Genomic DNA, 144,179 nt, shown 5'->3' on the forward strand with positions numbered 1-144,179 from the left:
ACTGGCTGGAGGGCTTCAATCTAAATCACAACTGAGATGTTAAAGAGCCATCAGTCCAGAGCCCACACTTGTGTCAGGACAGGGCACATGCCTGGATGGGACCACACCAGATATTGCCTCATTTGATCTTCACCCAAATGCCGAGATGGGCTCAGAGCTTTGTGGTGTGAGGGAAGCTGAGATGCTCTTACACCAGGATCAGCCTTTTTCACTGAGCAGAGAAATGCTGTGCCATGTTCTCCATCACACTTATTCCAAGCAGATTTATGTCTTTCCCTCACCATGTCTGAATTCCACCTCTCCCTCCGGCGCCTTCCATCAGGATCACCCCTCCATGGTGTGTTAGAAGTGCTTCCTTAGATGGGCCAATCCAACCCATAGCTACAGCTCTTGTATGAAGGATGTACTGTCATAACCTTGTACAAAACATCTAGGAGATGTCACTGTCCATCTTCAGGGTCCAAGTATGGCAATAGTTTGTATAAAATGTACACATAGTGGTGGCTACAGAATAGTTTATGACTAAATACATATCTATTACTGTCAAAATAATGTATAAGAATGTACTTGAAGCTATTATCCTTGTGCTCTGTTGTCTGAATAATTAAAGAAATTACAGAGACTTCCTGAAATGTCTCATATGTGATGGCATTCCTATCACACTCTCTCTGAGGATTTTACCTTGAGGGGGGATCCTGTGGGATTTGGTACTGGACTCTTCAAACACCCCAGGAATTGTGCCAGTGTGGCTTCATGTGGTGGCCACAACCTCCTTCTCCTCCCTCCTACAGCCACATAGTCTGTCATTTACCTGTGAAATATTGCGTGGCTCTGCAAAACCCACTCATTTGGAAGGGTTCTGTGGGGAGGCAGAGGTGCCCTGAAGGGCAGCCCACCAGCAGCTCCCTGTCCTCTCCACCTCCCCCACCCAAGCCAATGTGAGAAGTGACCCTAATGAGACTGGGACTAGTTTGTGTTTACTTGACCAATAGTTCAAGCAGTGCTCTGGAGCTCAGACACCGGGCAAACCCTCCAAAGGGAAGCTTGGGTGTGCCAGCAAAAGAGCATCACATCCACAGTGCAACTAAAATCCAAACCAAGCACTGGGGTAAAGCAGGTGTTTCCCAGCCAGGTAGCTCTTCTGTGCCTCAGCCAGCAGCTCTTTGTGCATGGAAACATGGGAAAGTTTGCCTAGCTGGATCTTTAGACAGATATATGCACATATATGTATACATATCTAATATTATTATCCTGATATTAGGAACTCACCACATCCCACCAGGATATAAATATGTTTACACTGGCCCTCCTGAGCATTTCACACCATGTTGAGGCTGAGCAGGAGATGTAAATCAGCCCAATTGGGTGATAATTGGGCAGCAGTTTTGCAGCCCCAGTACAGCATCTATTTCAATTACAGGGGGAAGGAAACCAGAAAGAGCATTTTATCTTACTCATTACTGCAAGCCATAAGGGACCACTAGATTTCTTAAGCTTTTGAAATTCTCTCTTCAGCAGTTTCTGCCTTAAAACTAGTTCAAACTTAACTGAAAAAAGGTCAATTTTCCATGTACAGAACCCTTCAGAGCTTTCAAAGGAGCAGTATTAATGTGATCCTTGGCCTATGTAGGCTGAAAGGGAAAAAAATAATCTTTACAAAATGCATCTTTACAAGTGATGGGGTTGTCTCAGATTTGATAGGAGCCCCACAGCCACTGCTTTTGCCAAGATCATTAAAGTGAATTTTTAATGCTTTGCATTTGGGGTGTTTTGGCTTATGTATCTAAAGAATTTTGGTTTTCAGGGATGAAAAGAAGTGAACAAATCCAGGAGATATGAGTTTAATGATCTTGTCCTGTTCCAGTGAAATCAAGAGTGGCATCCAGAGCTGATTTGGGTGCACAGGCAATTGTGCACCTTAAGGCTGAGTGCAGGACCCTGTTTAACTTCCTTTCCTTTCATTTTTATGTGAGAGCAAGACATCTCTTTGGACAAATATTGCTGCAAATCAGGAGTGAAACCACAAGGTCAGGAAATATGTTTGGGGTAAAAATATTTGTTTTGATGTCCTGTGACCTAAATGTGAAATAAGTATTAGATTTGCTCAGTTTGGTGTGAACAAATGTCTGTTTGTGTTACTGAGGAGGAGAGGTGACAAGGGATGCTCTGTGTGGCGTGACCATGGAGGGTTCCTCAGCCACCAAACACATCTGGCTGCTGTCCCAGGGCAGGAGGGGTTGGGCATGTTCAGAGGAGCAGGGATGCTCTGGGAACACCCTGTGCTTCACACAGCTCTGCCCAGCACGCTGGACTCTGGAATTGCACAGGAACCCCTTCTTCCTCAGCCCATCTCTGGGGCAAAGCTTGCCTGGACCAGACCTCTGGGACACCAGGATGCTTGCCTTGGAAAAAGGATGTGCTCACAGGGAAACCATACTTGGGAATGCTGTATCATTCCAAGTTTCAAGACTTTTGATGGCATTCTCTGCAAGGGAGTGTATGATGCATCTGTGTGCAATTACAGCAACTTCCTTTTGGTCTCATGACAGACAGACACCGTGTCACAGACCTGTTATAGGCTTCCACTGGATGCAGGAAGCTTATTTACAAGCAGGATACAGATCAGTGTATCCTTGGCTAGTCTGCAGCATTAAAGCATTTCCTGGGCTTTTCATTGAGCAGTTTAGGCTGTAAGCAGCCTCTGGTGGTCCCAGGTCTTATCTCAGTCCATGCTGGGCCTGCTTAGAACAAGCTGCTGGAGGCCACCCTCAGGCCCCACATGTCTGCAAGAATGCAGGGGCTCCATCCCTCTGAGTAACTGGTATTGTTAAATAAGCTACCAGTTTTCCTAAATACAGCAGCCTTGCATCCCATCAATCAAGAATATTCCTTTATATTCTCCTTGCACTTATTCTGTGAGGGAGGAGACCAAAGTGTTAAAACAAGATTAGTTTTAAGAAATCCCAAACTCAGAATCTGGGACATTCAGAGCTCTGCCAAGCTCTGCTGCTGCTCCTGCAGCCTGCCCAGAGCAGAGAGCTGAAACCTCACTCACCCAGCTCACCTCTTCCTTGTAAGTCAGCCCCATCCTGTTTTCCACAGCAGTAAGAACTGGTTTTAATTATTAGACAGTGATGAATGCAAATAAATATTAGTCTCAGGACTGCTCATGAGCAATTCTCTTGGAATAGTCACTGGTTTGGTGTGAGCTTTGTTGGCTTTGCCAAATGATGCCCTTTCTACTCAGCAAAGTTTTTCTGGAAACAGGAGTGTAATAAATGTACAGTATCAAACAAGTCTGTTCTGGCACAGTGTTTGTGTGAATAACAATTTTGTGCTAACACCAATGGAAGCTATGGGGTTCACAGGCATCAGAAAGTCCAACTGCCATTCAAATATTTGCAAATAATGAATATATGATCCCACAAATAACAACAAACCAACCTGGTTGCTTTCATTGAGGAAAATGATTATGAATCACTGTGTACTGTGGGCTCAATCCAACAACCACCAGCGTCAGAAGAAGTCTTTTCACAACTTCAAACAAGCAGGGAGCTGAGCTGTGTTTGCTCAGCTTTACCTGGTGCATCCATGGCTCTCATATTGCACCATTAAATAATAGAACTTATCAGGCAAGTCAGGATTTCCTAGAGCAGCCAGGAGTGGGCACATGTCACCTCCTGTCTGCATATGTGCAGCTCCCACTGATGTCAGCAGGGTTATGTATGGGCAAAATGAGGTCAGACTGTGTTGTCCTACTTTACGTGCCCTGTGGTATTACACTCAATTAAGTTTTGTCTCCCAGGACACAGCCTCTCTCCCACTTAAGTCACCAGGAACTTTGTCACTGCACAACAGTGCAGGAGGAGGCACGAAATACCCGTCTTTTATCCAGAGTGCAATAAGTTTTAACCCATGTATTCAGGGTCTTTCAGCTGCACTTTGAATAGAGGGGATTAAATTCAGTAAAAAATAAATATATTCATGAAAATCCAATGTGGGGCATCTTCAGGAGAAGGCAACAGCTTTGCAAACTCACCCAGAGCCCTGTGGAGTGTAACAGACTCAGCAAGAGCTTCTTCCCAAGGCAGCAGGGCATCTTTCCTGCCCTCTGCCTCTCCCAGCTGATCCTTGCACAAAGATCCTTGCCTTACACTTCTTAGGCAGTGCAGCAGAATCAGTCACATCTTCTGTGTGGGTGACCACATGCTTGACTGCTTTGAAAATATTAACCAACCACTGGTTATGAACTGAAACTATAAATAGCTGTAGGAAGGAGAAAACAGTAAAAAAAAAATTCCTTATTACAAACAAGTTGCCAGAACAATGCTGGGCTTTGAGTGAACCAGGTTTGGTCCTTGCCCCATTGCTGGGTTTTCTTCTGACTTTGAGCAAGTAGCTTCTTGTCTCCCTGGATTTACCAGAGATGGGCAGAAAAACATCTCTGGGGATACTTTTCCATGGTCTATGGGGTCAACACGATGAGAAGCAGTGACTCAGATACCACCTACTGCCCCTGTGCCACTCTGAGGGATCTCCTCTGTGGGCACATGGTGAAATGCAGGGACTCTCCAAAACCTTACTGACAAATAGACAATTTGAAAGCCCTCTTAACTTATACATTGGCAAAAAGTTAATTTAATTTTAGATGTCTCACAGCTGCCAGTATTAGGCATCTTTATATATAAGATAAGCATGCTTCTTGCTGGATTTTTAAGTCCATTCTAAATGCCTTTGGAAAAGAGGACAGCTGGCTTTTTGCATGATGTTAAACTCTGCATTACACACACACATCACAAGGAGGACCTACAAGGCTTTAGCCAGATCAAGGCTAAGAAATTATTTTGGCTTCTTATTGTGTCTCCATGTACCTTCGGGGAGAGGAGATCCCTGCTGGCTGGAGGAGTCTGACTGGACAAGATCTCCATGGGCTAACAAGTGAGCTGAGACTCACAGATACAGCTGCAAATATGTCTGAAGGTAGGTGTCCTAACTTTACTTCTGAATCCTGCCTACAGTGTCATGCCAGCCTTCTGCACAGGCTCCCCATGAAGTCCCAGGCTACATTTGGAGCATCTTTGCCTCATCCAGTGCTCCTGGTGTGGGGTGCACACAGACTTTTCTTAGCTCTGCAGAGTGACCGAGCTCTGGGCCCACACATTCACACCCCTCTCTCTGTTCTGTGCTGGGGTAAGCCCAGTGTAGTCCAAACCCAGAGCTTTCCCTGGAGCTGGATCTCCACTGTGGGATTAGAACTTCAGAGAGGCCACAAACCTCAGTGTCTCTCTTTCCAAGAGCAAGGCACACTTGTTCAGCCTTGCCTGCGTAGGTATAAACAGCATGCACGCATAGAGTGTAGTTAATTAAAAGTATTCCCACTCCATTTTCCCCTGGGGGAAGGAAGGGAGAAGATAGATGCTCATGGGAGGGGTGCTCATCACATTGCTGAATGTGATCTAGAGTGGGACATGCAGTGCCACGGGGATAGAATCCGTGGGGGGCTGAGGGAGCACCACGGAGAGCTGTCCCTGGAAGGAAATTTCCCTTCATGTGTGCAGTGTGGAAGGGAGGAATGATGTGTTTCCAGGAGAGATAACAGACCGAGACCATCTGCTCCCCAAGGCAGGGAGGCACAGATGGAGGCTTGCCCCGACGCTCACCTGATGTACACTTCTTGTTTGGGACTTTTTGGGGATCTTGGGAGCCTCCCACCTTCCAAAGCCCAGTTTTTGGGCAGCTCATGGAAAGGACACAAGTCCCCAGTGCCTGGGTGTGGGCATTGGCGCTCAGTGTGACTCAGCACCGACACCAGGAGCTGTCCTGGGCACCAGGCACAGAGCAGCCACAGCTCTCCCACCCTCTGCTCCCGAGTTATGGACACACCAGGGAATCCCTTGGGCCTGCCCTTGGTGCTGTGTGGGTGTGAAAAGGGGTCATTCACAGGGAGCAAGGGCCCCGGACTCTGCCACCAGCACTGTGACAGGCAGCGTCACAGGTGCTGTCCTTGGCTCCCAAACACAAGTACAGACACCCTCTGCACTCAGCACAGGGTGTGGGACAAGCCCTTCTGAAACATTTTAATTTCAAATCAGCTCCTGTGTCTTGTTTTCTGTCAGTGCTGAGCAGTGTGGTGCTGAGCTGGTGGTGCCACTGTGGAAGGATGCTGCTGGTACCCACCAGTGCATGGGCTGATGCAGATGCCTCAGGTGCTCTGGTGGCTTCCAGAGGGTGCTGAGCAGTACCAGGTACAGAAGAAAAGGTGTAGATTTGTAGGGTCTGCAGGCTGCAGCCAAGGCTGAGCTGTGAGCAGCAAGAAGGACCTAAGCACCACCAAGATTCTGGGCATACAAAGTGTTTATGCCTCGTTTATGCCTTTCCCAAACCAGGATTAAGCCAACTACATTTAGAAACAGGCAGAATGCTGTCCCTCCTCAGGGCAGGGGGGAGGTTTCTGTGCAGCCCCTGCCCCATGAGGGACTCAGCACACAGACATCTGGACAGCAGTGATGCCATTCCTGAGGGAGATGTGCCATGGGTTCCTCACCTGGGGCTCAGGTGCTTGTGAACCTGTGACAAAAGAAGCTTGCAGGGTAGGACCAAAGTGCCCCAAATGTCCAAAATGAAGGAAAAGCCAGATTTCATCCTATTGGTCCCCAAGGAGGGACCAAATTGTCACTTTACAAATGTAAAAAAAAGACCAAGTTTCCAAAGGACTCCTCTTGGAGCTGCTCCTTGCACCAGGGAAGTGTTTTGCCTGATCACAGCAAGGGTGTTCCTTTTTAGGGGTTCTTTTTTTCTCATAACACAGAAATGTCTGTACTTTGTTTATCAACTGAAGCAAGGAATAAAATACACCTAAATGTTACTTCTCATTTGGATGTAACTGAATATGCAGGAAAATTGAAATACCTTCTTGCAGATTATACATTTGAGCTGGTTTTTTTCCTATTTATATGGATCCTGACAGGACAGAACTATTTATTGAGAGTTAAATAATGACATCTGCTATCAGGAATATCAAATCCAGTAGAAGATGTTTCATATTAAAATAGAAACTCGTGGCCAAATTTCCTCTTGATGAATATAGACACAGCTTTATAAACTTCTTCAAAGTTTCACTCTTTACACCAGAATAAAATTCAGCCCAAGGAGCTTCTATTAACAAGATTTATCCACATGTGCAAAAAGAGTTTGCTTTTAAAAAGTGTCTCAGAACAACAACAAAAACAAAAAAGGCAGAAACAAACCCCCAGACCTTCCAGGCTTTGTTGCATTAGGTGGAATCAAAGTGACCTCTAGTGATTCCCTGTTAGCCGTGCAGCTTGGCAGCTGCCTGCACTGAGCTCAAGGGGTGAGAGGGGATGTGTGCTGCTCTCCCAGTCGGCAAAAATGCAATCAATACCTGATTAAAGCAAAATTACGGCAATTAACAGCCTTTACAATAGCAATTCTTACAATTCAAGTGTAAAATATATTCCCAAACTCTACCATTTCTTTTCATGCAAGCTGCACACTGTTAAAAGGAGTGTTTTTATCAGTCTGTTAAAAATCAGCAACACAATGAATTTATTAGTAACTTATCATCCATGTGTCTTCTGGCACTGCTGACGTGCTGTTCTTTGGGAACAGACAGGATAGGAAGTGCACTAGATTTGTGATTTAACTCATTTGTTCCTATTTTTTGGAACAGTCACAGGCTGATCACAAAATTATTACCAGTTGTGTAGGGAGTGTGGAGTGTTGCTAAGCCATCCCCATCCCCAGGTTCAACCAGAGAGATTATCACCTCTACAAGGTCATCTTTCCTCTCCCAGACTATTAGGGCTTTTTTTTTTTTTTTAAAGAGCAAAGAGAGAATGCTACAATTCATCAGCTGTGGGGGAAATGAAAATTGTGTATCAGCCAAATCATGTCAGTTTACCGAAAATCAATACAAAAAGGGGTTAGAAATGGGATGTCATCATTCAGAGGCAATGCAAGAGAAGATCTGTCAGCAGCAAGATGACTGTGTGCTCTGTCCCAGTATTCCCCAGGGATATTTCAGGGTTGGGGAAGGCAGAAAAAATCATTGATTCCTCTGGCAGAGGAGATTGGAATGGGCACAAAGGAGATGCTCAGGAGATGCTGAGCTCTGTTGGGACTCAGAATGTAGATATTTAAAAACAAGTCTTTCATAGGTTAGATGTGTCTAATAGGTTAGATGTTTCATGGGTAAGATGAGTCAATCTCTGAATCAGAGCTGGGTGAAAAGCAGGAGCCTGTTCCTACCAGAAGAAAGCCCACCCAGCTGCTTTGGTTTCATTCATGTTTTGAAGAGTTAATCTCTGACCTCTGATTCTTTCCTGCCCTATCTCTATGTCTATTAAAGACCATGAGGTTTGACATCTGCAGGAAGAAGGACAAGAACATTATTTCTGTCTTGCTCTCTCTCCCTGCTGTCAGCTCTCCACGATGGCCATGCCGAGAGCAAATTGCTATTTGAATCATTTCCAGGGCTGATTTTGCATTCCCTGTAATTTTCACAGAGGCTGTGCCACAGCTGATCACCCACTTGCAATAAAGATCCCCTTTCCCCCCCTGGATTTGTCAGCACCTTCCACCAGCCAGAATTATTTGGGGCATTCCTAAGGCACACTTCAGAAGGTCTTCACATGGGAATGAGGAGTTTTACAATGGGTGTTGGCCGACTGTCTTGGCCCTCTGCCTGCCCCACCTGCCCTGTCAGGGATGCTGGAGACCCTCCTGCCTCTCTGGGGTGTCCATGGTGTAAAACCAGGCTGTATTCCTAATAACCTCTGCTGTCTACCCACTAAATGCCCAGGCTGGTCCCGAGTGTTGGCTGTTTTCTGTCAGTGTATGATTTCACCTGCCACTGCTCAGGAGCATCTTCTGAATTCAGCCTCCCCCATCCTGAGGCATGAAGCAACATCAAGGAGTAAAAGGATGCATGTGTTTGTCCAGGGCTAGAAATCAGCCAGAGAAAACCTATTTGTCCTCCAATAATGAATTCAGCCACAAGAGAGTCCCAGCCCAGGCTTTGCCCTACCTGGGTAAACCTTCTACAGAGCAATGACTGGGGGGGCCAGGCAGCAGGTCCCATCCACATTTCTGTGTGAAGTCAAATATGACTCAATCTCTGTTTGCTTTTAAGGCTTAGAGACTGAAGGGAAACATTTTTATTTGTTGTGAGCAGCAAAACCAATAAAAACAGGTGGGTAAGAAAAAGCAGGGTGCTCAGCACTGGATAATCTGGTGTTAACTCTGAATTAGCTTTTAGGCTGAGGTATCTTTATTGGTGTTAAACCAAACCAGAATCCTTCTGTGCTTCAGTTAATTTCTTTCACGAAGGAATATGCACATTTTATTAAGCTCCTTATGAATTTCATTTTCATTTTGGATTAAATGATATCATTTTAATGAAAGGCAGCAGCTAGAAAAATGCATTTTGTCGTGAAAGAATCACTTTCTGGTAAAGAACCATTTCCTATTTTTAAAGCCAGGACTGTGATAATCCAAATGCTTGCATAGCCTTTGGTTACCAACCCTGAAAGCTGTAAAAATATAATTTATTTTACACATGCATGCTGTGAGTTTATTTTTCCAGCTAAGGAATGAGAATACAGAAGCTAGTTTCACTTTTGTGGTCTAATAGGTCAGTGCAGATTTACCATTTTAAACATGTGCAGCCATAAATACAAAACAAAACAAATTGTTGCTGCTGCTGTGATCCAAACCCCAAATTAAAAACAAATACAAATTAGAAATCCCCTTAGAAATCTCATCTGTCTAAAGCTGCTGAAACATTGTCTTGATGACAGAACTTCTCACATAACAACACTGCATAATAGGTTGACCATTTAGAGTATTTTTACCAAACTTTTGTTTGTTTTGAATGTCCTCAGAGGAATTTTTAAATTTGACTCTGTGAGCATGTGTTTGCATGTCAATTCCAGATTGTGTTTTTTTTTTTTCAAGTTATCCTCCGGCCTTCATTGTCTGCAGCATAAATGTTAAACACGTGAACCTGAAATGTTAAAAAAAAATTAAATAAGGAAATTAAAATAAAACTTGCTCTTGTATTTATGTCGTGGTAAAGTTTGCACAGTTGAAATTGGGATCAGGAGATGATTCAAAAGTAGCAGAGTGGGACATTTAAATTCTTTGATGCTGGAAATCAAAGAAAAGTTTAGACCAGGCAATGGGGTACCAGCTCAGCCTGTTCACAGGAGAGTGTGGCACCTCAGTCCTCCAGGGGCACTTGCTTGAGGAAGGAGAAACATAGTGATGTTGAATATTTTATAAAAGGTTCACTGCTGTCTGAAGGAAAGTTTTCCTAAGGGAAGGAGTTTGACAATCTGTTCCTTAGAAAATATCTTGCTGATTTCATTGGGACTGGTGATGAAATCTGAGTTCAGTGGTGGGGTGCAGGAACAGAGCCTGGAGAAACCAGAGCTGCACAGTGTGCTCCTGTAGGTTCCTCACAACCATCTGTGGAGACTTGGCTTCTCTGCCTTGGTACCCAAGAGTGGATTTAGAAATGTCAAAGGAAGAAGCAAGAGGGAGGAGAGGCAAACATTGGGGCTGAGGGGTCCCTTCAGCTCCTCCAAACATCTCCTGCAGGGGTTTCCAAACAGAGCCAACCTCCAGACTTCCCTCATGCCAGAGGAGAGTGAATCAAAACATTACAACAACTCAAGGTTGCCTGGTCCTGGTGGGGCTGCACAAGCTGCCAGGCACATGTTGGGTCCAAGAGCAAAAAAACAGTGTTTACCCACAAAACCCAACACTAGTGGACAGGACAATGCCTGAAAGCACAGTAAAGCCCTTTGAAGGTGTTGAGGCTAATGGCTCTTCTCCCTGTATCTTCCTGGGCTGTCTGTGACTTAGCCAATTTTGTGATACCTGTAAAGTGTTGAAAATTCATTTTCAGCTGCTCTTCAGGCACCCTTGCACAAGGCAGAACCTGACACACAACTGCAGGCAGACCTCGCTCCTGGAGACCAGCTGGTGAGCCTCTGAGCAGCAAAGAAGCCAAACTTTTTGGAGGTCCACAAGGAAAATTACTATAAACCAGGTTTTGTAGCTTGACTTTGCATAGGAATAACCTAAATGTTGTTGAAATGTCCAGATAAAGGTGAAGCTGTGCAGGGATAGCTTCGTTCATCCTACAGAGAGGAGCGAGCCAAAGATAACTGAAGTACAGCTTGAAAAGCACCTTGCTGTGGTTTCCAAGAGAATGCTGATACTGGACAAGGGAGGAAGAGAGAAATGGCTCATGGATACACATGGAAAATTACTGGATCCACCATAGAAATTCAATTTTCCCCTTTAAGCCCTTGACCAAGAAACCTTGCTGCTCTCCACCCAAGAGCAGACAGGAGCCAGCATTTGAGATGACACATCCAGAGAGGATGATGTTACACAGGTCCATCAAATCAGCTGTGTTGGCAGGGCAACTGTGAAAGTAGAAATTCTAATTTGTGGTAGGGAGGAGAGTGCCTGAGCAAGCACAAGCCAAATTTCTTGACCCTGGTATTGCACAAAAAACAGAGCAGGTTTTAGATGAAAAAAGGAACAAAGATTGAGAGCCAAACAGAGAATGGGATTTATAGTACCAGAGTGGGTGAGTTAATGTAGAACAGGTCTTTGAAAAAGTCAGTGATTTGATTTTATTTTATTTTTAGAGAGAGAACAATTGATCTAAGGTGAATTTGCAATGATGTCACATTAATTTGTGCTACCTCAGCCTGAGAGGATGGAAACGAGCAGGGCTGATGTGGAAGCTGAAGGCTTGGCAACGAGGGGCTGTGAAGAGCTCACTGTGAAAATGGAAGGAAGAGACAAATGGATTTTCTTACACATTGATTGTTTCACTTATCTACTCTAATGCCCTGGCAGAAATTTGGGAGTGTGTAATGGTGGTGACAAGAGGAAAACTGACACAGTCAATAAATGTGACCAAAATACTCACCAGGAAGCATGAGGCAGCTTTGACCAAATAATAGAAATTAAGAGAAAATGCTAACCAGAGGTGTTCCTTGTGAGTGAAAACAGTTATTCCTGTTAGAAATGGGAGGCAAGAAAGGAGGACAGAGTCCTACAGGCATTAACTACATCCACGTAGCCATCAGGAATGTAGCAAGCCTGTGCAAAAATTCATCATGATTTTGAGAGATATCAGGTGGGGCATTTCCACCAGAGTTGGGGGGACAACTTTAGGAAGAAGCACATAGGTACAGGAAAAAAGCTGATTTTTTTTTTAAGCTGATTTTTTTTGCTTAGAATTCAAGTGAGTCTGATGATGGAGATAAAGAAGGAAAGTCAGGGGGTTGTGTACTCTTAAAGAGGGAGGATTAGAGACAGGCCCTCTGCTGGAATCCTTTATGTACATTTACTCTGCTCAGTCACACCACCCAAAGAAAAACAAACATTCAGCAACACATCACATCTCTCCAGGAATCCAACAGGTTTCACACATATCTCTACAGCTAATTGCTTGTTATTTAAAGCAGTGTTTAGCTTGCACTTCCATGTCAGGAGAGATTTCCAGGGCTGACCAGCCTGGCCTATGGGTGTTGGAGCAGCAGTCAGGAGACAGGCAGAGGTGTAGGTCACACTGAAGACACCCATCCCAACCCAAGCTCTGGTAAATCAGACGTGCCCAGCCCACAGCACAAGGCTTTGGCAGGAAAGAGCTCCAGGACAGATGCCTGGACTGGATGGGATGTCCAGGTGATGTGCCTGGGAACACTCACTTTTGGCTGATGTTATTTTGGGTGACTGCAGTCAGAGCTGGTGTGATGTGGGTAGGAAGTGAAGCTGTGACCTCAGGCAGTGTGGGCTGCTGAGGCCAGCCTCAGGCCAGCTCTGCTCCTGTCCAGGAGCATCACCCCACCACAGAAGGGTGCACAGGGCAGCCCCTGATGTAGGGTCCGATTTTGGGTGATTCCTGCATGGACAAACACTGTGCACAGCTCAGAGCCAGAGCCCAGTTTCTTCCCAATATGGTGAAGGGACTTTTGCCTGGCCAAACCTTGAAGCCCACACTGCCACCCAGCTTTTCCCTTGTCCAGTTTGGTGCCCAATTCACAGTTTCTCATAGCGAGTTTCCTTTGATTCAAGAATCTGCTCTCTAAGATATCCACAGTTATTATTGAACTAAAGCCTTCCTTTTTTCAGCTTCATTCCAGGTAAAGAAATTGACAATTAACCTGATTTGGTTGTGAATTAATTCATTTAATCTCCAGGTGCCCTTAATCTTGAAATTAATACCCCTAAAACATGGCTAAGTAGCATTCAACCCTCTTCCTTTAATTATGTGTATAATGAAGCTCATTTAGAAAGCAGCCAGCAGTATGGAGACCACATTGCAGGTGTTGCCCCTCTTTCCCACTATGATCCAAATCCCCTTTTCCAGGTTATTATCACAGTCAGGACTTCACTCAACACCGGTTGACAACACTGGTCCTAAAATGTCTCACACAGCACAGGAGCCTGGTAGTTTTTTGTTCTGTGAAATACAAAGAAGAAAGGGTCTCAGTGGACCCAGTGGTGTGTTACAGTTTTTCCTGCCCTTTGCCAGCAGGTAAAGACATTTCAGTGACAGCAGTCTCGTTCCTCCCACCTCTCCCTGCATTAATCTTCTGCTCTCCCACACAGGACCCAGCCTCTGGCATCCCTCAAAAGCTGCAACTGAGCAACAAACTCGAGTTAAACTATTGTTTTCTCCTAAATCTGGAGGAAAGGAGGCTCAGGAGAGACCTTATCACTCTCTACAACCGCCTGAAAGGAGGTCACAGCCAGGTGGGAGTCAGTCTCCTCCCAAGGAACAAGTGGTAGGATAAGGGGAAGTGGCCTCCAGTTCCACCAGGAGAGGTTTATATTGGATTTTAAGAGGGAATTGCTTCAGAGAGAGGATTGTCAAGCACTGGAACAGGCTGCCCATGGCAGTGGTGGAGTCTCCATCCCTGGAGGTACTTGTAAGACATGTAGATGTGGCACTTGGAGACATGATTTAGTGGTGGGCTTTGCAGTGCTGGGTTAAAACCTGGACTCGGCGTCTTCAGGGTCTTTTCCAACCCAAGCCATTCTGTGGTTCTACGACACTTTGATTTGCCACCAGGAGGAAGGCTGGCATGGATCATGAGCGTGGCAGGAGCTGTCCTGCCAGGAGTGCCCTTCCCAGCAGCCCAGACTGCAGCAGGCTGCGTTTCCAGAACTGCCTGCTTCCTTGCCTGTTCATTGTGCTTCCGTCTAAAGACTGCTGGGGATGCCAGGAGGAAAAAAAAAGACAAAACCCTACCCAAAACACTGGTAATTAGTTCCTGTAAATGGGTTTCAGTCTGATGTAAGATTTTTTTCACGCCCTTTCCAAAATCACATGTTAAAACTGGTTCTCTGAAAATATTCTGGGACATTTGGTGTAAACAATTCCAATATAAAACTGCACAAAGGGGTTTTTTTTTGTGTTTCCTTAGGGTGTTTCAAATCATGGCACAAGGACCATATTCCTGTGGGAAACATGATCTCCCTGTCCCCTGCTCCCTCTGGAAGTTTGGCAGTGCCCAGCTGGGCAGCTCATCCACGCAGCTCCCAGCACACCAGGCACCTCTCCTGGCACTGCTGGGCTTGGCATGAGCAGGCAAAACCCCAGCATGACTCGTTCAGCACCACTCCTCCACAGGGGCCAGCGTGGCCTGTGCCCACCCCATGGCCCCATGCGGGTCCATGTCCCTCCATCACCAAATCTCACCCTGGAGACAGGGGAGGAAGGGGAAGGTAAGCACTACAAATGGATCTCTAACTCACAAAAGGGATTAGAGATGGGCACAGGCTCTTCCTGGGATGGGGAGCTCCCTTCTGAGGTGGGACAAGGCTCCCCCTTCCCAGTGGCTGTGCTAGAAGGGGCAGCACAGTTCAGGTAGAGGGTTTGGGAGGGGAGTGGGAGGTCCTGGGGGAAGAATTTCTCAGGGAATTGCATCATGGATTGCTGGCCTGGGGATCGGCAAAGGTGTGGTTAAGGACATAGACTGACTTAATTCTATGAGGCTGAGAAAGAAGAAAACCCTTGTACCTTCACACCCAGCACGAGTCCTTGCAACCAGGGCCAAAAATACCACAGAACTGGCAACAGGCGTTCACTGTCTCTCACACTGGCACATCCTCCTCAAAATCCACTCACCAATGTAAGGAAACCTAAAAAAATCTGAGGACTTCTGTGACACTTGGCTTTCATGTATCTTGTCACGAGTAACTTCACACATTCACTCCAAAAGCAACCCCAAGTATCTTTTGAATAAACACCACCTTCATGGAGAAGGTTCCCATCCATCGTGTTACCCACTCTGCACTTTTAAATAAAACGCAGATTTGACTAGAACGTGCCAGCATTTGCTTTGATGGTTTTGATATTTTAAAAATGCTTGCCTTCAATGTCTTGACCCCATGGCCTGTAAGTCCTCCTTACCTTCCCTCAGGTCTCCTTCTGATCCTTGGGGTGAGCATCACCACCACCTGAGGCCTCCCTCACCCTCCTGCCACCCCCTGTGGATGGAGATCCAGGCTCTGGTTTGTCTCCGTGGTGAAGGACCAGCTGTGGCAACTGAATGCCCCCAAGTCCATGGACCTGACAGGATCCATCCTGGAGTTCTGACAGAGCTGCAGGTGTTATGGCAGGACTCCTCACCTACTAAAACTCCTGGAACTCTGGGGAAGGTCCCTCCTCATGGGAGCTTCTCATGGAGGATAAAAAAGGCATGCAAGAGAAGACCCAGGGAACTACAGACCCTTAGTTCAATATCAGTTCCTGGAAAAATTATGGAGAAGATTACACTGACTACCAATGAACGGTATTTAAAGAATAATAAAATCATCAGGCAACATCACTGTGGGTTTACATGGGGAAAATTCTGTCCTCAGTGTTTGTTTTAGCAGAAACACCAAGCTGGGGGAGCTGCTGGGCCACACTGGTGACCAGGAGCTTGTGAGGAGCTGATGGTGGGTGGGAAGACAGAGGCCTTTCCTGGCTGGGTCTTTTCATTTGATGGATTGTCTGTTTTAGTCTGTGGGATTTTGGGGTTCTTTCAGGGTTTTTTAGGCTTTTTTGGGGTATTTATGGATACTATTTTGATAAGTACTCCTGTGTTCAGTAAATCACCTACTTCATTTAAGTGCCATGAGAGGAGGGGGAAAGCGAGGATGCAGCAGCTGCCAGGTACCAGATCTCAGAGGATGCTGCCTCTGGGGCTCAGCAATCTCTTACACGCTGCCTTGTGTACCCCATCCCCCTCTGAGGCCAAGCCAAGGGCCAAGACGTCAAGAAAGCAGCGCCTCTTAGCAGGGGGAGGCCAACCTGGTGACACCGTGCAGTAACCAGCCTGTACAACCCACAGGACCTCGGACATTTCACAGGTAAAATTCTCATCTCAAAATGGGAAGTGTCTCACCAGAAACAGCCACATAAAAGAGGAGCAATGAAACAGAGACTGCTGCAGAGCCTTGCTGAGCTGTTCCCTCACTGCTGGGGCTCCACCAAGCCCTGTTTGCACCAGGGTGGCTCACAGCAGCCATCTGGTGAGCACAGGCATCTTCTACAGAAACCAGGGGAGTGATGGTAATGATGGGGACAGAGTGTTGTCAAGCTGCCAGCAGAGCCTCCTCACACCCTACCCTGAGATGGTACCTGTTTTCCCTTGAGCAGTACACAGCATGACCCTGGATGGGCTCTTGCACAGAAAAAACTAATTAGCTATCAGATACATCGTTTCCAACGTATCCGAAGTGTTTGCATTGCCAACAAATCAGTGACAGAGCTAATAAAGCCAGGGAAATATAGAGGCATCAAGCCATGACCATCATGCTTTTGTGTTTGACTTCATGTTTCTTGCATACTCAATATACTTAGGGTTTGATTTGTGTTTTGTTTTTTGTTTTTTTTTCAAAGGCTCCAGCATGGTCTGTGAGGATGCAGGTTTAAGACTGGAGTGCCACAAGCCTTTCCCTTTCTTTCCTTTTCCTTTTCTTTCCTTTCCTTCTCTCTCCAGCTTGCAATCAAATGCACTCATCATATTTGTTCCTTGCAATTGATTGGGCAAGAAGAAAAAAGCCAGGTGCTTTCAGATCCTAGTGCACATCTTTGCAATAAGAAACACGAGGGCTCCTGCTCTGAAATAGAACAGGCTAAGAGACACTTGCCAGTTTTAATCAATAAGGCAGGGAATATTTTGGCTCTGGGCTCAGCACTGCAAACTGGGTTCAACACTGTCAGGGTGTTGAACCTCCCTGGGAGCAGAAGGGATGTGCTGAGTCACCGAAGGACATCACCCTGTGCAGGAAAACCTTAGTGCAGGGTGTTGGCACGGGGTTCCAGCTGCCGAGATGTGGCATAAAAACCATCGGAAAGGATCCTGCCTGCTCCGGGACAGCCCCTTCATCAGCAGCATTCACAGTGTGAGCACCCATTTCACCTCCCTGAGAGGGGTAATTATTTCTTGTCACTTAGACTCAATCACTGAGCTCCACACAGCTGGTGGCAGAGAACCATTTAGCCTCATTTACCACCCTGATAGCCTTTTAGCTCTTCCACATTTCACACGGTCTCTGCCATTCCGCCCATAAATTCTTCTTAAAAAAAAAAAAAAATCATAAAAATTTATGAGGGGAAAAAAAAAAGGCATAAAATGGAGTCGGCTAAGAGAAAAGGTACTAAAATTTTCAAATGAAGATGAGGTTACGTACCCCCAGCTGTTTCAAGTGCAGTGATTGAGGGTCTCGCTGATGAGGGATGATTACATTCCTCCTGCCCCTCACCCCATTAAAAGCAGTGTGTGTCCTCCCTCTGGATAGGGCTGATTAACAGTAGCACAGGGAAAACTTGGAAACAAGCACATCTTCCCCGTTTTGATGCCATCCTTGAATGTTCCCGACTCAAGTTAATGAGCACAAGCCCTTTGCAGTATGCCAGCACCTTTAAGCAGTCTGAAAGGTTTAAAGCAGGAGGAACTGCGGGTGTCACTTTGCAGAGAGACCCTTTTGTGGTGGTGTTTAAGGAGAATATACAGAGAAATTATATCCTCATCAGTTAACTGGGATTTGGCTTCCAGGACTGGTTTTGCCACACAAAAGTCCAGGCTAGAGATAAAAGAAGAACATATTTAAAATGCCAGGGTTCTCAAACTGTATCCAGTCCCTGTGACTCAGATTTTGCATCCAGCAGTTTGCAGAAGTGCCAGTTTCAATAATAAGGTTTATAATAATAGCAATAATATTTTTTTTAATAAGCAAATTATAAGAAATGATGAAGAATTGACTGAGGGCTGTAAGAGCAGCCAGGTATCCCAAACCCTGAATACCCTTTGAGTCTTATAACAAAAAAAAGAGCTGCCTTCCACTTTTTTTTCTTTAAAACTTTTAGCTATTTTAGCTATGAGCTATTTTTTCCCCATTTCTCAAGGCCTGCAGTGGGATCCATGTTAATGAAGGCTGTGGAAGGCACCTGACTCACTGCATAGATAAATGTAGGAAAAAGTCTCCCAAACACCCTCCCTCTGTTCTTACTGGCTTTGCTGCAAGTAAAGACTGTGTGCTGCTCTACAGGAACATCACAGCTACAGAAGGCACAGCCTAATTTGTTTGAGACCCCAGGAAACAGGGTTGGAAAAGGCTGTGGGACTATTCAGTCCATCCTCATGCTGCCTTAAAATCCTTCTTATAAAGGAGAATCCTCTCATCAGTAATGAAAAGATTGTTAGTTAGGTAACAGTGGCATACAGGACTAGAATCAGAAGAACAGAAATGTTTAACTCCTAAGTTCTCCCCACAGCATCCCCAGTGTCAACAGCATCTCCACAGAACAATTTTTCTGGTCAGCATCTTTCATTTTTCACCAGCTGAAGGCACCATATTCCCCTGGGATCTTTTCAGAACAGCACGGATGGGTGAAAATATTTAATGTATATTCAGCAGTTAGCAGAATTGACATCTGAAACCAAGGAGCAGTGGCACCGTGTGACCAGTCAATTCTCATTGAACCCAGCTAAGGATGTTTTCTGTAGCTTAAGCCCTGGTCTTTGAAAGGCTGAATGTGTAGAGCAAAAGCAGAGGAAATATTTGATAGATGAACCATTCAAAAAAGCTTCCCAAAATCATTATTCACAGGGTGTTTCTACTTAGGGCAGTAGAGGGGTGGTTGATTGGGTTGCAATTTTTGATGTCTAGCACTAAATCTTCGTACTACACATACACATGCTAATAACTCAATTCTGGAAGTGCCTGATGCATCCAGCCTAAAAAGGCAGTAGTCTTTTCCCTCACAGATCACCCCATCTATAGATCAGATATCTGCAATTAATTCATTGCTCTTCCTCTTTTCCCACTGACTCTTACAGCAGAAATCCTTATTTATTAATGCCAGAGTGCATAGCCTTGCACTTTCCAAGATTAAATTTAATCTCACCTCTATTATTCTAATTCTCTAGTTCATCCAATTCCTCTAAGATACTCTGATCCTCCTTCTCATCTGAGCCCTCCCTCATCTATCTCCCAACATGCTTGATGAGCACACTCCAAGTCTTCCTGCCCAAATAATTACAAATTAATAAGGTCAATCAAGACCAATTTTTGAAGCACACAACTAGACATCTCAAGATTTGATTTTAAAGGTTTGTTTGCACCTCCCTTGGTCACTCCCTTTCCATCCCCTCAGTAAATATTTTTTAGCCACATTGATTTCACCCCTCTCTCCTGGCTGTGAGCCTTCCAGCTCTCAAAGCACATCCTGCAGGAATCCTACAATCTTACAAAATTACAAGTTCATCAGTGGGACATTTTAACTTCTGAAGACCAACAGACTTCTATGCCCAATCCCCACCTGTCCCCTTGAAAAGGGAGCTTGTTCTTCCCCTGTGCTGTGCAGTGGTCAGTCCATTCAGTTTAGGGCAGGACTGGACTGGAGTCAAAGCTCAGTGGTGCTTCAACTTCACTAAAACACAAATTCCTGCCCCAAGACTGCAGACTGATGGGGCAGGGCAAGGTGGTACAAGGAAGCAAGGAGATAGGACTCATTAAGTTTGGGTTTTGAGGGATTTTGGTGAGGTTTACTTTGGTTTGGAGCCTTCTCTGGAGGCTGAGATGTGGAAGAGGCGATGCTGCAGTCAGGTATTTACAGTGTGCTCCTACTGTTAACACACGGCAAAACCACAGGTTGAAAACTCAGCTGGAACTTGGATCACAAAGATAGCTATTCTTACGTGGCTCCCCATTTAAATCACTGATTCAGGGGCAGTTTTTTAACCCTGATGAGCCCTCTAAGGTCACTTAGTGCAAGACAGCTGATTCTGACCTCTTTTCTCAACCTACAACAGGCCAGTGGAATTAGCCTCCATTTATGCTGATATAATTGTGTTCAGGAAATAACTGATGGTGACCAAACTGAGCTTGCCAAGAGCTCCTCTTTATGTCATGAATTAAGGTAGGCATTATTTGAAAGTAGAGATCTTTTATTAGACGTGTCAGTATGGCAAAAAGCACCAGAAAAGCTTTAACACCCACAAGCTTTCTTCCCGTATGTATTTAACTCTTTAAAAAGAGATCCCTCTTAGCTTCCAGACTCTGTAGCAGGCACACAAGCACAAGTTCCTTTCACCCTCAGCCACTTTTGCTTCCACCTGGGGCACCTTTGCACAGCTGGGGAAGAACCTTGTGCTATGCTGCTGATATAAAAGCAAGCCCACAGATGATACCATAATAAAAATGGTAAAATAATCCAGTGTATGAAGCCTTTTTTGACAAGTTTGAAGTTGTACATCAAGCAACAACACAGGAAACTATAAAGATCAGATTTTATTGACATATTTTAGGTACAATAAATATATTTACATGTTCACATTTCAAACATGGAATTACATGTAAAAAAACTTGTACATGAGATCATCTTTGTATTTCCATTTTTACATTCACTTAAATAGGTATGACAAAGATCTCTTATGCACGTGGAGGATTTGGTATAGTCCAGAATTACACTCAAGCAATCAGCAGTGCACACCTTGTGCAGATGATGCTGTAGAAAACATGAGGCAGACGCACTCCCAGTGCAGTCAGTATGATACAGTCGGCTGCTGAATTTATATCCTGAACTGCTAATAAACAAACTCTGCAATCCAGATTAGAGCAGTACATTTGAAATGGTTCTCAAACACCCAAATATAGATGTGTATATAGGTATATACACACTGCTTAGGACTTTACAGGTTAGGAAGGATCACATTCAGTAATAGTAATAGGAGGTAGAATCGAGTCGACAGTGTTGGTATTTCTACGTGGCAATAAAAAAAAGTGCTATTACTATCACTGAATTCAAGAACAGAGCTCCTGAAAAAGTGAAAAGGATAAAATAGTTGTTAATCCTGTTTAGCCTGGCTAAAATGCTCAAGCATGTAAAGGAAATGACTACATTCCCCAGCATGGGTAAAACTGCAAAGCAAAAGTGTTAAGTGATGCTTCTCCAGTGCTCTGGGATGGGCAGCATCACCTAAGGGTGACACCTATATCAAAGCAACCTCAACTTCAGGCACCAAAGTCTGCAAAGAAAAATATAGTATGGTGGATTTCAGGGTAGGACATCTAGGGTTCAAGTACCCTCAAAAGAGCTGGAAGAACAGAAAAAACAGAGCAAAAGATTGAATGCAATGCACTCAGACAGGAAATAAAACCAGAGAGATGAACAGGGAGGAAAAAAGGGCAGGAACATAACAAGGATACAAATATGGAAATGAAAAAATGGGGGCAAATGAGATGGAAATGAGAAAAGGCATAACAGAGAGGCAAAGGGCACCACAGGAATAAAGGAAGTTGACTTAATCCAAGGGCTCCTTTATAAATAAAAGTATATGCAATGGTAGAGAAGATCAGCTGTGAATAAATAAGTGTTAGCATCTGGATGCTGGATCTGTAAGTGAAAATGTCTATTAATTAGAAGTTAAACTGCTGAAAGAAGTTTCATCACCTGAAAAAGAAAACCTGCAAACAAATGGTTTTGTTATTCTCAAAACAGAAATAAAACTGTAAGGTTCCAAACTCAGCCTGACAGACACTAGGAAAAAAATACCATGCATATTAAAATCCATTAGATGCACAACAGAGAAAATCCTGAACAAGCACAACATCAGTACAGCAGTGTTTGAAACTGTGATCTTCCAAGTGACTACACCCAACATTGCAATACAGCTACATTTAACTGTACACAGGTTCTTTTACAATTTGTAATCTGCAATACTGTTTAAAGTTTAGATGGTCAAAACCACTGAACACAAGTGCTGTCACATGAAATAAAAGCAGTGTAACCTGTTGAAAAAGTGTATCTATCAAGCCCATTTCCAGTTAGTTAGGAAAATCAGTGCATCCAACCAAGAAAGCAGAGAGCAACACAGGCACCTAAAAGACCCTGTGAGATTAACTTTCCCCTCAAGGTTTTCTTTAGTGCAATAAGGACCACGCTTTCCACCAAAATAAGCAGAGAAGTAGAAAAGGTGTTTGTTTGTTTGTTTAAAATTAAAAAACCCAACCCTGCCAAAAGCAGCGTTATAAAGAACAAAATGATCCTTCCCAACCATATTATACCAGAAGTTGGTATACGCAAGGATCCAATATGAATCTGGTTTTGTACACAAGCCCCTGTGCTCATGTGGACAGTTATCTCCATGATTAAAAATCAGGTTACAAAAAAACCTTACAGAAAATCCTTAGGATTTGATACTAATTTAAGATAAAATACTTTCAAGTATTATGTTTATGAATTAATTAGAGGACAAGGCATGATTTAAGGTAACATTGAGACAAAAACTCTATGTTACCCTAAATGACCTTTATAATACAGCTAACTTTCTGCAATCTGTTCAGGATTTGTTTCCTTTACATTAATTTCTCATCTACCATGATGCTAAAAAAAAGAAATTAAAACAAAAGCACAAAAAAATGCATTAAAAAAAAAAGATTTATGTCTCTCTGAACAAAAAATGCCTTTTTGACAGTGAACAGGTGAAGCCAGATTTCTACCTTCAAGTACCACGACTTGCATCACAGACACAGTACTACACAAAGGACAGGAACATCACAAAACTATGCCAGAGGTATCTCCCAAGTAGACAAAAAAACAACCAAAAAAAAAAAAAACCAGGCCAAAAAAACCCTCCAAAGAAGAAACCCCAGAGGCTCCCACCCGCTCTGTGACCCCAGCTGCAAGGGTGACACACCCACACACACATACAGACACGCAGTTACTGAGTGCAAATGTTGCAGCAAGTGCCTGCAGCAGCTTCCAGGGAAACTGCATCATTTCATGCTACACAGATAAAATATACTACGTTTAAAAAAAGATAAAAATTTTAGCACCAAGTAAAAGGTTTTTTCTTATCCCCAAAAGCTGACATTAAAAAAAAAACAAAACTATGAGAACCTCCAAGGTTATTCTCCAATAACCTTCAGTTTTACTCTCATCTGTATCCTGGCAGTGGAAACATTACATTAGTGAATTAAATGCTCAGTCTGCTTGGCATTTTACAGGCTAGGAGGACTTCTTTACAGAAATTTGGAAACCTGAAGTGAACCTTCAGATTTAAACTGGGGGAGATGAACTAGATATCCAAGGACACCACGCAGAGGGGGTGTTCGTATCCACTGCTCCTTCCCAAAGTCACACTGGGGATACGTGGGCTGACAGCATCCCTCTGGCTATGGGAATGCTTACATCAAGAAGGATGCAGGGACCCTGAGTATGGCCAGCACCACACCCCAGGGCTGGTGTGGCGCTGGTAACACTGAGATGCACCAAGGTGCCACCAACCTGGCCTCCGTTTGAAACCAGAACAGCCCCAACTTTTGAGGACAGTATTACACCACAGACCTAATTTGTACCTGCAAACAGCACAATGGAAGAAACCCAGAGAGACCCTGTGCCTTGGTCTGACAGTGCACTGTATTTCCCCTCAGAAGTTAAAGGACAGAGTTGTTTTAGGGATTTTAATTAAAAAAAGAAAAAAAAAAGAAAAAAAAAAAGTAGAACGTTCTACTGAAATACCAGAGATCATATGGGTAATTCAATACTTTAGTTAAGGCAAAATATGAATAGTTATAAAGTGAATTTTCCAGTGGTACAAGATGAAAATGAAATAATTTGAAGAAAAAAAAAAGCTGCCTTCATATAACCACCTACTGGAGTTGCCTATTTAAATAATTATAAAATTATGCTAATAAAACTGAACAAATAATACACAGATCAGGATATATGTATTGACTTACTAGCATCTTTATAAAAATTTGAAGATATACACAAAAACACATCAACATTTATGGAACCATATCCATTTAAATTTAGATAAGACAACACAAAAAACTAACAAATAGCTAAGATGTGGTTGACTGTAAGCACTTTGAGTAACATTTTAATTTTAAAAGGTCAATATTTACATACTACATTAAACGTCTTCTCTTTTTTTTTTCCATTTTGCATCGTATTGTGAATTCACTACAAAGAAAGAACAAGATAATGGTTGCAACAGATCTTCCAAGAAAGTTAACTTAAAATGCTCAGATTTAACTCTGTGCTGGAAGAGAACACATCAAGAACACGTCCGTCTAGCTTTACCTCTACTTCCTTTGGGTGTTTTTGGGAGGAGACAACGAACAGATCTAAAGGAGCTATATCATCCAAACTGATTAATGCCAAAAGATCCACTTTTAAGTTAGGAATTGAGAACTAAGAAAACACAAACATTTTAAAAAATGACTCACCTAATTGCTACTTTTGCTACTGACTTTTTTAGGATATTGGAGAGATACAGTGACAACACAGGGTGTGAGTATGTATGTATGTGTATAATAAAATAAATATAGACATACATACATATGGTATGTTTACATGTAGGAAGGTACCCAGGTACTGCAGTAAGCAGCTGAATTAATCCCCAGCAATCCACTCATACCCTGTCTATGCACAAGCAATAATCTCCTGCAACTGCTATTAAAGAAGATGCATCTACTCATCAAACAGGCATTGCTCACGTCACTCCTTCATTTAAATAGATATGAGGCCATTTCATGCCTTTATTCCAAACCCACACATTTGTCTCAAAAAAAAAAATATTAAAAACCCAACTGAATAAAAATTTTTAAAACTTAAGTTGGCTGAACCTCAGGCTCTTTGGGATAGATTCAAAACCCAAAGCAGGAGCATTTCTACAAGTTTCTTTGACTTTTGAATCAATCCCATATTCTCAGGCTCCAAGAAACCCTTTAACCCCAATAATGTTTGCTTCTGACAGGACAGCTGATCAACTGCAGATGTTCCTACTGCTGAACTCAGCTGCTGGCCTGTCTGGCGTTTGCATCTCTCCCACATTTCCAGACACGCACTACTGTAACTCCACACCGAGATGTCTCCTTGTCCTGCTCACTGCAGAGAAGCTGCTCCCTAACAATGGGATGAACAAGTATTTAATGCCTTCTTTTAAAGATAAGCAGTTATTTCTTTAGAATAAAAGTGACATAACGTGAGGAGGCAGCGCAGGGGTCCCAGAGCTGATGGTGTGAGGAGCTAAACAGCCTGGGGCTGATCACTCTGCAGGTCTCTGGGACTGGTCCCATTGGGCACTTCCTACCTGCAGCTCCTGCTCTGTCCTGGGCTTGGCTCTACTCTGAAGCACTAACAGCACTTCATGTACAGCAATTGTGGCTGCACATTAAACATTATGCATGAATTATACATGTGGGTGTAAACCTTGCTTCCAGGAAAAGATTCTCATTCTGCTACTGTGTCTTGTCACTAAATTTCAAATGGACTTAAAGAGTATTTCCTAAGCATGTTATTCTATATTATTTCAGTGAACAGAGAGCAGGTCTACCTAGAAGGCTTTTGACAGTACTTATTCCATCATTATTTCGGTAACTTCTACTTAATTGAGAATCTGGACCAAAAGTGGAAGAAAGCCAATTAGGTATCTGTGCCATTAAATCATCCCCCCCACCAAAAAAAAAAAAGAAAAAAAAAAAGATACTATAAATATACTAAAAAAAGCTACTATAAATTTGCTTAGCTCATCCCTTTACAGCTTGGCAAGCCTATTTTGGACCCCTTTTGCAGCTCTTTTATTTCATACCCATAGTGTTTTTCTGCACTCAGGTAACAAACCTACATTCCTGTAAGTCCCCCCCTTCAAAAAGTAGGTGGAGTCCTTAAGAGTATTCCTAAAATAAAACATGAAGCAAAACATCATGGTTTAAAAACTAAGGAAATGTTCATAAAAACTGGAATCCAATATAAAGATGACATTTTAATAAGTTTATTCAGAAGTAACTGAAAAAATTGCTCCTTTGGCAACTCCATCTGGATAGTTCTAACCAAAAGGAAATATTACGAATTTTACTTTGAATAAAATATAAGCTCCTTAATGTTTGCATGGCATTTTTGGGAACTGACACATTCATCAGGAGATTCACAATGTCCTTATAGTCCTTTATGTATCAGGAACACCACATCAAAACAAGTCCTTGCAGTTACGGGTTTCTTACGGTTCAGCATTAATCACAAAATAAATCTCAAAGAAAAAAACCTGATCAAAATAAAGCATGAGGCAAACCATGAAACACTAGCTCAAAAGAACTATCAGGAATGCACCACTCTTCCTGCATAACATTTTTGAAGTGACCCACCAAATATTTCTTTTTCCTTGCAACTGGCAGAGTTAATTAAAACAACCTAATTACAACTCGGAGTTCACTACCCCACAATGCTACTGAAGGGCAAAGATCCTTGCTTTTAGAAACCAAGGGAAAATACAGTGATGTTCTTCCTCCTACACAGGGTTTTATGGAATAAGTGGAGTTGGAAAGAGAGGATGGAAGTCTATGTTGGAATAAAAAAATGCAAAGACAGACTTATTTACAAAGATCAAAACTACAATTTTCCAGTGTCACCTCCAAAGCTTCTCAGCAAACTGCTATTCAGCAAAGCAGACCATGTTCAAATCTACACAAGAATACCTTCTGTGCTCTCAGGTATACAATGCAACTAATTTGATTAGAAAAACGAGTTTTCATTCAAATACCTTGCACTGAAGATAAGAGCAACCATTATCAAATATTCTTTGCTATGGAGAAAGTTTTTTAAATCTTTCGCTGTAACCATTCTTTCTCAAGTCACTGTGGTCACACAGTAGGATCCTGAAGAACAATGTCTACATGCATCAAAAGCATTTGGAAAAAAAAAATAATCCTATAATTCCATGTGGTTACAACAGAATGTGAAGAAACTGAACAGAAATTCCACCTTTGCAGATCCTCTCGAATTCACCTCTCCTGGAGGTCACCTTGGTGCTTTCTGTAGTTCAAGAGAGCAGTTACAGACTGAGCTGACAGGTGGGCTCCCAACCCGATGGATTTTCCACTGAGTCTGCAGCTCCACAGTACACTGAGGTCGGTGCAGGGGCTTCTCTCAGCAGACATCACTCCACAATCAGCGCCACGTTGATGTGGGACAGATCTATCATGTGCCTGTTAAAGTTAAAAGAAAAGTTAAATGTGCTCAGATTGATTCTGGCATGGAGCTTCTATGAAGATCACTAATCAGCAGATGCTTGATTGGATTAAAGAAACATTGAGCCAGAGGAGACTGATTTTATCTTCTGAAAGGAGGGAAGGAACTACGGCGGCAGCAATGTTTAATTATTTACCTGTGGAATTTCTGTTGAAATGCTAAAGCATGTGCTGGCTCCTTGAATTTTGCTATGGCTTTCCGCTGTTGAGGAAGCATCTGTAAACTCTGCGGAGACAAAAAGCCAAAACATATTTTTAATATTCACTTGAACACCCACTTCAAACAACAGCCCCTTATTTTGCATGAAACCCACCGAAATTCTTTGGTATTTCTTTATTCAGAAATGTATTTGGTGTTCTCTTATTTGTGTCCACTAAAAAAACAGACTGGAAAGAGACTTCTGAGACTGCAGTCAGGGTCCCAGCTGATGGTGTTTTGAGTTAGTGCTTTCCAGAGGTTAAACAGGGCAGAAACAGAAAAAAGTGCTAAGTTCTCTCAACTGCATATCCTCACGCTATTTTTATAAAACAAGTGGCCAGCTCTGACAGGCAGCACCACAAAGCCCCACTGAGATGAGAAAGATCACCACATCCAAGTCCTCCATACAACACACGTCTCCCCAGACAAGCCCATCTGAGTGCCTCCCATACCATGAGAGCAGCAGCTCACAAAGCTTCAACTACAACAAACCCCCTACATAGTACTGAGCTCTCCAAAAAACACACCTCAGCCAGGGCTCTGGAGAACTCATGTCCTTATTCCCTGCTGGCAGCAGCAAGTCCAGGCCAGGCTGATCCCAGAGAGCAGTCCTGTGGCCTTGGTAAAGAAGGCCACTTATGAAGTTTGAAGCTTATGCTTTGAGTCAGCCCTTCAGTTAGAATAATTTTCCAGAAGACACTTGAGAAATTCAAGAAGATGAAACTTTACACATTAAACAGCTACATACCCAACAATCAGTGAGAACATCCAGCAAGTATTCAGCATCACAGAATACTAAGGATGGAAATATGACCCTGAAATCCTGCTGCCTGTGTACACAGGCCAGAGATTTCAGAGTAATGAGGTTAAAACAGATCCAAAGGCTTCAGTCAGAATTTCACAGTTCCACAGTGATTCCAGCACCTCATAGAAAGTTCTGGATGTTTAACAGTCTATGCTGCAGCACATTAAAGACAGAATTGTTCTAATTCAGCTTCCAGTTTTCTTACAGCTTTGGATGCGGAATAAAGAATTATTAACAATCTACTTTTCTCTCAGTTTCTACATAAAGGCAATACAGTTTTATACTGAGATTTAGAAACACACACACACAGACAAATGCATATATATGGACACCTTAAAACTTTTCTAGATTATGACCTCCTGATTGATAAGTATGAACATAATTCTTTGCTCCTGCATTTTGCCTGGAACTCAGCTGCATCCCCACACTTGGATGATTCCAGCTCTCTGATGGTCGGTCTTCAGGATTTTAAACTTTACCTTCAAAAATTCTGTATCACCATCTAGAGTGTAAAAAAAGTACCACAGATCTTTAGAGAAACCAACAATTCCTTGGGAATCAACATACAACCCTACTCAATACATTTTGAGGGTGACATAATTTGGTTTCTCTTAGTTAAAGAATTTTTAATCCCACTAATCTGCTCCCTGTTCATTCGATCTAATGGAGCATTTTAAGCAAGATGTCAAACGCCTAGATGAAATTTGTTATTACAGTTGTCTACTTCTATCTTTTTTGAACACATAAGACTCTCTTGATAAGATGTGTATTTAACAAGAGCCATGGCACCTGATAAATCATAATTCTTTGTCTCTAAGCCTGACAATTCAGCTTTGCCACTTTCTGTAGCTTACCTATCGGTGATTTTGAAGCTGTTAATTTTGCACCTTCTTGTAACTGACAGGAAACTTTCCTTTCTCCAGGAAAATCACAGATGTTTAGTATTTCCACCAGCCTGTGATTTCAAAGTGAACGCTGAGTAAAAGTTAAAGGCTTGAGCAAATCTGACAAGCATCAGCAAGTTAATTTGCATTTTATAGTTTTTGGAAAGAGCTATACCTTTTCATCATAGCAGAAGTCACTGCAACTTCTCCATTTCTGAGCTGGTAGAAATAGGATTTAGCTTAAAAAAACCCACACAGTGGATGATTTTTATTTCTTTTTAAATTAGAATGCTCTTAACACAGTTAAGCACATTTTACCAATAAGAATGTAGTCATGCTGCAGAAAGCAGCAGTGAAAGACCCTGGATAAAGCTTAATTCACCTGCAGGTTTATCTGCAGGAATAAGAGACAGAGATGCTGAAGTTTGTGCTCTCCCTTACTGAGCTCACTATTTTATGATTTATAGAACTAGATCTTAACACACACTTTCTTGACACCACTTTTCTTCTTAAAAGAGAAAGAATCACAAACTAAGTAAGTTCTATCACTGAGGACTATGCTTTGAAGACTAAAAATTAAACACAGCCCTTAAATAAGATTTGGAAAGAACAAACTTTAAGAGTTGATACCAAAAGTATCTCTGAATTACAACTAAAACACAAACAAAAAAAAATGTTCCTCTCAAAGAAGTCAACACTTTTAATAAGAGAAAAACTTGTTCGAATCACTGAAAGGATGAATATTTCAGTGAACAGTTCAACAAGAGGAGCTGTACAAGAACCCAGGGATGCACCCCTCCAACTGCACTCTGCATGTCTTGCTGTCAGCTGCTTCCCTCCCCTCTCCAGATCCACCTCCAACTCTCCTGCTGCCAACTCCCCACAATGTCAGGTCTCACTCAACTACCACAGCACCTTCTCCCAACGCTTTATGCTCCAGACCCCTGTTGTGATCAACTGAAGAAGAGAAGCTGCGTTTGGTGACACTTCCCACAAGAACTGAGCTGTTATTGCATTAATATTCTTGAGAGGCACAAAAGCAAAATTTGATTTTGCAGTTTATATAAGCATGATGATGAATTATTAACAAGTTTCTCAGTAATTAGCATGTAAAAAATTGACTAAAGGAAGACATTCCAGTGTAGTGCAGACTTATTAACAAAATTAGGCAAAGCATCCAAACATTATTATAGATAACTTATTTGTACTTTCTTATGAATTAATAAGCTTATTGACTGACTAGTTTGGGTACTGTGTTCTTACACTGCACTACTGCTTTGTTTTTCAAAGCAAAAAAAAAAAAGCAATCAAAACACTAAGTGCATTTTGATACTCAACTGCTTTGGCAACAAGGCTTCAGTTCTTGGGTAAGTTTACTGAAAAGCATCTTTATCAGATTTAATTGCTCTGATCAATACAACTATGGAAACAAAAAAACAACCCATCTGTTCCTTCACTGTCTAAACATAACCCATCACCCAGCCTGGGGTAAGGCAGCATCTTCTTATGCAGTTACACATGTCTAGATTTAAGACTGAGAATTAAGGACTGCAAAACAAAGGATAAAAAACCAATACTGGTCCAGTTGGAAACTGTCTGAAAAAAATTAATTTAAATGGGTTTAATTCAAATTCTCAGCCTCTGCTGCACTCAGACTATGTTATGTCAGCAAAAATGATGCATAATCACTTCATGTTTGTTAAGGTATATGAGGTATATACACCTTTGGGTATAGATAAAAAAACCCTTCTGGTTTTAACAGAGACAATTACTAAGCTAAGTTACTCTGAGGATGTGACCACGGCCTTAAAATGCCACCATCTCTGCTGTGTTTTCAAACAAATCCTCAACTCTCAAGACTTGCAAGTGTAAACATTATGCATCCAGCTAGAAAATATTTATTTATGTTCTGATTTTGGACAGTATCTTCTCACTCACTTAACTACTTAAGCCCCGAGTTTCATGTTTTAAGAACATTGATTATAAGGCACGCAACACATTTACCACAGGTGTAGGTCCTGAGCTGCTGCTATCCCATCCTGAGCAGACAGACTATTGGCTGGGCATAGAAATGAAGAATTCCACTTCAGCAGAAACCTGAAGTAAAATTATTGCATACACATCCTACTGGATTATTTCTGCCTTTTTGAATTCAGGGTGATTTGCAGTTTAGAGCTGATCCTACGTTTAGATGATCTTAACAGCTATAGTCAGAAGAAAACATTCCTTGTGTACCATGTGGTATTTTATTCGCTCAAAATATTCAAGGCATTATCTCAAAGACTTACTGCACCAGCTTCTGCTTTTGTTGATTCCAAACACACAAGCTAGGAAAATACATCCAAAAATTAATTCATTTTGCTACTCTTAATTACCTTTACCTAGTTACCTTGCTAGTTTAACTTAAATGTTTTCATCCTTTTTGAATAATTTGGTAACTGTTCTTCTTTTTTTGTTTTTCAGTGATAGCATTCAATAGCCCCTCTCCCCTTTTGGAAACACATTTTCCCAGAGGCACAAACACTGCTGCTGATGGGCTCATCAGTGGTGGGTCCATCCTGGAGTTGGCTGGCATTGGCTCTATCAGACAGAGGGGAACCTTCAGGCAGCATCTCACAGAAGCCACCTCTGTAGCCTCCATCCACTACAGGAATGTGTCCATCCAAATCCAATACACATTTCTCAACTGCAAATTTCTCATTTACAAATGAGAAATACACATTTTTCATTACAAAAAGTAATTCAGTGTGTTTGTCTTAGACCTGAGGAAGCATGACAAAGCAGCTACAAGCACCACACAGGACTAATGACAGCTCCTCTCATTTTCAAAGAACAAATACTCCTACAGCAATCCTTGGTCTTATGATCTTCACTGTAACGACAGAACACGTGGTTCTATGTTTTCCAAAGCATGATACCTCAATTTCATCTGAGCTTGGTTTTATTTTATGAGCTACAGATGTTGAAAGGCCAGTGGTGGGAGGTAGGGAAGGCCGCAGCACTGCCTCTGGAGACCAGCTGGTTCTAGTGAGCATCTCTTGACTTCTCTTTTAATGAGAGGGCCCTCACCCTTCCTGCACAGGAGACTTCCCTATTGCCACACTATGAAACACCAGAACCTCCTGTCATGAGCCCCTAACTGAAATATCACAATCCTCCCAAACGTCACAGGTCTGAGAAGACAACTTCATTCACATCTTCTCTTTAAGTTGACCTAGTCAGATGTTCACCAGAGGATGAAAACCTCTTCCAGGATCCACTCAGGTGGAAAGGATTGACAATACATACAATAACTTCCAAGGGATTTCAAATGACTGGTTCCTTTACAGATTTGGCTGTACAGATCTACATGCAGCATTTCCTGATAGCAGCCTGAGGTCACAGGTATCGTGAGCATGTTCCTGTTTGACTGGAGAAGAGAGATTACATTCTGACATATTTCTAGCATTAAAAATAAAAAGCTAGTTTAGAGTGAGGAAAAGTATTTTACATGGAAGGGATTTAGGAAGCACAGAGCTCATGCTGATCTTGACTGTCTCCTTTTTCTGCTTAGGAACTGCCATGGCAAGATGCAGATCTTGGGCTGAATGGAAAATTCAAGAACCCCAGTATTTCATAATCATACTTTTGATTGAGAGTTTGCTTACAAACTGTTTAAAAGCATTCTATTTAATGCAACAACTTAAAAAATAATGAACAGCTCTGGCTTTTTCTGCAACTGAACTATTACCAGTGACTAAAGCATGAATATCATAAAAGGACCATTCCCTCTGAAGATATCTCCTTAGACCTGAAGAGCTACACTGCCCTCAAATTTCTCCTCTACCCAAGCTCTGTAATTAAATTTGCACTTACTTGTACAATATTGAAATAGCCAGTATGATCATAGCTCATTAATCTCTAGCAAAGCTTACCTGCAAAACCAAGGGCCTTGAGACGAACAGGACATCCTCAAGTACAAAGCAAGAGACTGTTTACAGAATGCAAACACCTGTGACACCAAAACTCTCAGAGGTTACAGAAGAAGAGAGTAAGAAGTTAAAAGGGAGATAACAGAGCACTGGGAGATGGAAACCAGGCAGGTAGGAATGAGACTGGAGCAAGCACTTGTTTCAACTATAGGAGACACATGGGAAATGAAAGTTTCCTCCTTTACTAAATTTCTCTCGCTGAAGTAAATGGACTGCCCAGCACACCACACGTTCAGTTCACCAGTGGGTTTGGGATTAGGAGTGGCAGTTCATATAAAGCTGCTAAAAAACAGGTCTATGCAAAAAGAAAGTAAACTGTTGTTGGTTGCAACATCATTTCTAGTGTGTGATCCAAGCTGCTCTGCAACAAGTCAAATAGCAGCACAGCAGGCACGTTCTGAACAGAAAGATCAGATTCTATTTTTTCTTCCCTCCCATCAATAAATGCAGACAAGTTTTTATTGTCCTCATAGTCTCCTGACACCTGACACATCTTTCCTACCAGCAGGCACAGAATCTGTGACAAAATGTATTTATTTTACCCTCAGCTGTTGCAGTTGATCTCTTCCACCTTCTGTTCCTCCTTCCTGCTTTTCTGCCACCTTTGACTTCCTACTATCTGCTCTTAAAAGTACTCATCTTTATTTTCCCTATGCAAGGTGTCATGAGGGGAAAGGCTGTTCTGTCCCTGAGCTGGGCAGCTGTCACTCACACACAGCTCTGTAGCAAGGCTGAACTGGACAGGCTCATGATGGAGCTGCTCTTCTTTTTCCCCAGCCCCAAGGATGGAGCAGGACTGGCTGTATTTTCTCCCATTGCTTTGGCAACAGCTGAAAATGTTTTCACAAGCAGAAAGACCCCAGTGGTCCCCAGGTCAGCCTGAGCACCTTCTGCCCGAGGAGAACCCCCCTGCTGACCTGCAAGAGCACCCATGTTCTGGGTGTGTGCATCCATGGCATTTCCACTGATGCCTCTGTGAACTCAAGAGAAATCCAGCACTTTGGAATGCAGGGTCAGGGCAGGGGGCTGGCTGTGGCTGCCTTTACACCAGCTGAGCACTAGGTAGCACTGTCACTCCAAGAAAGCAAAGCCAGGCACATCAGCGTTGGAATTGCTTTTCCTTTCCCAGTCCAGAAATGAGAGCATTAGCAGAGTAAGACCCTTATTTGTAGAACTAATCTAAGTACACCTACAACCCCAGCATTCTCATGACCTCTGATACACAACAGTGTATCTTTCCTTTTTTCCCCTTTTTTTAAAAATCAGAATTTATGATCTTAAATCTTCACAAATAATGAGATTTTACACTGATATTTTATGTTTGCATCTATTTGATGTAAGAAAACATGATTAAAGATGATGATGGTGGAATACCTCCACAGAACAATTCCCTCAGTACTCAAATTATCTGGAGATCTAGAACACAGTCCACTCTACCTGTCACCATCCAAAAAAACCTCAGTTCATCTCAGGGTGACAATAGCTAGCTGAACACAACTCTCTTTAGACAGTATAAACATTAAGCCCAGATTCAAGAGCACAAAACAAAACAAAAAAAACCACAAGTGCTGTTTCTCATGACCTTTGCAGCTTATTAGTAATCTACTTGATAAAGTGGTTCTGGATGGATGTGCATTGAATGTCACTGCTCTACAACCATCCTCAGGAGGCTTTAGTTTGGTGATGTGCTCAGAAATCTTCTGTACTTTCCAACACTTTGGAATACATAATTTTATTTATAACACATAATTATTTTAGAATCAGCAATGAGATTTTACTGCAGGTACATTATTTGCTTCTGAAAGCTTATCCTCTCCAGAAAGACTATGACAGCCAAGTGTATGCTGGAAGAAAGCACTTCTGCTAATTTCATCATGTTTGAGGTGTAAAAGGTAGCTGTAACAAAGGAGATGTTCCTGGAGCCCTAAAGATTTTCTTATATTCAATGGCTTGAGAATCTTAATGGTATATTTTTTTCCCCCCCTATTTTAATAACAGCCTTTGGTGAAGCAGGGACGAGAATTTAAAAGTTTTTAGTGATTAGGCAACAGAGGGTATCTCAAAGGTTATATATGGGGAAAGATAATTTTCTCCATTTCTAGGCTATGGGAAGGGAAAAATGCCAAATTTCCAACTTCAACTCTAAGTTTCCCCCATCCTGTCTTATACATGCCCAGTTATTCCCAAACTGTGACTCACAGAACACCTCAATGAAAGCTGATGGCAAAGCTTGGAGCATTGAACATCATAAACTAAGGGAAGTTTTTAACTTCCCTTCCCATAGTCTGTGCAAGTTACTTGTACCTTGAGAATGATACTGACAAGAAAAAGCTTAAAAAAACCCAACCCAAGCCTTCTGGACCCAGAAAAGCAAAGTAATCTCTTCCTCCCTGCTAACTCCATTGATAAATGACAAGACTTTTTCTACAACTTAAACCTATTACATCAGCAAAGATTCACTTTCTGAGGAAAGACACAGAGGATGATCACACTGTAACAAATTCAGGACATTTGGAAACAAGAGCTGGTGTGGGATCAACTGCTTTACAGATGCCCCAGCATGGAAGGTGAAAATTAAGCAGAGGTCCTCAACCAGGTGGGACAAGTGCTTGTGGTCTATTCTTGTCAAAGAGCAAAGAGATCCTTGGAAGTATTTCTTTCTCCTCTCTGGGAGCTCTGTCTCAGTGTAGCCACTCCCACATTCACATCTTGACTGCAGCAGAAACTGATAGACGAGATACTCGGATTTCTGAGCTGTGTTTGCACACTGCTTTGAAGCAAGGTGATTGTTTAACATCAGAGGTGTATGCCCCACTCTTACCTTTAACCAGGAATCTGGGGGGTTGGATGTGTTATTTCAAGACACTGTCCAGGCATGAACAGAATTCCCTAAGTTTTGATTCAGATTTAAATTTCCTTTCCAATTGCAAAAAAATTAAGAATGAATTCAACTTGCTTCCCCTGGGAACAAATAAAATGATAAAACTTGATCTCAGAAGAGCTCCGTTCCTTAAGGAAAATTTTGCTGAATACAGTCAACAGCTGAAGACAGGATCTTCTACATCTTAAAGACTGAGTCAGATAGAACGGACACACCTTTCCCTCCTCTTACTATTTCTTCAGCTCCATCAGACACTAGCTAAAAACCTGGGCACCTTGCCTAATTTCAAATAAAAGCAGCTAGAATTTCTCACCTTGCTGTCTTCTCACAAATGCCATCTCCCCAAATCTTTCCTATTTCAGTCCATCAAGCAGTAACACTCCACCTTAGAGGATCAGAGCTCTGCACTACCCAAGATCTGTTTGCTCTGGTCCCTGCCTCTCACACTCACTGTCCTCACACAGGAACCCCCAAAGCCTGCATGGAAAGAGCCCTTCCAGCCACCACTGGGCTCTCTTCAGCAGCTCACTTCAGCACTGCTCCCTGCAAAATCCCTTACATGAAACACATACTAAATGAAAAAAGAGGAAATAATTGAGTATCTCTTTGCTGTTGAAGCCTCCTGACCCTCCCAGCTGCAGGGGATTTCCTACAGCACTGAGCACAAACAACAGTTAAAACAACAGTTAAAACATTAATTTACAGCCAGGAAAATCCACTCATGTACTTCAGGATATTGACCTCTTTCAAAATCTAGCACCACCTGTATAAATCTGATTCCTGTGGATAGCAACAAAGTCACTTAAAATTGTTGCTGCCTCTTCCTCAACTGGTGCATTAACACTTCTACGGTGCCACTTCTCATGGTACCATTGAAAAACAAAATCAAAAAGCTAAGTATTACAGATGGTGGAACCAGTCTCACATTCCTCCTACAAAAGCATCACTTTTTTTCCAGCATATGTCACCATTCATTCTTGTGAAACATCATTTAGTCTCAAACAAGCCAGGAAATTTCAAGCCTTCTAGAAGTCAGACTTGAAATTCAAGTGCAGAATTAGCACAAGAGCATTCTGCATCATTAGCTAAATTCAAGCCTCTTGTTCAAGTACTACTTCAAGATTTCCTGTAAGGTGAAAATGGACAATGATTCAAAAAGCATAATTTCCAAAGGTACAGTTGATACTGCTGCAAGAATACAAGTTCTGGAAGGCAGATATTCATCAAATCCCACTACAAAATTAGTCATTGTTTTTTCTCCTGTAAGTACATCCTTCTAAATTGGCCTGTGACATTGAATTGAGAGACCAGGGTTTGGAGTCTGCTATGAAACAGCAAGTACTGAATAAATTTTTTAGCACATTCTCAATAACTTCTGTCAATTGTGAGATTTCCTTGCAGGGTTTCTATTAATCTCCTTCTAATATTCTCATGCAAGATTTAGCAAGTAAACACTGAATAAATGTGCTTTGGAACTGTATGAATAATTTCCTAGAGTACTACAGAACATGAAGGCACAAAGTATTTTGTGAGGGTAGTTTTGCTTTCCCAAACAAATTAAACCTCTCTGAATTGATGACGTAAATAATTCAGCATTATTCCACTCACTAAATTAGGAACAAATGAGGCAGAGTGTTCATCTTTAGGAGAGCAGTGTGTTTTGCAACAGACAAATGATCCCAGTAATAAAGAAGTCTCACAGAACACCTCCAATTCATGCTTTGCATTTGTCTGAAAATGTTCCTGGCCAAAGGAAAAAGATTTCTCACCTCTATTTTTCATTATTCATTGACTGATATTTTTAAATACAGTAACAATAAGTCAGACAGGGCCTCCTAAGTCTTCCACTGCTTTGAAAACCTCCTGCTTTCCTCAAGTCATTTAACTGACACATCAGTTCCAGGAGGCAGTTTGTGAACAGAAGCTGCACAGCAGACACAACAGTGTGTGCATGTCATAACCTTGTTCACAGGCCCCTACCAAAGAGAACCTTCTAAAAAGTTAAGAATCGATAAAATCCTCCAAAGACTGTTTTTTCATCTGAAGAAGTAGAGGATGCTTCTCAGTACAAAATACTCACTGGGTCATTAGGTGCTTGTACCCCAGGACTGCAGTGACAGGAAAAGGTAAATGTCAAAAAGGAGAGTAGGTGCAAGTCAACAATAAACAAGGACAGCACGCAAAATACATTTGCTTTGATATGACCATCTGGATTTAACAACCTCACAGAATGGACAGGCTTGTACTGCCTAAGTAAACAGCAGAGATAGCACAGGAACTCCAAAATGAAGGAGAATTTTGCAGCAGGAATGTGATGGTTAGCAAAATCCTACCATGCCTCCTGTGCTGCAATATCATCACGTGCTTGTCTTTGCTACCAGGAGTAGCTTGTGTGGGTGGGGGTGCCTTCAAACATAAATTACCAATAAACACACATTGTATTTAGTGTCAGGGAATTAATTGAGCTTTCCGGAATGAAAGCCTTTTGGCACAAAAATGATAAACCAAGGTTGACCTACCTGAATGGGTCCCACTGACATCAGCAGGTTTTTCAGTTGGACATCAGTAGTTGATGAAGAAAGCCCTTCAACTGACACAATACAGGGCTGAGGTTTGCACTCCACCACTCGCAGGTTCTGTTTATTTGGCATCAAGCGTCCTCGGCCCATCTGGCCTGCTACTCCTCTGCCTCTGCCGTGCATAATGACCTGCCAACAACAAAAGTAACAGTATTTTGATTTACTTACCCACTGACTCTGCTTGCTGCACTTGACAGAGGATATAAAAGTTGGCTATTTACTTGAAGACTTGATTAAAGTACATATTGATGTAAATCAGCTTGTTGCTGTTTGCCAATTTGGAAGGCCACTTATTAACATATTCATCCACTGCTTATACAAACCTCTATTAGCAGGATAAATTATATATTGAGTTATATAAACTGCATTCAACCTAGAAACCTCAGCTCTAGCACAGACTGATCAATCAAGTAGTGGAGGATCTCAGACAAAAATATATAACCTAGTTTTCAACATTGATCACATCAGCAGCATCTGTTCAGCTCCCATATTTTGAGTGTGGACAAAAAAACGCAACAGGTGATCCCTCTCCTTTTTCAATTCTTAATGTGTAGTTAAATTTAATGTACTTACAAGATTAGCAAAGTTCTTCAAGCACCTTCAATCTCTACTGCTACCAACTCTTGGTCTGTTACCAGAATGGAATTTTATTCACATAAGGTTAAATAACTTTAAAATAACTTTTTACAAAGTTCCTCTCTCCTGTACTCTGGAGCAGGAAATGCATGGATTTAATTCTTGCAAATTAAACGTCGAACAGTCAGAGAGTGGAAAATAACAATGAAACATAGTAACAAACATTAAACAGAGTTAACACTTAACACTGAGTCAACATTCCCTTCAACATCAGCAACAAAACTCTATCCTTATATGAAGCAGGAAGACATATCCAACAGTTCAGAACAAAGAACTAAAATGCCAGCTACTTTCAGGGAGTGTGCCAGCTTGCAAATGCAGAGAAGGCACACGGCGCTGCCACCCTGACCCTTCCCTGCCTCCTACCAGTGCATGATCAGAGCAAATATCAAGTTACAACATCACCAACAGTTTTGAGTGATACCAGCTTTGGGGAGCCAGTAAAGAGCATCCTGAAACAGTTACTGTGTGCTCCTACATATGCAGGAAACAGCCAAAATAAAACCTTAAACACAACTTCAAAAAACCATTTGGCTTTAAAGCCAGAAAGCACTTTGGTTACCATCTCCTCCAGCAGCTGTCTCAGGACACATGCACTTCCCCAGGGAGTGCTGAGCTGGCCACAACGTCAGCAGATGAAGCAACCTGCAGGCACTGCCAGTCTGTGCTGGGTACAAACAAGTCTCTCTAGATTAAAAGCTTTATATGCAATTATGCATCTCCTGGGTCATGCAGCCCTGTGCTAGCAATTGACAAACAGAATGCTGGTTATTAATAGAGCAACACAGCTAGACAGTGAAACTTCTAGCACCAATATGCATCTGAAAATCACCTTTTTAGGTTGATGGATTCCCTGGATGTTTTTGACTCCTTGAGGAGCTGGTGAATGGATCTGTGCCTGCTGCTGCTGCTGCTGCATTCCCTTTGTCAATGTGACCTTCCGCACTGGCTGCTGTTTTGGCTCCGGGGGTTGTTGAGGCCGCTGGAGTTGGCCCTCTGGGTGAAAAAAGCCAGCATCCTCTCCCCCCTGCTGAAATCAACAACACAACAGCGGCTCAGTGTCCAGGCACTGCACACCCTGGCCCTGAGCAGACTCCTGCCACATTCCAGCTCATTCAGAGAGTGTCCAGGGCTCTGCCTGCTAAAGCAAACTGGTGGCTGTGGCAGGCGCATGTAAAGGCTCAGCCTGGAAATTGCACTTCAGCCTAAAATAAATCTGTGCTATCTAAAGAACTGTTTACTTTGTTCAGGCTTTATTAGAATTACAATAGTCAGTCGTGTCTTTTCATAATCAAAGCAACAAGATGTTTTCTCTTTCCAAATCATTATTCCTTCCAGGTTACATGTGAACTATGGTGTGTGTGTTATTTTTTTATTATTTTCTTTTTTTTTTTTAACGTAAGGAGAGACGTACGCATTGCAGAAGGAGGAGCAAAGAACTGTGGGGGCTGAAAGAATCAGGTAAATACTCTGTTCATCTTTAAACCTCCAACCTCCCTTTAGTTAAAAACTGGTATTTATTTTGAAGTGTATACTCATTCTGCCAACTTCTAGACCAGCAGCTTTTTAAGCAGTCTCCTTCCTTGGACACTGTCTGTACTTGGAACAGTTCCTCAAGGTGTTTTTTTGTTTGCCTTACAAAGCTCTCATTATATATATTTGTAGTGATAAACACAGTGAAACACCATCTCAGTGTGTCTCTCATCCAAGATTAACTCTTGCCATTACGTCTCTTGGTGCAATCAGGCACAGTAAAACCATGAGCTTAAAGCACTAAGAAAAGATTCCCTTCTGCTGCCTCTATCCAAACAGCTCTTTTTTTTCTACAAACAGGTGATTCTTGAATTTGTGTCTGCCTGTCCAAATTAGATGAACCACTGAAAACTCCATGGAGCAAGAACCAGCAGAGTCTGACAAAAGATCTTTTGCATCTATGACGTGCATGATATTATTGCATGATTTCAACAGCAGTATCTATTTCTTGACAGGACTTCAACTTTAGCCCTCAAATACTAATGAGCATTTTATCTGCAGGGGGAAGGCTTTGACTAACTCCCTAACCAACCTCTGGTAACCCCACAAAAGCTCTCAAATAGAAGACACATCTAAGGGGAAAAAGTTATTATGAAAGCACCTTCATTTAAACAGGGTTTTCTTTTCCCCTTCCCTTAAATATTCACAAGCCAAAACTCCTTTTGCATCTCTAACAAATCACAAACCAGAGGGTTTCATGCTACCTGGCACATTTCTTGAGGATAAGGAGACAAAACACAAGGGTGCAGAAGGAACAGACTTAGGGTCTAACAGCAAGATTATTTTCATTGAGAATACAAATTAGTACCTCTCTACATTAAAGAAAAGCAAAAGAAACACCTAGTGAGGACTAGTTACTAAGCCTCAGCTAAGACTTGGTAAGAACTAGTCTGTGGTACGTTTGCAAGTTCCTTAGTTAACAATTTACACCTCTAAATCAAGGCCTCTGCATCATAAAGCATATGTAGGCTACAACTTCTCAAGAACTCAAGTACTTAAATCCCAGACAAATGAGCTTCAAACCTTCTTGCACTACAACTCAAAAGCACAATCTGTCACAGGGAAAATCCTAAAGCTCATCATGGCATTTGTCCACAGTGTCCAAAACAAGAAAGCAATAGAAATCTGCATCTGTCTTTTCCACCTCTAATCACAAACATGTTTTTTAATCTGCTGAACTGAATGTCACCAAGTCTTCATGGAAAGTTTTGTCTATAAACCTTTGAGAGCAGCAATTAGTGAGAAATTATAAAGCTTTCCCTTCAGTTTCTCTTCAATTTGTATTCATGAATACAAAAGCAAGAGCACTCCTGAAAAAACCCAAACATATGCACAAAACCTTACCAGCATTAAATCCTCCTCGTTTTAGTATTAGTTCTGATATCAGCATCACCATAAGCTCTATGCCTTGATCAGATAATTTCTTTTATTCAACCCTACAGCAGCTGGAAGATGATGAAACTAAAATGAACAAAAAAAATTCTAGGAGGAATTTAAATGCAATAACTGGGAGTTAAAATCTAATCTCTGTTAAATGCCTGCTGGGAGAACCATAAATATTTGCAACCATCTCTTTCCAAACCAAAAAATGATCCCAGCACATCGGAAGAGCATCTGAGAGCAAAGCCCTCAGGTACAAAACACATCCAATATGCTCATTACTGAAACTTCAAAAGCAAACAATCATTTCACATAAAAGTCTAGGATGGCCAACAACCACCAAATATTTAACTACCAAGCTCAATTATCACCAAATAAAACCGTATGAACTGAACACAGAACTGTAACAGAGTCAAAGGCATTAGCACACAACATTGGTTAGCACTGATGAAAAATCTGATGGGATTTGTTCCCTGCTGGGGTCTCAAATGCCACCATCAGACTTTGCTGCTACCACAGTGCTTCTGCAACAGTCTGAAAAGGTGGAAAGCACTGGATTTTTTAATTAATTGACCCATTTCAGAAATAGGATGGAACAAGCTTTGCTTGTTCCTGGAAAAATAAGGAAAGCAAAGGCAACTGGATCAACCCTGTTTTTTACATTAATGCTCTGAACATTTACTGGTTTTGAGATGACTCGAAGAGGGGGAGCAGAGAAAGCTGCAGTGCTGCTTCTCAAGAGAGGTCCATGAGTCGGGGACATGGTGCTCCAGGCCTAACAGAGCTGAGCAAGACAGCAAGGCAGTAGTTCCTGTTCCAGGCAGCCTGGCTTCAAAGAAAGATAAAACCTGGTGGTTTTCTTAAGAAATAAAAAACAAATGTGAGTGCTAAGTGACTTGTGCCAACAAGCAAAACGACACAGAAGAAGCATTTTAGCAGTAATTCTTTCTTCACTGGTTAAAGACACGCCAGGGCAAGGACAAACACTGTCTGAGCCAAAATGAACAACCTGTATAGTACCATGTAATGACAAATTACTCTCACCACTACCATCATTCTTTAAATTTCTATGCAGGACAAGAACAAGTGGCTTTTCCAGGTACAACAACAAAGAACCAAATCAAGCAAAACACCTGAAAAGAGCTGTTTAACTTCTGGACTTAAAGCCACAAAACCTGAGAACATTATTGACAGGTCACATGCTCACAGGAGAACAGTTTGACAAACTGACAGTTTGGAGGAAAGGACCTACAGCTGTAAAGATGACTGTACATACACTGACTCCTGATGTTCCTTCATCAGCTGGCACCAAGACACACAAATTACAGGTAAGCAGGGAAGTCCACTGAAGCTGTACTGCAGTAGCTACCCCAAATGCCATCCAAATCACAGAAGCTAAATTGCTAACATCTCTTCTAGTTTGTCTCGGGTCTAGCTCATCTTAAATCAACTTTTGCTTCTCCTAAAGACAATTTCTGTATTGTTGTTTTTCATCAGCTCACATCACTGCCCTCCCCAGATTTAAATGGGCAACAACAGAGGGAAGTATTAAAATTTTAAGCCTTCTCACTTCAAAATGCATTTTCTTTCCTACAGTATTTTACAAAGTACAGGCCTGCACTAAATTTTTCAGAGATGCATCTATTCATCATCATAGCCTGTCTCACATAATTTGATGTACAAAATGCTGACCCCAGGTAGAACGCCTTAGTCAACCACAGAGACCAGGGACTGATTGATACAAGCTTGGATTTTATACTTCAAATTTCCTCTAAAGTCCTGTGCAGAAAATGAATTTCCATTGTCTGCAAATCAATGAAGGAAGAATGATTTCCTCTTATTGTCTACTCCTGAATTTCTAGATTATAAATCATCCTGAGTTTTAAGCTCCAAATTTCCAAGTTCTACAAAGGGTCTGCCTTCCCAAGATCTGGCCAGGAAAAAGTTCTCTTAAAAGAAACTTTTCTATTATTCAATTAAAGCTGGAGCAATGAAAATGCCTTTTTAAGTTGCAGGAGTTCTGTTCAGGGGAAAGTACAAAAAGTATCTTTCAAATTTCAAGTACCGAACGATTGTGAGCAGTGTCAAAACAAGTTCATTTCAAATAATGTGTATATATAAACAAAGCTCAAAAGATATGTAAAAGGATTTGATTTACATGGTGAATGTTTTTCAAACCTCTGCTCTGGAAGAATCTGCAGTTTGACCTGAAACTAGACTAACAAAAAGAACTGATGCCATTCAATGGCCATGACTTTTAGAACCAATTCACTGATACCTATCAAGGCTGTTTTTCATCAGCCACTCACTATACAGATCTATATATAGCCAGTGTTGTGTTTTGACCAGCACAGAAAGAATTCTGTCAAATATGAGATCACAAATTCTAAAAGCAGAATTTTATGAAGGACTGCTTGAATTTAGCAAGCTGGAGCCCTCCGTCATAATCATTATGACAGTTTTATGATGAAGATGAAGTTTATTTGCCACCAACATTAACAGGACAAATTTATTTATAACAAATGCTTTAAAATGTACTGATAAAAATGCCTATTGATACTGTCAGAGCTGCTTGCAATTTGACAGATCAAATCTTATTTTCATTCTTAAACCCCATGAAGGAATGGTATCACCAACTTGCATTCTGTAGTGAGCAAATTGATTAATCCCCCTCTATAGAAATCCCAACTCTTGATTAGACCTATCAGACGTTAAGCAGCATTATTCTAGAGTGACAACACTTGACAAATTCCCAAACCATTTTTCTCAGCCTTTGTGGCCCTGCTAGCTTGTATTAACCCTGATGAAAAATTAATTTTCCTTATCTTCTGCTAAACCCCAAAATCCAAATCCGCCAAACTGGCAACTCTTTCTGTAAAGGTATTATGAAAACCTCTAAAAGATTAATTGCATGTCTTCAGGTGACATTAAATTAATTTCTGTACTCGTGACAGACATTTGATACTCCGTACTGAGAGGACAGATAACATTGTCAGGATACACAGAAGGACAGTGGTGCAGTGTCCCAGGGCAGCCTCTTATGAATTCTCCTTTCGATAAGGCCATACTTCACTGTCATTGGCACTGTTAGTGATCTTGCAGCCCACAGACCTCACTGCACAGGTTTCTATTAACTACCACAATGCTGTGTCTATCCATGTAATCTTTGTAAAGCTAATTCAAAACTGTCCAATAGCAAAGGGATGCACATGCTGGATAAGGCACTTAAAGGGAATAAATAAACTCTGGTTGATTTGTGTAAAAATAACAGAGAAGCAAAATGTTGTTGCTTTTCTGAGATGCATTACAACTCAAATTCTCTGTAGCATGATGAAGACTTAAATCTTGTAGGGAAATCTCAGTCCAAAACTACTGTGATTGATTTCTTGTAAGAAAGGAGAAACCTCTCATCTGTTACCAGTTTAAGTCAGTATTTCTAGAAATTAGTACTTTTAAAGTATCACAGTAGTTGGGGGAGGAAAACATCCTTTCAGTTATTAAATTAATCTTTACTTTCAGGACAAGAGAAATGACTATTCATCAGCTTTATGAGTTTTCCAAGGTAAACTTATATTTTACTGATACTGCAACTGACTGTAGTAAAACAGACAGACATCTACAAAGACAGCCTATTCCCACATAACAAAGAGAAAGAAATGTAAAGCAAAAACCACATAAAATAGTGACTTTCATCTAATATACACAAGTATTTTTTCACCACAATTATCAGGAACACATATTAAAAGCAAACCCCTAACAATGAGCTATTTCTCTTTGACTGGTGCTCCAAATGCTTTACCACTTTTGATACAGCTGGCTGACAGACTGGGGACCTGGGAATAGGAAGCCTAATCACTTGCCAAATATCCCACAACCAGTGACATGACCAGGCACTGTTTCTGAACAGTTGATGATCTGTTTTCAATCTGTCAAACGCCAATGAGAAACACCTGGAGACTTTTTTTTTTTACAGGCCTTCTAGGACCTTTAAAAGGTTTTGGTTTTTTTTGGTTTTTTTTTAGAATAGCAGTAGTTAAGAAAACTGCTCTCCCACCTGGCTAGAAAATGCCACTCTATCAATAGACAACTTATCATTAACAACTGGTTTAAGACATATTAATGGGCTAGTTTTGACTCAAAGTACACACAGCAATAAGCTACATCAGACTACAAAAGTGATGAAAGAAACAAATCATTCCCAGTTCACACCAGAGAAAAAAGACACTTCTGATGATAGTCGGTGATTTAGGGGCTATTTTTCCCAGCCTAAGCAATAAATAAATAAAATGCTGAAATAGTTCCCTTCCTGTGATAAAAAGACACTGCTGCACTGCTTCAGAAAGCCATGATGTGATGGGTATCTTCTGTGCCTAATGGTGTATGAAAAGTCACAACAGCTAGAAGAAAACATCTTGCAGAAAAAGCAGCTAATTCCACTTAATCCCATGTACTAACACAATTCTTAACTGAAGTCTCCCCTCATCCACCTGAAAGGAGAACTAAGGCATGGAGAAGGACCAGCCAAAGAGAATCCCAGCCATACCCATGCTGCATGAAGTTTCACTGGGAGTGTAAAAAGCACAGCTTGAATCAGTGTTGAATCACAACTACATGGTTTTTAGTTAAATCACCCACCCACACATTACGAAATGTATGTCAAACCTATAGCAAAATCAAGGTTCTGGAATGGACATGTGTAATACTCTCAGAAATACTTTCATTTTTATGTGTCATGTTCAAGATACGTAACATAGATAAACAATATTTTAAGCAAAGTTTCCTAGTTTGCTTTTCAACTGCCAGTCTGAGAGGTTTTTGTACAGGCAATTTTAGCAAAGACTGGACATACAGAGAAAGACCAAGAGACAAAGCTCCTATCGGCGATACAAAACTTGTGATGGCCCAAAGCTCCTGGAGGAGGCACTTCCCAGCTGGACACCAGCTACAGCATAGAAAGGCAGTACTGGATATAAGAAACCTGCACCACTAGAACTTCCTTTCTTGTGCCGTGTCTGGCCTTTCTAGTTCACGTTCCTTGAAGCTTAAAACTACTGGCAAGTCAAATCCTTCTTGCATCCTGCCTGAAGCTCCTGGTAAGTCTTAAAAAAAGAGAGCCCCCACTCCCTCCCACCCCAAACACTCTCAGCTCAAGAGCCAAACCTCTGCACCAAAGGCCTGTTCCAAGTGGTCCAACTCCTCAACAGAGGGATGTAACTTCTCAAAATATTAAACTGTACAACTCTGCAAGCTTGCCTCCCAAGTTAAGAAACTGCATTTTCATATGAAATCTGACTCTTTGTAAAGCACTTTACTGGTGTCACAGCTGTCTTTATCAGGAAACTGGGCTCCAAGATACTCTGTGACACCAACATCCCACAGATAAGGAATTCTGCACTGTAACATTTACCATGGCAGAGAAACTCTCCTTTGAGACCTAAGAAGAGTGACAAGCAACAAGCAACATGCACTCTGCTTTCTGGGTGCTCAGGAGCAAGCTGAACTCTTCTTCAACATATAATTTAAAAGCCTCCTGAGGAAAAGAGAAACCTGTTCTGCAGTCTACAATAGAAAATACTTTACTGCACACTAGATCCAAGTTATCCACAGCAAAATCAGATTCAATTTAGGTATCTCTTTCCCCTTTCATGAATTTTATGAGAAACCCGTAAGATGTATTATCTGTGTCTGGTTTGGCTGCCACCTTAATTCTCACTTGCTAAGAGTACCCACACATGCCCCTTTATTTCCTTTTCCCAGTAATCAAATATGCCCTAAGGAGTACAGCACAGCCCACCTCCTGACCCCAATCCATTACAGTCTGTCTCTATAGGGACCATCCTCACTGAAGGTCTGGGAGGACTCAGTTTATTACTCATTTTCAAATATTCCTGCCATGGGCAGGGACACCTTCCACTAACCCAGATTGCTCAAAGCCTCATCCAATCTGGACTTCAACACTTCCAGGATGGGTGGGGCATCCACAACTTCTCTAGGCACCCTGTTCCAGCTCTTCACCACACTCACAGGAAAAGAATTTCTTCCCAACATGCAATATAAATCTACTCTTCTTCAGCGTGAAGGCATTCCCCTTGTCCTATGACTCAATGCCCTTGTAAGAAGTCCCTCTTCAGCTCTCTTGAAGCCCCCTTTAGGAAGGGGTTCTATAAGGTCTCCTTGGAGCCTTCTCCTCTCCAGGCAGAACAGCCCCAGCTTTCTCTGTCTTCAGGGGGGAGGTGCTCCAGTCTCCTTACCAACTTTGAGACCTCCTCTGGACACATTTCAATAGTTTCTTACAATTAAGAAATTAATGTCCATTTGTGAAATATTTCCAGAGCGAAATCTTGCAGGTTATGGCAGGCAGAGTCCTTCTTCAACAGCATTTACATTAATGCTGCTTCAGAGGTCGTACCCATTTTGCCATGGTACCTGGGTGCTCAGATACGGCTCCTGCAGCTCCCTCAGCCCACTCCCAGGTGGGCACCTCCTTCCAACAGTGGCAAACAAACACCAAAGCCATTCTCCCATTCCTTAATAAGTTATGGGACCGTAGGGCCTATAATAGGGCAAGAGTTCCTTTGTCAGGGGTTGGGGAAAGGGCTCCCTCATGAACTTCCCACACAAATGCTACAATTCTTAGTGTCTGCAATTCCTGAAATATTTACATGAAAGGCGCTAAAGAGCTTTCAAGTCAAATATTTTTAATTAAACTTGAACATATACATGCAAGTAGAAACAAGTACAAATATTTAAGCAAAGTTGGTTGATAAGGTTACATTATCAAACAAGAATCATCTCAATCAGTATCTTTTTTCCATATTCATCTCACACTTCCCAGTTGCTTGAAATACGAACAAAGTTGTCCATCTTCCATTTCCATCTTGTTTTTGCAACCCAAGGACATTTTTCTGTGACAGGCTTTTCAAACAGAAGAATTTGCCACCTCTATTTTCAAGCTTTTCATATGAAGCATTTCAGGTTTTCAGGAATATGGATCACTTTTAAGATACTGCTTGTAATGCAACGGGGAACACCAAATTTTTATGTATTTTATCTATATATGTATTTATGAAAAAACCCTCATTGTGCAGCTTTCCACAGAGACACAGATTGGTGTGTTCTTGGTGCAGCATAAGAACCCAGCATTTTCAGTCCTTTGGGACAGACACACAGCGCTCTGAGCATGGCAGGACATTTTCTGGCTAAGAGAAAAATCATCCAACAACATAAGATGACAATGATACAGAGATTTTAAGATACTGTAATTTACCACAGAACCTCCAACTAAATAGGAAACATGTTCAGCATATATTTCATATGATCTTAAGTTATATAAGGTTATAGTTGGTACAAACCTGTTCTTCCAGGACTAAAACAACTCTGAATATACTGGCTGAAGGAATTCAATTGCATTTAGAACTAGAGCTCTTAACAGAGATTGATGACAGAGAGCCCAAAGAGCACCACAAAGCCAAGGTATTAGAAAACATGACTCATCAAGAGAGAAAGAAAGATCTTAGAGTTCAGAAACAGCTAAGATATCTTTAAAAAGAGAGACAGGCACAAAGAGAGAGAAATTCTTCCCCATCTCTCTTCAAGTATAGTACAAATAATCAGAAATTCAAAATTACACCAAGAAAATGTGATTTGGTCACTAAGAAAATTCTCCTTAATATACACATTTGATACTGGAATAGATGATCTGGGAAATCTATAATGAGATCTCAGAAAAAGGTTGGACAAATCTGCCAGGAATAATACAGAGTTCATCCTAGCCCTTCAAACAGATCAGTTCAATACTCTTTTCACCCTTAATTTCTATAATTTTATGATCACATTTTGAAGTGATTTATTAGGGTGTTTCCTTCCTACACTTTTATTGATTTTATACTTACAAGTAACTTTAGGATTGACTTCAGGCTCCTCAGCAAGCCCAGCAAGTCTCAGATGCTTTAACAGTAAAATTTCCAAGTATGAATACTCAGTGAATATACTGAACTCCTGTATCTGAAAAGGACAGCTCTGAGGAAATGCCACAAAAACAAAGCACACTGGATCCACTGAAAGATATCTGAGCCTCCTTGGAAAAAATAAAACCAAGAACAAAACCAGAAACAAAGCAACAAAAAACCCCACCAAAATCCCCAACAACCACTCACCATCCTCCAAAAAAACCAAATCTAAAACCAAGCCAGCAACAAAAGAATTCCAAGTCGATGTGCTAAACACTGCCTAATTCAGGAACATAACATTTAAAGGAGTAATTAAAATGGAAAGCTATTCACTTTACTGCCATTCCTGCATAAATTATATGTATATTAGAAAGGGATGGGCAAATCAGTATTGGAGGGGAGGCGAAGAGTGGGATTTATTTAAAAAATAAAAAAGCATCAACAGACAAAATCATTACTGACAGTACCTAACATGTCACCTTGATATACAGTCTGACATACTGGAAATGCTGAATCATTTTCTACTTTCATTTTCCTGAAGAACAAGAAGTCATAAATTAAGGCATCTTATGCATCAGAAAAACTGAACAAGTTAAAATATTCTTGTAATTTACAAGGTAGTTCTTAAAATTCCAAAAGTAAAATCTTCTCACAAAAGAATATTGTGAAAACAGATGAAAGACCATTTCATCTTCTAAGGACCCACGGGGTATTTCTACCTGCAGGTCAGAGATCTTTGGTAGCGCTGCTCTGCCCAGCAACACAGACAAAAGCTCAGCCTGGTAAAGACACTGCCCCCAAGAAAAGGAGCCATTCTCTTCTGACAGTATCTGTACTCCACAATTCTCACCAACACATCACACTGCTTAACTGTTATACAAAAAACATCATCAGCAACATCAAACCACTGAATCCTGGTTCTATAGATGGCCCTACTGAATTAGTAACAGTCCTTGTTACCAGTTTCTGGTTTAGGCCGGCTTGGTCTGGAGTTAGTACAGCTCTGGACTCGAGCAGCTCCTCCAGCGAGAGCTCCCCAATGGCACTGTGCACAGGAGACATTTGCCAGGCCTTCACTTGAACCCAGTGAGCTTCCAAAGGGAACCTGCATTCTTTCTATCTCACTTGTACAAATGTATTCAAGACCTCTGCACAAAGGAGCTCAAGTAAGGGAAAGAGGACAAGAAATGAAGACAGAGAGCAAGGGCAGGGATGCTTAAGCTGCAGGACAGAGCCAGTGCATACAGGTAAGAGATACCAGCAACCCTCTGGCCAAAGGCAAGGAAAAAGAGGAAGCACTTTTACACGCTAAGCAGAACGGCTAGGGAAAATGATATTTGGCTTCTGATTTATATTTCGTGCTCAGGCAAAAGTCATGAAAATAAATAAAGCCTGAGGCAGGATTTATTTATTTTCATAAAATAAAATTGTATGTTCTCCAATTGTAATAATATTGTAATATTATGATGTATGATCTCCAATTGTAATAATGTATGATCTCCAATTGTAGTAATACTTGGGAGTCCAAGCACCTTTTAACTCCTCTTTTAAATAAATCCTGTCAAAAATGGACTAGCAGATTGTCTACCCTACTGTTCAATTTTTTTTCTTGTGTGGTCAAAGAAATAAAGTCACAGATTCAGCTTATCACTAACTGATTAAAAATTAATCAACTATCTTGATCAGTGTTAACAGCTAATTGCAATGCTTGGTTTCACTCTCCCACAGTTGGAAGGAAACTTAAAAAGTCCACAGCAACATGAGAACTGTGACAAAGGCTACATGTAAAAAACCTGCTTCACCTTGCTGAAACCTCAGTATCTGAAAGTTGAGGACAGAGTAAATCTGTTTCTGTACACAATGAAAGAAGAGTTATACATGCATTAATAATTAAGCTAATTGCTCTTTCTTACCATGAGACTTATCTGAAACAAACCATTCACAGTCTTCTGAAATAAAGCATTGTGATAAAAACTATTTCATTGTGAATGCTGCTGTGGGCACTGATAACTATTTGTTACAAGGAGCTGTATACAGTTGTGACTGGCATTGTTTTGTTTCACCACGTAATAAAAGAAGTTGTGCATGACTGCTTTATTCAATTATGCATGAATCACAAACCTGTCATACCTCTTGCAAGCCACTGGGATTCCTGCAATCATACTTATATATAAATATTTTTAGCTCAACAGAATGAATTTCTTTCAGTTTCCTGTATTTTATTCTTCTGTACTTAAGTTACCATGCCTGAGGAATTAGAACTGACAGCAACCTTATGTACAGGATGTCTATGCAGTCAATAACGCCCTTCATGTTAGTATTTGGAAAGACCATATAGTCATTATGCAATTCATAGTTCTGAGTATAATTTTTATAAGCTGTAGAAAAACATTAATAGAAAGTAGTTAAGACCTTGGCATTTCAACTTCCTCCCCATTTCTACAGAGTAAAGCCTAGCCTCCAAGGCCTTGTTCAGTCCCTTTTACACACTGTTTTGTTTTCCCTATACAATTCTCCAAATAATTTAAAAGCATTCTTCCAGAAAAACACACCCAGTGTGCTGCTACATCACATCATTCTTTCCTCCTCAGCATAAACCCAAGGACAGACTTCAAACACTGACAACACAATCTCTATGTCCCCTCATCTTAGCTTCTTCAGAGCCCTAACAAATTAACTTGTCTTTTCATTAAGACAGAAGAGATTTGGTCGAGAGACTTTCTCACCAAAGCCCCAGATTTTAAATACGCACACTGTCCTCAAGATCATCATTGTGAGTCCTCCACACCAGTACTCAAGGGACACACTACAGATAAAAGACCCCACATCAAGAGATAAGGAAATCTCATTTAGATGCAGAAGTGAAATGGTAACGTTTTAAACCCAGCCTCTAACAGAAAACATCCCCCTCCAATATACTGCTTAAATTAATTTCATAACATGCTTCCCAAGAAATTAAAAGCCATCTTCCCCTGAGTAGAAACCATACTAATACCAACATCTGCACACAATTAAATTAGGTGGCCTCACTTACCAAATAAGTAGGTCCTTTTTAACCAAACCTTAATTAAATACACCTAAATTCTTCTCTCTGAGCAATTTTCAGACCTATCAACCTTAAGCAAAAGGAGCTCAATTGAGCGGTCTTTCAGATTTCAGACTCCAAGTTACAGCTTAAAAGAAAGGAGTATTGAAATATGATTTCATTAGTAACTGCCTGACAGTAATGCATTACAGGAAACACTAATTGCTTAATAACTGCTAATAAACCACAGCTCTGAAAATATAATATATAGACTATCAGGTACTCTAAACCTGTTACATTCCTCACCAGCTCAGGCCCGTGTTTTATTTCATGATTACAGAGAGTCAAACACACAGAAACAAACCACGAGGAGACACACAGATGAGACGAGCCTTGTAAACTTACCCCTCCTGACAACTTAATCACCCTGACTTTGCTGCCGACATGGGGCCCATCACTACCACTGTTTGTCCGCTGCATGACAGTCCTTTTCACCCCCGGCTTCTGCTCCTGGGGCCTCGCGGGGACGGAGGCCACTCGAGCCGCCTGTGGCGCGGGCAGCGCCGCCGCGGCAGGTTTGCTCTGTAACACCTTCTGTGGCGCCTGAGGCTGACCCGCAGGAACTGTTCTAGTTTGCCTCAGCTGCTTCACTGGCTTCATCTGCTGTCCTTGGTACTGCCCGTCCCCTGCGCCCTGGGGGAAATCTGTGGGTTTGGGGTGGATGTTTGCAACTACCGCGTCTTGCTTTCTAACAAGGAGTCTGTTTTTCACGTTGTGCCTGGTCTGCAAGCCGGAGTGGGGTATGTAGGGGCTGCCGTTGGTGGGGAACTCGGAGGAGTCCTCCTCGGGCTGCATGTAGGACTGCTGGGAGCAAGGCTGCTGCTGCTGCTGCTGTGCAAGTCTCTCCAGCAACTCTCTCTTCCTGGCCCCAGCCTGCTGCTGCCGTCTCAGCTCCTTCTGCTTCAGGATCTCCTCTCTCAGGCGCTTCTGCTCTTCTATCTTCAAACGGTACAATCGAGTTTCTTCATCTTCATCTGGATACTATAAAGGAAAAAAACAAATGAATTTATAAAATTCTAAACAGATGCCCAGCCTGGTCAAAACAACATGGAATTGTCTCAGATGTTGTAAAGCTGTGACTCTGAAGAGCTTTTTACATTTTCCCTGATACCAAACCAAGGCTATTAGTGGAGTGTATCTGCTGCTAAGGTTTATTTGCTATTCATTACAGACAAACAGCTCAAATCTGGTTTAGGACTTGGATACACTACTTCCTAGACAGAAAAGCTTTAATACCACTTGAGAAATCTGATCTGAATACTAAAAAAAAAATAATAAAAAAAGTTTTACAAATTGGACCTAATTTAAAAGTTTCCAAAACCAATTAAACTATTAATATAATTCAAGATATCAAAATATGTTTCAAATAGAAGGTAACAATACAGAGGCAACCCACTGTCACACAGGTTTTATCTTGCTCTTTTCTGACAAAGTAACAAAAGGTAGGGTGGTAAATGACCTGAAAGGCCCTGATTAGAACTATTGATTTTTCTCACAGAATTTTAAGCCTGATCTCAAACTCATTTGTCACACAATAATTGGTTATAATGAACAGCACAAGTCAATCTCTCTGACCTTGAACTCATGCACTCTCTTCAGAATCAAAATGTTGCCAAATGCAGTGCTGGAATATTAATGGTATATCGAGAATGCCTTTAATATTCCAGCCCTGGGCCCCTCTGAAAGTACTGCACACCATCAAATAACCTTTCTAAAGATTCTTCAACTCTGGCAGAACAGGTTCTTATGAAAAGCTGTATAAAAATGGACAAGAGTCAAGGAAATGCAGATTCTCATCATCCTGGAAAAGAAATCAAATGGCTCTTGCAATAAAATCGCATATATTTTTCAAAATTAGGAAGCATACTTATTATTTCTCTCTTTTTAACCATTTGAAACACCAAGTTAGACTTATAGAGAATGCTTCCAAATGGTAATGAGGACAACATTGTACTCAAGATGTATTAACCACTCCTTACAACAGCCTCTCCAAGTAAAAGTACTTCACATGCTGGTAGGTTAATGCAAAAAGAGTGTTAAAATATTTCTCAAAAACTGGGAATTTGTGATGAACCTTCATGTATCTTGCAGCAACCGGGTGCCAACTATTTTCGACACAACTGCCATTCTTTGAACATATGTGACCCAAATATGTGACTTGAAGGTTTGGGGTTTTTTTAATATTCAAGCACTTTTAATCCTAGTGCACTCTGGTATCCTCCTCAACCCAAGAAAAAACTCAGAACAGTTTCAGCCATAATGTTGGGCTCATGGATGTGAAAGCCCAGCAGAGCCAGGTTTGCACTCACAGCACCCAAATGCACAAATCACGAATGCTCATTTCCTTCAGCTACAGCTGCTTCTTCCCTGCGCAGGTATTGACAGGGATTATTCTCACAGTTACCAAAAACCAGCTCATTGTCTCAAATTGGAAATCCAATTACAAGCATCTAATTAGCAGTCTAAATCAAAGCCTAAACAATAGCTAAATAAAACTAACCAAATTGCATTTTTACAATTTGTATTTATTTTTTTAAGTATAGGTCGTAGTTCAGGGATGAGATCTAATACAGTTCTTTGCATGAGAATGCTACATCTACCCAAAAGTTCTTATCTTTATCTATATTTTGTGGAACACAATGGTGGTAATGAACAATCACTATGACAACTAAATTAGAGGTCTGTGTTGATAAATGGCACAGAAACATACTTCTACAAGAGGAAACCCTGATATTTCATCTTCTATTGACAACTGGAGATGATGGATTGTAGCAAAAAAAAAAAAATAGAATATGACCCTTATGAAATACAAGGAAAGATTAAGACCCTTGAGAATAGTTTGCAAAGGATGAGAAAATACGTAAGGCTCCATCTAGGTGGAGGATGTATTGTTATGCTGATCCTGATGCAATTAATAAAATTTTCAGTCATTTTCAGAGACACTAAGTATCATAATTACTGCAATTGTTCCGAGGGACAACTTGTTTCACTTAACTTAATGAATCAGTTATTTACCTTCTTTGGTTTAGACTCTAATATTTTACAATTTATCTAAACAAGCCTGATGGATACCATGGACCAAGGTACTTTTGGAAGTAGCTCTGTAAATTTTTTTTCCTTTATATTCAATTGGAACATTGCAGCACTACTCTTCAGGAGACCACCACTTCTACCAGTGGCCTTTATTATGAGGGATTTGCCTGCTCATTTTATCACCTAACAAGTTCTGAAGGCCTTGGGAGATGTAGATCACGATGTGGTAGGCTCAGAACACCAACTCAAAGGTTACACATAGCACAGAGATGTGAGCTTTGCAGCACACTCAAATGAGTTCTGCCAGCAGACAAGGAATGAACATCCCGAGGGACTCTGACTAATATCCCTGCAACAGCCCTTGGACAGACACACTCATTCCAACTATGCCAGAATTAAACACAGAAAGATGAATGACAATATTTTGTCAGACTGACTGACAAAATATTACCAACACACGTGCAGTTCAAAGAATGCTTAGCAGAATATATAGGCAACTTGATCCCAAATATAATCCAAAACCTTCCTTTCTGGAACTTAACTCAGGAAATCAGTAATGATCCTAGGAAGTCAATCCCTTCTTAAAGGTTAAAATCAAGCATCAAGAGCCCTGAGGTTATATGACAACTGCAGATCAGTCTCTTAACAGGCTAGAGGTAAACCTAAATCCTTCAAAGACAAGTTAGTACTACGGTTAAATTCTAAACAAAATACCCTTGCAGAGGGTAGAGGAAAATAATATAAAGGCCCTGTGATGATTAACAAAATATCTCCATCAGAAGTCAGGTTTAAGTGAATTTAGTTGTATAATGGCCCAACAATACAGATTGAGAAAGAAAGCAAAATCATTATCAGAATGAAAACAGGGGCAGTTAAATCCCCTTCTCCTCAGCTTTAAGAGCACATTATATAAACCACTCCAGAGAGTAGGGGCATGTATGTGATGTGTAGTACATACAGATGACATAGAGTAATACAGATGACCTATAATATGTAATAAGGACATTTGGCACATGGAACAAGCAAGACAGGGTCAAGACGAACACAGGTCACAATACCTATTGCTAATGATTTCCATCCCATTAGTTTATTAAGTCGAGTATAGATTTCTACAATAAACAACAGCACTGCCAAGGAGAAAAAGGCCAGGTAAGCAAGCATTTTGCCCAGAGAATCAACTGGGAAAAATTACACATCCTTCAAAGTTCAAACCATTCTCATTTTCATGTTTAGTGTCTGGAAGCAACATTATCTGTCGGTGAAAAAGCAGAAAAACATGGAGCAGCCTTTTCCCTAGATAAATTATTAAGCTTCACATGTTTTGGGTAGAAAACTCCCTAACAAGAAGAAATGGTACACTGTACAGGTACATGCCACCTCCTTTTACAGGAGGCTGCCAAGTACGAAAGGCCAGACACACACTTGGTTTTGGAGGAGAGGGTTTTTTCTGCCAGGTTTTGGCTTTTTTTTCAAGTGGAAATTCTCATCCATCTTTGTACAGCTTTAACACAATGCATTTCACTGATGTTTGAAGGGAGACTGAGCCTTAGCTGTAGGTTTTTCTTCTGCCTTAAGGTCCAAGGCAGTTTTGATGGAAAGCACCAAAAGTAAACATTACAGCCTGCTTTCCTAAATCTAGCTGAAGAGCACCAGCAAGAGAAGCAGCAGTCCCACATCCTTCCTCTGGGGAATCAAGAATGGCACTGTTGACTTAGGAAAAGACAGCAAGGACACACTCTAAATCAAGGGATTAAGCTTTCTACTGAAATTTAAGTCCTAGTACTAGTAGCTTGCTTTTCATGTAGTGCATTAAAAAGAAATAAACAAACACATTCCTTTTCAGGATCAATTGTTAATTAATAGAACCAAATGCTGAGTCGTAAGAACCAGACACTGTTAATGTTCTGGTTGGCTCCCAAGGAACAAGAAAGAAATCATGCAACCAGGATCACTTATGTGTCTCAGTAAAATGGGTGCAAGAACAGAGAAATCCAAATGGTTTGATCTGTGGCATAAACACAGATCTTTTCAGCAAGCTTGTCTTTATTTTCGTAAGCTGTAACATTAAAACATAAGACGCTAGAATAATTTGTCTAGAGATTTCAATGACAAAATGATCTTTCAGACTGAGGATACACAATTTAAGTCCTGGAGAGTAAAAGGTATTCTGAACAGGCATTTAAGGTCAGTATTTTGCAGCCTCACAGGAACAGGAACACAAGCATTCCATTAATATACAGTTTTTAATCTTCTAATCACTCATGTTGCAAACCTTTCAAATATCTATATTTAGGGTGAGCAAAACCTCTAACAGCCAATATTGTTATTTTTTGGTGCTTCCTGAATGATAGGCCCCTCATAAATACAGCCACTGATTCTTTAGAAATAAAGATGCAAAGAAAAGTCTTAATTTTCCAGTTGAAGACACTTGCAAAATAACCTGCCCAATTCAGTTATGTGCCATACAGCTAGAAAAGGTGACAGAACTTAACTCTTTCTCATCATCATCAAAAGCAAAAGAATAGGATGAAGTCAGCTAATTACAAGAAAAACACACCAAAAAGACTGCAAAACATTACAATCTGCCCCAGGAAAGATATGTAGCAACCCACATTACAAAAACAGTGAAGAATATGACTAAATGATTGTAAATGAACATTTTTAGTGCAGCATTCCCATCTGTAAGAGTGACAATAAGCAGCAGCAGTGAACAAGACCACTGCAGGGGCACAGCAGAAATGGAACAACTGCTACTACACTGTTTGCAGCACCAGGCTCCGCCCCAGGTGGGCTTTGGAAGGAGGTTCTGTGTGCACAAAGTCACATTCTCCTGCTTGCCAAATATATCTCCAAGGGCTACTAGGAGACTTCATTTTTTTTCCAAGACAACCCTGGTTTTTTATCCTGTTTTTCAAAAACCTGCATAAAACATGTATCAGATTTTTTCAATGACAGTTTTGACAGGGAAATAAAGAGAAAGCTTTATTTGTGATACACCAAGAATTTAGGTAAGATTGGTTGGTTTCATAACCACAGGCTAGAGTATGTTTAAAATGTAAAATGAAGACAACAAAATGACTGCTATGGGGTTGTTTGTTTGTTAGTTTTTATTTAGTTTGCTAGTTTGTTTGTAGTTTGTTATTTTTAGTTTTCTAATTTGCTTAATTAAAAGACATTTAAAAATATTCTTGTATTTTTCTGAATGCTACCAGAGATACTTTGGAACTAATGCCTTAATTTTCATATGACTACACTACAGAATAACTTAAAGATGTTTTAGATAAGGAGGCCTGTGGCTTATTTTTCAAGACTTACCTTACTAATGGCCTGAAAGGCAAGGCTTCTCTATGAGGCACTGCATTTTCTGTGACTGAGATTATTCCAAGAGACTCAATTGAGGAGTAAGAGATTACTTAAATATATTTTCCAAAAAAGGTGAAAATTAAAAGCTAAAAAAAGGATTTATTTTTTTTTCCATTGAAAAGCAAGTGCACAGGAGGTCAAACACTGATAGCTTTGCGTTTCTTTTGTGCCTCATTTGTGGAAATTAGTTATGACCATCCCTAATTCAAGAACAAGATGAAAAGCTAATCATGAGCAGCTTAAAAGGAAGACAGCATTATCACAATTAAAGCTTTCCATAGTTGTTGAAGAAAACCTGGTCCTTGAGACAAGATTCATGGTTAACTAAAACTATAAAGATTTACAGTTATTCACAGAATAGCCTGACAAAGCACACAGGGTGCATTTAGCCATCATGCTCAGGATCAAGAGCTTCATCAGTCCAATCCTACCCACTCTCTCAAAGTCAAAGAGCTCATGGAGAGTCTTCTCTAGCTTCCAGGAGATCTGTGCAGGGAAATGGTCACCTGTTCACACAACACGATCCAGTGGAGCTGAAAACACCGGCATCTGATTTTTTTCAATTGTGCAGAGTACCAGCAGGGCAAACAGCATCACTTTCTCCAAAATATAAGACTTAAAAGCATCTCTTCTTTTCCCTTACACGAAAAGGTTTCATAAAGAAGAGATTTTCTTTTTCAAGAGCTCCACAGACAGCACAGCTATGATCTCCTGCATGAATGCTTAAGGCCTAGTAGAGACTGAACAGCCTAAAGGAAAATAGCAAGAGGAAGATAGCTCTCCAAATAGCCTTTTTTTTCCTTTGAGCCATACAGCATCACACAAAATGACAGAGAAGAAGCTTTCAAACTTAGAAAAATATGATCACCTGAAAATAAATTACAATTCCCAAAGGCAAAAATGGGCGAAATGAGTATTTGAGGGACTTGTATCACTGGTCACCTTTACTCAAATTCTGTCTTTTCCTAGTAGAAATGACTCTTCCTCTTGAAAAACAAATTCACCATAGCCTTGCCAGCCTTCCAGACCTTTTATTTCAATGGAGAAAATTTCTGCCGTTGCGATAAAAGAGAAAAGTGCAATTCAGAAGGGAGGCCTCTAGTGGCACCAAAAAAATACTTTGTGGATAATACAGTAAGTGTTGCTTTCAGTTCATAAATCAGACTAGAAAAGTTTTTTAGAGGTGGAAGCTTTGATTCTTGTTTGGTTTTTGCTTTTCTGTTTAAGCAAAAAAAAAATAAAAAATCCCTTACCTCTGGTTCAGATTTTCCTTCTGATTTTGCCTGGCCCACTGGAGTGATTGCTTTAGCTTTCATCTCAGGCCTTCCCTGGGAGTTGCCACCACCAGTGACAGATTTGGTGGCAGACATGGTGCTGGTAATGGGTTTGACCTGAGCAGCTGGGGTGGAGTTTCGCCTGTTGTTGCTCATCTCCATGGCATGGGACGGGGCTATCGGCAACTCGCGCAAGTTGCTGTTCCTGGGAGCAGTCGACTGGAGCTGCTGATTTGAACGCTTGACAATATTCTGTGATGGGGTACTCTGAAAAGCAGAAAGGAAAAAGACTGCTGACTTCCACCACCAACCAGGCTGAAGTGGTTCTGGTTTCACATTTTCCTGATTTAGTTCAGTTTGGGAAAACAAGCTTTGTGAAGAGGCACAATATTTTTAATGTCATAAAACAAATACAAAAATAAGAACATCTTAATAACTTTTATTTCAAATTAAATGTTTATCTCACTTGTTTAACACCATTCCCAGAAATTGGATTCACTGTGTGATTTCCTTTCCCAATCAAAGCAATTATGCTAAACTATAGTTACATTGTCTTGAGCACCGCTCCAAGCTGCTGTGCTACCCAACCTACCAAGCAGCAGAATACGCTGCATTGGAGGAAACTCACAAGACAAGCGCTATCTCAACCAGAAAACTGATCAGCAGGAGTACAGAGAATCCTCCAAATCAAGAGGGTGTCACAGAATTGGACTCCCACAGAATCACAGACTAGAAGCAGTTGTAAAACAAATCTGTCATCTTTCATAACCCATTCATTGCTGGTTCTTGGGCAACTGCAACATCTCCTACAGGACCCAAACCAAAAAGAACACTAAAGACCAGAGGGGAAAAGAAAGATGCACATAATATTTTTCAAGTAGATTATAAAATGATCAAGGCAGAAAATGAGCAAGAGATGGTAAAAGTAGGGGAAAGAGCAGGAAGGGAATAAATAAAACTGAAAACCCACGCTGGTGAGTTTTGAAACCTGTGCTTACATGCCTGGTACTCATGCAGGACACTGATGTACATGGTACTTACATGCCTTGGCTTCATTGGACCCTGTCGTGGCTGACACTGCATCCTGTTATTATTTGGCTGCTGCTGTGTGGCTTGCATGTGAGGCCTGAACTGTGGCTGGCTCATGGGCATCAAGGGCTGTGGAGGCCCTTGCAGATGGTGATGCTGCTGCGGCTGCTGGTGATGGTGCTGCTGTTGCTGCTGGTGATGGTGCTGCTGAGGCTGAGGTGGTGGCTGAGGCTGTAATGGAGGATGCATGGGACCCTTCACATGAAAAAAAAATAGTTTAGTTTCAAAGTAATAAACTCCTGGAAAAGCAGCTCCAGCTCCTGAGTCCCTAGAACTGTTAGCAGCTATGAACCAGGTTACACTAAAATCATACAGAGGAAAAAACAGACCGACAGAAGTTTACGCTTAAACCTGTGTAAGCTGACGTAAAAAAAAAAAAAAGAGAGGAATTCAAGAGATCCTGTCCCGCAGAGCGTTTTCTAATGACGCTCATCCCGGCCCTCTGCACAGCCCCGGAGCGCTGCCCCGCGGCAGAGGCCGCTGCCGGCAGAGGGCGCTGCCGCCCCGCGCGGCCCCGGCCCCGAGCGGACTCGGACCCATCACTCCCCGGGCACGGCCGTGACGGCACCGCCGGGCCGTGCCCCTCGGAGCCGCCATTCGGCGGCGTTACAGCCCCGGCCCGTACCTGCATGCTGGGCTGCGTGTGCGGGGACAGGAAGGGCTGTCCCGGCGCCTGCAGGAACTGCTGCCGCGGGGGGATGAAGGGCCGCGGGGTGGCCGAGCCCGGCTGGCTGAAGTGCAGGATCCCCACGGGGCCCTGGGGCTGCATGCTGGGCCGCACCGGCCGCTCCCGGGGATACACCGGCTGCTGTCCCTGCTGGCTGAAGGCGGGCCCGGGAGGGCTGAACGGCATCGGGCTCTGCGTGGGAACGGGATGGGCGCTGTTTAGAAGCGGGGGAGGCGGTGGCGGTGGGGGGCTACGCTGCTCAAACAAGGGATGACCTGGAAACCTCGGATCTGTGAGAACGAGAGAACTGATTAAATGACAGGCTCCCCGGAACACGAACACGTTTCAGAAACATAAAGCTCTCGTCTGTTTTGGAAAGTAACCTGAAATTTGCAGAGTGCAGAACTGTATGGGATGTTTTAATTATAAGAGCTACCCTCGAGGTTATGTTTCTCTTGTTCCTGTCATTTGTGTGTAAAAGGAATTGATCCTTGAAAGACCAGCACAACTTGTTCTTTGCTGGAATCAGCAATGCCTTTTAGAAATTCTACTTTAATAAAATCAATGAAGGATTCCAGCAATTATAGCTTAAACCACAGAAGAACTTATAAAGCATTGGCACCATTTGCTGACCAGGTATTTAGCACATTTTTACATACTGTACAAGTATATTATGTATTATATATACATAATATAATATTTTATATATATATACCTTACATATATATGGTATAAACATGCACTTACCCTCTCTTTTGTTTGCTAGGCTGTATCATTTTATCTAACCTTACAAATTTCTTGCACTACACACAGCCCAGGCAGTTTAAAGAGTTACAAGAGGAAACCCAAGCATATGGAGAGTACTTGTTATCCAAAATACAACAAGGCACAACAACTTCATTGCAACAATCACTTAGATATTATTTTTGTGTCCATATAAATATCTGGATTCATGGCAGTTACAGGTGAAGATGTATTAAAAAAAAGAAGTTAAAATCCACATCAAAAGAAGTAAAACTATACACTAGACAAACACAGTATCTGGCATGTACCAGCCTGGCTACATGAGATGGGATCTTCCAGCCTTCAGGTTCTTCTGAACACTTCATGTTGTGGGATACGTAGTCACAGTGCAGAGTCACTTTACAAAAGGAGGGTGTTAATTGTTAATGGGATTGAAAATGCTCACCTGCTATGAAGAAAGGATCTCTATCCTGAGGAGGTGGAGGAGGGAGTGGTGGAGGTGGTGGGGGTGGCCCTCTCCACTGGTCCTGGATTGGCAGCCTCGGGGCTTGGGAGAAGTTGGTAGGAACTGGTCCAGGCGTATGCTGCTGGAAGTCTGGAGGGCCCTATTTAATAAGGCAGAATTAAAATTAGGACTACCATACAGAAATTTATGTATTGTCTGCTGTAACTTTTTTCTCTTAAAAATACAATTGCTGTACGAATTATCTCCTATCACCTGCACAAACTGACAGCCCTTACTGAGTCATTCCTTCACAATGGAAGATATATTAAACCCGAGTACAGTAGCTTGAAATGAATTCACAATGTTTTAATAATCACTAGCACCACAGGAATGCCATTTCTTCTCAAGCTTATTGAAATCCATGCAATTATTGACCTTCTTTCCCATTAATCCAAAAAAATCTGAATGTCTACTTTAGAAGATATTCCTGACATTTATCTTCATAAACCGTACTATTCTTCATCATCAATTTAGCACAATGTAAGCTACAGAAGGGAGCAGCTTTACTTAAAAAAAAAAGGGGGGGTGAAGGACAATTTATGGCATCCAGAAAATTAAAGAAATCATCTTTCTAAAAGAATTAAGATGAGTGTCACATTTCTCTCTATTCACAGCTTAGCATCTGAAGCATTTTAAGAAAGAGTACAAAATTTTCTTTCCTCCAGTAAGGCATTGGATTTTTTTTTTTCTTTTTTAAATGCCTTTGCATATTGCAGGAAGCGGTATGTTAATACAAAAGCAGAACTCTGCAGAAGACACATTTAATTGAGTAATTCACACCAGGATTTTTTTTCTTTTATATCAAAAGTTGACAAAACACACTGGCAACCTCTGATACACAGAGTAAGCTTTGCTTCACATAAATTATATTCTCAACCATTTCCGTATTATGTGAGTAAGTCAATTACGTAATGAAAATAATCTGTGAATATCCTTGCTTTCCTCTTTATAAAGATTCTGCAATCAGTGGTGGGATCTGTTCTGTCTACATGTGATACTTACCTTGAAGCTTAAAACTTTCATTGCTGAAGACAAGCTTTTCAAAACAGATTTCAGACCAAAAACTCCCTGCTAGACTGAAGTATTCTCAACAGGAAAGGGCCAGAGAACTATGCTGCAGTAGCTTATCTTTTATATCGAGTTGCCTTCACCAAGGGTATGCACAGTCTCACCCTATCACATTTGTACTGCACAAAGACTGGAATTTTAGGATAAGAATTTCTCACACAGCAACAATGGCCCTGGAGCACGCTCACTATCAAAGCAGCACAAGACAGAGATGCTTTACAGCCTTCTACCAGCACAATACAACTGGGATTGGCAAGGCTTAAACAAGTAGATGAGAGGCACCAAGGATCAGATACATTATTAAATCTGTGGCCTTCCTGAAACACCTGAATGGGGATATGTGAGATACTAAGACCTCTTATTTGGGACCAAGACTGTGACTATTTATTTTATGTCATTATACAGCCATCAACTGTAAATATATTATCATTCCTAGAGATTAAAGAGTCTGTATCCCCTTCCAGTGCTTCCAGTCAGCCAGTCTCCTGTGGGTATTTCATTTAGTGAAAAGACATTATATTACACTCAAGCATGACAGTCCTCATAACATACACACTGTTTGTAGGAGGAGCTATATGCTTCTGCAGGTGAACAGTTACAACACACAATGTTCCTGCCACCTTGGAACTGACTACTGCCTTTGAATTTCACAGTCTATCTGCAAACAACGGCAGCTGGAGCAAGAGGGAGCTGTTTGGGATGCAAAAAGTGACATTTGTTCCATAGAAACCTTTTCAGGTTTAGCTGAACAAGGATGTTCAACTGCATTGCCCTTCCCTCGTGTTGAGCAGGACAGCACTGGCTGTCTGCCAAAAGATGCCAAAACTGAACACAAACCTTGAGGATCCTGACCCTTTCGCTCCCAAAACGTACCTCCAGCATCACTGCACATACAGGCTGCCAGAGCTACTTCCAAACTAAGGTTAGATAAATTCCCTCCTCTTGGAAGACTTGGTGATAAAAGCCTATTTCTCAAAGTATTGGTCTTACAGCAATCCCAGGGAATACACAGCCCTTCCACATCCTTGAGGAAGGCACCCAGCAAACCAACTTATTTTCAGCTATTTAGTTATTAGTTTACCAGTGGATAATGCATAAGGTCATTGCAACAGGAACATGGGAGAATCCAGTTCAACAGGGCAGTTGCACACAAGATGGTTTTAATCTCGCATCTGATTTACAGCACATAGTCATCTTGCATCTTGGGACAGGACATGGTCTTGACAACCTTTTCAGAAGCTCTCAAATTTCTCATTCTTTTCCTTCGACATACGCCTACACTTATTTTAGTCATTCGTAAAATAGCCAGCGAAAAACAAATTATGTGGAAACTTACTGAAACCTGGGCTAATAAATCTTAAGTGTCACATATCTGCCACCCGAGCTGAAGAACTGGCAGCAGCAATGATCTGTCTGGGCTTGGTTCCAAGCACCAAATGGCAGCTCCGTGATCACAGTCTCCTCTACCTGTTTCTTCCAAACTCCACTATTCTGCCCTGGACGAGGTAACACATCTGGATCAGTCTCTCCCCTCACTCCCAAACTTTAGTTTTAGTGCAGGGCTGAAAGGCAACAGGCTTAGGCTACAATATAAGGAAGCAGCCATCTCAGGTTCTCAACCATATATGTAACCTGGTCTCAAGCATCTTCTTCAATATTAATTCCTTGCCCAATTTGCCTTTTTGCTCTCCTGGTTCTGCTCGCTCCTTCAGATATATTTTCTCATCCCCATCATGTCTTCCCCTCTGCCCACTGGTTCCTAATCCCAGCATGGATCCAGCTTCCAGACTCTTAACTAGTGGTCTTGTGCTGTGGCAGCTGGTCAAGAGCTCCTACTTTCCCCACTCAGACCCTGATTTCCTTGCCTGTAACACTTAAACCAGGCCATCTCCCCTCTTTTTCCTGCCAGGGAAGCAGCAGACACAGGTTGAAAAAAGTCCAGTACGTTTATTTTAAATAAACAATTTTTTGTACCAGCCTTCCCTCTCCTGCCAACCTGTACTCTTATTATTATGCCCAGATTTATCTCCTCCTAAGGCAGCCCTGAATTGCAAATGCATGGAAAGTCCTGTTGAATTTCACACAGCCCTTATGTACTAAAACATCCTCAGTGCAGCCAAACTCAATTTTCTTCCTTGGAAACTGAGCAATAATAAAACATTTCTAAATAACTCAGTTGGGCACAAGAGTATTTTTCTACCGTTTCAGTCTTGGAATTAAAGTATTTGGAAATTTTCAACCAAAAGGATTCAAAATAAGGCCAGAAACCAGCACAACATCTTTAGGCCACACACTCAGAGCAGCTTTATTTATTTCCCACGATAAAGAAACAAACCTTTATGAAATAAGCTTTAGTAAGGTTTAGAACTGAGCAATGCAAGGTCATTCTAGATCTAAGAAAGCTCACACTTTAAAAAAAAAAATAAATTATAGTTTATTTACCAAAAAAAACCCAAAAAAACATGAACCAATAACCAGCAAGACATTTTAATGTTAAAAATAGTAGGAATGCTAATTTCGGCTCAGTGCAATCTTCTGTACCAAAGGTGTTCATCCATCTTAAGAATCAAAACATCTAGTGTCCTCTAAATATCAGCATTGATTTAATACAAAGTAACAGGCATCCGAATGTTACACAAAAGCTGGTGTCAAAAAATCCCAATGAATGCTCACTAAGATATATTAAAATTCTTTTTTCTCTGGTTAGTAGTATGTGTCATGAAAGCACATGCTGTGACAAGTTTGGGTCAAAACTCTTAGAACAGTCAAAAAAAGATCAAGAAGGCAATATCTGAAGTTTGGAACTTTTCCTACTGGCCTCTTTCTTCCATCCCTAGTAGTTAAGAACTCTGGGGTTTTTTCCATTTTTTAAGATTCCAGATTCACTAACAAATACCTACCTATTTGATTGCTGAGCAGATTTTAACTTTATGCATATGACATTTTGAAAAACTACTAAATTATGACTGATCACATTTCTTGGCTGATAACTGAAGGCCAATCATGCAAAATTAATTGCAAAGACATTTGTTATTTGCTGAAAAATGAATTACCAATGTTTGCATCTAAAAAAAAAAAAAAAAAATTAACTTATTTTCCTTCTTACAGTCATGAGAGACTGACCTCCATTTCTTTCCTAAACCAGCTTTGCTTCTATATCCCTAAAGATAAAATTTCTGTCCTAAATAACAGTAAAGCAGGGAGAAAGAAGCATTTATTTTTGTATTTTACATTGCTGAGATGATTCTTCTGAAAAAACTTCCAGAATAATTCCAATTGTGTAACGGATTCATATCACACACTACATGTGAAACTAAAACTCTAACATTCAACTACTTCCAGACACACGTGAACTTTTTTAAAGAAAGAAAATATGTCAAGTATGATTGTTATTTTCTTAAATTATGAGGTCTTTTTCTATTATTCTCTAATGACATTACTTTTTTTTCAATACAAATACAACTGTATTACCACTTTAACTTTTATTTATGTCAAATTCTAATTGTCCTAAAACCAGCAGAAAGTAATGTAACAGTTTTCCATTGCTTAAAGCTTTTGAGAGTGGGCTTGTTTTTTTAGCGTGGGGTTTCTGTTTTTGTTTTTTTTTTTTGTGTTTAACAGTAGTTAAACTACAATTTTAGTAGTGGATTATTTTACCATTAATGTTAAACTCTACATTCTGCAAGTATTTGTTACTAATAACCCCCAAGTGCCCTCTGGTATTTGGTAGAAAAGACCACTCAGAGCTATTTAACTTCAAAAATTAATGAAGAGCAGGTGCAAAAGCCAGGTTTCATAATGGTCTATTTTTGATAAAATAAGCATACTGTAACATAGATGCATAATAAATCTTTATATGCACAGTAGTTACTCCCATTTTTCATGGTTTTGCTATCCGGACAGTTTCAAATTACACCCAACTATTCAGTACACACATAAGCTAAGAGTCCCTGCAAAAAACATTTTAACTATTACTTCACCATTATTAAATCTTTCAGGAAACCTTACTCAGTGTTCAGAACACCTATATTCAAGCCAACAGGCTCCAACCTAACAAAATAAAACTGTAAAGTCATACGATCAGCCATGGCTCCAAAGTTCTACATCTCAGTCCAACACTGGAGCCAACTCTAACACTGAGGGAAAGGACAAAAAATGTAAAGTACCTTCCCAGTGAGATGCCATAAGGTTGGTTCACATTCATACAGAAACAGGTACCAAAATGCCCATAAGAATGACCCAGCACACATCTGTATCTTTTCCTATCTTTAAGGAAAGCTCTGAACTCCATAATTAAATTTATCCCAGTGCAATTTTATTTTGAAAATTTAATAAGAAAAAAAGGTGGTGCCTAAGAGTACAAGATTTGAGGTCTAGAAGGAAACTATACTGGAAATAGGATTCTGTGTGGATTTCTTAGGAGAACACAATCACAGACTTTTCAGAAATACTTCAAAGGAGAAGATAAAACCACAATGAACTGCTACTGACAGGTATTTTGTCTTAAATCTTTGATTTTGTGATCTTTACTGTTACCAAAAACGTAACAGTAACTCTTCCTCCCACACACAGTAATTTACTGCACTTCAGACTGACATTTTTATACAATTCTGAATAACTGCAGGTTATACAATTTCCCATTTTACTAACTTCAATTATTCAGTATAGCTAAGGCCTAACCTACACCTTATCAATCACTTTGGAAAAAAAAAGGCAATGCAAACTTGTGTCTACAATTCATTAGAGTTGTGAATAGCTCATTGAACATGACTTTCACACACTCATGCAATCCCACCTCCTGAAAGAACACGAGATAAGGTTACTTTAATCCTTTCAAAGAACTGCACTATTTTGCCCTCCTTTTATCCCTTTAAATATCCTTCCTAGTTAAGAAATTAACATTTTCTCTCATACAATTCTTACACAAATTGTACTTTTACTTTTCTGCATCTCTTGTTAATTACATGATGTTATCTCCAGTAATCTATTCATGAAGCACAGATAACTTTGGTTACCAATAAAAGGGAAAACTTAGCATAAATTGCTTAGCACAAAGTTAATCTTATAAAGCAAGGAATAAAGAGGATCTAACAGCTATTATATGATTTATCAGCTTCTCTAAAAGGGTCACTCCACTTTTTTCATGCGACTAATTAAATACCTTAACAATGTCATTGAAACTTCATGAATCTTTCAATAAAATACACCCTGCCTGTACAACATGTTTTCATTTATTAATCTCACTTAAAATGCAAAGAGCTAGGAAAACCCCATTGACAGTTAAGCAGGGCCACTCAGTTAATTCTTCTTATATGGTTTAAATGCAAAGAATAATGGCCACTATAACCTATGACAATTAAAACTATAGCCATCTGTCACAAGATGTTAATCCTCTTATTTCAGCAGCCCCCAGACTTTTCAAAAAGCTCTCCTAAACTGCCTACCTTCTGTGCAAAGAAGTGACTTTTCATCCTCTCGTGTAGGAAACCCTGCTCATGTATCTTGGATATGGTTCAAAAATTTACAAGTAGGAATATGTATCCATATCTTCCACGAAACATGGGTCCTCAAGTTTCACAGTATTTTCTTTTAGTTTGCACAGAACACAGAAAGGAATGACTCATGGAATTTTTTTACTATAAAATTAATTTTGATACTTTTAAAATACAGTTTCAATGACTCAGTATTGTTTCTCTGATGTCTACGACAATCACATAAGTCCATTAAGGTAAACTAAAACTTAGCAAGCACCATGGTTTTCTCAAAAGATTTAGGATAAGATCACCTAATATAAAAGACACCTTGAATTCGTGGACAATCACAGACAAAAAAGTTCAGTGCCCATAAGTCCAGAGAAGAGTTTTATGTTAGCCATATTTGAGTCTTTCCAAAGTTTCTGGAATGTATTTTCTGGGGGGTAAATGTAGAGATAGCCAAGCACTGGTTAAGGTCCGTGGACTGCTCAGATCCTGGCACTATAGGCTGAGTCAAAGAGACAGGTTAGTATTTTCAACTGAGCTGAAAGTAATTTTTAGTATTAAAATGTACCACACAACTTGGACAAGATCCTCTTTGATACTACATAACTCCCAAGAGATAAGAAAGAGTGTTGGGAGGCTTAGTCCAGGTCATCTGTAAGAGAAATCACCAATACCCTATTTCACTGTTTAGGGTCTCAAAATAGAATTCAGCCAACATGGTAAACCAGTACAAGCAAGGAAAGAAAGGCCCTTGTTATCCCCTGTTATTTAACCACCTAATGATCAAATAGCTAAAATAAGTAACACAGGCAATACAGAAAGAGATGGGTATTCCCAGCAGGCTGACAATCCCCAACAGTTCAGGAGACTAAAGCTAGAAATTAGAACTACTGTATACTAAAAGTGTCCCTTTTCAGCAAGTTTCAGGGCATCCCCACAATACATTCATCAGGACCAGATACATATTGCAAATGGGGACAAAAACACTTCCAACTTCAGTGTGTTTCTAAGAGAAGCAGCAAAGCAGACGGGTCCCTAAGCAACCACTTCTCCACAGGACAAGTGCTTCAAAGTCATTAATGAAATACAGACATAGAAAATGTACTGGTAACTAGATCCCAACTCCAGACTTAAATTCCTAATTTAAAATGCTGAATCTGTGAAAATACTACACTCCTATCCATCTATTTTGTATGGATGAAGGAAAAGTGCCTCCAGCAGAGACAGACCATAATGAAAACAGTGTGACAAGACAAGCTGTTGCCACTTGCAAAGACTGAAGGAAGAATAAACCCAAACTTCACAAACCACAAACCTAAGGAATTTCTTTAACACTGAATTCTAGAACTGGAGGATTCAGTTTCACTTCCAAGCTTAAAGTTGCAATTACAATTTATTTACAATCTGAGAACCTCAATGTGACCTGGGGATGATGCTTCTCCCTTTAACAAAAAGTGACCAGATTGTTACAAAAAAAAGTCAAGAAGCAGCCAGCTTTATAGAAAACAAACATGAGAATTGCTGCTAACCTGGACTTGGAAAGGGACCTGATTATTTATAAAATAAATCAAATTACTGAATTGATGATTTTTAGTTCTGCTAGGAAATCTCATTTTTGAGTGTTCTGCATGTTTCTGACCTCACAAACACACTGATGTGAGAACTGCATATGCTCAGAGTTCCCAATATGCGTGCAGATACTATTCATGCATTGGGTAAGAAAACCTGAATATTTTAATCATTTTTCAGTATCCCACAGTCAACCCAAAATTTTGAATTGCTTTGAATTCTGAATTGCCTTATTTTAGTGTAACAGTAGTGACTTATTGCTTTATAATAAAATGAAGCATTTTCACTTTCACATTCCAAAGAATTAGCAAAAACTGAAGACACAGAAGGTGAACAAATACCAGTTAGATTTACTCTTTTTCATATTGTGATGACACAAATGTTCCGAGTTGTCTTTTAAAAGGATATTTTCCCATTTCAGTGAAATAGCTTAAGATAACTCTACTATCATCTAATACTCTCTAGTATTATAACAGATGTTAGTTCTCTATTCAGTGTTTAAGCTCTAGATTACTCTTACTGTATTGTACTCAGCAGACTGTATATTTTAATTGGATTTCTTTACAAGTCTTGATTTCTGCGAAGTACCTCTTAAACAGTGCTTAAATAATGGCAAAAACAGCATATGCATAATACTCTGCCCCTCTTTGCATTGATAAAAATAAGTGTTTTGCTTACAATGGCTTTTTAAAAGCTTCACATTTTGTTCATAGAAAACCCAAAGTACAACCTACATATCTAGACAAACCAAAACTTTTTTACTGTGAGGGTGCTCTAGCACTTGCACCATCCTTGGAGATATTCAAAAGCCATCCACACGTGGTCCTGGGCAACTGGCTTCAGGTGGCCCTGCTTGAGCAGAGGGATGGACCAGGTGACCTCCAGAGGTCCCTGTCAACCTCAGCCATTCTGTGATTCTGTGTTTAGCAGGTACTGAAGCTGAGCTTGAAGAAAACCTACCATCATTTTCACAAGGAAAAAAAAAATCTACAATACTGTTTTTTCTTGGCTGTGCTAAACAGCAATCACCTAACAGAAAGATAAATTACAGTAACTATAAAATATAAATGCACAAGTTTTCTGCTCCATTTTACTGTCTGCAGAGCACGTGCACACTGGAGCCAACATGACAAGTTAAAGGGTTACTGTATTTAGAAACCAGCTATTTCTCTCTTATTTAATAGCTGTTACCATCATGTTTAGCTGCTGCTGCTCCTCCTGCAGATGGGAATTCATTGATATGATTAAATTTGATGGTATGATAATGTATGGTAATCGTGATTAATCAGAAGCCCACTAGCAAATGGAGGATGTTGGGTATTATGTCACCTGCATTTTAAACTGCATTCCCTCTATGGCAGCCTGACAATATTTGACAGCTGGAGCGATCTCATGCTGCATTTGCTTGCTACTACTTATAGATCTGATAAGAGAAAGTGCCCATCATTCCTTCACTATCTTAAGTGTTGTAATTACAGAGCTTTGCAGTCAAGTTGTGAAAACGGTACCTGTTAAAAACCAAAGCCTTTTGCTAGCTGCTGAACAAGCTCTGTCTCACATCTGCAAGGGCTATAATCTGAAAGAAATGTAATTTGATGCAGCAGCCTCATTCAAACATGATTTGCATGAAATGCTGTGTAAAGCAGTATCCAAGAAATGTCAATCAGCACCACCTGATACCATCCATGTATTCTGTTAAATGAAAACAAAATGCTTTCTACACTACCTGTGATCTGCCACTACTACACAGTGATAGAGGGAAAATTTCATTTACTGTTACTCATTATAGTGAAGCCATAGCTAAAGCAAAATAATTGTGAGGAAGCAAGAGAATCATTTTCCCAAGTGGCTTTTTATTTCCATTAACAGTTTGTCTCCTACATACCTACCGCTGCAAACATGTACAGGTTACTACGTATCAGTTTAAAATGACTGCCTGTGGTCAGATGCAGGACTATTTATAATTTGTCCTTACTATGAGTACTACAGAATATGAGCCCACATTAATACAATTGCTAAAAAACTCTTACATGTAGCAATTCATGATTGAATTTGAAACAATGGGGGGAAAAAAATCCTCCCTATTTGCATTTCCCACAAAACACAGCAAACACTTTTGCAAGGAATTTTGTTTTCAAAAGCACTGCAAATTTCTGCCTCTACATCTTGTAAAAACTGGTGCAGCCACAGACCCAGGCCCACTGTAATACCATTAAGCCAACCCATGATGATAAAATGATGGTGGGGTGATCCATGTCAGTCCAGAGATCACCCAGGAAAAAATAAGTAAGCTGTATTCTAATGCGTCTTTTATAATAAGTTTGTATAGCACTAATACATTTCTTTTTTAAAAGAAATTTTTCAAGCAATTGACAATGAAGGACAGCAACTTCTGTTTTGAGCAATGACTGGTCACTTGTTTAAAAATCTCTCACAGGTTAAATAATAAAGAAGTATTTAAAACCAGTGTCTGGAACACAACACTCAAAAGATCAGAAATCAAACTACTGTTTCCAGAAATGGTGGGAAAACAAATCAAAATTGATCAACTGCCTTTCACAGCATCCATTTGAGACACCACCTGATGTGCTGGAAATCAAGTGGAAGAATGCTGAATGAGAACACAAAGTTTACTGAGGTTTTTGCTGTTTAAGGAAAAAAAAATATATATTCTTTGAGATAAAGATTGTTTTAAAAGTAAGTTCTAAGTTCCAAAAACAAATAATGTCACAATCCCCTGGGAATACAAAAGATATAAAACATAGGCTATTCACAAGGGCCTGAGGATAAGTCACCCTAAACAGGTCCTACAAATACTAAATAAAACATAATTTAGGTTTTACAATTCATCTTCTTCAGACATGAATCCAACAGTTGTCTGAAAGACATCCACCTAGTGCACTAGAGTGTCATATCAAAAGAGAAAAGCTTTGTGCATTAAAAAATAGCAGAGCCCTCCTTGCACAAATTACTCAGGTCGACACCGGTGCCACTTCATCTTGAGGTCAATGCCACTCCAGACTGTTCCCAACTTCAGCTCTCAAACTCAAGTTGACCAAAGCTGGCTGTGGGCTGGGCACCTGCCTGGCTCACACCAAGGTGACAGCTTAAGGACAACAGCTAAATGAGAATTTATGCCAAGTCCCTGAAAGTTTTCCTGGCCAAAGAAGGCATACATCTCCATTAATAGGCTCTGCTCTCTCTGCAGCAGCTTCAGAGGAGGATCCAGGTCACAGACAGAGGGGGAATGGTCTCAGACCTGAGGAATCCTTTTCTTCTGCCTTTAGCAGTGGGAGGCAGGTTCTCCCCAGCTTCCTCTTCTCATCAAATGCCCCACACTCCAGCTACAAATCTGGATGCTAGGGATACCTCACAATTTCTGGCTGAAGAACACTGACACCTTCCATCCCAAATTGGGCATGACAAGACTTCTTTCACTTCTGTATGTCCATAAAATACTGCACATGTGTTTCATGTAGTATTATTACTTCACTGTTCATTAAATTAAGTAAGTGATGTTTAAAACCAGAAGCTTCTATAAATTTTTCTTCAGGCAAACACTGAAATATTTCAGACATGAAATGTGCTGGTGGACTCAGATAAGCTGGTGGTCCAGATTTTTTCATCTCTTCACTTCCAGCTTCACACTCACTGATGCTCTGGCCTCTGTAATGGTCAGCTAGCAGCAGCCTTTATATAATATAAATGTTTAGAAATACCTCTTCCATTTTCTATTTAATCTCTTCCCTTGTTTTAGCCCATCTTTCTTCACAGAACACAGGAACTGAAAGAGAAACTACCCCAAATAACAAACACTGGATGAAAGATAGGAATCACAGTGGTCCCTCTTGTGTAATATAAAACCCTCCTTCCCCAAATATAAAAATATAAAATATTTTTATAATATTTATAATTTTATATATAAAATAAAATAAAATATAAAAAAGCTCCTTCCCTAAACTGGGGCATCCACAAGAATTAGTAAATTGGTCAGAAAACACATGAATAGTTCGGAAGACCCATATGAGCAGTCTGTCAATAAAGTCTTCTGTGCCCATCCTTTAAATGGACAAGTCCCCAAAGTAAACTGTTGTTTGTGAAATACCAACTGTGACACTGGGACAGGAACTCTAGAAAAGGCCTCTTAACTACTTTAAAGCAAATGCAGATGATAAAGCCAGACCTTCAGAAGGACCCTGCCAAAGAAGTTATTTAATCTATTATTTAAACTGTTCAAAGAAAACATGCACTTGGCACTTGCACAGGTCCAGGTTAATTCAAACCATGCTTGAAGACTGGATTACTATGAACTACAGCCACGAGTGCTGTGCAACTCAGACTAACAGAATTTACATCCTTAACTCCCAGATCCCACAAGCTCACCATGTTTCTCAGCTGTGACACACTTCAGATCCACCATTTATTCAGTCCTTATCAGTTGCATATAGCTCTCAAACACCATTCACACCAAGTCACCTTAAATGCTTAAAGAGTAACAGATAAGCCAACTTGATTACTTGACTGAAGATTACTCTAAGTATTAAAATAACTCTGTGTAGGCAACAGAGATTAATTCCCTTGCATCTTTTCCAGTACTCCCTGTCTAAACATTCCAGGAGTTAAGTTTTAAGAAAGAAATAACTGAACAATGAGCTCTACCCTGAAATACTAAAATTGAGATTCAAGGTTAAGGGAATTTAATCAGCCCGCACTCTAAGCAGGTTCAGTCCTGATCAACACCAGCCTGACATAACACTACATTATTTCCTATAATTTAGGTCTCACACCATATGTTAACATGCTCATTACAACTTTGTTCAACCCTTCAATTACATCCTTCTGCAGAAGGCTGTAAGAATTAACCATTACATAGTTACAAGTCATTTCATCAGCCCTAAATTAACAACACCTGGTTTCCAATAGATTATGACTGGCAATTGATTAGCTCTGATTGAAGTTCTTCCCATATTTGGAGCACACAGGCTCTCTGCATTGAGAGGTTTCTCTCCTCCATAAAATAGAAACTCAGAGACAAATTTTTCCCTTCAGTTATGGCATTGCCCACTTCTGGTCTCTTCTTGCAAGAATTTAATTGCTTTACATGTTTCCGCCTCTGCCACATTCAATCAAAAGAAACCATCCAGTTCAAAGTTCAAGGGAAAAGCAGACCGCAAATATTTAAGTCTAACCCCACCATCTTTTAGAAGCAAAGCAATTGGAAAAATCAGTTAACTATTATCCTTTGATTATGCAATCCTAAAAACAAGAGCAAATTCAAGTTATTACATATTCAGTGATTTTTTTATACAATGAAGAAAGGGCTGAATGAACTGTATGTAGTCTGGAGTACATCTTTGATCTTTTTCAAATGGCTTGTCAAAATTGTCTAACCATTTCTGCATTGCTTTAAGTCAACATTTATACATAAACAAGTGAATTATAATAGCACAAAGGCATCTGACATGTAACAGCAAAAAAAGGTAGTTCTGCAAGATAAAATGTTAGTTAGAAAGTAAATTTGTCTTCAGCTCAAGAGCTAACACACTACATTTAATAAAACAAACATGAGATATGTACACAGTGACACTTAATTCCTAATCCTAATATGACTGATAACCTATGCAAAATTTATAAAGTACTTCATAAGGGAAGTCCACTTTATAACTCAGTGAGCCATGGAAAGATGAAGCAACTTTCTCAGGGTCATGCAGCATGTTACTGCTGAAGTAGGAAAAAAACCAGTCAGGGAAACCAAACAACAGTGCCAGATCCTCCTAGTAAAGTCAGCCCTTTTCCTCCTCCTCATGAAAATTTAATTAAACTGACTTTTCTGGCACACTGCTTATATATAAATAAAAGGCAGCAAGCAATCAAGTTTGTCCTGCAGGCTTAAAGGAGCAAGGGTCCTACCAAAAAATGTTCCTTTTACTTTATTCTCTTTAAAAACTGTTGCATACTGATTAATTATGTTTGCAATACTTCTCAACTTGCAACCACAAAAGTGAACAGAACTAAAATCTAATTTCACATTCCATTTTAAAAAAAATTAATTTCCAATTTTTCCACACTGATGTAAACACATTTCAAAGATGCCAATTACACTGCCTTTACAGATATTCCTTATCCTCCAATTTCTTTTCTATCCCGAATTGTATTTATCGGCAAATCAACTTAGTATCAAAGAAAAACAAATGCAAGACACTTGTTTTCATAAAATATAATAACTAAAACTTTTCAAAATGTAAATAAGGTTTTCCCATAATACTAAAGGCAGTTGAAGAAAACTGTTTCCTCTGAAAACCACAATATTTTTAATTAAAAAAAACCTCAAAAATATTTTATTGAAGATAAAATAAAACATTAATTTACTTAATTAAGCTGTAAACCCACAGTTTCATTTCTTTAAGACTTCACAGAGGAAATGCAGCAATGTAAAGACCATTTCTCTGCAAAATACAGACATCACAATTCCTCAGCTGAAAGTCCTTTATGAAAAATATTCTGCATTAAAAACAACCAGGTCTGCACTGGGCAATCAAAAATCACAGCAGGTTTCCAAATGCTGCTTATTTTCCAGCACATCTCATCTCCACGCCAGTAATTTACTCTGTGATACTACACAGACGTTCAGACATCTATTTTCTTCCTTCAACACTGCACACATCAACAAAGGATATTTTTTTTGTGTTTTATGTATTTGGGAATTATAATATACAAGTTTTTACTTGAAAACTTCAGGTAATTTTGTAAACCAGGTCTTTTGCTTATTTTGATATTCTGCTAGCCATTTCAACTAGAAATTTAGGCTAACAAAACTAAAATGATGAGAAAAGTTCTAGAAGCATGCACTCTTTGCATTCACAGAGTTAAAAAAAATTATCAAGTGAAATTATCCTAGTGAAGCAGCTAAATGTCTTGTTTTCAAAATTAGAAACATAAAAGAACACAAGGTCATGCAATGCCAGTTCTATTTTTTATATACAAAACATGAGAACACTGAAATACCTTTAGTAATGATCAAAATGATTGCTGCATTTTACAATAAACACATATTACTGCTTTTTAAGCTTAGGGATTATTTCAAATAGCTTTTTATTATATCAAATAAAATAAGGATTCTATTTATACAGAAAGAGTCGAGTAATAAAATGAAGCCCATATTCCTTAAGACAGGATGCATTCATGCCTTTCCCACTGGAGAGACTGGTTCAACAATTTTACAGTTAAACAGAATTAATTCTACTCTCAAAAATCCATTGACCTTAAGCTTTTAACAAACATTTTCAACTGCAGAGTGTATTGTCAATATTTACAAATCCTTAAAATTATATTTCACTAGAACAGCTTTTATTTGCTATATTAATATTTCCTTGCAAATGTATGCTTATCCATATCAGAGAAGAAGAAACAGCTGCTACTCACAGGAAATCTCTGGGGTCCTACAGCAGGTCTTGGCTGGGCAGGAACTGGCAGCAAGGGCACTGAAACAAGAAGCACCTTTTAACACCATTTGTTTTACCTAACAGTTGTTGTAGTTATTTCCAAAAGCAGTTGCAATAAAAAGCCATGATTAAAATCTGCTACTTTTACCATCACATGTCACAGTTCCTACAAATTAACTTTGAGCAACTGTTCCCTCCCTTGCAACATGCAACAGGGCAATTAGGATTCTCCTAGTTAATTTACATAATTTGGTTCTGCATTTTCCAGAATTAAATTGCTCCTTGTTGCAGGAAGGCAAACTAGAATAGTTATTCAGCCAAAGACATCACAGACAAAGCTGACAGAGACACTAAAAATAATTTCATGTCTCAAACAGAAGGATCCATGATTAATTTGACTTCTCAGCTTCACGCCACTCAACATCTCCCAGGCATCTCCCAGTCTCACCACCAAGCTACCACAAGAAGCATGGACATGAGAGACACTAACTGGTATAAATCACTGCTCATGAGGGTAAAATGAGGCAGGCAGCTGCAATTAACAGCACACAAAAACTACTTAGTCTGGCCTTGCCACCACAGTGGTGTGATCACAGAACTGCTGATCTCAGATGAAAGACTGTGATTGCATAGAGACACCAAGAAGAATTAGGAAACCTTTTCCTGAAAAAATAACCTCTAAAACTAGTACTTCAGGGAGATTAACATGAATGATTTGTCCTTAAAAGTGCACTTTGAAATGCTAGTCACAAAAAGCTATTTCCCAAAACATTCCCTTAATGTTATGGCAAAATGCACAAAGTGCTACAGCTGGATTACCTTGGGAACTGAACCTATATTTGAATCTCAAATAAAAAGTGTAATGACAGCTTTCCCATTTTTCAGAGCACTTTTTATTTCCTCTCACAGTTGTGTAAGTAGTTAAAAATACAAACATTGCCATGTTAAACAGAAGGCCTAGAGAAGCTAAATAAAGCATTTCATACCACACAATGTATTTGCTCATTTACTAAAAGCTTTTATTAAGATTCTTCTCCAGTCTGTTTTCAGCACTTCTGAATGATAGGGAATCATTTTCTTGACAGGGTTAAACACTGACTTTGCAGACAGCTACTGTGTTACACTACAGACAAGAAAGATATTAAGAAATACTGCTAGTTTGAGAGAGAAGTCCAGTGAGTTTCCCAACACAGAAGTTTGCTAAGATGCCTCAAAAATCCTTTTTCCCTTGGTAACCAAGGCACAAGAACTAATGCATTAGTGGGTTTTTTTCAGTTCATGTCCATGTCTGGCTTCTATCCACTTTTGTTAAGTACTTGTGGTTTGCTGGTTCAGAGACTGATGGGGTAAACTAATTGCAGCAGTCTTTCAGCACGGGAGGACTGTGTGCAAGTTTTGTATCACATTACACGAGAAAATGACTGGAATAGTTTCATCCTGGCTTCTAATGAACATCTGTCGGTATCAAACAGCCAAGGCCACACAGAAAAAAACTGACAAGATGCTCCTGACTGACCTAATCCTAAAATAGTTCAGGTATTACGGGTCAGAGAGTCACTGAGAAAAATAGAATAAGGTGGGAAATGTAGAGAAATATGAACTGAACAGAGCATTAGAGTCTATTTCAGTATCCTGCCTCCAGCAGTAGCATATAAACCCATATATTTATATATTTTAAATTAATTTAATACTCATTAAAGATAGTAGTTCAAACTCTGTGCCCTTTCAATCCTTGGACACTTGCTTAGCAGCAAAGAAGCCTCAAGCCCTCATTTTCTTGATGTCAAATATTCCATAGGTGTGAAAAGTATGCTTCAAAAATAATACACAGCATGTTGTAAGACACTATTTTAAGAAGATTAAATTGCTTCTTGCTATAAATTCCAACACTATACTTGAAAAGATGAAGAAGCAATTCCCACACTGATTATTCAGGAGAGTTCCAACGTGATTTTTCCCAAGACACCAAATAGTTTTCAAAAGGTAAATGGCATACTGAGCTGCCATAAACCGCTCATTAGTTCATGTCAATTTTGGCAGTGTCACACTATCCCTGAAATAGTTACTCACGTATAAACATTTAAGGGGAAAAAAATGCAACACCTATTATCACAGCTTCAATCAGTACTTCATAGTACATCTATGCACAGTTCTCCAGCACTAATAAATTGATCATACTCAAGTTTGGACACACAGTCAGCAAAAATTCCCACCTACAACTCAAAACTAATTTGTGAAATAGGACACAAAGGAAAGATAAAAGTAAGTGAACAAGCTAAAAGATACGGGATTGAAATGCCACAGGAGGCACAGCTGAACACCAACTGCACAGTACCTGCAGCAGGTATCCAGAGGCTCATCTTTTAGGGGTTTGATAGACCAAGTCCTTAATCATTTATGAAGCTTCAAAGACTAGAAATAGTACCAATTCATTTGGAACAAAACTGACTTGAAAGTAACTATTTTTTCAAATCAGGATTCAAGGCTAGGCAGGGAGATGGTGGCTACTGTAAAGAAATTTGCCTTTGAAACATCAAAGGAATAAGCCTATGATAGGATTCTTCAATGGTGTTTCTACTTGTTTTCAGGCTGAAGTAGCTGTCTACTAGAGCTCTTATACATGATATTTTATTCACATGAAAATTTCTCAACAATTTATGGGAGGTTTGAGTTTATTTTAGAAAATACTGATACAGTCAACGCATTTCAAGACTAGCTCAAACCAAAAAGATGTTTAAAAAGTGTATTTCTATGATCTGCAGTTAGGAAAAGTGTCCCTGGTGCTGACAATTAGAAGTGTGAGAGCTTTATCCTGCCATAAAATTAGAGAGGAAAAAATGCCAGTCTACACTAAAACATGACAGCACACCATTAAAATTACCAGAACCTAAGTGTGCATATCATGCACTTCCAGACATGGCATTTTTAGCTTCCAGGCACCACATTTTCAACAACAGAATCCTAATAAACTTTGCACCTATCTGACTGTATTTTCCAATGTGCAAAGCCCCTCATGTATCTGGAAATATGTTCAGCCAAGAAGGGGCAGGACATCATCAAGAACACAAGTCAGTCTGATCTTTCATCCTTCCCGTTACCCTGAAAGAAATGATGCTGCAAGTGAAATACATCCTTATGCTGTCAACCACCAGTCTCTGCCTACTGGGGCTTCAAGCAGATGGATTAAAGTAAGACTTTTTTAAGAAGAATTTTGGAACAGCACTCTTTACACCTGAATTTCTATGTACCATTTGACTGCTTTAGAATTCATCTTAATATGCAAATACCATTGAAGGTTTTAGAATTATGCTCATTTATCTACAGAAAGCTCCTGGTTTCAACACATTTTCACATTTTCCTTATGTTGTGTTTTTACTTGCACGTAACGTAACTGTACTGCTACAGACTGAGATGGCCACTACTCTCAGTCACTGCAGGAGACAGCTTCCAATACGTGCTCTCTAACCAAGATTAAATTTCTACAGCTACTTAAAAGGTTGTATTTAATAGTATGCTGCACACCTATTAGCGGAAAAATTCAGTAGTCTTGCCAAGGACTCTTTCAGTAAAATGAATGGCACAAAGGGATTTCATATGAAGCAGCTGCCATCAACACACAGAGCAAAGAATGTCCTTGCTGAATGCAGGTTTTAACACCATTCAACAATCGATCACTCATTCTCCAGCGCTGCTCAGTCTAAGAGAATGCCTCGACTTTTACAAGTCAAGAAATGAATGTATATGATGCATATAACGTCAGCAGATATAAGATCTAAAAAAACCCAAGAACCACCCTCCCCCTTACAAATCCAATACTGAGTATCTCCTAACCTGCAGGAGGTACACAACCTACTGGAAATGAGGATGTGAAGACTGAAAAAGAGACTATGAACAAGATCAAGCAAGAGACCAGCAACAGCTACATTGCCTCAGACATAGTAGTAAAGCTGAGAAGAGCCTGAAGCTCTCCTAGTAATGTGAAAAAAACCTCCTCAGACAGAAGAAAATACACTGGGATACTTTTGACATTAGGCAAAAGCAAAAACCCTCAAGTAGCCATTCCCAGGATTACGACCACATTTGCTTACCTAGATAGAAAAGATCTGGTACTGTTTCACAGGGAGAGAAAAAAGGCATCTAGAATAGTCTAAAAGCAATTTTTGCTTCTCATTAAGCAGTAACTTACTTTGGTAGTGCTACAAAAATGCACAGAAGGCACAAATCCAAGAGTAAAGGGTCTTTTGGAATGCTTCCAAATAATCTGTCCTGATGCATAATTTGGTGGGAAGCACCACAGGGAAAAGCAAAATAAGCTCTCTGACACAGTTACTACAAAGCCATCTGTGAGAAGCAAAACAGACCTCCATATACTGGCAATATTCTACCCTGCCAAACTCCTGCTTTTCATTGGTCAAATAAATGAAGCAAAGATAGCAATGGCTTGGAGTTCTGCTAATGTGAAGGGGGGATAATACAGAAAACCTAGTTGTAAATATGTATAAATATTCATGTATTTCTTTAGTCTGTCTTGTCCTAACATAATCAGAAATCAGAGCTATGCAGGTGTCTTTTTTTAACCCTCTTTGGGATTAAACACCTCCTACATAAGCAGTAACATGAACAGCATTGCTGAGAGCTACCCTAAGAAGCAGAGGCCAAATATTTGTGTTAACTAAGAGAAAAAAAAACATATTTGCAAATCAAAACAATTACAGATGTGATTCTGTGAAAGGAGAATTGAGCGTATGTATCTTGTCAAGTAAGGACAGTAAGCGGTATCCTTAACAGAGCAACTGCACTGCAAGCAGTGCCTGAGTACCCTCTTACCAACACAGGTGGATGGTCCTGAGAAATTTACAAATTGCAGTACTTTCTTAGTTTTGAAAACCAACGTTTATTGTTTTTTGAAAAGCACGTTCTCTTTTCAGTTTCCACTTTTACTGCTCTTCTTAGGCTTTACATTAGAATAGCAAACATGATAAAAGCTGAAAAGGCTTTGCTTGTTCAGTTGGCCATAGTCCAACAATATTATGTCTTACTTCAGGCAAAACATTTGTTTCAAGCTTCAAGAAAAAACAGCAGCCTGAAGCACACTTCCATGAAGTGATAAACAAACAAATTGTTCCATCTCTGGCAAAGAATGAGATGAGTCACGCTTGCATGACTGGGAAGGTGTTCAGAAAGCTCACCTTGTACAGGCGTCACTACCGTCCCTTTGAAATGTGGATTTATGTGTATGTTCTTCGGTTGCTGAGGTGTCACTGGAGGGGGAGTCATCATTATTCGTGGTGTTTCTATCTGAGGGGGCATATGTAGCCCTGGAGGAGGAGAAGAATGATGCTGATGCTGTAAAGGAAGCAGAGATTGTAACTGTTGCTGCTGCTGCTGTTGTTGCTGCTGCTGTTGCTGTTGTTGTTGTTGCTGCTGCTGCTGCTGTTGCTGCTGGAACAGACTCATAACAGGTTGCTGGTGTGTTGGAATTAACCTCTGTGAGTGAGTCTAAAGTCAGACAAAAGAACAGAGTCACTAGGCTTTAAAGTTAAAATATCCTGACATAAATGAACACAAAACCAAGACATCTCTGGAAAACAATTAAGGCCAATTATGAAAAGAGAAACTTCTTTTCCCTATAATCAACTGGAACCACCAAAAACCATCAGCACAGGAAAGCAAAGGAGCAATTAAAAACATTCATATGAAGGAGATGACAGCAAAGCAGCACAGGAAATGCAGACACACTCATTCATTTTTAACAGCAAAACTGTCTAGTTTCATACGTCAGGGTTCTGCATATGTCAGTGTTACTAACTGCAATGAGATTTATTATGATTACTGTGAAGATCACTAGAAATCTGAGTCCTAGTATCAAAACAAACCACTACCTTTTCTCTCATGTCTAGAAGAGACTCTCTGAGATAAAAGACCTAGCACTAGCAACAGAAGACAAAATACAAATTCAGATATCAGTGCAGCACAAATTCAAGTACTCTTCAGGTATCAGTGCAGCACACCTATCCATACTGCTTGAAGAAAAAATTCATTTGAAGATACCTTTGAAAGGTATCTTTCCAAATAATAAAAGAAAGTCTTTTGCTGCTCAAGTCTCAAAATCAAATGGCCAAAATCAGTGCTAATAATAAAAACCTCTTGTGTATCTTTTCAGAGACATTCTTCTGCCTCTCAAGTCACTGTTACTAGATCTCAGTCCTAGTCCAGTAACTTCCAAATGGCAGCAAGAAACCCAAAGAGGCAACCTTTCAGCAACAAAGGTGTGACAGATTGTTTCTTTCAGCAGCTGTATACATAAAGCAAAGCAGCCACACAGTATGAACAAGAAGACACTGTGATGAGCACAAAAATATTTACATTTAAAATCAAAATAGCTTGCAAGGACTACAGCAAAACAGAAAAAAAAATAATTCAACCTTCACTGCTTAAAAAGCACAAAATGTACTGTAGGGCTCTCAAGTACTGAGATATCCACTGACTCCTGCCAATGCTCAGCACCTACTTACTGCTGCTGGAAAAAATCACCTTTAACACAGATGACCATGTCCTGCAAAGACATACACAGACTTTGTTCTACAATCTCAGCTTCCAGTATATTTTATGACAGTGAGCAAAATATAAGTGCTGATCTCTTGATCGCTTACTGGAGTTGGTTTTGGTTTCTTTAAGGTTTTTTGAGGGAAAAAGTAAAGCCTTTTATATTATGATACAAAGCACAGCAGAGAAAAAGAAAGTAGTAACAAAGCTAAATTTCATTTGAAATCCCAAAATAATAACTTATCTAGTAGTGAAGTCGTGATTACTGTCCTATTTACCTCCATAGTAGCATAGCTTACACACAAATAGATTTTTTTAAAGTAGTATCAGCAAAAGTATTACCTTGACAGAACCCAAGTAGTATTTTACAGAACCGTATTTTTTAAACTACATTATTATGAATAATGGGAGACGGAACAAGTTTCCATGTTGCATGTAGACTTCTCAGAGGAATTCAGTTTTTCCTCCATCCTCATGCAAGCCAGCAGGTAAGTCTGACTGTGATTCATCAGTCAAAATGCACTTTTCATTTGGAGGTCTTGAGATTGCTTAAGGTGAAGCCAGTAACAAGACTTAGCGCATACTTTACAATCATCAAATCACACAAAGCCCATACTGTCTAACACTGCTCTGCAAGAGCAGAAGGTCTACACTGGAATATATATTCCACTTTTGCAAAGATTCATGATTTAAAATGTATTTCTCCACAGCTTCCTGAAAGGACACTCAAAGAATACTAAGGATTAAAAGGTACCATTGTTGATGGCTGGTTTGGCAGCAGTGCAGGCCTGTGATCCTTCATTCTTCCCCTATCATTATTATCTCTCCTTTGTTCTCCCATTCCATGGCACATAACTGAGCCTCCTCTTCTCCCTCCTCTCCTGGAGCCGTATCGCCCCTGCTTAAGCTGCCTTTCCCTCTCTTCAAATTCACGCAGTGCTGCTTGGGCTTCTGCAGAAAGCTCTGTTGAGAGAGAAATGGGGAAAAATATTTTAGCTTTGTGCTGAAAAGGTGGAAAACACAATGACAAATAAAACACTGCCAGAACTACAAAAGAATCTCTGCGACTAACAGAAAATTTGCAGGCACTTTGATCTCCTTTAGGTGGCATGTTAACATTTCATTAAAGACCTCTTTATAAGGAAAAAGAACAGATACTTGTGTCTTTCACACAGGCAAAAAGCAGCAGAAAAATGAAACAAACATGAACAAAAAGGTTTGGTTGTTTTCTTTTTGAAGACAGTATTGAAGTCTACCTTCTGCTCTAAGAGGAGGCTGTGGCTCCTCTCAAAGTTTTGTTATCTTTAACATCTCACTTATTTGCACATGTCAGGCAAGACAATGCATCTGCAGTAAACTTTACAGTAAAGGATCTGTTGATTCTTCCACATAAACAGATTTTATGCACCAGACTCTTCTGCACATAGGCCTGTTCCAAAGAAGGAAATTCTGCTTGCTGAAGTGTTTCTAGTACATAACTACTTAATTTTTCTTGTATTGTATGTGGTTTAAGAGCCAGCTGTACTTCACAAGTGGTAATTCCACTGAAGAGAGAGCACACGTTAAAATCTGTGCTCAGCTCAAGTCAAACACCTGGCTGCTGATAACACCCACCCAATGCACATCACAGGTAAACACCAGAGAACATGTGGTACTCTGCAAAGATGACAAATTTGCTTGAAACCTTGAACAATGCTGACAACATTAAGCAAGAAATGATGCAGTAATAGACCCAGGTAATGAAACCACTTGAAAATACAGAAAAGGTTTACAACAGACTTCAGGAAACACACCATGAAAGTATAAGCAGAACCATTCACCAGGTTTCAATCATTCACAAGGGGTAATAAACTAACTCAAATGTGCAGCTGAATCTTTTGCCATGTGCTAGTCAGATCCTTTGTTACCCCTAATATTGATTTCTGCCTCTAACAAGGCAAACCAAACACACTCCTGACAAATAAAAGCATATTTTGAATTAATATAGTATTTACTTGTCAATACTACATGCCATGGCCATAATATCTGAATATCAGAATTGAAGTAATTAGTATCTGGCAGTAGACATTACTACTGTGTCTCAACACCACTAGATATCCTCTCCCAAGAATACGTAACTAAATCAATTAAAAAATTCTTACAATTTCTTGTGAGTCTAAAGGCCAAAGCTACTTAAACCACCATCTTAAACATCTTCATAAGTAATCTCTATTAGTCTTTGAAGTCGAGGATTGACAGAAGGGCAGAAAAGGGTGAGCACTGAGCATTCCCTCTGCAGCAGTTGTTCTTACTTGGCTATGAAAACTACCTGCATGACTGAGCTGCAAAGTCTGTAAATTTGCATGTCCCAGTTTTCAGAGGTATTCAGCACCTCCACAAGCAGGAGTTTTCAATTTTTGTAAGTTCTGAACTTGGTCATGGCCTGTAAGAACACAGCAAACATCATGTCTAAAAGCCCAGGATCTGCCTGATTTTCCTATTTCATTTTTGCACATTGCTGATAATAAGTTTCTCTACCTCCTTTTCTCTTCACTCTTACTCCACAACTGAATGGCATAAAGCCTTAAATACTCTTATGAAATGCTACCTTTGCCCTCAAGACACCTGCACAGCAGAGCCCAAGACAATCAGGCTTTATCAGGAAAATCTTACAAAATGCTTTGAATGGGGGAAGGAACCACAGTCCCTCAAGTCTTAGGTATCAAATGTGCATTTCTGACAAAAATTAAGAGAAATGTGCTCAAAGCAATCAAAAGCATTAGATGCAAGTAAAACAACTGCCACGGCCATCTTTGGCTGCCAGGGATCCAAAAAGTTGGTTAGATGGAAAAAACAGAGCTCTGATTTCAAGTCTCCTTCCTCTCCACACCTGCAGCAAGTTGCGTTCCTTCAGCCTGAAACACAGAGGGACACTTCCCATATATCCCTGGGGGGAAATAGTGCCACTATGTTGCAAAAGAGTAACATTCTTTCCCTTCTCCAGAAATAATCCAGTCCTTCAGGGCATCCTGGCCGTGCTGCTGCTTGGACAGTTGTCCCAGGAATAGGACAGGCAGGAAAATTTCTCTGCCATTTTCCACATTACAACCCTGAACTCAAGAAAGGCTGTACTCTCAAAAATAAATCAGTCATTGCAAAAAGTACCTACCACTGATGGTCAAGCAAGATAAAAAGCAAGTTCCTATTAAATGGTTTAGAATCACATGTGAGAAAAGCAATTTTTAATGAACCTGGGAAAGGAGCTGGGCTTCCTAAAAATCAAGACTATGGCCAAGACTCTCAGCTTCTTGGACACACATTGAAGGACACTGAATAGAAACAACTTTGGAAGAAAGAATGGGCAAAATTCTTTTAATTCAAACAGAAATACTTCACAGCACTGTGCTGATTAAGTCTGGGGAAGGGATGACAGCATCCATGCAAAGTCAAGTCTGTCAATCTTCGATGTGCAGTATCACTCTCTTTAAAACAAATGAATTGTCTCCCTCCTCACGTTACACAAAATTTGTCAAACTTTTAAAGCCATGTTCTTAAAGGCACAGTCCACCCACACTCTCAGCCAGAGTAGAGAATGCATGTAACACCAACTTCGGAAAAAAATACCCTAAACAAAACCACACACAAATTCACACTCATACTACATCTATGACCATAGAAGTACAATATAACTCTTGGATTTTAAAAATTAAAATATTACATCAACATCAAGCATACTTCCCCCACACCATGCCACTGAGGGCCACTGTTCGACCTGTGAAGAACTTTGCTTAGACATGTAAGCGCAGGTTCAGAACCTTCCTGCAGAAGTTAAGACTGATGCCATGAGCACCTCAAGTGTTGCATGTAGCTACAGATAACCACACATCAAAATATAGTCAGCCCTGTTATGAGGGAGGCTGCATATTGAATTTGAGAGCATCATGTCCCACACAGACATATCAAGCAGAGGAGATGTAATGGGAGATGGTTTTTCAAGGAGGGAAGCAACAAAAACACTCTTCCCTGAAAGCAACCTCAGACTGCTTAAGAAAAGAGATAAGCAGAGCAAGAAGAGATTCTCTTTTCCTCTCTGGGCTCTTTCAAAGCACAGCCAGGTATTCACATGAACACAGCTTCTCCCTGGCTAAGAACTCGTGCACAACTACAAATACATATTCATTTATATTTATATATATACAGTATGTTGACATTGTACATTTCTTTTCTCTGCATCATCCAGATCCGCAAACTGATTACGCTCTGTGTGTCTGGACACAGAGCAACTGGACACATTTAAAACACTTTAATTTTCTAGCCCTGACTGAAATCTTAGCCATGAGGCATCACAGTGAACATAAGTCAACTAAGCAGGGCATAACAAGAAGTACTGCCACATCCAACTGACCTTTGCTAGCACTTTGCAATTGGTTCTAAGTCTAAGGGTTTGGGTTGTCTAGTTTTGATTAGAAACAGAGGGAATACTTTAGTTTGGTAATACCAAAGACATTTTTCCTCTTCACATTCCTTAACAGGTAACTACATGCAGAGAATGACAATTCCCACTCTGAGAAGACTTCACCTACAGGCACTGAAAGAAAGTAAGCATTTCTTATCAAAAGTGACAAACTTGGTATTGCTAGAAATCAACTGCACAGCTGTCTTACAATACCTCTTCTGAACTTTGAAAAACCATTCTTTACACTATCTTGAATGAAGAAATGTTTAGGAAAGATCTTAGCTACCTTATTGAGAACACTGTATTTCTACATTTTTTTTACCAGCATACACTTGGTCTCATCTTGACTGTACAGTTCTCATATACACAGTTAATGCAGTGAATCAGCAATTATTTTTCTAGTGTCTCTAAGTGTCAAGATTAATTTCACTATTGCTAGTAATAAAATGGTTTCAAATGACATCTTTAATCAGTAAGTAAGAATGCACTCCTCCAATAGAGACAAGCTGTCACAAAAGGTCACCAAAATGTGACAGGATGGAAATTACGTTTGTAACTTCAACTGAAATGTTAATTCCTCTTTAAGTGTTTTCTGAACTATGTTCATATTTTAGAGTAAGGAGATGTAGGTCTGCGATGAAATTTCATTTTTAAACCACAGCAGCTGTAAAAATTTGCTCCATAATCTTAAAAGGAAGCAGATATTGATATGCAAACAGAATTTTTTGTGGTTTAACCTTCAACCACATGGTCAGTTATCTGGTCTCTATCAATAAATTATCAGGAAAAACTATGAATAGAAACCATTTCACAACAGCAGTATTGTGTTTTAGGCAAACATTAGCTTCCAAAAAACCTCTTTATAGAATCATCCACATTTGCACTCATCTTTTCCTTATATCTCAGAGATACATCCCAGATCACTTACAAGTACATTTACAAGTCTAATTCAAACCAGAGTTCCTTTAACAGTCAAGCTCAACTACAGGTTTTCTCCTTATTGGCTGGTCTTGTTTTTATATTAAGCTAAAGAATAAATCCACAGACACATGAAAACAAATGCAGTTGTCATTAACCTTCCAATTATGTGCAGAAATTTAGTTATTACAGTGAACTGTTGTTTTTAAAATATTCTGTTTTGTAAAGCCACCAGCACCTTTTCTATAAACCAGATATGGTCTCTGTGAGGTTTGTAGAAATACGGTCTTACGGTTGCAAACACATTTGGAATGCAACTCAGCTAAAATACTCTGCCCTTTACTATCACTCATTACTGCAAAGCAATCCATTGCCACAAAACCTCACCCAAAGTTTCTGGAATGTTTCTCCTTTCTCTTGTCACATCTGAGAGCCTGATGATTGTTCCTTCTTTCCGTTCAGTTTTGAAACGTAATCGTCCAGACTCTTCATCATCATCCTCCTCTTCATCAGATTCTTCTTTTGTTTCTTCTTGAAGTTCCAGAGATCCAATAGCTGCCTAAATCACAAAAAACAGAGGACATGCAGCCTCAAAAAACTAAATCTCTTAAACAACAGACAGTAAGTAAGTAAAGTAAGGAAGTAAACAGCATAAAAGGCAAAGCTTTCTTTAAAAGCCCTGTTCTACAAATTTTGCTGGCAATATACATTGTGCTCATCTATAATTCAGTAAACATTTAAGAGCTTGGTGGTATTTTTTGAAATAAAAATAAATGTACTACATAATAAATAATAAAGTAAAATCTATTTAGGAAATAAATTTGCTGTAATATTTAATGTAATACTGAAACTCCAGTTAGAACCTCCATTTGATTAGTAGGTACTTCTGCACAGACTGGCTACGATGCAAACATTGGTTACTACCAGAATCAAGTAATAGGAACAGTAAAACTTTTTTTTTTTCATCTTTTAACAACTGTCAGTACCATACTGTTAAAAAAAACCCAACCAACCAACAACAAAGATAACTTTGCATCTCAACCCCATTTGTCTACGTATGTATGCCTTTACTTTGTTCCTGAAATACTTCCAGTTTCAATTCAGTAATTGATGGCAATAATGAGAATAGGACTGGATAAATTTGAAAATATTATATTTGTATTCTGGATGCTACTGGAATGCTTCCGAAACTTACTTTACAGTTCTCTCTAAAACAGAGAACATTTAGTTAAATAAAACAGTGTTCCAAATGAAAATGGATCCCTCTCCTTCAAATTAATAAAAACTAAAAAAAAAATTTCATTTTCCCATGCAGACCTGATGCAAATATCCAGAGTGTTACACAAATTATACTGGATTTCTACTGTTGAAAATCAGAAGTGTTCTAACATCATGTGATTATACATAAAAATTTTTGGTTACTGTGTATTTGATTACTTGTACAAGCCTACTCGCTCATTTCTTAGAGCATGCTAAATTAAAATGCACATGCATTTTAATTATATACAAAGCCACTAAATACATCATAAATTTTATGCTGCTTGAGGACAGTTAAAAAATGAGCCAAATCTAACATTCAAGAATGGTTTAATCTTCTAATTAACCAGATCAGTGCAGAAATTTATATGAGAAAGGCACAGCAAGTGTGACAGTCTGGTGGACAGATATTAGATCACAAATCAAGAAAAAATTAATGGCATAATTGTGCAAGAGATGGCAAATTTCCCCATCCAGCAGCCTGACTTCACCCATAACCAAAAAGAAACGTGTAAAGCAAGATCAGAGACAGGATGACCTGGCAAAACAGTTTCTGCTTTAAAAGACAGCAAACCTTATGAACTCAAGCTCAAAGCTACTCCAGGCTTTGGTCTGATGAATAAATGACCTGTATACTTGGTCACAGGGCTTTAATGGGCTCCTGATCCCAAGCTGTATTTTATCCATCCCAGACAAATTTTTAAGCGCTACATTTCCTGACCTCACAAAACTGATTTAAGACATAGCTAAGAGAACAGTCAAATTTAACAAAAGGCTTTAAGGCTTTCACATTACAAATGTATTTATTTTGGTGCAACATCTGTATCATATTAACAAAAAAGCAGGCAAAAACAACAGGCAAATCAGGAGAAAAAAAAAATCTTCAAGACTGAAAGAAATCTAAACCTCAAAAGCAAACCCAAACTGAGCACAACTGGTCTAATTAACATATCCACATATAATCAAAATACCTTTGAGGGCAAGCAGTTGATACTCATGGAACAGAGGAGGGATGTTAGCAAGGAAAGAGATGCTAACATGGTTTAATGAAAACAAACAACACCAAGAGAAAGACAGGGTCGGCATTTTACTTTGAAAATAGGGACTCCCAAAAGAGCAAGCAGTAGCAATATCTCTATCAAATCTGTGCTTTTATAAATATGACAAACCCCATAATTTTACTGTCTCACTGCTTCTTTTTAGAAACTTTCCCTTCAGGACCAGGATTTGGAAGTCAGAACCGGAGCAGCTGTTCTGCAAGACATGCTTACACTGCACTGAGCCTCCTGCTTTACTCTAAAGCATAAAGCCCAGACATCCATTCTCTACGTCCATGGCCTTAAAAAGCTACACTGGAATTATTAATCAAAGATTGGTCTCAGTCATGTAATCTCATCTGTGAGTGCTAAATTTAACCATGCAAGGCTCTATGGGTAGCTCAAACTTCAGAATTAGGACTAGAAAGGGTAATGAAGTCCAGACTGTCCTGAAAACTACTGCTATGTTTTAATGAAATGCTGTAAAAAGAAAAAAAACCTGTAGAAACTCTGTTGCATTTTGACAATTATTCATTCTGGGAAAAAAAAAATCTTTATTCTAAAAAGAAAACATCCCAAGTTCAGACAGACTATTAGACAGCTATTTACCTATAGAGCAATAAAAAAAAACCCTCAAACTTTTCTAGAGTAGCACTATTCTACTCTTACCAACGTATACCAATTCTGAAGTCTTGGTCTGACTCACTTTATTCATCAGCATAATGCTCATGCCACCCATTAACCAGTAACAGCCATACAAGCATAAAATATCAAAGACAAAAATCAAAGGAGCCAATGAAAAAGAAGGCACCAAGGCAAGGCAGTGCTGGAAAATGGTAACTGACCAAAGTCCAAGTTTGATTAGACCTATTATTGAGGGATTTACGCAATGGAGACACAAACATGTCTGACAGCCATCCATATGTTCTCTCCACACAGCTCCAGGAAAGGTTGGCTGAGCAGGGTAGGAGCACACACCCTTCCCCTGCAGTTTTTTCTGCAGCTGTAAGATACAAGATTCCTACATGATCCTTTCCAGCCTCCAGATGAACAGAAGGAGCTGTTTTGCCAAGATTAGAGCATGAATGGATTCTATGTTTCAAAAAGAAACTGCAGACACAGAATTAAGATATATAATTACTTACAGGATTTGCTTTAATACGTGCTAATCGTGAATGTCTCTGCATCTACGTGACTAGTCCTTGAATGGCCACTTGAGGTCACTGGACTGGACTCATCAACACAGGCTTCTCAGCAGCTCTCCTCAAAGGGTGCTTTACATTTCCCACTATATGACACCTTGCCCAAAGCTACCAAAGAGCTTTGCTGACCCTTATACAGAACCAGAATGACCTTTCTTTTTCCAGGAGGTCAGGGGTTCCTGCCGTCCTCATTAAATAACTATGCCATAAATCCCAGGCACTGAGCAGAACTCCACACTGGGTTATGACATGCTATAGAGAAGGAGTGAGTGCTCCTGCCCTGAATAGCTCACAGGCAGAAAAGGTAAGACACAGCCCAAGGGAAGCTGCAGAAACATGGACAGCACAATCCTCCCAAACATGGGATCCTCCCTAACAGCACTCAGGAGAGCTTTGTGCCAGATTTGTAAGATGTGCAAAACCAACTAAATTAAAGGTGAAACAAACAACTTTTACTAACAAGCCATAAAAGAGGAAGTGGAGGCATCTACTACAGGTTAACATTGAAGAAACAGCACTTAGTCAATCCCAGGGGATCAAGAAGTAACAGGGCAGGTAAGAGGATATTATACCTATTCCAAGGGCACTTTGATTCCACAGATGAAAAATGGAGCCAAAAAACAAATCTAAGTGCCTTAAAATATGTTTAAAATTTGTCTGATTTGCACTCTTTTCACCATTTTCCTCCAGGCTGGCAGGCAGTGTTTTCAAATTTGAACAACACAACTGAAGTGCACAAGTTTTGGCTAAACACAGATGGGAAAATTCAAACAGACACATTGATCTTTTTTTTTTCCAAGCCTATATTCTATCAAAAGAAAAGCAGTATGCAGCACTTCTTCATGAAATGCTTTCTTGATTACTCTTCATTTTTATTATCAACATAACCCAAGACACGGTTTAAATTATGCAGTGATAAATCCCCCATCACTGACTTCACAGATTACTTCCAATATAAAAAAAAGACATGAATTCTAATTTCGTAAGGTTTAATTTTTATGAACATTTCACCAAAGTAATTAGTAATATTTTTCCTCTAAAATATTTAGGACATGATACCTCATGTGGCTGTTCTACTACACCTATTTGCTGCTGAAACTTCTAGGTGCTGTGTTTTGCTTTATACCTTAAGAAGACAAAAGTATTTTCTGAACTACTGCTACATTTTTCAAGGAAGCCACACAGGGTATTATTTATTTAAAATCCAAGTTCTGCAATTTTAAGTGCTGTTTCAAAAACAAACTTTACTTGCCTCTTCCTCACTTCTCCCACCTGAGTGCCACTTTTAACAAGTGTCTCACTTCCCTTATTCACTTGTTTCCCTCATGTTCCAATTCCCCAACCAGTCAGCTTTTCCCTTGGTTTACAAAAAGATTTCTTCATGCAATATAATATGAAGCTTTAGCTAGTTTTAATGTAGAAACTGCTTAAAATAAAACACTACCCAACACCCCTCTGTTACTCAGATGCCAAATTTCAATCAAGAGATAATAATGCTCTTCCTTTGTACTGTACCCATTACAGCTCCACTCTTGTGTTGCAGAACACCAACCCTTACTCCTGTTTACAAGAACTGAACGTTATGAGATTTAAGGAAAAGTGCTGTTATATAACACTTGAATAAAGACTAAAACTCTTCAGAGCTGGAGGCAGGCATCTAATCATGCAATGAACAGAAGTGAATACTCTATAAAGGTTCTCTCTCATGGTGGTGTTCTTCTTCAGTGAGTGCAACTGTGAGCCTACTGCCAAGTGGAAGCAAAATCCATACAAAATAATGAAGGAACAAAAAGATAGTAGTATTTTGGAAAAAAACCCGTGACAATCTACAAACCATCAGAATAAAGCCAAAGTGTAGACTAACTGAAGGAATGGCAAAAACATTTACCTTATATGATGAACGAATTCCATAAATGCTCCATTTACAAAATCAATTAAAAATACGCAGAGATGGTACCTTTTGAACAAAACAAATTTAATTCTGAATTGGACAAATTTAGACAATGTGATTTTTAGAGAATTCTCACTCTAGAATTCATATTCCCAAAATGAAGCTGTGCTTTCTTACAGCAATAAGTTTGGCAGTGAATCCCAGCTACATATTTAATTTTACATAATATGCATTGTGCTCATCATCTCTGACTGTGGCTGCAAACATCAAACGCATCAGTCCACCTCCAAAACACCAAAACCAAAGTGTGTATCATCAGTCCAGTGAAGGAATAAAAACGTGCTCAAGGATTTCACAGTTCTTTTGAAGGGTAGAATTAACACTTAGGAAGTAAGAAACTACCTACATTAATGTGTATCTGGTGCAAGATGTTACACTTGCAACAGCGCAGGCTGAACAATGCAGGTGGCCCCTTTCAACACAGATCTCCACCCACCAAAATTACCAAGGTAGTTTTGATACAACTGGAGCAGCACAGCACACCCAGTTGTCAGAACTTTATACAGTAATGCTGCTGTGTCTTTGAGGAATTAATTTCCTGATGAGTTAAAGCTCCAAAGAGGAAATACACTCTGACTACATTTCTCAGCAGGTAATCCATTCAATCCTATTTAATTAAGAACTGGAATAAAAGTAATATTAAAGCAGATTCCTGGTGGGGAAAGGAAGGAAAACCTTACATCAAAAAACATGCTGCAAATTAAAAACAGTTGTGATACTCTTGCCAAATAACAAAAGGAAAAACTTGCAACAGAGCTGAAGTGGCAAGTTAAAAAAGCAATTCCTTAATGAAAGGTTACAGGTGCACAAAATACGGCATTGCACACACATGACACATTCTACATTTTTTTTTAAGTTAATTTAACAGTATATCTAATCTGAACACCCAATAGGAAATCAGTTATCCCAGTAAACCAGCCCTGGGTCAGCTGGTCCAGGGGCTTCTTTGCCCTATTTTCTTGTTAAGTCTCTTAGGTACTGGTAGAATGTAAGATGTCCTTGTCAGAAATTCTCTCCTTAAGAATAAGGCAAAATAGAATTTCAAGAATGTATAGTAAGAGTTTGTTAAACTGTGAGAGAGGGGAGGAAAAATACTAGTAACTACACAAATATATATTAAAAATCTACAAGGCTATAAATATATGAAAAATACATAAAAAACTAAAAAATCTTCAGGCATTATTATCAGGCTATAATTAATAGAAGTATACTTGGCAGACTTCGGCGTCACCTTTCTTATTGCAAATGAAGGAACTCATCCATTTTCCCTATCAAAGAAGATAAATCTCACAGGAATTACAGTCTCAACACAACTTTGAAAACAACAATCTCACCTCTGCCTGCCTAAAACACCAAAACTTCCACGCTTACACTCCTCCTTAAAAAGGGATACCCAAGAACTGTATTTACATCCCAACAGCGCCAGTGATCCATCTGGTAAAGGGAAGCACCACAGCTCTTGGAAGATTTAACAGACGGTGCAGTATTACTGTCATTTCCTACCCAAATGGGTCCATGAAGTTTCTAATGTTGAAGTCAAGACTAAATAGGCACATTTTGAACTGTCCCTTATGATTTCAATCCCAAGGGAGAGAGGAGATCTGATGTATCTGACAATATAGATGCTATCACAATTAATTTTATACGTAGTGTACTACCACCAATAATTCAACACTGGCAAAATTGCATCAATTCTTACCCGGCAACACGTACAATTCTACAAAATCAAATTGTAGCAGAACTAGTTATTTTACATTTCCATTAAATTCATGACGTACCTCTTCTGATTCATTAGCCATTGCCTGGGATTCTTCCAACTCCTCATCAGCTGCATACTCTTGTTCTTCCATTGCTTGCTCATTATATGATTGCATGTAATCTTCATCCTAAAGCAGTAAACAGGAAGGTGAAAAGACACAAGGCCAACTGAACAGGTGGGGTGTGACTGCATTGCTACAGTTTCCAGAGTGGAAGAGGAGTATTGCATCTCTCAGAACAGTCAGCTGTAAGTGATATGGCACACATACAGCATAAGTAGCAGAGCTTTTAACTAGACAATAATTTGAGTATTATGAAAACCAAAACAGTTTCCATTCATATCCCAGCAATATTATCATAAAGATCCCTAATACTGTTTGCCACAATTACTTCTATACATCTGCATCCAATGATTAAAACACTACTGGGTACACCCATCTATAGCACATATACATTAACATCAGATTTTACCCCATCAAATATAAACAGTCTTAAAGCATTCTGCAAGTGCTTACATATGAGTGGGCTCAACTCTGAAAAATTATAAACATAAAACAAAAGCAAAATCTTGCTTAAGTTTGCTTGTATTTTCAAATACCTCACTGATCACATACAGTTTTAATTAAGATTAAATCATTTCATTAGCAATTAAAGCCAGTGCATGTTCGCTAATATGCCGCTTAAATTATATTGAATTATGCAGGTGACATTTTCTGAACTAACCTCCAATCTCTTTATTCAGGTTTAGACAGCTCTCAGTTACAAAAAGGATGAACAAGCAGGACATCAATCACTTTGGGATATTAGCACCTTAAAGATGTCTTTAGCAGGTCAATAATCTTTTCACCTTCGAAGGACTTTATCAGATCTTGTCTAAAGCCTGGATAAAAGCTTTTGCATTAAGTACTTCTAACAATTGGCAGTGTATCTCCACCACACAAAGCTGTTTTCTTCCTTAAGGATACAATCCTCAAGGTCATGATTCTCAACTGCTTTCCAGCATGACAAAGGAGCATTACCTACCGCCAAACAAGCTGTCAACACAAACTTTGTCACAGCCTAGATAAAGAAACTGGCAGACAGTGATAATAGGTCTAATTTCCCCTCCTCCCTAGAGAGGTAAACAAATTTTAAATCAGTCTAAAACCCTATGCACGTGAAGCAATGTTATCTTTGAAGATACAATAGAAGGAAACTCACTGGAAATTCATCTAGGGGTTCATTGATTTCAAGGTCTAGCACCTCATCTTCTTCCCCAGGCTCTTCCCCATATTCTATCTGGTCTTCTGTCAGTTCAGGATCATTGCCTTCATAATGTCCCTCCTCTGCATACTCTGAGGCATATTCTTCAGGTGCTTCAGATTTGTCATAACCAATTTCATCTTCCCCTTGGTCATACTCAGACTCATGTTCCAGTGAGGGATCGTTGATGGACTCGGAGAGTTCGTATGATGTCAGGATGCCAGATGTGGCGTTGAGGCTCACTGTGACACCTGGAGAGCTGTGGGATACGGGGAAAAATTAAGAGGCTAAAGTCTAACTGGCAACTACTCACAAAGACTTAGCAAAACAAAGCCAGCAAACGTCAAGTCTCCAAGTTGGTAGATAGAATAATACCCCATACACTATTTGACTCCATGCCATGTTCTCATAATGCATACTAAAATGCAGCTTATCACCAGCTGCAGGCTATTTGACCAGGGGAATCAAACCAACCAGATGGTTTAGCAGGTCAAACTGGCAAAAGTCCTGCTTGGTAACCAAAGCAGACCAGATTCAATTTTAATTCCAAGACTAACAAAAAAAAAATACACAAAATTACTATAACTGCGTCTGTTTTCCCAATCTTTTAGAATACACTAGGAAAATACGTTTTTTCTACATGTATTAATGTTGTTCATATTTCATTACCTTGAATTCAAACTTGCATTTTTATTATAGATTTCATGTTCTACTTAATATAAAATAGTCAAGAACTGTAATTTAAATGATTAAGACATTCTTAACTAGCAGAGACACTGAAAAACAATCAGTACAAAAACTTTAAATTTATAATCTGCAGGTAGGCAAAGCAAAGCTCAGAGTTTATTGTGCCATCAACACAAAAAAGCAACTAACCAACAGCAGACTAGTTCTTGATTTGTGAGCTCCGGGTATAAGAAACACTAATAATTTATTTATTTTTTAAAATAACTTTCCTATTATTCTCCATTTTCCTGTGTTTGGGGGAAAAAGATCCAGGCAGCTTTGAGCTCTTTGCGGCTCTAAAAGGGAGAAGATTTAACACAAAAATGAAGATATTATGCAGGATTATCATTATCCTCCCAAGTACAGAAGCATGACGTTGACTGGAAACATAAGGGGAAGGGAAAGGATCTCTCTGGCAATAAAACTGCTAAAAATTCAAAACTTGTCTAAAGAAACCTGCTTCCATTGAGCAATATTATCACATTTGAGACACTTTATCATCACTGTGTTTGGTCACACAGCCATCCCTGCTACCCAGGGGTCTCGAGGAGGACATACAGTAAAAAAACAGGCAAGAACTGTAACTGGGATTCCCCTTCTTGAAGGGAACAGTCCAAACCTCACTCCCACAGGGAGGAAAATGGCAGCCAATGAAGAGATCAATGGTGCAGCATTTTATCACACCTTCATCAGTCCAACGTAAGGACAATAGTTCCTTATTCTAATTACAGCTAAAGACAAGAGATCTCAGAGATGGAGACAGACCTATGTATGTTATACATACACATACATTCATAGCCCTTCAGATGGTGTGCCCTGCACAGCATGCAATAAGGGAAAGCTGGAAAAACAGGCCAGTAGAAGCAGCAATGGCACTGCATCACTTTGGCATCACAAGCATCTTCTCTCCTACTTCAGTCCAGCTTGAAAAGTAAAAATAACAAGACACTCATTTTGACTTGTAATGCCCATAATTCAGCTAAGGAGCTCTATTACCACAGGGCAGGATCCTCAGTAAACTCCCATGGAAATATCTGCTCCAGCCTATTAAGTCTGTTCAAACTTTTCTACCATGTAATTGTACACAAATATTTAAGTCACAAATTCCCCTCCTTGGAGTCTTAGGAGGTAAGATAGATTTTTAGAAGAAAGATGGCAGAAAAGGACGATATAGGAGTGATGCCTTTTCCTTGGTCCTAAAAATTGAGAACCAGACACAATTAAGGGATAAAGGGGTTTTAACCTTGATATTTAACAAGGATCCTTACGGCACACCACTTCAAAATGCATACACACAATAAATTGCATATACAATTTATAGACCTTACAAATTAGCATAGCTAACAAGGATGCCCCAATGAGAGACTTGAATGAATAGCATGATATCCTCCCACCCTGAGGAATTCCCCCCTGGATGGGCCAAATCTCTAGTTTACAGGATGTACTCTAGAGAGGGCCTTGGTTTCCCAAGACAGTGTAGGGTTTCCCAGCCTCCTACTACAAGGCCTTTAGGATGTCTGGTCTCCTACAGAGAATTTGGCCTAACAGAATACTGGACTATGCTAAATTATCAGACTCAAGGAATTACAAGTATGCATGCTAATAGTATTGAGGATACATAAAAGCAATATAAATGGTATATAAAAGAAAAAGCAAAAATTCATCTTGGCATCAGGAGAAGGAAGCTTACCACAGTAAGCAATACAGAACCAGTAAAGAAAGCTCTGTAAGTGCTTATAACTAATTCTATATGCACAGCAAATGACACAATTTTTTCTTATAAGCTTTTTAGAGGGTTGAATACATTTATTAATCAAAATGAATGAAAAATAATTTTACTGAAATGTTAACAGCGCTATTGAGTACATTATATATATATACATACATATATATCACTAAGTAGTTGGCTAGGTAAAAAACAAAACTATTTTAAGTATATAGCAATAACTTTAGTTTAGTATTTATTAGTTATCAGTAATAGGAGTAATTCATAGTTTTGAGTTATCCAAAACAAGATTCAAAAAAGAAATACCGAAATTCTTGTTCCTCTTCATTGTCACTTTGCAGAAGATCATCATTCAGCTCTTCATCTGACAAGTCTGACTGATTCTAGGTTTCAAAAAAAGTCAATTGTGAACATAAAAGATATAAACTTTTAACTAAGTACTGAACACTGAATATTTTTCATGAAGAATACATCCGAAACTAACACCATCTCTTCAAAGAGATTATCTAATTCAATGAGAAAAACCACACAAGATCACAGATCTTAAAATACATTTCAAAAATCCTACAGAAATTTACAGAACTCAAATTTATCTGATTATCAACACTTCTTTTTCACTGATCCATTCTCAAATACAGCTGAAGATGACAACTCACTTAAGACAGACCAGGAAGGAAGAAAGGTAAGCTCTTGTACACAGCCCTGTGACCTTGATGCATTAGGCAAGTCAAGAAAATACATGAACTGCAACTTCTAGAGAGAAGACAGAGGAGACTGAAGGAAAGGATATGATAAAGAAAACTGAAAAATCGTGATTAGTTTGTAAGAGAAGAAAAAAACAGAAGAAGATACTGTTTCTCCTCCTAATTTGTCATCAAATTACAAAAATTCCAGTTGTTTGTTTGGTGGTTTTTTTTGGTTTTTTTTTTTTTTTTAAATAATTACCCCTAGGGAGAGATAACTGCAGTTCAACTGAGCAACATTTCCAACCCTTAAAGTAATAGGACCAGAAAAGTTACACAAAGATCGATTTATCTAAAAGTACTAGGATGAGATTAAATAGAAGGAAGTTTAACCTAAATAATTCAGGGGAAACTTCCTGACAAATCCACTATTTCTCCACCACCTGAGTCCATACCCACAGATACTGCCCTGTAATAGGAAAAACTAAAAAGAATAGAAAAAACACAAAAAAACCATAATACACTAGAAAATCAACTACCGGTTAGTATTTACTAATTATATATAATTATATATAATTTTTATAGATAAATATCTTTATCACCTCCATTCAATGTTAACTGCTTCTGGTTTTGGTAACTGCGTAATGAACATATGCAATTATCCTCCTGGAATTTTATTCTCTTTAAACCAGCATATGACAATAAGGAACTTCCTACCTTTAACAGGAAATGCTTACAGAAGTTATAATAATTTCAAGAAGCTAACTTCCAACATTTAGAGGATGGTTATAAAAATCTACAACAAATAAAACTCAGCTCTTAATACAGCTGGGTTTCTTAACAACCTATTCATATCCAACTAAAACTTAAAAAACTACTTTCAAAATTATTTCACTTCTAAGATAAAATATAGAAAGAGATGACCAGTCAATTTGATTTCTCAAACAGAAGTCCTGTCTTCTCCCACTGTTATGTGGCAAATCCAAAGATATGTTTAGCTCTTTTTTCACAAAGTTCAATTCTAGAAATAGGTACAAGCAGGAAGAGTTTATAGCAGACATGGGGAAAACTTGTTGACATTCCCCAATTTTAGCTGCTCCCATATATTTCTCCTCACTTTAAAACGGGAAATCCTCTGCCCACTCATCAGACAGCGAGGTAGCAGATCATACACACCGAGTGTGAACTTCACAGGCAACACTGACTGATTTTTTTACTTCCTCTCTGGTAAATACTGCTGGTATTTTGACAAGTGATTTTTAATAGCCAAGAAACTGGCTATTAAACTGGTACTTGGATTAAATTCTCCATCATGTTAATTAGCATTCAGGAGACCTAACGGGGTTGAAAAGAATTTTTCTCCAAGTTTTATTTTTAAAAGCCACACTTGGAGGTATTTCACAAAAGGAAACAAAGCCCTGGGTGCAGAATGCTGTGGCAGCAAAGCAGACCTCAGGTACCTGTGGCTGTCAGGCTTTGGGGGGGGTGACTAAAATACATGAGGTCAAACCAAACACTTGAACTGGCTAAGCTGAACAACAGTCACACTTTTAATATCTGCAACAATGCATATCTCTTACCTTTTTTCCAGTTAGCAAATCCTCTCCAAGCAAGTCATCATCAAGTTCACTGTAAAATAGTAACAAATTTAAGAAGCTGAACTTTACAAACCAAAACCAAAAACTTTACAGGGCATATGCCTTAAAAAACTGCATGAGAACTGCCTCCAAGCCAGCACAGTCTACTTTAGTAAAACATTCAGGGAAAAAAACGTATGTATTTTCAGTGAAACAACAGACCATACATATTAAATAAGTCTACTATTGCACAGTCATTTCATTTCTATGTGCTCTCCCTTCCATATCCCCTCAACTAAACGCAGCAGAAAAACCTAGCCAAGCACAGGCACAGCCATCCAAAACAACCATTCTAGAACCTTCACTCCAAGGCCATTTGGACACATTGTCCAAGCTCATTTTGTCTAAACTGCTGATTTCCAGCTCCCCAGGGAGAACACAAGACAGGAATGTCCTGTGGGCAAGACTCAGTCTACAGGTCCCCATGTGGCCCGAGCTCCCCAGTAAGGAGCTGGGAAGTCAGCTGGCTTGGGAGCCTGGATCTTCTGTAAGGGCCAGGCTTAGGCCTTGATCTTTCATAAACCCTTTATTCCCTCCTCCTCAAGTTGAGGATAAGGTCAAACATACATTTGTAGGGTGACAAAATCAAATGCATGTTTCATCAGTTTTATATTTGTGCCTAAGAATTCAGGGAGTACAGAAATATTGGCTTACAACACTTCTGCCATCACAGTGCAGCTTCCCCATAAAAATGATTCAATACAAGGAATTACTTTCTAGGAGAGCTAAACTTTAGAAAAACTGCTTAATTTCATTCTTCCTTCAGTGAAGGAATTATCCAGTGACAGGGATGACCAGATTTCCCTTCTATAATAAACACTTGTTACCTACAAAAGCACGTATTAGAATATGCATATCAATACTAAAAAAAATGCCAGTGATTTGAAATATTAGCTGTACTTTGAGACTATTTCTATCTGCACACCTTAAAAAAACAAAGAAAACCAAAAAGCACCATGCCTTACTTAGTACATAAAAATCAAATCATCCCAAGTGAGAACAGCCTATATGAACTGGAAAGGAATTGGTGTAGGAGTTCCTCATGACTACATGGTAAATACTTGAAAATGACAAGGCAATCCCAAAACATAAATCAGTTGTTTTTGCAGATGGATCGATCTCTTTCAGAGCCAATTACTGTACAGATAAGGATAGATAGGAGGGAAGGGGGAGTGAGGGTTGTAAAAATCCTGTGGGCTAGGAAAGAACAAATAATACACCAAAAAGCCCTAAATAGGGCATTATCATCAGTATACAGAACTTATCCACTGTTACTGATCACAAATAGTTCCAGGAATGACTGAACATTAACAAATAATTGTTTTGTGCTCAATGTAATATTAAACAAAAACTGGGAGATAAGATATCACACATTCCAAAGAGCAAACTGACTAGAATGTCAGCCTTTTCTTTCAGAGACAGGAAACTATTAAACAGAAATAGTTGCAGAAGAATTTCCCTACTTCAATTTTGTCTCTAAAAAAAAAAAATCACTAATATTTTCAACTGCCAATAATCTGACAAATGCACTAAAATGTTTGAAAGTATCTCCCAGCACTGTTATCCACCATTAACAGGTTTTAGTAAAACTGCACTAGAGAAATTCCAGGAGATGGCAAGAGCATATGTTACAGCATCATTCAAAGACAAAAACCAAGTTCAGGTAGCAAGAGATTCAGATTAAGGAAAGGAATCTAAAAGAAAATGAAAGATTAAATTAATTTATCTAAACATACCTAGACCTATTTATCACATTAATAAAGAGCATCCTTGATGGATTATTTAGAAGAAAATTAACATTTGATCTCTAGAATTAACTGCAAACACATTCTAGATTTTCAGAAACTCTGGCCTATTGTGTGACAGTGAAAAAAATTAACACTAGGATATAAACGAAGTTCGTATCAGAGGCAAAAAGTAGCTCAAACAGTGCCCTTCAAAACCTATTAAAATATTCAATGTTATTCAGTATTTTCATTCATAAATTAGAAGAAAAATGACCATGAGTAACTTTTTTAATAAACAAAGTAACAGCGAAAAGCCTGCACAGTAAAGTGGAACTATCTCAAATTCCTTTAAAGCAGCCAAATCTGAAGTTGTCTTTAGGAAAAAGAGGGACCACAAGGACTATATCTTACCATTAAAGAACAAAGCAAACAAACAAAACAATCACCAAGAAAACAAACAGAAAATCCCCAGACTCTAACAGATCTTAGACTAGCTGAGAGAAATAGACAAAAATAAACGGTTGCAATTTGATATCACACATCCACATAAAAGAAATTAAACTGGAATAACTAGTTCCAAAGGCACCTCACCCTTGCTATCATCAAGACACAAAACTTTTACCAAAACCACAATACTAGGAAATTTTGGGTTAAGATAATTTTGGGTATGCTGCTCTCACAAGAGACAGATTATCCTCCCCTTCCTCAACTCCCAATGTCCAACATTTTCCTCACTGAATAAATTTGCTTTCTCAAATAAGAAAAAAAAACCCCAAAAACATACAAAAAAACGACCTCCAAAAAAAAGCAGACAAAAAGTGGGAAGTTTTCAACCACCATAGAGAAATCAGTAATCTGAAAGAATAATCTGAACAAGTGAATTTCAGCAAAAATCAGCTACTAAATCCACCCTATCATCTTGAAGGAGAGCACCAGAAATGTGCTCTCTACACCAGAAATGTAGGTTTTACCCAAATGAAAGCTTTGGGCTCCTTAATGAGATAAACATACAAATTAACATGATAAAGACATCAGACTGACCCTCCTAAGTCTCCAATTTCATAAACATACCTCATTAAACACGAGCAGTAGCAAGGACAAGTATTTCAGGAAAATAACTTGTAAAAAATGGGAAAAATTCTCCAAGAACAAGGTTACATTTGTACTCCCAAATAACTAGGGCCTTCTGACTCTCAGTTAACACACTCCAGAGTTTGAGAAAGGATGGAGATCTGAAAATTCATAATTATTTAAGTGACTGGGGATGGGACTCAGTCAAGTAACAACACAGTAAGAGGTGATGGTTGATCAAGATGTGTAACAAACAGAAGTCCATCTCTCCCCCAATCCGATGATGCTTCAGTTGAAAACAAAGCATAAAGGATTAAAACACAGAGACTACTGTGTTCATCCAGCCTTTTTTCCATCTTCAAGAAATTATGTCCCATACTGAATTAGGCCAGCAGGTAAAACCCCAAACAATCACATTAAGCAACATATCCATGTACAGCATTTGTAACTGCCAAGACACCCAGAGAACACACCACTTAAAAAGACAGCTTCGCAATTTGAAGAGAATAATATCAACCAACAAATATTCTAACACATGCAAGTTATTAGATACAGTTTTAAAATAAAATTTCTGAAATTATCAGCAAGATGAATCTTCTGGTCTGCATCTGAAACCACTTCCCTGACAATTTCACTATTGAGTTATTGATCACGTCTCTTTAATCAAATACAGTTAATAATAAACACAAATTAAAATGATTTTCGAAACTACGTCTTGTATTCTTCAAAGTCTCAGCTTGGTGAAAATACTCTAAAACTACTGTCAAGCCCTATTAGAACCAGCTTTGCACAAGGAGTTTACCACTGGGTAAAGGCTTCCAACTTCTGATGCAACAGCTGTTTGACTCTTCCAAATTTTCTCAGGTGATGAGTAGGGCAGCTAAACCCAAATGTGACCAGTTAGCAGCTAAGAGCCCACCCATTCATGCAACAAAGGCCAAAAGTTCAGAAAATAGTCTCATACAAAACATTCAGCCTGTAATACTGATTTTAAGGTTTCTGAATAACCAATCCTGGGGACCCAAAGCAGCACAGCAGTGACCCAGCCTGAGCAAGTTACTTTAAATCACACTCCAACCAGAGCAGTTCCTTAGTACACTTGCGCATCCAAGCCTCTAACAGCCATACTGGCCTGACAGAGAGCAGACACAGCTCACCAGCAAACAGCCCAACACCCTGTATATACACCAGAGCTACTGTCCAAACTCCTCAGTCACATACTCACCCCCTGCAGCAATGAAAACTACCCACTTAACCTAGCAGAAAACCAAGGAAGAGGAAACTAATGCCTCTGGAATGACAATAAATGTAGAGCACTTGATTTACTCCAAGGGCTCAGCTCAGTGGAAAACTACTTGCAGTGAAATTTGTTTACTACAATCACTTGAGTAATTATTAGAGAAGACAGGAATCTACTTGGAATATTTTTTTCTCCATTTTCAAGTGAAAACCACTGGCAAAATCTGAACAAGTCTATTACTAAAAAAAAAAAAAATCACAGAAAAATAACAGATATAAGTGAAAAGTTTTCTCCCAGAAAGAGTAGACCAGTGTAGCTAGCAGCTTGATTCCTGTCTAATAAAAGAACACACATTCTCCCTCAAAATAACCCACAACACACACATCTCTAAATCTTTAAAAACACTCATACTGTGGAAGAAGCCCATGCCTAAGCTCTCCTCCTCTTCCCCAATTTAAAACTGAACTAGAACTCTGAGGATAATAATTTAAACATCAAGTTAAAGTAAAAAATATTTTAAAAATTAAGTTGGGAAAATTCAAGAACTAGAAAATTCTATTTAAACCACCTAGGTCTACTAAATATTTAAAAGCAAAACCAAAACATTAATTGCAAAATTACACACCACAAATACTTTGCATTTATCCAATTTTAAATGGCATCTCTTCACAATGCTCTATATTCCTCAAGGCAAGTACATGTTTGGCACGATCTAGCATTGGCTGACACATGCAAAACAACCAACATCTTCATTAGAATTTAAATGTGCACTGCTCTAAATGTTAGAGTACAAAATGCCTGAATGGGAAAACAGAACAATGCAATTCAGCATACAGAAATTGAACATGAAAATATTCAACCTACCTGTCCCAGTCGTCATCTCCAGCTCTTCTTCTCCAAGACCTTTCTGCACCAGGCTTATCAAACTGATCAAAGTCATCATCTGTAAAAAAAAGGTGACTACATTAAGTAATTCTTACAGAAATGAAAGGTTGCCAAAGCAACCACACAGATGGGATTTTCTGGGTGAGTGTGGAGGTGTGCATGCTGTTTAGAAGATGCAAAAATACCTTTTCTATTTTTTAATTAACATGAAGAAAACAGATTAACACCAGCATTGAATTAAAGAATCATTAAGGTTGGAAAATACTTGTAGGATTACCAATTTCAACCGTCATCTGAGCTCCACCACCACGTTCACCATTAAACCATGTCCTCAAGTGCTATATCCACATTTTTTGAACCTTTCCAGGGATGATAACTTCAATTCCCTGGGAAGCCTGCTCCAAAGCTTTCCAATCCTTTTAAACATCCAAGCTAAACCTCCCTTGGCACAACTTGAGGCCCTTTCTTCTCATCCTGTCCCTTATTACCTGGGGGAGGAGACAGACCCACCTGGCTACAACCTCCTCTCAGATGGTTATAGAGAGTGATAAGGTCCTCCTGAGCCTCCTTTTCTCCAGGCTGACCCCCTCAGCTCCCTCAGCTGCTCCTGGTCAGACCCATGCTCCAGACTCCTGCCCTTCTTTGGACACACTCCAGCACCTCAGTGTCTTTCTTGCAGTGAGAGGCCCAAAGCTGAACACACGATTTAAGGTGGGGCCTCACCAGTACCAAGTAGAAAGAGGCGACCACAGCCTTTGTCCTGCTGGCCACACACACAAACCAAAATGGCCTTTTTGGCCACCTGGGCACACTTCTGGCTGATGGTCAGCCACTATCAACTGACATCTCCATATTTCAACAATAAAAAAAACCCTGAATGTACTACACAGCTTTGCCAATTCTCACTGTTGCAAGAAGGATCACCCAAGGAAAACAGAGCATGAGCTAAATCACTGGCAAATTCTGCCAATGAAGGTCCTTGCAGAAGCACCAGCTCCCCAGAAATGCATGAAACCAGGTGCAGTGGAAGTGATAGTAACATCATCTGCCAAATCTTTGCTTGCCTTGGAGGCCACAAGTTCATCCACTAACGCTGAGCCTGCACAGGCACTTTGAAAACAGGAGTATATGTCAGGTCTGCACAGGGCAGGTCAGCACCAGCAACGCAACACAGAAGAGAGAAGTCAGGTGGAAGGACCATCAATCATCTCAACTGGGGCAGTAAAACCACCAGAAGTCACTGAAGCAGATTACACTCTGTACCTAAACATGCATTTGCCTTCCAAGAAACAACTGCTGCTCCATATTTCTCTCAAGAAATACCGTAATTTAGCACACCACTTCCTCTTGCATAGCTTAGTTTGCAAATGACAAATTTTGCTAATTTAAAAATATAAAAACTTCCATTTCTCTGCAAGAATAGGCAAAGGTCATTTGCTCTGTTCAGACATCATGTCTGGTCACCTGGAAACTAGAAGCACATACCCTCAACCTCCACTCTCCTCTGACTACAGCCCAACAGAGAATGCACACCTGGATTCACTCTCTTTTCACACATTTTAACAGCTTCAGTAAGAATCAAACACGTGGACAAATAAAATTTATGCTCAACACAGAGGGAAACCTGCTGCAGTTAAATAGTCTGCAAAATACACAAGGTCAAGCAATCCAGCCCTTGCAGTTTGACACTGAACTGGGATCACTAAGATGCCATAAATCCACTCACCCTCCTGAGCCTATTTGCATTCAACTCTTTGACCAAGTACACTGCCAAGGAACAACTGTCTTATTCAACTGGGTTTTTTGTAATAAACCTTCAAAGCCAAATCTGTCTTCAGCTCTTTAAACTCAGCCCAGTATCCTTAAATGAATATTTCCCACATGCAATGACAAACCTATTCACTTCTCACTTCATCTTATCAAAATATCAGTTAGTCTCTGACCAAAGTTTAAAAGAAGGTAAAAAGATTAAGAAGAAAAAATCTAGATCTTGCAACATCACTATATTAAGAACACTCAAACCAGAAATTTTAATCATAAATATCTATGGAAGAAAAAGTACTCAGTATGAATTATGATGCAACATGAGACAACTATGACAATCATTTTAAAACAGTAGGTTGAAATAATTCACCTTGATAAGGTTCTCCCCTTTACTATCAACAGATATGTCTGCATTTTAATTAATATTTTCTATTTTAACTGATTTACATGAGCTAAAACCATTGAAAACAGTTGTTTTACATTTTTCTGCTCAAACATCTACATATTGCAACCTCCTATTCCAATTCCTCTTTTACTCAGAGAGGAAAGCCAAACAAATACACAAGTATTTTCCATCTTCCTCTTTAAGACTAAAGTAACTAATTCTGTGGTCTCTGGGGGGAAAAAAAAGGGCCAGATTGCTCTCTTTATGGTCATTCAAAACCACGCTCCAGTGACTGTCTTACTGCACGGACATTTTAAGGGCACAAATATCCTGCACTGACGCTGTTCTTACAGCTGGATTACAGTAATCCACTGACTTGATGTAACCACCACCACCACAACCAAAGATTCTTTTTTAAGGTAAAACAGCTGGTTTGGCAGTAACCCAAATAACAAGTGTCCACATATTGCCTAACACAGCTCAAGATAATGACCACCATCAGGAAGACAGTAAATTCTTTTTAAGATATGGCTGCTTACAAGATACGTTTTTTCATGCCAGGCACCCATTTAGCACTAGAGTTGTATTATAAACCAAGAGCACTTGAAAATCTGAGCTCTTAGCACACAATCCTTCCAGAGATGGACCTTCATATCAGCCAGGTTTAAATCTAGACAACACAAAATTATACACCAAAACTATCTTCTCTCCACATCACAGTGAAACACTTTTTGATACAACTCGCAGTTAACTTTTCCAATCCAAATATCAAAGTTTCACAGCCACAAAAATGTTTCAACCTATTACTGCTGCTAGTGAAGGAACTATAGCAAAGGATGGTCCAAGTTCCTGGCACATTTCTAGTGTGGACCTGCACTGTCACCACTCACCCAACAACACAAAACTCCACCCTCCAGCTCTTCCAGCCCCTACAAAATTCTCACATGCTATTCCTTATTTATGAGCAACTTCTACCAAAATTCAAAGCTGAATTACATCCAGCAAAGGTCTTTTCCTCCATTGCCCTCCTGAGCAGGACACAAAAAAACCTCAAAAATGACTGGTCCATTTGCCTCTAGTGACCACAGCTTTCAAGAACTGCTTCACATGTCCTTTTCACCTCCCTGCTCTCATCTCTCCTCTCCCCATCTAAACACACATGATATAAAGATCTCCAGGACAGAAGGAGACAGCTTTTCTTTTTTATGCTTATTTATTCTGTGACAGCTGACACTGACAATGAGCATTACAAATTATGCCATTTTGACATTAAGGCCTGTCAGAGCCCAGAGCAGGTTGTAGCTTTCCTTTAGAAAAGGAGGTCACAACAGTCACGCATCTACAAACAGCATTCTGTGCCAGCTTTATTTTTGAGACAGCAGCCATGAAATGGACTCAGGCCTTGCACCTGCAATGTGATATGATATCTAACAGACCTCATGAAGCATCATTTTCTCTCCATTTCTTAAACCACACAGGCTTTTATTTTTCTTTGAGCTGTCTAGGCAATAACATTGCAAAATACCAGTAAATAACAATCAATGTACCACTTATAGCTGCTTCTCCTTGAGAAACTTGTAAGTCAATGTTTGGGTCATGGGTGGTTAAATGCCTGCAAAACATTAACTTGTACAGAAATAAAACCACCCAGCACCAGCAGAGTACACAATCAATGAGAGCAACAGCCAAAGTTTAATTTTTTTTTAAAAATAATTCTCAGGATTACTGTGTGAAAAATAGTAGGAAAAACAAATGGATGGTTAGAATCCATGAACGTAAGCTTTTAAAGCACTAAAATGTCTATGGCAGGGAAGAAGTTCTGCATCTCCTCCAGTAGTGTTGGTGCAGCTGTACACAGCAACTGTTGCTAAGACACGCCAGGCGCTGGCCACAGCTCCTCCTCAGAATTCCAGGCATCCAAAGCAAAGCTCACAAAGATGATGCTTGTGCATCAGCTGGGTACCAACTGGAAGATGCTGACAGGTGATCTCTAAACACACTAACCTCCCTCTAACTTCCAGGCAAAACTAGTAAGTAAAACAAAAAGAAGCCCCACAGCATACCAAAGGAGATTAATCAAACCCCAAAAAGCATTAACTGAATAAGGAAGCAGAACCAACCAGTTGTAGAGGGAAAAACCAAATCAATCCACCACTTGGCTCTTCCTACTGCAGTTCTATGAAAACCACTGTGATCCAAGTGGCAGGGAAGTTTCAGGATGCTGCAGAGAAGGACTAACACTGGCTGGTTTGTTAGACCAGCCTGCTGTGCAAGGTTCTGGCCAGCTGTGAAGCAGAATGAACACAAACATACTTGGGCCCCACACTAAAAGGTTCCTATTTTATTTATATTTACCCTGCTGCAGCACCAGCACTGATTGCTCCATACAGCTTACGTTCTGGTTTTATGATACATGGCCAAAACTGGTATCTTTTCTCCTGTTCAATGACAACAGATTATCCACACCAGAAATCCACAAAATACAAGCCTCATTTCTTCTCTGGCTGTGCTGATGGCAGTTTCTAACTTTGTGGACACTCCTTCAATAAAATCCTCATTAATTTTTCTGTGTAAAATGGAGGTCTTAAACTGCACGGTCAAGTCTCACAAGCGTAGGAGGTGAATCAGCAGAACACTGCAGAGCTCTTAACATCTTAAAATGGTACTAACAGCCTAAAAAGGTAGTCACACATAGCAACTGTTGCTACGATGGAGTATTTTACTGCAGTGACATGGCCAAGATTTCTGGAGTAAGGAAAACATTTTATGATTGCATTTTCAGTTCTCCTAGACCTACACCTGAAAGCTTTCTGGAACGCTAACCAGGTGCTGTCTCACAAACCTTAACAGTTCAAAATTCTGTGCTCTGGTTTGTTTCAGCAGTACACTTTCAAGAACATAAAGATTATTGCAGTTTTAAGCACTGAAATGGCACTGAAGACTTCTCATTATCCAAAACAAGATGGAGATGCTACAATGATCCTACAGTTCAGTGGATAAAAAAGTCCTATACTCTTTACCCAACAGGTATTTCAGTGAAAGTAACTAAACCTTCAATGCTAACTAAACCTCACTGCTTTGGGGCAAAATAAAAATAAACCAAATATGATTCTATGATAGGTAAGGGAGCTAGTAAAAGAAAAAAAGAACAAAAAATTAGAGGGGAAAAAGTAATTTACCACATGAAAAAACTACTATTTCTCTACTGTTCAAATATTACTGAATGTAACAAGTCCATCTTGCTCTATCCCATTCAATACACTAAACATGACAACTTGACAGCATTTCAGGAGCAAGACTCCAGATTAAAAACATTTTACCAGATTGCCTTTATGTAATAGCATATTTCTACAAAATATTTTTCATCATATTTCATTGCTAAAGGTTACACAACACAAAAGAATGGTAAAAACTTGATTTTCAGCACTTGAGTACACCATGTAAACACAGCTTAACAGTGAACTGGATTTTGGTATCTCTTGCTACGCAATACAAAATAACAGGTTTCATGAGGAATGTCTGTGCCAGTAGCACAGGCTGGCAATCTAACTGTATTATTAACACCAGCTGAACAAAAACTTCTGGTAACGAATCCTGATAGCATCTGGCAGGGAAAAACCCACGAGGTCAACAAGAATTTCTGAATCCAAGTCTGTGCAATAAACACAGCACTTCACAAAGCCCACAACAAATCCAGTCCCACTTACTACAAAAAAAATTAACCTTTCTACACCATCCCAAAAATCACATTCAGTCTTACTACCACATTGGACAAATACACCACACTCAGTTTAGTTTATGTGTTCAGGAACAGACATCAGGCAGCCTTGATACTGGTAAACAATTACTCATAGAAGCCTTAAGTACCTGGTGACTAAGTATTTATAATAGACTAACAATTGCCTAACACATTCCCCAATTAGAGTATTTCATGTTTTGTTTCCAAAACATTACTATAGACAGTTTAGCCTCCTAAAAAAAAGAAAAAAAGCAAAGAAAAGTAAGTTCTACAGGAGAGAAATTCTTTTTTATCTCCTCAAAACCAACTTTTTTTCAGAGGTTGCATGCAAAGCAAGTCACTAGCAACATGCAAGATCAGAACTAATTAAATGCTGCCTGTAACTGAAATTCTCTAATAAATGCTTGAAAGAAATAGGGCCTTTTCTATTTAATTAATAACCTACATCTAAACCAAACAGCACCAACTTACAATAAAAATTTAAATATTAAAAAATAAAAATAATAATTTTAAAATAAAGAAATAATTACTTTCAAAGTCTGATGGAACTAAAAAATATATTTGCCTTGGAAAACTGTAAGTGCCACAGTCCTTGTTTTACAAATGCTGAACAGCAAAGGAAGGCCGAGAGTCTAAATGAAATCCACATGAGCTTGGTTCCCAAATGGATTTGGACACTGATGAAACTGCAACTCTCCATAAACTCTTCAGCATCTTTCACAGTAACCAGAAGTTTTAACTATAACTGAGGCTGCATTACAACATAACAGAGGAATCACATCACTAACTTGGAGATTTTTGGTCAATCCTATGTCAGCCAAAATCCTAAACTCTGGACAACAAATTCTATGTGACCTAAAATCTGAGGTTTAATATTTGATACAATAAAGTTTGGCCTGACTTTTGTAAAAACAACTGATATTAAGACTATGTTTCTTTCAGATGACCTGAAAAGAAAAAACATTCAGAAGACTGAAAATTTGTCAAAAAAGCAGAGAGATTAAAAATTGCTCTGTTTAAAGGACATGTCCCTGCCTCAAGCACATTAAGGCAGCACTGTTTCTTGGCATAGTTCTTAATACAATACTAAGTATAACACAAGGGCACTAGTCCTTGGTACACCCCTGAGCATATTATTTCATGAACTGTAAACTCTATAGGCCTTTAAGACTTGGAGTTTTAGTGTGTGCACCACCTAGGCACAAATGAAGAAGCCCCTGGATGCCACTGCTGAATAGTCCGAAGCACAGTAAGTTCAACTGAATTTGTAACACTAGACAATTTCTGCTACATCCTTGGAAAGTGACCCACAACACACAGAATGTACCACACGTGCTGTGCCAGTAGTATCAGCTTTTCTCCACTTTGTATCAACTGCTTCACAAGAGACTTCTAAAGCCCTTGCACTGCTGAGAGTGCAACAGCAAACCTCATACATGCTCAAACGACATGAAGCCCAGGACAGCCCCAGAGGTAAAGAAACACCCATTCTGATACTCTAGGTACAGGACTCCCAGCAGGAAGGGACACATGTTGTCAATGGGACCCTCTCCAACTCCTCCTCCACTCCATCCCGTGTCATGACTCACAACCCAAGGACATCTCCACCCAAAGTCTTCTAGGCCACTAATGTTCATCACAAGTAAACTAATCTGAAAGGAAGAAAATTCACAATAATTTTCCCTTACTGCAGTATAGTAGACAATGAAAAGGCGCTCCTTACTTTGTTTTGGACATGGTTTGTTTACCCTGTAACCATCTCTCCCTAAATGAGACTGAAATTAAGCTGCACACTGACTGCAGTAAATATCATGAAAAAAAATCAGCATCTATACAAAATGGCTGTTATCTTATATGATCATTAAATCACATAATAGTCCAGGTTTGAAGGATTCCTCCAACACCACCTGGTCTCCCAGGAAAAAGGGAGCCTAGATGAGATAGTTTACCTATCATCCTACCCAAACATATCCTGAAAGCCTCCAGTAACAGAGGTTCCCTCATGCTCTGAGGAAATTCTTTCAGTGACTGATTATCCTCCCTGAAAAGTCTTTCCAGTAGCAAGTGAAGCCTCTCCTGGTGCAATTTGTAGCCATCGTCCCTTGTCTTCTCCACACGGCTCCTTGTGAAGAGAAAGCCTCCATCCTGTCTGTACTCACCCTTTAAGATTATGTTACTCAATATTCAGTGTTTCCTCTGGTTTTGTTTTTGTATGTAAAATTGGAACAAAGTTTGGGAACCATTGCCTTATCAATGAGCAACTATGAGGCCTCAAGTCCCCTCATCACTTAGCACACCCCCCTCTTCTCATGTTTCAACATGCAGCCATTATAGAATTAGAATCAGGCTGAATCAGGCTGATTAGCTAAAGAATTTGCCAACTATTATGCAACTGTGAATTACTCCCAGAGAGCTCACCAACCATCACTTGAAAACTTTCTAGTGTGTGAAACCTAACACCAAAAGAGCCTTAACCTTCACCCTTAGAAAGCTTTGCTGCACCAACACATCTGGTAACAAAAGTATTGTGAATGCTTTATTCTTAAGAATCATACCAGTATGTCCCCAAAGCTTTAAAGATTATAAATGACCAAGAAGTCCATACATGCTGTCCAACAGACAAATTACCTTCCTTCCATCAAATACATTTAAATGTTCAGCCAAGGCAGACATTTCACATTTCATTCTCAGTCCTGCAACACACCTTTACAGAGGACTTAAACTTTAATCTGCATCCTCAAAACCAAAACTATCTAATTTTGTCAGCTGTTATGCTACAATGTCATCAAATTAACACCAACTTGTATTTCCAATACCTATTTTGTACTATTTTACTAATCATTAACCTTTTCTTTTTTAAAAAAAAAAAACAAAAAACAAAAAACAAAAAACAGTGAGGTGCTGTTATGTCTGTATTTTGAAGTCTTTCCCACACCCCAAAAATTAAAAAACTAAATCCCAAACATTAGTTTCTACAGTTAAAACTTAAAATGACCAAAACCACTTATAGCTCAGAGCTTCTTTTGCATGATACCACTACTGACTTTAGATAGCAGCCCCTTTCCAAAAACAGTTGCATATTCCATTTCTGTAAGTTGTAGGCTTTCATGACTGGGCTTTAGAAGTGCATTTAACAACCTCAACCAGGATTTTTCCCTGAGTGGTCACATGGACATAAATGTGTGACCTGTAGGTTCCTCCATTCAGCAAGTGCTGCATAATGATCACCAAGAGTGAACACACACTGTCTATATGGGGCAGGGATCATATTTAAGTGGCCACTATTTACTGATGAGCACAGTGTGAATGTTGAACAAACATCTGCTTGTGCCCACTTAGAACAAAGGGATCCCAATTCACCCTTGGACACAAATGAGCTCCAGAACAAAAATCAGCTTTGAAATTGCAGTTTCACCACTTTGTTGAAGTTTGTCTGCTGCAGCACACACCCTTGTTTGTGAAAGCACATTCATTCCACTTGAAGCAGTTTTAAACACAAGACCCAAAATGCTTCCAAAGTGACACTTCCTTTAAATTACTCTATCCTCATAATACCACTAAAACTTCCACCCAGGACATGAATGGCAACCTTACTTCCACATCACAAGTGGAACCACAAGTCTGAACCACAGAAATTAGCACAAAGATTTTTGAAAAGTAACTCAAATATTGCAGTATATTTAACACTATTATAACAATGCTCAAGATATTAAACTATTCGCTATTTTACCAGTAGTGCTGTCCTTTCTAGCCTTCTTCCCAAACTCAACTCCTAAATTTGGGAATTTATGTATGGCAATACTTACCATAAAAATGTAATTATGTTTATGTGCCTTGCTTACCCATCAAACCAACCACAGAGCACAGACCCCCTCAGCTAAGTGATTACTGAACCAGCCATCCCTCTCGTCCTCGACAACAACTTACAAAGACTAAATCACCAAAAACTTTTGTACAAACAAGGACAAGTGGGTCATTTGACCACTCTGATCCGCCTTTATCAAAAACTGCTAGTCCTAATGAAAGCAAGCACAAAAACACACATATCCTCTTAACTAGATCTCCCCTAAACACTCCGGAGAGAGCCCTGACAGACTTCCTTTAATCACCCAACCAAATATTCTCATTTTAAAGTCTGCTTAATCAAAACCACAGAGGGTTTTGAGCTAGTAAAATGCCGCGTGTCGAGGTGCCCGTAGTCATGCAGAAGCACAGTGGAACGAACATCTGAGAGTCTTGGAGTAAAGCACTGACTTTATTTTCACACTTTTCAAGCGAGATCTACTTCTGAACAGTCTATGAAATAAATTATAACTACACCGCACATTAGACACGTGTTACTCAAGTCACACACGTGTGCCTGTAAAAACTATGTAAAAAAATACCCACCATCCTAGAGGTGTTTAAGGAAAGACTGCACGTGGCACTTAGTATCACGTTTTAGTTGATACGGTGGTGTTCGGTGATAGGTTGGACTGGATGGTCTCAGAGATGTTTTCCAACCTAAGCGATCTTGTGATTCTGTGAATGTCTTTCAATAAAACACACCCATGCCCCCGAAGGCCCCCCACCCGCGCCGAGGCCGCTGTCCCTCCGGGCCCTGCCCCGGCCGAGGGGCCACAACACCTCCCATGGCCGCACGACGCCGACTCCCGGGACCCGGAGAGGCGCTCCCGGGAATCTGCAGCGCCAGGGCAGCTCCTGATCCCCTCGATCCGCGCTCCCCCAGCCCCGACCACACGGGCCGCGCCGGTCCCGGCCAGGCCCGCAGCAGCGGTGGCGCCTCCGCCCCGGGCAGGCCCCGCTTCCCCGGGCGCGGCCCCCGAGCCCCCACCTGCGCCTCCTCCCAGCGCGGCAGCCATGGCTCTTCGCCCGGCCCAGGCGGCGGGTCGCGGCAGCGCCGCGGTGCCGCCCGCCGGAGCGGCGGGTGCCGGTGCCGCGGCGAAGGACACGGGCAACGGGCCGGGAAGGGCTCGGATTCAGCGCCCAGCGGGCCCCGCTCCCGCCGCCGGAGAACAACAAACTAGCACAACATGGCGGCCGCCACCGACGTCGCCGCCGCGCCGCATCCTGCGGCGGCGGCGGGCCTCGGCCCCGCCTCCGCGGCGGGGGCGGGCGGGCGGCGCGCGCCGCTGGTTGGTCACGCCGGCGCTGCCCGCGCGTGCGGGGGGCGGGAGGGCGGTGCGCGTGCGCGGCGGGAGGCGCGCGTGCGCGGGGGTGCCGTGAGGGCGGAATGGCGGCCGGGCCGGGCCGGGGCGGGGCACGGCACGGGCAGCGTTCACTGTCCGGGCTGCGGGAGGAGCGGCCGAGCTTCCGAGCAGGTGTCCCTGGCCCGGACAAACAGCGGGAATGGGAGACTCCCTGAGTGGGGCTTGTGGATATCTCTTGCAGATATGGGTGACTCCTCGTACCACCTCTGAAATGCGCGGCTCACATTGAAGCACAGAGTCGGTTTGGTTGGGAAAGAGCTCTGAGATCATCGAGTCCAACCCGAGACGAACACCAGCATACCAATTACACCACGGCACTGAGTGCCACGTCCAGTCTTCCCTTAAGTGCTTCCAGGAACGGTGACTCCTCCACCACCCTGGACAGCCCGTTTCAATCTCTAATCGCACGTTTTGTCCGACCTAAACTTCCCCTGCTGCAATTTAAGACTCTTCTTGTTCTGTCGCAGATTGCTTTAGAGATGAGCCCGACTGCCTGCTGGCTACAGCTTCCTTGTAGGGGGGGCTGTAGAGAGTATAAGGTCTCCCCTGAGTCTCTTTTTGTCCAGGCTGAACACCCGCAGCTCCCTCAGCTCCTCCTCATCAGTCTTGTGCTCCAGACCCTTCCCCAGCTCCGCTGCCTTTCTGTGGACCTGCTCCAGCCCCCAAAATGTCCTTTCTGAATGAAGGGTCCCAGAACTGGACACACGGGACTGTATTGAGGCTCCAGGAGTCACAGGTCCAGCTTGAAGCACCAAGTTAAGCTGCCTGTTGGGTGACAAAAGAATCTCATGAGTTAATGAATTAAATACACCGTGAAGGGGATGGGTGAAGGTGCGTTGAATCTGTGGCCCCCCATCTTTCAAGGCTTGAGCACACAGGGAAGTTAAGCCATGTATAAATTGACCTAAAGAGGTTCAGACCATGTGGTTCTTGCTTTTCCACTCAAACCTCACCCGAATTTTCTCTTTATGGGTTCAGTGTTACAGCATGCTCGGTTTAGTTAACTGCAGGCTGTGAATCCTTTCCTGCTGGCACTCTAAGCACTTCCCTCCTGGCTGCTTGGCTACTTGTTCCCCGCTCCTTTTCAAAGGACACGGTGTGGCTGCTAAGTATATCAGTTTGGATCACTGATCCACAGAAAAGTAATTACCAAAAAGTTTTCCTTTTGAGTTTCCTTCCTGACTTCTCCAAGCTTTAACAGCGGAATCCAGACTTCTGCAGAGGCCAGGTTAAATGCAATACAAATTTATGCCATGATATAAAACAAACTTCTAGGTTATACTACTTGTAAGGAAACCAAATCTGATCCGAAACAGTTTAATGGAGCCTACTATAACAAGACTAGTTCAACTAAATGGCAAAACTTTCCCAAGTGGACAAGTCCTTATGGAAATAATTAACAATGTTAGTATTTAAATTATCAGCCTTATCTGATTAAAACCTCGCTATGAGAATAAGGAAGTTCTCATGTCACTTTGTTCTGTGTTCCCTGCAGACTTGTCTCTACATTGCATTTGATCTCATTTTTCAGGTTTTTCTTCACAGCCATACAGCTAGAGGTTTATTCTTTATGTATTCCTACAAACTCAGCCGAATTCTGTCTGTAATTTGGAAAACAGGCTGTTGGTAGGTGATGCTTGCTGATAATTGAATGTGTAGTCCATCAGTCCAGCTCTGATTGCCTGATGTAGGGCGATATGTGAATACTGCAGCTATCAACGGTAAAACCCCATGATGATTTCAGTGGGGGGCCAGGAGTTCACCAATTGTTCCTCGGTATTGATCTTTCTCTCCTGAAGCTGGTTTGCAATACAAAAGGGTTTCCTGGCAAGGGAAGGAGTTTCCTGGACTCTTTAAAGGCTGTGCCTTTTAAAGACACAGCCAGGCTCAGCTGCAGCCTTTTACAATTCACAGCTCTCTTGTCAAAATTCTCTCTATCCCTTTGTTTGGCGCTGGGAAATTGTTAAACATAAACAGTGTTCACAATGGGCATCTCTGTGGAATTCAGATATGTAGAAGTGCATTTTATGGATATTTTATGCTCTATAGTTTTGCTCATTTTAATAACAAATTTTTTTGACTGACAGTCCAAACAGAAACCAATTTACCAATTTCTTAACAGAACAGTTCAATGTTAAGGAGGAATAACAGGACACTTAACTATTATTTTGTTAATATATAGACACTTTAGCCACTTTGCACAGCTCTGGTACAAAAAAATTGGTCAATCGCAGGTGTCCAAACTTCAGCAAGTGTGGAACAGGGACCTAAATGATGACAGAGGCAGATATGGTGACTCTACTCACCTTCACTCAGAATTTTTTATGAATTTTCAAATTCCAGGAACTGTACTTGCTCTGGATTCTGTATAAAAACTCCAACTTTTTCTCTGTACTACCTACGCCATGCTATAAAATGCAAATGTGCTCGTGTCTTTTCAGAAAGTTAACCTATAGCTTCTGGAACCCATGAATTAAAATTACTTTATGTGAACTAATCATCATCAGTTTAAAAAATACTTTTGGAAGTTCTGCATAAATATTTGCCTGTGCATCTTTACCAAGCAAATCCTGTTGCAGTCAGTAATGCAACAGATTGTCTTGCAAGGGGATTAAGTAAATGACAGAGAGAGAACTCAAGATCCAGTAATCCTGGTTCTGCACTCACTGCTTTACTGGAGCAGGTTGCTTTGTATTTCCTCCCTCAGATTTCTTCCTTTAAATCTTTCCATAAAAATTGTGTCCTAACTTCTCTCCATTAACCTATTTTCACAGTAGTAGTCATTATCAGTTTCATTTACAGTGGATTTGGATGTTAACATTTCCTTTGCAAGATAATGCGTAACTTATTTTTGGAGCAGGCACAATCTTTTTTTTAATATTTTTTATATTTAAATCATTATTTATTTTTGCATACCTGAATGGTTAAAAATCAGTCAGAAATCCCATACAGCAACCTTCCAAGTCTAATTCCATGAAACACTAGAAATTAATATGAGGGTGTTTAGAACAGTGTTATCAACAGCAAATGGTTCCTAATTCCATTGACAATAATATACTTTTGACTTGCTTTTGAACCACAGTTACCTCTTGGTGAACTTGCTTTCTAGTCTGACAAAACCAGACTGAGTTTTCACGGTGTGGCAGGCTGGCCCAGATGGGTGATCCAGTCTCATAACCTCCTTGTGCTGAACCTCTCAGTGACACCTCACTCTGAGGCACCATCTTCCATCCAAAGTTAAACCTGTCTTTGGGTGAAGTCCTCCAAACCACATACTAAACAGTTCTTGGGTTATTTCAGTAACATCCTGTGATGCAGCAAATGTTCTGTCACGCCTGACAGGAAATTCTGGGTTTAAAGTGTACAAATGAGGGGTGCAAAAGGAAATTTGCACTCTTGTAGGTGCTGCTGGGCCTGATCTATGACCTGTTGGCAGTGAGAGCAATCATAGGAGGCAGCAGTACCTCTTGAAAGAGAGACACAGGTGAAAGGTGCTTTCCTTTTGAGCCAGTCCCCTGGAAGGGGGAGGCAGATTAGGAAATTGCAAAGACTTAAAACTAATAAATGTCTTATTTAAGGAAAGAGAGCAGTATGGGGATTAAAACAAAGTATATGAAAAACACCGGTGATAAACTTTGAACAGAAACATTTCTGAATATGTTACAGCCCCATGACTAACAGTAGATTCAGTGTTCATGTGTATCAAATTTTGGTTTCACTATAATTTTTCTTTCTGTTTCCTCCTGCATTTTTGTTATATATTCATCCCCTTGTTGCAGCTTATCTGCCTTGTAGTCTGCAACCCATTTGATGCATCTTATTTCAACTGTAATTTTTTCGGAGCTATATGACCCTGGGACCCCCTAAGCAGCTGCAAGGGTGGAGAACAGGAGAGCTCGTGAGTTGAGAAATGGCTTCAACAAGCAACATGTGAAGTGTGTTATTGATGTGTCACATGGGGAGTCCCGAGAAAGCTGGTCAATCACTACAGATCAAAATCTCAGTAGAACACATACATTGTTGTAGTGTAAAATGTATAAATTTTTACAAGCTCCAACTGGCCGCAGGGAGCTTTGGGCTGTACTTTGGGTTCTGAACAAAGAGCAGCACTCAGAAGCCTGGGTAGTGCTCTAGACCCCAGTATTTGCAATATATTTTAGGAATCTAGTGAAAAGAAATCAAGAAACACCAAGGAAATCCAAGTATTAAATGTTTTACAGTGGTTTATTTCTAGGTTTTATTCAGTCTGGATGCTTGAAATCTTACCAAGCTTTGTTTCATTTCATCAGAATCCCATCTGGTGTCAGGGACAGCACGTGAATCAGGGTGAAGCTGACAAATGTAAGGCAGTCCTTCCTTTCAAGAATGACTCAATATAGTGGATAATTCTAAGATCCCCCATTCTTAGGTAAAGGGAGTGGTGTACCCCATGATAAACACATCAGAATAAATAAAGGTTAGGAGTGTTTCCCAAGACTCCCTGACAAGGAGCCAATGTACAGCATTGTTGGCCTTGCCCAAATGCTGAGCTTTGGGAAGAGCTTGCTTTCTCTGGACACAGGCCAGGCTGTAGAAGAGCAGGAGGACACGTGGTGGCTGTAGGCAAACCTCAGGGCACCACAGGGAACTCGTGTGGCTCTGATTCCTGTGACCCATACCTGTGAGCAAAGCACGGTGCTCTGTGGATTCCCACTGAACCTTGTGCACAGGTACCAAATGTCAGCAGCCATGGACGAACTTCCAGATACGAGCTCATGTTCCTAAGAACTCCTCGTGCCAGAAGGCTATAATCCCATTAAAAGCCTCTGGGAACTACTGCAATGCAAATAATAGTAGCAATAATTAGCTCTGCTTTAATTGATACTGTGTATTTCTCAAATGTCAGTGAAAATTTGCTTTGCTAAGCCAACAACTTCTCCCCTGGAACTCTGCTGTCTTTACCAGAATTACACGAGGGGTGAGTTTGGATCATTGTAGTTTTCCTGGCATAAATTACCAGCTGTTGATTCCTTGCCCTTTAAAACTTGGCAAGCATACAAGAAGAGTTTGCCAGACATGCAAGAACTAGGACTATGCATTTATGGGTAAATCCTCTGGGACTGTGCACAGAAAGGAGTACAATTTGCTAGAAGTAGCCAGCTGTGAAATCCAGCAACTCCTGCACACAGCTCGAGCAACTTCGAGCTTATTTATCCTGGCGTCAATACCAGCGGTTCCTGGAAGCAGTTTTTGCACTCTCACCTGTCTGATAGCAGAATGTGATAGCAATAAACCCTGTAAATGTGTGGAGATGCTAAATTTATAGAATAATCCTAATGGGGGTGATTTGGAGTGGCATAATCTAGTCAGTTTATGGTTTATTCCAGTGGCTAGTTGCCTCTGTTTAGCATTGAGAGTGCAGATCTGAGCACATCTCTGAGATAAATTAGTAAAGATAACACACTCCAAAGCTCTCACCATCTTCAGCATGAACCACGTCCTCATCTGGACCTTTTTTCTTACTGAGCACCTGAGAATTTTAATGTCCCATCCTCCATGGACAGACATCTTGCCTTGTAGCACTGCTAAAGTTCCATGGTCAGATGCTCCTCAAGACTTCTGTCTAAGGGGAGATTAAATGTTGTCTACCTCTGGTTGTGTAAAGGTCAGAGCTAAGCTCGTTGTGTAACCTCCTTTACTCAGTTACATTAGATGGGCTGAATGGTGGCTCTTAGCTGTGAGAGACCTCTCTTGGTCAAAGTGAAGGGAAATAAATCCCATCCACAGAGTCTCTATTGTACTGAGCAAGATTAGTGCCAGTAACAGATCTCAAGTCCAACATTTTCCACATTTACCAGGGAAAGACTCCTGGCTTGGAGAGCTTCAGTGCATTATTACAGAACCAAGCCACTTTCTGTGTTTGCTGGGCAAAATGGGTAATGAGTTTAGGCTATAATGGGCTCCTTCAAAGCTCCTTCAATGCACCTGATTTTGTGGGTTTTCCATATGTACAAAAGTGTTGTTGCCAAACACCCAGGAACAGATCACTCTAGGACATTACTAATAAGCCAATTAGTGAAATGAAGCATTGCAATACATTGCAAGTATTAGACTGCTTTATGCAAATATGTTTGTGTAGAAAACAAAATCATTTTAACTGGGTTTACATTCAGGAAGACCTTGCCAGTATGATATGTAGTGATAGTTGCTATAGCTGTTATTGATCAGTTCCTCTTTTCATCCTGATTTGTGTGGATTCAAATGCAATGAGTGATGTGAGCCTTAAGGAACACGAAGATGGTCAGGATTTAGACCTTATCTGGTGGTTTTTTTTCAGTAGCTACATTTGGTCCACAGGTTTTGCAACACATTCTAACATTAACTTTGGTTTTACTATTTTTCCAATGCAGTCATTGGCAGAACGAGTATTTTATTTGGTTCAAAATCCAAAAATTTTTTACATTCAGCTAAATTCCTTACAAGGAAGAATTCTAGAATTAGGGTTTGTGTATCAAATCAGTTTGCTTTGGGGACTTTAATTTACCTAGTTGATCCAACAGATTTATTTATCACAGCCTGTCCACGTTAAGCCAGGTACCCTTTTTGTAATAAATTCCAGGCAGCCCAGGATATGGAACATGACCCATTACAGTGGGCTGAGGTACAGGGAACCGATAGAGATGCATTATCCAATGCACAGGTTGAAGTGCTATCTTGTATAACAAATTATTGACTTCATTGTACATAGTACTAGGATTTAATTAAGCGATAAGGCCCATCATAGTGGCCCTTTATCTAGCAGATAAGGATTTACCAAGCTTACCCAAGAGGTCTTTATCTGAAAGATAAGAAAAAGGTACATAAGGTGCCTTCTGCTTTTAAATCTTTAATTGAAAAGACCTTATTTTTTAAGTTCTAGGTTGTTTTTTCTTCATGACTTAGTATTAAAGATTCAGATAGATTCTTGTAAAGGTAGGATGTAGTAGGGAGGAATGTTACCAGTGGCCTTCACTGTGTGAAATTAATAGGATTTATGTCATTTTTATTCACAATGTACCAGCTCTCAGATGAAGTAGAAATTCAGCCTCTGATTTCCAGGAGATTTTTCAGTGACTTTATGATCCCATGGCCATAAAAAAGATAAATTCATTGACAATTTCAGAGAGTTGTAATTGTGATTATGTTGTGAAGTTAGAAAAAAATGTGATTGCACAATAGACAAAAATGAGGGAAAAATAATTTCAAGACAGTTATTTTAATGACTGTGTTGTCAGTTAAGCTACATGATGCCTAATTCTCTAGCCCTTTACCTATGTAATGTAATGACATGTAAGCAGAAAGTATATAAAGAAATTAAGGCTAATGCAAAGAACTGGCAGTTAGAATAAGATGAAAACACTGAAAAACACAAAATAATACTGCTGCTAATGCTCAGTAGAGAAAAACACAGAGGAAATTCCAGAGAAAGGAGAGAGGAGCATATGTTTTTTATGAGAAAGGCACACATAAGGGCCACTGCATGGTTAAAAACAGGACAGGATCTTTGGATTTAGCTGATTTAATCCCTAATGTTACAGACACTTTTTTAATAGAATCGTTTCATAAAGGCTCATGCTCTTTTTAGGAGTAGCTGGGCTGTTGCCTCCTGCTCCCTTAGAGGCAGGCTGTTGTGCAACATCTGTACACTCATAATTACCTGGCATCTTCCAGTTTACAGTATGACTGTATCCCTGGCCAGTCCATACGTGTTTTTTCTTCCACACTGATACTATCTTTTAGCATAGTGACATTTCTTCCTTCTCAGTGGTTTCCATTCCCATCCCAATGTAAGCCCAGACATCAGTCAGCCTTTACCACAGTACATGAACAGAGCCCTCCTTGGACCTTGTCCTTGCTGGTCCAGAAGTGACAACCACCAATGGACTCTGTGCCCCTTCTGGGACCAGGGACATATCACACTCACTGTTCATTCCACCTCAAGTTGCTTTGTGTATGCTCTGTGAAATTCTCCTGAATTTCCAGGCATCCAAGAACCTAAGCTGCCACATACTGGAAATCCAGTAGGTTGCTGCCCAAAGCAGTTGTCTACCACATAAATTGATAGCGTTGGCAGCTCTGCTTGTGAAAGACCCCCTTTTCCCCAGATTGTTAATCATCCTGCTCTGCACCTGTTCCAGCTTGAATTCTTCATGCTTGAACAAGGGCAGTAAAGCAGAGTCTGAAGGGATCAGATTGTATTAGAAGAGCTTGGAGCAATTCAAGCCAGGACCGAGTAGCAATTATAATGAGAGATACCCTCCAGGTTACACAAGAGGCAAATTGCCTCAGCAGTGAGCAGAAGTTTGTAGTGCTGCTTTGAGCCTGTTTGTTCAGGAACCAGGGGATTTCATTTCCATTGTTGACAATATGACACCTTTTATGGGCAATTGATTCCCATTCTTAAAAACTATCTGGCATGGAGGCAATAAGTGAGTGGAAAGGTGTGAATTAAAATATGTACTTGGTTAAAGATGATCAGTTATTTGCTTAGATCTGAAATTCCAGCTGTGAAGCTGGTATTATTCTCTGTTGCTCCAACTACCCTCCAGTAATTGCCCCATGAGCAATTCTGCTGTGTCTTTTTACTTATTTATTTGCAACTTTGAAAACTGATTGAGCTTTCTGCCTCTGAGAAAGCTATAAGCAGGGTCCCTTCACTTTAATGTACCCCACATGGAGTTCCTTCACATTGGTGTAACCTCTCATGCCTGCAAGTCTTTGAAATAGGTCTCTGCTACCTCATACTCCAGAGAAGTCAATGAAGCTGCATCCACTGGCTTCAGCAGAATAACTTTCCCACCACACACTTCATGTTTATTTCACTCAGAAAAAGATTTTGTCTGAGTGTTGCTTGCAGGCACTTCTGCTGTCCTCTTTTTCCCTGACAACCTTGGAACAAATTCAACACCCTTTCACTTACATGTATTTCAACATGAAATTATTTTGTGTAGTACATTTGAATAGTATCTTATAAAAAGGGATTTTTCTTCCTTGAAATCATGCTCCAGTGGGAGCTGCCCCAGTCAGCAATGTGCGCTCTCTCGCTCTCTCTCTGTAGTTGTTCCATTAAAGTAGTGTGAAAGCTACAACTGTGTGCCCACTGTCATTCTGTATTAGAAGTCAGGGTAAGGTAATGATATGCAAGGTTGATCTTTCTGTAATACTTTCCTTGGAAGTACAGTTCTGCCGTTCCTGCTGTCAGCCTGTATTTAGAGTGCAGAAAGTGCTGCATGACTTGAAAGCAGCAGTAGGCAATTCCCAGTTTAAGCCTCAGATATTTACATATTTATGCTCACTTCAACGGAGTAAATATGCTATGAATAAATCCTATTATGTTTGAAACTGTATTTACAGTATAATAAAACCACAGTACTGTGGTGCAACCTCAGGTTTTATTTTGGTGTCAATATGACATAAATTTTGTAAATTAGATATTGTTAACATTGCATTAATCATCCAAGAGTGATTAGAATACCTTGTGTAATGTGAGATGATAATGAAGAAAAAGTCCTTTAAATTTTAAACAAGAAATGAAGGAAAAACATTGCCTGCAGGTAAAACAGTTCTGATAGAAATGTCCAGTCCATCAGGGGTGACTCTATAGCTGTTACCTTTGTTATTACTGTTTCTTAAGTTGTGTGTGTCTGAATGTGCCATCTAATGCAAGAGATTTTTTTCAAAGGGCATTGCCAGGTATTGTTGATACAATGCCGTGATGTTGCACATCTCACAACCATGTGCTGGTGCTGACTTCTGGGGAAGAGATCATTTGATCTTGCTGCATCTGCTAGATGGTGTATGAAGACTACCCATCATAATTGGAATAGTCATAGGATTTTCCATGGAGTATTTGACAGCATCTATCTAGGCAAAAGCTTTCACAGAGACAGCCTGTATTGCAGAGGGAACTTCCAGGCTCAGAAGCAGACTCAGAGGAGCTGAGACTGTAACACTTCTGTGTATATCCTCCTATTGCAGGGCGTGAGAAGTCTCTTACACAGAACCTGAATGAAGGAAAAGGAGTTGAAGGAGTTGTGGGGTAAGTAGAGTTGAAAAATAAAAGAGGTGAGGAACTACAAAGGCTGTAAAAAGAAAATGTACCTCCAGCTAAACACATCAGAACTTAAGCCATAGATAGTCATGTCAGGTTGCTGATGATAATTCAGGCTTTGCGGGACACAGGGATTTGGGCTGAGTCCAGTAATGTCTCCTTGACAGAGAAAAAATATGAATATCAATTAAACCTTTTGAAATTTGCCATTGAGACTGAAATGTTCTTCTTAACTTTGAGGGAAGAATGAAAAAATGCACTTCCAAAAGGCATTTGATGCTGTTTTCAGACAAAGTATTATCTCTGAAACTTCCAGGTGGGATACTTTTTAAGAAAGAGTTGCCAAAATGAGAAGAACTTGCGTCAGTTCATTCTACAGCCTTGGACTGTGAGCTGAGTGTGTGAGGGGTAGAAGAGTTGCTGTGCTTATTTCAGAGCACCTTCATGCAATGCTCAACTGGCTGTGCCTACTGTAGGACATAAACCATGCAGTTTGCTTTCTGTGGAGTTGGTGTGACAGTGGCCATTACACTTCTCATAGTTGCCCCTCTGATCCTTTATGATTCTCATTACTGTGTTTTCAAGATATTGTTTTTATTGCTTTGTATGTTTAGTCTGTGAGTTCTTTGAGGTAGGGACACTCACAAAATCTGGGAGAAGGCAGATCCTAATCTCAATAGGAGAAACACAAAGATCTCATAAGAGCACGGCTTTGGTCAGAACTTGAGGGAGATTAGGAACATATATTCTGTATAACATTATATATATTTTGTATAACTGTATAACATTATACAGTTGTACTTTGAGCAGCTACTGGCAAAATTAGCTCAAGAAACAGAAGAAATATATTGTGCACTGCCTTTTATTGAAGTCTGGATCAAATTTGCTTATATTTCTTTGCAGTTTGGTTTAGGGAAAATACAGATTTCCTTCTATTAGACATCACTACTGTGTTATTGTGACATAATCACAGGCCATTTATTCAGTCAGCACAATTTCAGGTCAGACTATTCACCACAGGACCATTATTTAAAAAGCAAATGAGTCCTTCTATTAAGAGAACTGCTATACCTGTGTCAGTAAAGAGATGACATCAGAGGTCACCTTCTGGTCCTCAGGATGAAGAGTCCAGCTCACAGAATTCTTGTTACCCCCAGAAGAGGGTGGCCAGACACTCCTTACCACTCACCACTATCATTGCCATTTTAAAGTTAAGAATAAAATGCTACAGGAGATTTAAGGGTCTGTTGAGACATATGAGCTACCTCAGCAATTACTGAAGCCTAATGTCACAGGAATCAAAGCTCTTTTTCTAGACTTCTTGGGTCTGTGTCCACAGATACTCCCAGGCTGCAATGCAGATCAGTGTAGGGATACCAGCATGGTTGGTTTGGACCTGGCTCAGGACCCAGGAACAGACCAGTGACATGAAGCTCCACATACACCAATTCATCACAGTCACGCTGCTTCCCAGGCAGAGCAGCGTAGACCTTCACAAGGATGTTGTCCAAGATCACACAAGAAGTTTAATGTTATGGCAAAACCAAATTCCTCTCCCCTAATTCTCAGCCTCATACAGGACTATTGGGTCATTGTTCCTCTCTTAGGAGGTTAGATTTCATTTCTGTGGCGAATCAAACACAAATCTCCAGAAGATTGTTGTTCCACAGAACACAGACTGCTGGCAGTTGTTCCCAGACTCGAAGGCCCATAAAACAAATTATGGGGTTATTTACTGAGAGAACAGAAAGATACTTTTAAATTGTAGCAAATATATTTCTAAATTGAGTCTATTAGGATTGTGGTGGGTAGGATTTTTGACATTGCTTTCAGTGAATAGAGACCTGAGAAATTTGAAAGCATGAAGACCTTGAGTTGTTTTTATTTTAGAAAATATGAGAAATGGTATGTGGAGAAAACTTTTGTACAAACCACAATAACTTGACAGATCTTCTGCTGAGGATAGAGTGCACCAGAGCAAACCAGTATGTCTTAATTAATAACCCTGTCTACTCAGTACAACTGCAGTAATACTAATCATTTCCCAAGTAGTCTTGGCTGAATACAAAAGCTTTTTAGACTTCTGCTTGATTTGTTTTTTCAGAACTGTAGTGTTTTGAAGATAAATAAAAACTGCTAATGAATATGTATATGTCTCCTGATGCAGAGTATCTCAGTGAATATTCTAGGACAGTTTTGTAGTCTGCAATGAACATGTTCCTTTGAAGTTTTATGGATCTAAAAATGAAGTCATTATGTTTGGGTCACACATTAGTTTACTGATCTAGTTGGACATAAGCTTAGACAAAATATTTCAAGACAGGAATACTTTTCAACCTGAAACCACAAAATACCATGAAAATTCTTCTCAGTAGCTCCCAGACAATGAAAAATCAGCTTAACAGTATGGAACAACCTTTAGTTTACCTCTTAGGAAAAACCTAACAAACCCCACTGTTTTCTCATTGCTTAAAACAAGAAGAGTGAATTAATTGAGAGGCACTGGAGGACTAGAGATGTCCATATGAAGGCTCTGTGGACACTGCAGTGTGAAGCACCTGCTGTACAGACTGATGACTTCATGTCCTGCTGCTTTCACATCCTGCTGTCCAGGGAGAACAGTGGCAGCTGGGTCTTGTGAGGCAAGTGTCCCTGCTCCACACCCATGGGCAATCCCAGGGCCAAGAGCAGAACTGGTGCATGGCTCTTTTCTTGTTGATTGTTCATGTGGTCTGATTTCAGAATGACAACTGTGGGAGCATCCTTTGATTTGGCTTTGATGGGAAGCAAAGGTGGGTGAGATGACATCTTCATCTCCAGTCTTTCCAAAGCAGGGGTGAAAAAAATGAATTTTTTTTGGTTTTTTGTGTTTTCAGCCTTCCAGTGTCAATCAAAGGACTGAAGCAAGAGCATTGTCCTGTTGCATAAGGTGCTGCAAAAGCTCCAGGCAGCCCAGCCACATTCAACCTGCTGCATTTAAGGTTATTTTGGAAGCATCATTCACCTTTGCCATGGGATGAGGGGACTATGCTTATTATGAGAGCATTTATCAGGATTACAAGAATTTGTAAGAGAGCTGAGAAAAACTGAGATTAGCTCCCTTGGTTAGAGCATGGCACTAACAAGGTCACAGACTTGATCCCTGAATGGGCCATTCGCTTAAGAGTGAGAATTGATGATCCTTCTGGGTCCTTTCCAGCTCAGGCTGTTCTGGGATTCTGTGACTGCAGCAACCAATGCTGAAGCCATCACAAGCTGCCACCCAAACCTCATAGCCCCTAAATCCTTCCTCTAGATCTTTCTGGAGAAGACACTGCTCTGTCTGTCTGTGTGTGTGTGCGTGCAACATTCCTGTGACACAATCAACTGGGAATTCATGAAATCCTACATATACTGATTACTTAAAGTAGAATTCAAATTCCCTGAAGGGGAGGCGACAGATCCTGCAACCATCGATGCTCAGGTCCTGTAAGAAAGTTAACATTACAATCAGCTTGACTGCATCATCCAGAAATCCTGTTCTAAGTCGCCAGTGAGGTCATTTTACCTGAGGTGTTTTGCCATGAGAATTCCAATTCTAGTCTCACCATGATACTGCCTGGCCAGAGCTCCATGGCAGGCATGGCAGGGGGCTCTGCTGCTGAGGCTCCCTGGTTCTCCTGGACACTGTTGTCACCTCCCAGGGTGGTGGCAGTAGTAGAGAGCCCTTGGAGCAGACCTGTCACAAAGCAAAGAGAGACCAGTAAAGTCCTGTGTCTCTTCAGTGTAGGTGCCAGATGGCAGATGCCAGTGTAAGGAAGGACATCTATCGATCAGCCTTGGGCTCTGAATGAGCCAGCCTGAATTCAAGTTGGGCTGCCTGCTCCCAGATGGAGACAGTGGGTTTGGGGAATGTTTCAAATCCAGCTGATTAAACTGACAGGTGTCAGGCTGCAGCTGCAGAGCAAAGGCTGTTCTGTGATGGGACCTGGTGACCTTGTTAATCTGGGGAGATCTGTGGCCAAGTGCTGTCTGCAGGCAGAAATTTGCAGGGGAAAATGCAGCATCTTTCACCTGCTTGATGTTTTGGGTATGTCAGGCTTGGCAGCCACCTAAAAACAGGATTGATTTTGTTGGTTTCTTTGTTGACAAGTATTTTGTGTTTAGTTAGCCAGAAGCCAGGGGCTAATGTTTGTGTTCCTCTCTTTCCAGCAAGAGCTGTGCTGAAATGCGTGTTTGCTGCCTGTCGTAGGCCACTGCTGCCTGCTCTGGTACCAACGGTGCTGACTTTGCATTGTACCTCCCAGAACCTGCTCACCTTTATATTTACACTGACAATACAAATCAGCTCAAGAGCAAATGCCAGTGACTGCACAAGTACCAGATTGTGCTGTATCCTTAAGAGTGCACAGCAGCTGTGGAGTTGTGTTGAACAGATTATTCCAGAAAGTGCTTTTGCACCATGCCAGGCATCCTTCAAAGAGAATAGGTCAACAATGCTATTTGGTGCCTAAATTTAACAAAAGGGATCTTCTGCAGCAAGCTAAGGGGGCACCGCTATCAAACTTTTAGGTTTTGTTGGCCTAAACATCCTGCCTACCAGTTTGGTCTTGTTCCAGCAGTTATTCCAAGAGCTGAGGTACATGTGGAGTTTGTTGTGGTCCTGACTGTAAGAAGAGCTCTCTGACACACTTTGGTCCAGTTCTGTGAGTGCATATGGGCTAGATGTGTCTGGGAGTGGAAGCCCTGGCTGGCAGAGATCAACAAGAACATCAGTGCCAGGTTTTGTCTCGTGCCTCCCAGGAGGCTCAACACAAGACAAGGGAGGAAAACAGCTTCATGATGTCTCTTCATTTCTGGGCTCCGGGACTGATCCAAGGGCTGGCACGGCTGCCAGCCATCACTCCAAGCGTTGCTATAGCTCATGGATGCTGCCCACAGTTGCCCACCAGCTGCTATGCAACCCAAAATAGACTCAGCACAAAGCACTCCAGGAAGCTCCCTCTTCTTTTGCCTCTGTGTCCCCTTCATCCGGCACTCTGATGCAGAGAGGTTAAACTGAAATGAAGAGGTTACCTCATGAATGAATAGAATTAATTTAATTCATAGTTAATAAATTTTTTAAATAGCCAATTTTCTCTTGCAGATTTGAAATGAAACAGTATTTTGTTTTAGCTAAAATTTTTCAGCATTTATTTTTACTTCTTAAGATAAATTTAATACTAATTTCATCTCTTTTTCACTTGTGGGAAATAAAATGAGTGGTTGGGGATTTCTTTCTTTTTCATTTGTTTTTCTTCTTGTCACCCTGTAACTACTTAATACTTTTCTGGTTATTACAAATAGTGCAGGGGATAATGATAATGATAACAATGGTGATGATGATGATGATGATAATAATAATAATAATAACAACACCCATCAAAACTTAGAACTGTTACTGGATTGATGGCATTCCTTTTTCTTTTCCTTTTCTATTTTTCAATGCTTCCAAACCTAGAAGATTTTGGAAAGCTAGGTCTTGGTCCTACAACCATGTAAGTTGTGTACTAGATTAGAACAAAAGTCTATCTGACACAGTATTTATCTCCAGGAAAGACCAGTAAGAGATATTTAGAGGCAGGACCAAAAAAGGAAGGAAGAACAATTATATGTACTCAAAGTGTTTTCCATACATTTGTAACTGAGGAACTAAAAGTTATGCCTTTGTGAGTAAAACTGCTCCACTCTTGTCTCTGCTATTTTGCTTCTCAGTACAGGACCAAGGTTCAAAGATAAGGTTAGGTCCTTTCCTCCTGCTGCAAAATTTAAGTAATGAATGACTACATGTGACCACTGAATTTGGAGGATTTCCCTGAAGTTTTGGGTCTTCTACAGTGAATTTTTATAGGCACTCTTGGTTTCTAAATGCATTGCAAGGAAGTGTTAAGTAAAACCATGGTGTGGGATGAAAATATTTGTTAAATAGGTAATACTAGTCAAGGAGGTTGCTGGAATGCTTGGGGGAGAAATTAATCTTATGAGAGACAATAGAAAATAGAGAGGCTGTATACTGAGAAAAACATGTTTAGAAATTTTCAGTTAAGCCTCTTAAAAAGTGTTGGAGAAGATCAAAAGCTATTTGTTTGCTTGTTCTTTTTCTTTCCCCATCGTGCTGTATTTCTTCCTGAATAAATAAATTTCTTTCTAAAAGGTTTTAGAGTTTTACCCTTTATACAGGATTGCTGTATATCAAGGTTTAGCTTAAACATCCCATCCCAACATTCCCTGCATTTCACTGGATGGAGAAGGGCATCCCTGCTCACCTCACAGCAGTGTCTCATGAGCTTTGTTATCCTCTCTAAAAATGTACTGAAATTACCATTCCCCTGATCAACTCAGAAAGCCTTACCAGGGTGCTGAGGGGTATGCTGAGGGGCCAACAAGGTCCTCTGGCCTCCCAGCCTTGAGCATGTTATATTGTGATCATGAAGAACCCCTGCTCGTGAGAGCAAGATTCTCACTCTCCTTTGCCTGTTCAGCTTCTGACAGTTTTTCTGTCTCATTGAACAAGACATCCTGCATCACACAAAAGAGGGGTTTTTAGTGATGTGTTTGAGGTGTGCAAATTATAAGCAGGATTTGCTGCCATGCTTCAGTCCCTGCCATGAAGACAAGCACAGGATGACTCCTGAGTGTCACCCTACCAAACACGTTTGCCACAGCTTTGGACTTACTCTTGAGATAGAAGAGCTGGAGAGCCTGGGGTGTTACTTCTCCTCATGCCTCAGGTGTATTGCTTTCCTTCTGCCATACCCACCAGGACTTCCATAGCTTTGCCATGAACCAGAGGTTTTGCCATCAAATCTGTGATCTTGTGTGGTGCATTCACCCCTTGATTTGGAGTGGAACATCATTATTGTGATCCTTTAGAGAAAGAGGCTGTCAGGGAAAAGATGGGGAGGATGAAGGGTGATCCAAGGGAGTTTTCCAAGGATATCTGGTCAGCTTTAAGGGGAACAAAGCTGCCTTAACACTTGGGTTCATTTGCTGACTTTTAGGCTTGGAAAAATGCCCATTTGGCTGCTGAGGCAGCAGCCTGAATTGTTGTGCAACTTGGCTGTGAAGGAAATGCAAAGGGATTTCTTCCCCTTCAGGTTCACGCATCGCTAACCATGCCAGGCGTGTTGCTCCATACTGTACACCCTGAATGAATAAACTGTTCCTAATAAAGAACTGATGTTGCTAATAACTTCGTGTAATTTAAACCAAGGCTTTTTGAATTTAGCTCATTTGGGGAAGAAAAAAAAGCACTGATGTTGCAAATGCTTATGCATCTGATTAACTTCTCCGCTTAGCTTAATTTGCAGGATCAGGGCCTTAGCTATCAAGAGGCTACATGGCATTACAGCCCTTCTATACATCTTCATTAGAGCCTCTTTCTTACGAATTTGCTTTCATGCGTATTTTTACAACCTCAGTTATAAACTGGATTGTATCTGCCAGCAGCAGTGTTTAACTATGTCAGCTCCTCAGTGCCTGAGCTAATCCCTTGTCCTCCTTGACAGGAGTCGGGGGGGAGAGCTGTTTCCTAAGGATCGATGTGTAAAAGTTGTCATGTTGCTGGTCATTTGCCTAAAAAATTGAGGAGATCATGAGTTTTTTATCAGGGCCAGCATTTTTACCCATCTAGAGTTTTTTGGGTTTTGATTTCAAATTTTTATAAAAGCAGGACTGTTATTTTTATCCAAATGTACTAATTTTTAGGACTGAAAGTGATGGCATTTTTTTCCTGTTTTCTGTTCCTTCTATTCCTCTCCTTTCCACCCTGGGGTGTCTGCAGCTTTTATTCTTCCTGTTCTGCTTTTTGTTTCTTTACTTTAATTCCATCTTCTTTTCCATTTCAAATATTTTTTTTTTTTGAATGACATGATGGAAAATAGTTCCTCACAGCTTCCTCCAGCTGCTGTGGCTGCTGCACGTCGTGTTTTCAGATTTTAGATCTGGCAGCCCTAGTGGTTGTCCCTCTGGGGAATTATACAGGTGCAGAAAGGAGCAAGTGTTTCTCTTCTCAAAGGTCTGTGTTGTTTCTGCCCTTCCTGGTATCTGAGGACATGCTCCCTCAACCAGCAGATCCCTCCAAGGTGCCATGACTCTGGCCTGCCCACCCCCAGAGCACTGTGGGAAAAGCCTGACAAAGGCTGAGATGTAAATGCAGATATTAAAAGACAAAGACTTCATTTGTTTTAAGGGTTATGCCTAATCCTTTCTCTCCTGGGGCTGTCTTTTTTGGAGTCCAAATACTTGCTACGGGACTCAGCTTCTAGAAGCAGATGCAGCACTGGCAGCTTCCCAGTTGTAAGAAACCTGGAGGAAAATTTTGACTGTGTGGGTCCCCACATAAATGCTGGTGAGCTTGGTCTGTGACTGAAGCATCCCCAAGCCAGGGGACCCTGCCAGCTGTCCCCTTGCCATGCCATCAGACATGCAGGTGCAATTTGTGGGCACTCTGAATGAACGTGTGCCGGCAGACCCTGCTGAGAGCTCATGGCAGGCAGAGCTCTTCTGGAAGTTGCTTTAAATACAGAGATTCACATGCCTCAAAGACATATGTCTAACTCTAACTCTAATATGCATAACTCATCTGTTTGTTTGAAAAGAGTTCTATGAGTTCTTAAGGTTGTTTCATAGGCATGCGTGAACTTAAATTACAGTAGAAGTAAATTAATGGAGGAAGTAGAAAAGAGATCTTCAAATTAAGTTATTCTTTCCTCTAGTTATAGTATTCTATTTAAGTGGTTTCATTTTTTTAATTTTTTTTTTTATTTAGTTACATCACTTGGTAAGTTAATTCCTGATTCTGCAGTGTGAGATGGGAGGAAGGAGCCTTAACTTCACACAGACTTTGAATGTGAAATGGATGAGCTGAGTATCAGTCAAAAGTTGCATTTGTCTGGAAAAATCTAAGGAGAGAAGTGTTGGTCCTTTAGCATGTCTGTGGCACCTTAGGCTCTGCCCACATCCCTCATGATTCCTGGGGGTCACACCTGATCCCCAGTGTGGTGCATCTGAAGCAGGGACCACCTCAGGCACTCACCTCAGCAGATGCACAGAGCCTGGTCAGGGTAGGTGTGAGCAGCAAGAGCCCTTGAGGCATTGCCAAGGTGGAGGGTTTGGTTGAGCTCTGCATTCACTGAGTCCTGCTTGGCTTTTGTAAGAAGTGACAGATGCAAACATCTGCTGGCACCCCAAATGCTGCCTCCCAAGGGAGCATCTAGGTCTGAGCTTTGAAAGCAGGTTTGCAGAAGAGATGAGCACCTCTGGCTGCTGGGAGCAGGGCTGGGGATGAAGGGGGGAAGAGTTTCTAACACTGGTGTAAAAAATGTTATATTTTCATTCATTTTCAGACGGCCTTTCTGGCATGCCCACTTTAGAAATGCTTCTGCATATGCAAGGAAATGCTTTGCTGCTTTTGCTGCTGACTTGTGTCCTCCCAGAGGACAGCAGAGCTGCTTGCACCAGGAAATGCCACTGGTTGCTGCCACCCTTGTGATGGGACAAGTGCTGTGAGAGCAGATCAAACATTTGCTTTCCAGTGAAAATAATGTCAGTTTCTATTCTTCTTGGGTGAAATACCTGTTCCAAAGGGATCACAAGTGGAGAGTGATCTGACTGGGCTGGCTCTTTCTGTAAAACTTTCCTTCCCAACCAACATCCTTCTGTAAGTCTTCCAATTTTCAATTAAACTTCCTGTTACAGTCTTCTGTCTGTAAAGTCTCCCTTTAAAACTTCCATCCCACAGGCTCAGAAATGGACCCAGTTACACTGGAAAAGTGTCAGCTCAGTATTAAAAGGTGTGATAATCACCCCTGGAATAAAGGAGCGTTGTTGATGCTGAAGTCAAGAGCTGCTTGTGGCTGTTGGGGAACCAGGTGCTCACTCAGAGTTCGCTTTTTCCCCACAGGACTGGGTGGGTGAGTAGAGCAGGTTTCCTTTTCAGTCTGGGGCACTGGGGACACCGTATTTAGTTAAACACACACCAAGCTTCCACTGAGAACTGAGGCATCTTCATGGAGGCAGCAGCTGAGGCTTTGGATTTTTTCTGTCTCTGAGGTTCACAGTGCTGTTACCAGATGGTGATCTGGGGCAAGCACCATCCACAGCCAACCAAGAGGAGGGTCAAATCTGCACTGGGGCTGCACATGTTGCATGGAGCCACACAGCCTCCTCCTTGAGCTCTGCTGCTGGAGTTTTGCAGTGTCCTGCAAGTCAGAGGGGTTTTGGGGACCTGCCCTCGCAGTGCTCCATTCATTCAGCTCGTCTGCACGCCGTGAGTCAAGGTTCTTGGGAAGGCCCATGCAGCAGCACCCTTCTTCCCAGGCGTGCTCGTCGTGGTGGTGATTCCACCTGGCTCCAGCTAGGAAGGCTTTGGCATGTATTGACAGTAATGCACACAGGGGGAAAAACTCCCCATCTGTGGTCACGGAGCGGAGAGACGAGTGGCTGCCTTTCTTAACAGATGGCATAACAAACTACACGGAACTCGCGTCCCCCTGAGACACATAACTTGACATCAGATAGTTTCAAGAACATATTGAAATAAGTCCTCCCTGATGATCGCCGTGACTTCAGACGCAGCCGTATCTCTCTCCCCGAATCCCTTGACAAAGCTGTGGGTGATGGAGGCACAGCAGTTTTGAGGGGTCCCACCCTGCTGCCTCTGCTGGCAGCAGGATTTGGGGCGGCAGGCTGAGCAGTGACTGAGACGGCCCCCAGATGCCGGGGACTGGAGCAGCGGGGAGCTAAGACGTTAGCGCTTCCCCGTAGGTAGTAAGTATTTTCAAGCTGAATAAGCTCTTTGTTCTGAGAAATTCTAACTTTAAACATCTGTGGTAGGAGTTTTAGTGTTTTACTTTAGGGAGAATAGACTTGGGCTTGTCTAAATGGAAGGGGAGCAGAATCACTTTGAGAAACAAGTGCGTTCAGAAGTTGCTTTTGCTGTTGGGAAGCTCTGTGTAGTGGAACATTGCCCTAAAACTGGGCAGTGGTCATGTCATCCTGGCCCTAAGAATACTCTGGGCATGTGAAGCAATGCTCAAATATGAGCAAATTTGAAAATTTGGGAGCTCAAAATCATCGTGGTCAGCAGCCCAGACAGAACCATCAGCACCAGAGATGCCTGGAGTGTCCGTAGGGGACAGGGCAGGGCTCCCGTTCCATGTCTGTTCAGGGCTTGGGATGCTTCCTGCAAGTACAGCCATGTCCTCAGTGATAGTGGTGAGTGAGAAAGAGGAAGAAACAACCCACCCAGCATGCAAATAGCATCAGCATCAGATGGAGTGGGAGCTGGTAGAGAAACAAACATTAAATTAATTTAGTTCACAACTCTCCTGTAGGGTATGGGATCTCCCTGTTTTCCCAGGAAGAAGTCTAGAGAGATTAATGTCAAAAAGATCCACTAATTTTGATGACCCAATTTGCATGCCTAATGACCTGATTTTTCTGAACACTTCATGTTCTCTAGCATTTTATGTGCTGGAAGGACAATGCCCTTGTTTTCTTTCACAGCAACGAGTGCTCAGCAGTTTTGTGAATCAGAACTTGGGGTATTAATTTATGCATTCAAAAAACAAAACCCCACACAATTACCGAGACACAGCTTTCAATGTATGGTTTGGATGAATTGGCAGTACCTCAGAAAATGTCTTCAGCAGGGACAGAGATAGCAGCCAGTGCCCCAGGACACCATTCAGCTGCCTTCACCATGTCTCCTTCCTCCTCAAATTTCCTGCCTCGTTCACTGGGCAGTTTCCAGTTTCAGCAACAAATGAGAGGGGAATTGAGTGGATACAGGGCTCTTTCCCAGCAGATGCTAAGGTGGGTGTTTACAAACTTCTGACATCCTGATTTGAAACCTTAATATATTTGTGTGATTACTTCTGTAGAGCATAGCATCCTCTTTTTTGCTCTTTTATTGTTTATTTTATCCTATTCGGAAGAACTTACACTCTGTTTTAACATATGGCAGCATCACAGGATTGTTTGGGTTGGAAGGGACCTCTGGAGGACATCCAGTCCAATCCTGCCAAGGCAGGGTCACCTGGAGCAGGTTACACAGGAATGTATCCAGGTGGGTTTGGAATGTCTCCAAAGACTCCATGACCTCCCTGGGCAGCTGCTCCAGTGCTCTGCCACCCTCAGTGTCAGGAAGTTCTTCATGCTTGGGTGGCACCTGTGCTTTAGTTTATGGCCATTGCTCCTTGTCCTGTTGCTGGGCACCACTGAAAAGAGCCCAGCACCATCATCTTGACACCTGCCTTGGAGATATTTATATGCATTAATGAGATCCCCTTCCAGTCTTGTCTTCTGCAGACTAAACTAGCCCAGCTCCCACGTCAATTCTTTCCCCTTAGTGAATCCATGCTGACTACTCCTGATGACCTTCTCTTCTTCTACATGCTTGGTGATGTCCTCCAGTACAACCTGTTCCCACACCTTTCCTGGGATGGAGGTGTGGCTGACTGGCCAGTAATTTCCTGGGTGTTCCTGCTTTAAAGTGCTGGGCACTCCTGTTTTTTAAAGCTGGGAGTAATATTGCCTTCCTCCAGTCACTGAGCACCTCTGCCATTTTCCATGACTTTTCAAGAATGGTGGAGGGTGGCTTAGCAACAACACCTGCCAGCTCCCTCAGCAGCCGTGTGTGCATCAGGGCCTGTGGATATATGGGTGTGAGGTGTGTACAGCTGATCTCCAATCCTCTATGACCAAGGGAAGTCTTCCTTTCTCCTGACTTTCTCCTGACTTCTTCTCTTACCTTGAGGTCTGAGAGCTGACATCAGCAGTAAAGGCTGAGGCAAAGAAGGCATTTAGTAATTCCACCTTCTCTATGTCTTCCATTACCAGGACACCCAACTGGTTCATCAGCAGCCCCAGATTTTCTCTAATCTTCCTTTTGCTGCTGGTGGAGTATCTCTGTAGCTTCCTTCTTGTGTTCTGCAGTTATGTGTGTGGATTTGAACACGAGATGGTTCTCACAGGCCACCAGTGTGGTCCTGCAAGGAGCCCTGCCATCAAGAGTGACAGCTTTGCCATTCCCCCCTCCACCACTGTGCCACTGTGGCAGGCATGTGACTGGGTCCAGACCAGAGGAATGACCCCAGATAAGCCCTAAGACTTTCATCCATGGAGCTGAAATAGAAAACACATCAGATTTGGACAGGCTGCTGAAAAGGAACAATATTACTTCTCTTCAGCCTCCTGCTATTGGTCATAGCTGTTGGGTGCTGGTCTGGCCC

At 40.4% G+C, this 144,179-nt stretch overlaps 1 protein-coding gene across 6 annotated transcripts; it reads right to left on the reverse strand.

Annotated features, from left to right (window-relative positions):
* Window positions 1-20,820: 20,820 nt before the first annotated feature.
* Window positions 20,821-120,678, reverse strand: RBM33 (RNA binding motif protein 33). Of its 6 annotated transcripts, none has more exons than XM_014257406.2 (19): window positions 120,482-120,678; window positions 109,739-109,817; window positions 104,780-104,828; window positions 102,823-102,899; window positions 100,023-100,323; window positions 98,843-98,950; window positions 92,005-92,176; window positions 87,019-87,227; window positions 84,908-85,064; window positions 79,699-79,757; window positions 64,100-64,259; window positions 62,869-63,200; window positions 62,196-62,438; window positions 61,134-61,421; window positions 53,830-54,465; window positions 40,370-40,567; window positions 38,842-39,030; window positions 27,720-27,808; window positions 20,821-27,540 (listed from the first exon to the last, which is right to left on the reverse strand). In XM_014257406.2, exons 1-19 carry the CDS (start codon window positions 120,507-120,509, stop codon window positions 27,492-27,494), a joined length of 3,423 nt encoding a protein of 1,140 aa, XP_014112881.1. In that variant the 5' UTR covers window positions 120,510-120,678; the 3' UTR covers window positions 20,821-27,491. The 6 variants fall into 6 exon arrangements, with proteins under 6 accessions (XP_014112881.1, XP_014112880.1, XP_014112879.1 ...); XM_014257405.2 differs by having other exon boundaries at window positions 40,370-40,564; window positions 84,908-85,217; XM_014257404.2 differs by having other exon boundaries at window positions 84,908-85,217.
* Window positions 120,679-144,179: the final 23,501 nt, after the last annotated feature.

This window comes from Pseudopodoces humilis, chromosome 1 (assembly GCF_049639895.1).
Source record: "Pseudopodoces humilis isolate 2021_Gansu_Grassland_sample_001 chromosome 1, ASM4963989v1, whole genome shotgun sequence".
NCBI lineage: Eukaryota > Metazoa > Chordata > Aves > Passeriformes > Paridae > Pseudopodoces > Pseudopodoces humilis.

Bases quoted from the DNA above. Each gene is read 5' to 3' on its own strand.
- RBM33 (XM_014257404.2), bottom strand. From the start codon at position 120,509: ATGGCTGCCGCGCTGGGAGGAGGCGCAG. The intron at 100,324-102,822 runs GTATTTCTTTTT...CGTATCCCACAG, and splicing joins GAAGAGGAACAAGAATTTCG to CTCTCCAGGTGTCACAGTGA. The intron at 87,228-92,004 runs GTGAGGTTTTGT...CTCTCTCAACAG, and splicing joins AAACATTCCAGAAACTTTGG to AGCTTTCTGCAGAAGCCCAA.